Here is a 131483-nt window from a genome sequence, read left to right as displayed (position 1 = left end):
TCCCTCACACCTCGCCTTGGGCAGGACGAACAGCTATTCGCGCAACCACCCCACTAAACAGATGAGCAAACTGAGGCTCAAAGGGTATAGTGACTCTCCCAAGGTCATGCCATGGATGTATAGCAGAGAAGGGAACCCATTTGAGATGTTGGCCTTGAAATACCCTGGGCCCTTGTCACGTCCCCTGGGGGAAGGGGTCTCGAGGGCAAGGTATCTCTGCAAACGAACTCCCAAAGGTCAAGTTCTGGAGGATTCCAGGGCAGAAAGCAGACTCCTTTGGCCTGCCCCCAACCTCACCAGCATGCACCCTGTTTCTCCCAAACTGACCTCCCAGCTTAGAAGGCCCTGAGCAAGGTCACTCGCCACTGACCAGAGGAGCTTCTGTCCAGTTTTGGAGCAAATCCCCACTGCTCCCCCCTTCCCATGTTGCCCTGGTTCTAAGGGGAGGACCCAGGACCCCTGCGGCCAGCGAGGCCCGTGGAAGGCTATGCAGGGTTCTGGTCCCCAGGTTCCAATCAGTCTCACACTCTGAGCCATCCCTGTGTAAACAACAAAGCTCTGATCTCTCCCTTCTGCCTTAGATCTAACCTCATTGCCTTCTCCTCTTTAGAGCAGATTTTAAAAACTGCTAAGTAGCCCCCAGACTGATGGGAAAGGCATGATTCTTGTCTGTGATCAACTCCCAGTCTGATGGCAGAAACAGGTCCCACGCGGAGGACAGCACAGGGCGGTGGGCATCCATGCAGGGGATGGGGGAGGCAGAAGGAAGGCCACGGGGATGGACTGGTCAGCAGCAAAGAAGGGGGGTTGGGTTGGGGGGGAGTGTTTTTGGCTGGAGGAAAGGCCTGAGGGAGAAGGGGAGGCTTGCGTGGGTGGGGGCAGAGGCCGCCTGCCAGGACCAGCAGAGGGAGCCCAGGTTGGGGGTGGGTGGGCAGGACTCCGGCCCTGGGGGCCCCAGATCCTGGACTGGGCTCCCGCTGAGAAACCTAAGCCTGGGGGCCCTCCCCCTTCCCAAGGCTCCGGTGCTAAAAAGCCCACGACATTTACGACTTCAGGAGGGTAAAGAGCCTGAGAAACGAATCGCAGACCATATGGATTTGTTTCCTGGGTTTAAAAAAAATCCCTCTAATTAGGCCGGGAAAAGCCATTGGCCTCTGTCTTGAGGCCCCTGGATTCAATTACCGCCCAGCTTCCCTCACTCGTGCGGGGACCCTCCCTACCTCCTCCACGCGCAGGGTCAGGGCTGGGTGCACTGAACAGGGTGGCCCGAGGGAAATGAGGGGACACAAGGTTTATATTCATTTCTGATGATTCCATATTATATCTCAACCTAGCACCCCCTCAGTCTCCTCACCCCTCCCAACCCCCTAGTCTCCCCCAGCCCCTTTGTCTTCCCACCAGTCCCCTGCTCTCCCCACCCTAGCCCCCTAATCCCCTCCAGCCCCCACCTACCCACCCCCATCTGCTAGGCTCTGGGAGGACCAAGGTCTTGGGACAGGACCTCCTTGGATTCTCTCTCCTTCTGCCAGGAAAAGCTTCTTGAATCTTGAAGGAATCTTTGAGCAAGTTGAGGGCTGTAATTATGGGTGTTTTCCAAAAAAATGTTTTAAGAGTTGGTGTAATACCTTTTCCACAATAAAGTGAAATAAGCCATGAAAAAGTCCCTTACTCCTCCACCTGTGCTCTGGATTCTCTCACAGTCTGTCCCCGTAGTCTATAAACACTCTCCCACTTCCCTCATCCTATAAACACCTTCTCTGAGCCCCACCACCCTCAGGCCTCTGTCCTCTCACCTTCCCCATCAAACTCCAGATTTTCGGAGAAAGACATTCCCTCTGTCCTCCCTCTCGCTCTCAACCAATAGCACCGTGCTCCCCTCCCACCCCAGCTGGTCCCCTTCCTTGTGGGATCCGGTGAGGCCTCTGGAGACCCACCCTCCCAGCATCTGAGGAAGGGCCTCACCTTCCCTGGGCTGTTGTCCTTCCCCAACACAGTTATCTGTCCTCGAGGTCAGAGCTTCGGGGTCCCCTTCTGGGCCTTCCCCTCTCTCGAGGCCGTGCTCTCTTGCTAGCTCATAGAATCTACTGCCATGGTGACCCCCATGTCTATTACCCCAGCCTCCCCTCCACTACACCTGGTTTTCTGGTTACCTACAAATGCCAACATCTCAAACTCTGCGTGCTCAAAATGCAACAAGAATTCCTTCTTGGGGTGCCTGGGTGGCTCAGTGGGTTAAGGCCTCTGCCTTCGGCTCAGGTCATGATCCCAGGGTCCTGGGATCGAGCCCCGCGTCGGGCTCTCTGCTCAGCAGGGAGCCTGCTTCCTCCTCTCTGCCTGCCTCTCTGCCTACTTGTGATCTCTCTCTGTCAAATTAATTAATTAATTAATTAATTAAAAAAAAAAAAGAATTCCTTTTTATCTGCACTGCCCCTCCAAAACCAAACCAACAGTAACAAAAGTTCTGCCCTCAGGTGTGCTGTTCATTTTTGTGTAATTAATAAACTTTTTTTCTTTCTAGAGCAGTTTTAGGTTCACAGCAACGTTGAGTGGAAATACCAAGAGCTCCCACCTGCTCTCTGTCCTCGCAACACAAGTCCGTTCCCATGATCTGCGTCCCACACATGTGCGTTACACTGGGTAAACCTACACAGACCCATCATGTCACCGAAAGTCCATATCTACACTAGAGTTCACTCTCCGTGTTGTACAGTCTATGGGTTTGGGCAAACATATCATGACATGGATCCACCACTGTATGTATGGAGAAACTGCCAAATCATCTTCCAGAGAGGACGAGCCATTTTTGCATTCCTGCCAGCAATGAATGAGAGTCCCTGTTGCTCCGCGTTCTCACCAGCATTTGATGTATCTGGGTTTTGGATTTGGGCCGCTCTATTAGATGTGGAGTGGTGTCTCATTACTGTTTTGATTTGCACTTTCCTAATCACCCATGATGTGGAATGTCTTTTCATGTGCTTGTTTGCCATCTGTATTGCTTCTCTGGTAAGGTGTCTATTCAGGTCTTTTGCCCATTTCGAATCGGGTTGTTCATTTTCTTACTGTGAGTTCTTAAGAGTTCTTGTATATTTGGCGTAATGGTTTATTGGATGTGTTTTTTGCAAGTATTTTCCCCCAGTCTGTGGCTCATCTTCAGCTCATCTTCTTGCTCTCTTGACATTGCCTTTCACAGAGCAGAAGTTTTAAATATATTTTTTAAAGATTTTATTTAGACAGCGAGAGAGGGAATACAAGCAGGGGGAGTGGGAGAGGGAGAAGCAGGCTTCCCACTGAGCAGGGAGCCTGAGGCGGGAATTGATCCGATGACCCCACAATCATGACCTGAACTGAAGGCAGACGCTTAATGACTGAGCCACCCAGGCACCCCCAGAAGTTTTAAATTTTAATCAAATCAAGCTCATCAGTAATTTCTTTCTTGGGTTGTGCTTTTAGTGTTGTATCTAAAAAGTCATCAGTGGCACCTGGTTGGCTCAGTCAGTGGAACACGCGACTTGATCTCAGGGTTGTAGGTTTGAACCCCACATTTGGCATAGAGATTACTTAAAAAGAAAATCTTAAAAAAATTTTTTAAAATAAAAAGTCGTCACCATACTCAAGGTCAACTAAGTTTCCTCCTGTGTTATATTCTAGGAGTTTTACAGCTTCACATTTAACATATAGACCTACCACCCATTTTGACTTAATTTTTGTGAATAATGTGAATTCTGTCTAGATTCATGTTTTGCAAATGGTTGCCTCTGTCATTCCAGCATTATTTGTTGAAAAGACACCATTGTATTGCCTTTGTGCCTTTGTCAAAGATCAGTTAACTGTTTTTATTTGGCTCTGTTTCTGGGCTCTCTATTCTTTTCCTTGATTTATTTCTCTATTCCTTTGCCAATACCACGCTGCTTTGCTTACCATAGCTTTATAATTAAGTCTTGACGTCAAGTATTATTAGTCTTCTTACTTTGTTTTTCTCTTAATACTGAGTTGGCTATTCTAGGTCTTTTGCTTTCCACATTAAATTTCAGAATCATGTTGTTGATATCCAAAAAATAACTTGCTTATATTTTGATTAGGATTACGTTGAATCTGTAGATCAAGTTGGGAAGAACTGAGATCTTGGCAAAACTGAGATTTTAGTCCATGAACATGGAATGTCTCTCCATTTATTTAATTCTTCTTTGATATCTTTCATCAGAGTTTTGTAGCTTTCCTCAAATGGATCTTATACATATGTTGTTAGATTTATATCTAAGTATTTCCTTTGGGGAGATGCTAATGTAAATGGTGATATGTTTTTCATTTCATCCATTGCTGACGTATAAGAAAGTGATTGCTTCTTGTATATTAACCTGTGTTCTGCAATTCCTTATTGGTTCCAGGAGTTTTATTGTCAGTTCTTTCAGATTTTCGTATAGATGATCATGTCATCTATGAACAAAGACAGTTTGATTTCTTCCTTCTCAATACCTTTTATTTCCTTCCCGTCTTGCAGTAGCTAGGACTTCCGGGACCATGTTGAAGCACGATGATGAGAGAAGCATCCTTGCTTTGTGTCTGATCTCAATGGGAAAGCTTCCAGTTTCTCAGTGTTAAGTATGATGTTAGCTATAGATTTTTGCAGATGTCTTTCTCCAGTGGAGGAAGTGCCCCTCTATTCCTAATTTACTGAGAGGGTTGCTTTTTTTTAAAATCATGAATGGGTGTTGAATTTTGTCAAATGCTTTTTCTGTAACTATTGATACGATCATGTAACTTTTCTTGAGCCATTTGCTGTGATGGATCACATTAATTGATTTTCAAGTACTAAACCAGCCTTGCACATCTCAGATAAATCCTACTTGGTCACAGTGTATAATTCTCTTTACACATCGCTGGATTTGATTTGCTAATATTTTCTGAGGATTCTCACATATGTGTTCACAAGAAATATTGGTCTGTATTTTCTTTTCTTGTGATATCTTTGTCTGGCTTACATATTTGGGTAAAGCTGGTCTCATAGAGTTAGTTACTAAGTATTCCCTCATCTTCTGTCTTCAGGAAGAGATTGTAGAGAAATGGTAAAACTTCCTTAAGGGTTAACATTCACCAGTGTGGCCCATCTGGGCAGAGTGGTTTCTGTTTTGAAAGGTTGTTGTTGATTCAATCTCTTTAATAGAGATGGGCCCATTCAAATTGTCTATTAGTTCTCTGCTCTTAATTGATGACTCTTCTACCCACACAGGCTTAGGGTCTTGGTTATCATTGACTCCACCTCATCCCTATTTCTAACTGCAAACTAAGTAGCAACTACCTTGGTTCAGGTCTTCCTTCCATGCTCTAGAGTAACCAAGAGTTTGGAAGCCAGGTTCTAGGAGACTAGAAGGAGACAGTGCTCTGACACTACTACTTACAAGCTGTGTGACCTTCAACAAAACACTGAACCTCTCTGGTCTCAGATTCTTCAGCAACCGACTCTTGGTTTCAGCTCAGGTCATGATCTCATGGGTCGTGAGATGGAACCCCACATTGGGCTTTGTGCTCAGCAGGGAGTCTGCTTGAAGATTCTCTCCCTCTTTCCCTTCCCCTACTCACACTCATGTACTCTCTCTCTCTAAAACAAACAAATCTTTTTTTAAAAGAAGATTTTATTTATTTATTTATTTGTCAGAGAGAGAGAGAGAGAGCACAAGCAGGGGGAGCAGTAGGCAGAGGGAGAAGCAGGTTTTCCCCTGAGCAAGGAATCTGACACGGAACTCGATTCCAGGACCCTGGGATTATGACCTGAGCTGAAGGCAGACACTTAACAGAATGAGCCACCCAGGCACCTCTGAATAAATAAATCTAAAAAAATAAAGAAAGAAAAAGAAAAGAAATGGTCAAACTGCTTTCCAAAGTAGTTGTACCATTTTGCATTCCCACTAACTCTTTGTCCATGTTGATACTTAGCATGATCAGTTTCTTTCTTTTTTTTTTTTTTTTAGCTGTTAATAGGTGTGTAGTGGTATTTCACTGTAGTTTTAATTTGTATTTCCCTAATGACTAATAGTGTTGAACACTTTTCATGTACTTATTTGCTATCCATATATCTTCCGTATCAAAATGTAATAGATGCTTTTCTTTTTTTTTAACATTTTATTTATTTATTTGACAGAGAGAGAGAGAGATCGCAAGTAGGCAGAGAGAGAAGGGGAAGCAGGCTCCCCACTACAGCAGAGAGCCCGATGCGGGGCTCGATCCCAGGCCTCCGAGATCATGACCCGAGCCGAAGGCAGAGGCTTTAACCCACTGAGCCACCCAGGCGCCCCTGTAATAAATGCTTTTGATACATTCTGCATTCTTTCTTGAGATCTCCCAGCCTCCTAAATGATTTTTAGAATTTGCATATGTGGCTCTTCACTCTTTGTAAAGCTCTGTGGGTTTGACAAATGCACAGTGGCACATGTCTACCATGACTGTTGTCATAGTTTCTTCTCTCTAAAACAAAACTCTCTGTGCTTCCACCATTCAAGCCTTCCTTCTGTCCCCCACAAACTCCCTGTAAACATTGGTCTTTTCACCATCACCATAATCTTGCCTTTTCCAGAATCATATAATTGGAATCATATGTAGCCTTTTTAGACTGGTCTCTTCGACTTCGAAATATACATTTGAAATTCATCCATATCTTTTCTTTTTTCACTGAATAATATTCCTCTCGATATATATATATAACCAGTTTGTTTATCCATTTACCCTTTGAAAACATCTTGATCGTTTCCAGTTTTGGGCAATTCTAAGGCTGCTAAAACATGTGTGTGGACATAAAGTTTTCAAGTCAGTTGGGTAAATGCTTCCGAGTGTGATTGCTGGATCGGGTCTTCAGCTTTGTAGGAAACTGCCAAACTGTCTTCCAAAGTGACTGTACCACTTTGCATTCCCACCAGCAGTGAGTGAGACTTCCTCTTGCTCTCCATCCTTGCCAGCAACTGGTGTTGTCTGTTTTTAAAATTGGAGCCATTCTAATAGGTGTCTTGTTTTTGTTTTAATTTGCAATTCCCTAATGACATATGATGTTGAGTATCTTTTCCTATGTTTATTTGCCATCTGTGTATTTTCTTTGGGGGAGGTGTCTGTCCAGATTTTCTGCCCACTTTTTAATTGGTTTGTTTGTTTTCTTGTTGAATTTTAAGACTTCTTTGTATATTTTGGATACAAGTCACTTTTCAGAAATATGTTGTGCAAATATTTTTTTCCCAGTCTGTGGCCTGTCTTTTCATTCTCCTAACAGTGTCTTCAAAAAGAAGATTTTTATTTTGACGAAGTTCAAGTTAACAAGTTGCTTTTTCATGGTTTCCGGTTTTGGGGTCACAGCTAAGAAATCTTTGTCTAACCCCTGGTTATAAAATAAACAATATTTCATTAATATTAATCATTAATATTTTATTTAAAAAATTAAAAATACCTTCTCTTATGTTTTCTCCCAGAAGTATTTTGTTTTCGTATATGATGTGATATGTGGGTAAGTTTTTTTGTTTTTTGCTTTTGTTTTTTTGCACTTAATAGATATCTACTTGTTCTAGCACCATTTGTTGGAAAGACTGTCCTTTCTCCACTGAATTGCCTTGGTACCTTTGTCAAGAATCTGTGGCCCATACACATATGGGTTATTTCTGATCTCCATTCTGTTCCACTGGTCTGTTTGTCTATCGCCACACCAATACCATATTGCTCTGATTATTTTAGCTCTATTTAATAAGACTTGAAATCAGCTAGTGTTAGCTCTCCAACTTTGTTCTTCTTTGTTCTTTTTCTAAAGTTTTCATTTATTTATTTAAGTAGTCGCTCTACCCAACGTGGGACTTGAACTCACGACCCTAAGATCCCAAGTCACATGCTCCACTGACTGAGCCAGCCAGGTGTCTCCGTTCTTCTTTAACAGAAGCAGGTCCAGAGCCAAGCACTTGATCCAGGGCTAATTATGCCCCGGTCCCGAGTAGTCTCCGCAACGCTGCATGGGTTGTGAGCTTTTCCAGTCCAGCTGGTGGGAACAGACACTATTGCCAAACAGGCACTGTTGTCTCCTCCTTTCAGAGGAGAGATCATCTTTCTCAGCCTTGGGTCATTTCCTCACCCATGTGCACTGAGGGGTACTCAGCCTAATGCTCAAGGGGTCCCCTCTGCAGGTCCCCTCTGTGCAGATCTCTCCTCCCGGGTACTCTTTCCTGCCAACTCTAGACACCGTGTGCCTTGTTCCCCCCCACCCAGGCTCTCACTTCTACCCCTCCTCCCTGGGAGCCCCCCTACCCCCCCCCCCGCCTGGGTCCTGCTTTGGTCTCTCCTCTGGGCCACAGCCTGGAAACCCTCTCCAGGCAGGAAGCTGGGGGATCGGAGGGCCCAGCTTGTTGTTTCCTTGTTTCCTTTCCCTCCGGGATTACTGTCCTTCATCACCTGACCTTGTTTCACACATTCTGTTGGCCTGGTTGTTTTGGTTGTATCGGGAGGGCAAACACAGTCGCTGTTACTCCGCCCTGAGCAGAAGCTAAGGGATCGTAAGGTCTCTTCCAGCTTGAAAGCTTGCAGTTAATTAAGACTCCTGGCTGATCTCCCTGTGCCACAGAAGTCTCCTTGCTAAGTCTAAGGAGACCCTGCCAGGGCGTGGGAGTGGGGATGGGCTGGGCAGGGCGAACTTGGTGCCGGGCATGGAGGCGGGGGTGGGGGGGCGCTAGGGGCAGGGCGTCTGGGGAGACAGGCAAGTAGGAAGCAGGAGAGCAGCCCCTTGGAGGAGCAGAAAGGGAGGGCAGAACCAGGCTTTCCTGGGCCCAGAGGTGCTGCTTCCCTCCAGGAGGCTGAGGGGAGCCCCCGATGTGTGAGAAGCTTGGGCCTGGAGATCCCACAGGAGTCGAGCTCCCACCCAGAGCCCCAGGTGGTGTGGAGGACTGGGGGGCAGGGGGACAGCTCATGGTAAATACTTTATTGTGCCCCTGAAGTTCTGAGGGTGGGGGATGGTGTGGCCCTATCATGTCAGCCTGGGAACTTGCTGAAGTGCCCCCGCTGGGAGATTCGGGGGGGGGGGTTCATTGGGGGCTGGGCCTCGGAGCCACAGGTGATTCTGTTGTAGCAGGGGGTCTAGGACTCCGGTTTGAGAAGCCCTGTTCCAAGCAACGGGCCTCTGTCCCCCCACAAGTTGCTGGGAACGGAGCCGGCCAGCTAGTCTGCATGCTCTGGGAATCTCCCAGTCAGGAGCCCAGTGGGAAATCAAGGTCTGGGGTGAGCACTGGCTGATGGGGAGGGAAGGAGCTCAGGCAGGCAGAGGTTAGCCTGCAGGGGAGGCTGTCGGCACCCTTTCAAGTCCCTGGTGTCCTGGGCTCCCTCCCATCCCAGATCTTATCTCTGGGTGCCTGTCCCTGGACAGAGAAAGTTCCGGGGCACCTCTGGATCCCTGGGGCAGGAAAAGGGGGCAGATCAAAGGGCAGACGCCCTAACAAGGGAATCTGAGATGCCTTCTTTGTCTGCATCCCGGAGAGGCCCTGCCTGAGACAGGATGGATGGGAGCCCTGGGCCACGGGCTGGGGAGGAGGGTGTGAGCGGAGAAACCCAATCCTGGGGTATTCACTGTGGACAAAAGGAAACTTTTGAAGAGGGGGTCAGGCTTCTCTTACCAGCTGCTCTGGCTGGAGGCTTCCGGCAGGGTCTTAGGACATCTGGGTCAGGTTCTCTTCAGGGGCAGAGAAGACCCAAAGGGGGTGACGTTTGCACCCCTGTTGGTTGGGGACCCAGGTCCCTCACCCCCAGGAGGAAGCCTAGCAGCAGAGCCAGGAAGGGGGTGATGCAGCAGGAAATAGACCCCTCCCAGATTCTCCGATCTCAGACACCCCTGACATCCTTGTCCTTCCTGGGAGACCAGACCAGCCACTTGGGTGAAACACTATCCCTAGGCTCTGGGCTCCCCCACATCTGGAGCCCCAGCTGCCGACCCACCATGAAGGCTGTGAACTCTTCCCCCGAAGCCTGCCTGGTCCCAACAACAGGAGAAGAGCCAAGGGGAGCAGCAGCTGTCTGAGCGGGGCTGTCTGGGCCACAGGCGGGCGCCGGGGCTCTTGGGAGTGGGGGAGGCCGGAAGGGGGGAGGATCCATGTTTCACCTGCCTCTGTGGTAATTTGGGGGCTTACAGCTGGTGTTAGGGTTGGAGGTGGGTTTGGGATACAATAAACCTTATCCCAGCTTTTCGTCTGAATTCAAGGAAACCCAGAGATGAGGACCCCCAAACCATGTACCCCACAAGTCCCCCACTGAGACCTATTGGACTCCACAGAGACTCACCGGACCAACACCCCAATACTTCCAGGCCGGGTCTGGAAGTGGAGATAGGTGGGGTCTGGGGCAGGGCATGGGGTTCCCTCATAGCTCTGGCATCGCTGAGGTCAGTTGTTCTCAAGCCCCCCAGATTAGTTGCCGAGTAACGAAGTGCCACAAATTTAGCAGCTTACAAAACAACGCACATTTGTTATATCATGGTTTCCGTGGGTCATAGTCTGGGTCCAGCTTCACGTCAGGGTCTCACAAGGCTGTGGTTGGGGTGCTGGCCGGGCTGCACTCCTTCCTGAGTTCGGGTTCTCTTCTGAGCCCCCTCTTTTCTTGCAAGAATTCGGTCCTTAGACTATAGGATCAGCTGCCTCCTGGAGGCTGCCCTCAGCTCCTTGCCACGGGGTCCTCTCCCTACAGAGCAGGTTACTCAAGGCCTCAAGGCCAACAAGAGGCTCTCTCTAAACCCACTCTTAAGAGCTTTCATCTGATTGAGCCAGACCCACCCAGAACCAGCTCCCTTTTGATACCTTGAAATCAACTGATTTAGAACCTTAATTATATCTGTGAAAACCCTTCACCTTTGTCATACTTTATTGGCTAGAAGCGAGCCTCAGGTCTGTCCACACTCAGGGGAAGGGATTATCTGAAGGTGTGATTCACCGGGCATCCCCCTAACCTTGCCTCTGCCGCACCACCGCTGAGGGTCTTTGTAACGTAACTACGTCTCCTTCCACAGACCTCTGCCATCTCTGGGCTGTGTGATAGTGAGCATGCCCCAAGCCCAGGGAAGGGGGCCAGGTATGGACCCTTTCTTTTTTTGACGTCTACTCAACAAAGGGCAGTTGAATGTGCACAAGGCATGCAGATTGGTGAGGCCGTGACCATGGTCCCTGAGACCCTCATCCTCAAGGGAGAGGCCAACCCCACATAAAGAAGTCATTTTATACCTTTAGGTATGTCCGGGAAGGCTTCAGAAAGGAGGGATACTCTGAGCTGGTTCCGGTGGGATTTTGAAGGTGGCCAAGGTTGGGAGTGGGCAGGGGAAGGGCTATTCTGGCAAAGGGACAGCTTGATAGCAGTGAATTTGGGAAGCAACATGGCTGCTGAGCACGGGGCTTCAGATGAAAAGATCAGACCGGAAAGCCGAGAGGGAGGGCTGAGAACAGACCAGCTGGGGAGGCAGCAGGTAGCCTCGAACGTGAACTTCAATGGGCAGGGGAACAACATGACGGTATCTTGCCACGGACACCTCCTGAGAGTCCCACCCTCCTCTCTGTATTGGGCCCCCACTATGAAACAGACACTGGGTGCGACACTGTGAGCCCAATGCTAAATCAGCAGAGAGGGGACCTCAGGGATCTCAGACGAGTCAGGGACACAGGCATTAATCAAATCATCAGTTACACCTGGAATATGCGCTAGGAGGTGTGAACTGGCTATCGTTAAGAGCAAAGACCTGGACCCTGACCTAGACTGCTGAGTCCACTGAGGCTGGGAGTGGGTGAGGGTAGCCTGTGTGTCACACCCCAGCAGCGCCAAGATCGCGGGAGAGTGCCTAGCCTGCTCTCCCACATGCCTCTTCAGTCTGAAAGCAGACTGTCCCTAGTGCTCATCGTCTCTCCAAGCAAAGACCACCAACACCGCTGTGTGCCCAGCTCTGGGCCAGCACGCTCGCTCCCTCTGCCTACACACACAGCGCTGTGTCCCCAGGCCTGGGGAGCCCCGCCGTGCCACCGTGACAGCCCCCCCGGGGCCGTGCTCCACTGCCTCACAGCTCTGCACACCCCAACCCAGATGTTCTCATGCCTCGTCCTCCCAGACACAGCCCCAGACAGCTGCACAGCTGGCTGGCTGGCCTGTGGGACAGAGGGCCTACCAATAGTCCTGGGAAGGAGGGCAAAGAGGGGACACCTCAGGCAAACAGAGCCAACTCCCCGAGCCAAAGCACACACCGGCAAGCAGGCTTTGTGTGTTTGTGTGTGTGTTGGGGGTGGGAGGAGATGTTTAACCCCTTCTGTCCCAGCACGGCCCCAAGGAGTCCCCCACGAATTTATCTCTGCCATTCTCCTGCCTCCTTAACTGTCCTGGCAGACTCTTGGGGCTGGACAAGGAGAGTCTTTCCTTGCTCTCCAGCAAGCAAGCTCACTCATTCACTCCTGTTTACAAAAACAAAGCACAGTTCTGGTCCCCCAAGGAGCCAGGGTCTGGAAGTTCTTTCTGTTGTCTGACCTTGCTCCCACTCCACCAGGGTCACAGCTGTCCATCCGCTATGGCAGCTGCTGGCCGCCCCCCTCTCATCTCTAATTCCCCTCAGCCTCCAACCAGAGAGCTGGGAGATGGGTCCAGGGACAGGAAGACCAGAATCAGCGGGGGCCGGGTCTGGAGGAGGCCCCAGGTGCAGCACACCCCAAGGGCGTTGCCTTGATTTGGGGGCAGCACAGCACAGTGGGGGAAACCTGGGCTCCCACTGCAGCCCCCCAGACCGCTGGCGGCGTGTCCCTGGACAGGTGGCCGAGGTTTCCACTACCACGTCACTGTAACTGCTCTACCAGCTTCCTCTGAAATCCTTCCCACAACAGCAGTGCCTGGCTTTTGCCAGGCAGAGAGATAGCCCAAACCATCGCAAATTCACACTTGTGGGGCCGAGACGGACCCTGATCGTGTAAGCAACCAGCAAACAAGATCATCCTAGACCGTGACAGGTGATAGGAAGGAACACAGACGGTGGCGAGCAGAGCTCTGGGTGGATGGGTGGGAGGCAGCGCGGGGTGGGCTGGGTATTTAGAGGGAGGCTGTTGGCCCCTCTCTCCTAGTCTGCGTCCTGGTGTGAGGACAGAGATTTGCAGGTGAGCAGGCCCCAGGCCCTGTGTCTGAGACTTTCAGGTCCTGAGGGATACTCAGAGAGACACAGGTTACAGGAGCCCAGGGTGGGCAGGGGGACGAGTGAGGCTTGGGAACTACTGTGGAGAACTTTGGGGTTGGGATGATGGAGGTCCTGCGAGGTCGGGTGTGAAAGGCTCTGAGTGCCAGGCAAGGAGTCGGGATGCTCCTGGGGTCAGTGGGGAGCCATGGAAGGTTTGAGGTCCAGAAGGGACTCTTCCAGGTGTGGGTTTTAGAAGGACCGCTCTGGCTGCAGTGAGAAGAGACTGGAAGGGCTGCTCTCCCCGACCCCCGGGGGTAGGGGGCACCAGGGAGCCCAGGCAGGGGCCACATCTGTGCGCTTAGGAGGAATCAGTAGCTCCTGGAGACTTCCTGGACCGGCAAGGGGAGCCATGGGTTCCCCCCAGAAGCCAGACTGGGACTCAGCTCACACTGTTCCCTTCATCACCTCTCAGTAAGAGTCTGTGGGTGGGGGGCTGTGCTGGTGCAGACACAGACTGAACAAGTCGGGGATGAGGATCCTGCGGAGATCCCGGCCGGTGTGGGAGACACACATCACACAAACCACACAAGGAAGGATGACTTAACGCATTTTTAAAAAAATATATTTTATTTATTTATTTGACAGAGAGAGATCACAAGTAGGCAGAGAGGCAGGCAGAGAGAAGGGGAAGCAGACTCCTTGCTGAGCAGAGAGCCTGATGTGGGGCTCAATCCCAGGACCCTGAGATCATGACCCAAGCTGAAGGCAGAGGCTCAACCCACTGAGCCACCCAGGCGCCCCGACTTAACGCATTATTAGAGGAAAGCGGGACGGACTGTCTGCTTTAGACCTGGGCTCCTTGAGGGCAGGGGCTGTGTCTCCCCTTCACCCTAGACATCTCTGAGGTCAGGGCAGTGAGCCTGGAGGCTCCCTACAAGGGGGTCTGCCTCCTGCCAGGGCTGGGGTTGGTCCAGCCACTGGGCACCCACCTGCTCCTCGCTCCTCCCAAGAAGCCAAGGGACGGAAAAGAGGGGGGAGCGGGTTGTGTCCTGCCATTTCCTGGATGGAGACTGCGGCTGGCTGGGGGGGCAGGGCCCAAACCCCCACCTACCTCAGGCACACCTCTGGGGTATGACCAGGCCTGGGGACAGTCAGCTGCCCCCAGAGTCTCCCCCAGGATTCAGCCCTACTGCCCCCTGCCCTCCCCACTGCTATAAGCTCACTCAGCTGCTGATTTCAGGCGGGGACCACGCCATGGGGCACTGGGCTGGGACCACAGGTCCACACTCACCGTCCGGAGCGGTCTGAGGGCAGGAGCAGGGTTGGAAGAAGACGGAGGAGAGGTTGCTAGAACAAGGAGGGTCTAGGAACAAGTTCTGGGAGACACGGCCTCTAGCCTCTCCCCTCAATTCCTATGGGCCCCTGGCAGGCCCTTTCTGTCCTACTGGCCTGCTTTCCCATGCCACGATGGGCTTAGGAGGGTCCTTGCAGTCCCTTTTGGCCCTCAGTCTCCCCCCCCCATCTTTTTTTTTTTTTTTTTTTAACAAAAGTGACAATACATCTTGGAAAACTGCAAGGTCAGGAAACCTCATGTGAGAGCCCCATGAAGCCAAAGGAAGCCAGAGGAAGGGCTCCAGCATAAGAGATCTGAGGCTGATACTAAAAAGGACTTCAGGGAAGGAAGGGATAGTACGGCCCTGTGTCACTGCTTCCCAGGGCCCCACCTGGCTGAATAGCAGGAGGGACCTGTGGCCAAGGCAACATGGGGGGAGGGGAGGATGCCTCCAGGTAGGACTGGAACCTGGTCAGCCTGGATTCCCTTCCTGGCACTCTGATGTTTGTCCTTCGACCTTTGGCTTAATCATGCCCCTCCCCCACCGCAAGGGTCAGGATTGGGGGGCCCTCCCACTCTCATCCGGTGGACCATACATGGCTTCCATCTTCAGGGCCCCCAGTGGAAGGGAAGAGAACTGCCCCGGGGAGATAGGACCCAGGAGTCAGACAACCACAAACCCCGGACTCTGGAGGCAGCTGGACCCCCAACTGTGTGTGAACCTGAAACTGGATCTGGGAGGCTGAGATGGCAGCGGGCCCAGCAGTGACTGTAGTACAGGGGCCAGGACCCCATGCCCCTCGCCGCCCACCCCGCTTGTCTCTAGGCATGTGCAGGGGTGTAAGGGAAGGTGGATGGGTGAAGGCCTGCTCCAGGCTGTGCACACCTGTGGGCCGATGTCCAGGTACCCGTGCTCAGGCCTGGGGGACGGGGGTGCCCCGGTGAATTGTTCTAGGTGCTAGAGCAGGCTCCCCACGGAGGCTCTGCTGGGCGTCTGGGTGCAGGTGTGTGCACTGTGCATGTTAGGATGTGGGCCGCTGGTGAGGTGGGGAGCCTGGGCCCGCTGAACCCCATGAGGTTGGGCTGACTGTTCTGCATGCCCTCCCCGGGCCTGGGGTCCCCTGCACAGAAGCGGGGGAGGGGCAGAGGGTTGTGTGACGCCTCTTCAGCTCCATCTTTCTGTGCTCTAAGCTTCAGAGCAAGCCCCGGGGTCCTGGTCGCCCACCTCCAGGCCTTCTGTCTGCCCTTGATCCCTGTCCTGGCGCCCAACAACTGTGTCTGACCATCGGATGCCGCCTGGGCCAGCTGTCACTGTGACATCCATTCTCCTCGGAGGGCTGGGAGCGCCCACCCAGCTCCCAAGCCCCCTCCCTCCCACTATTCCCCCTTCCCCCTTCCCACAGCACTCCCACAGCTGGGCATCAGGCTGGGGGCACCTGGGAGCCTCCCCTGGCCGTGGAGTCTCTGGGGTTCTGAGCCTTAATCCCTGAGCTGGGAGAGACCAAGTGACAAACAGCTCTGCTCCCAGCACCCCCAGAGCCCCACTTCCCACTGCCCCTGCCCTGAGGAAAGCCCCCCTCCGGGCCTCAGCACAGGCAGGAAACAAATCTGATCATTTGCATATCACTTACGTCTGATTTACATGTGCCTCCTGGTTAGTCATTTCTAAGCAACCCGGGCTTCTGATCTCTGGGGAGGCTGAGCCTTCTCTAGGGGTTTCCTTCTCTCCACCCTCTCCCCCCATGTGGAAGCGGCCTAAGGGAGAGTCACACACACACCCATAACCCCAGTACACCTGGCACACGGGAATAAGTGCACGACACACACAACTGAGCTTCACCGAGGGGCCTGTGCTGTGGGCTGGCCACCAGACCCCCAAATGGGCAAGACTGCCAGGGGTCCTCAGGGGAGGCAGCACTCATCAAGCAGCTATTTTTAGGGGCGCCTGTGTGGCTCAGTGGGTTAAGCCTCTGCCTTGGCTCAGTTCATGCATACGGGCTCTCTGCTCAGCGGGGAGCCTGCTTCCCCCTCTCTCTCTGCCTGCCTCTCTGCCTACTTGTGATCTCTCTCTCTCTCTGTCAAATAAATAAAATCTTAAAAAAAAAAAAAAAGCGGCTTTCTTTAGTCACTTTCCCACCCGTGGGTCCCCAGGCCATTGCCATCAGGGCCCCAGTCCTGCAGCTGGAACCTTGTCCCCCACCCCCACCCCGAGCTATAGCTCTGCCCGAACTTTCTGGCTTAATGGGGGCCGCCCCTCCCACCCTACCCAGACTTTTGCCCTAGTAACTCTCACTGCGGCCTCCTTGGGTGGTTCCGCCTTGGGACCAGAGTCACCCTGCTCCCCACCAAGAACACCTCCCTGCCCTCCTCCACCATAAACACGCCTCTGTGCCTCTGCTCCTGCTGTTCCTTCTCCCCAGATGCGTTTCCCTCCCAACAGCACACGTCCATGCATATTTTAAGTCCCCCCTCAAATGTCACCTCTTGGGTGAATCAGGCAGAAGTCACCACTCCTCACCCCACAGCTCCAGAGGCTGAGCAGAGAGGGCTGGAAAGACAGGGTTGGCCTGGGCTTATCTGTATGGGGGCAGTAGAGGGCTTCGGGGCCTGCGATCTTCCATTTGTAAGAAGGGGCTCGAAGACTGCGTGGAGAGCACTTGGGTCTGATTTAAATTTTGCTTATTTTAGGGGGAAGAGCTTGTGCACCAGAGTCAGACAACGCTGCTTCCACTCCCTCTGCTGTGAGCCTTGGGCAAGTGTCCCGGACTCCGGCCTTGGTTTGCTAATCTGTAACATGGGCTCACCGCGGGGGATTTTGAGGATCAAACAAGAGCTTGAACATTTAGGATCTGAATTCTCATTTCATCAAATAGTATAGACTAATTTAGCTCCAAAGTTGTTTTTTTTTTTTTAAGATTTTATGTATTTATTTGAGGGAGAGAGAGAGAGAGAGCCAGAGAGCGAGCATGAGCGTGGGGAGGGGCAGAGGAGGACAAATGGACTTCCTGCTGACAGCAGGGCTCTATCCCAGGACCCCCGAGATCATGACAGGAGCCAAGGTCGGACACTTAACTGACTGAGTCACCCGGGCGCCCCTGGCTCTAAGGATCTCTGCTTACTTCTCTGTCTCCCCACTGGACTGGAAGTTCCTTCCGAGCAAAGGCTCTGTCTCTTTTTCAGAAATGAGGATAATATCAGGACCAGCTTCATGCCCTTACAGTGAGGGTCCGATGAGTTTACCCGGGTACTACTCACTCTCTGCTCTGATGGTTATCACTACATACTCTACCTTGTGTGACTGAAGATACAGTCACCCCTACTTTACAGGTGGGGAAAGTGAGGCCAAGTGCGTAAGGCTGTCCTTGCCCAGATTTGAGGCTGGATTGGACAGAGTCTTCACCACGGTGCCCTGCTGCCGCCCCATCTCCGTGACAGTTCCGGGCAAACTGATGGAGCGCCCAGCCCAGGACTGGCCAATACAGCTTCTCCACTCACGCCATATCCTTCACTGTGTCTCTAAGGCACACGGGCAGGAGGAGCTCCATCTGGTCTCAGGGACCAAGGACAGTGTTGGACAGGAGCTGCCCCTTGGTCTGATTTCCAGAGCCAGCTGAGGTTCAGCCATATCCTGAGAACTCTATGTGGAGAGAGGGACACAGGAGAGGGCCTGGGGGTGTAGGGTCTTTGTCCACACTGGCCCAGGGTGCTGATGGGTCAGCTCCTCCCCACATGTTCATTTGGCCTCCCAGTCCTGAGCGCCTGGAGGGAGAGACACTCTCCACTCCACGTGTCATCTGGCTGGGGCTCCTCCCGGGAAGTTTGCCCTGGAATGTGTTTTCCTGAAGCCCCACCAGCCAGGCTTCACTCACACCACCGGACCATGACAGACCCTGGACCCACAGCTTAATGGGGGCCCCTGTCCTGCCGGGGAGTGATCCTGGGGACCACAGAGGGCCAGGGAGGCAGGGTCACGTGGGTTTCCCTTTTGGCAGCTGGCAACAGCCAAGCCAGAGAGTGATTTCTCTACATCACACATCGAGTCTGGGCCTGCTCAGACCCCGGAATCAGTGGGAGCCCCCTTTCCTTAGCCCACAGATAGTGGGAGTCCTCCATGTTCTGCTGGGGACCTGGTCTACCTATGTGCCAGCTCAGCTCCAGGGAGAGTAGCAAGGATGGCCAGAATCCCAGGAGGGACAAATGAGGCATCTGAAAGGCCGCACCACTTCCTCTGATCCTGCGACAACGCACGTCCAAGAAGCCCGCTGGGTCTGGGGTTGGCAGATGCAATGAGGCATGAAATAGGGAAGGAGGAACTTTCCTGGGACGAGATGAAGCGAGATACGGCAGTGAGAGGCCTGCAGCTCAGGGCCGATCCTGCCCACAGATGTCGGGGCTGGGGCCCAGCCAGCTCTGGATTGGAGAGTGTGTGTGGGGGAGACCTCCAGGAAGGGAGAGGAGAAGCAAGGATTAGATGCAGGGGCATGGAAGGAATGACTTCTTGAGCCCTTCAGCCTCCAGATCCAGCCTGCCCTCTGCGGCCCAGGCCCAGAGGACCGGAACCCGAGTCCTGTGGACACTGGCGTGATCAGGGGAGCAGAGACAAGGATCCATGGATGGGGAGGCTGTAGACACCGGGGAACACCCAGGACCTCAGCCCTTAGCGAGCGGCTCTGGGTCGCGCGGAGCCGGCTAGGTGCGGCGGCGCCGCAGCGCCCTCTGTTGGCCGGAGGCGGAAGCTGCCCGTTCCGAGCTCTGTCTTGGGTGGGGGGATCAGGGCTGCAGCGGGCTGGGCCCCACGACGCCAGTTCTCTGAGTCCCAGGAGTCAGCGCCATTGATGCGGCCATCCAAGCTGGGAGAACCCTGGTGACTCCTGTGTCAATCCCTATGTTATTGTTGAAAAAACTGAAGCCAAGATAGGGGAGATGACTAGCCCCCACAGGGGCTTGGGCCAGGGACTGGACTCTGGGACCAGCTGTGTCCCAGGGGGTGGTGCTAAGGGATGGCCCCAGATTCCCAAGTCACCCCCAAGAGCCATGCTCCGCAGCAACCACCCCAAATCAACTCACCTCCAGCTGACTTTAGTCATGCCTCCCAGTTCCTCCTCTGCCTCCCACCCCTTCCACCCAGACCCTCCCTATAACAATTCTAGAAATTTCCATGTCTCCCCCAACCTCTCTTCTGCCACCGTACCCTCCATCCTCTACAGCTCACCCCAATTCCCAACCTCAGAAGACTCTCTGTGCCCCCACCTCCGACACACCAAACAATTTCCCACGTGAAGCCTTCAACTTTTTTCTTATGTTTCTCCAGGAAATGAAAGCTTTAATTTATTTCCTTTCTTTTTTTCTATTAACTTTATTGGATTTTCTTTTTAATTAGAAGCCACAGTACTACATGTTCTTTGTAACAGCTTAAATAAACCAGAGGGATCTAGAGAAAACTTTGATAATCTCCTCTCTCCCTTTTCAGCCCCACACCTCTGAGGTCACCAACATGGTTGAAAGAGTGTTGTCTTTGTTTCTCTAAGGCCATTCGCTCAACAAGTAGGAAGCAGTGAGACCCACCACAGTCCGCTGCCTGCCCTGTGCCAAAGCCTGGCTTCCTGGCGCAAATCAGACAGTGATCAGAATGCCCACTGCCCTCTCGGGGCTTTACATTCCAGTGGGGGAGGGGAGGCAATAGAGAGGGAGTGAGGATCTTCCAAATGGTGATGAAATTTCTGGGGGCAATGGCAGCGTGATGCCTGGGGGTGATGGCTTGGGGACAGGCACCAAGCTGCTGCTGGAGGTGGGGCTCTGGGGGCGGAAGGGCTCCCTGAGGAGTACATTACCAGTGGATCCCCACTGGAGGGCGCTGGAGGCCACCGTGAGGGGTTTGAATGTTACTTTAAGGTTACCAGAAAGCCAAGGTCAGCAGGCCTGGGTTGCACAGGGATCAGAGAAAGCTGTCCTTGTCTTCTGGGGAGGGAAGGAGAAATAGCAAAGTGCAACAGCGCCGGGGGTGGGGTGGGGGACAGGTGTCTTGTGGGGGAACAGTGGTGGGAGACATGGCAGCTCCATTTCAGGAAAGCTTCAAGAAGGAAATGCTGCCTGAGCTGGGGAAGCCGCCACAGGGAGCAGGTGTTTGCCAGGCATCGGAGAACCGGAGGTCAGGCGGAGCGAGCGGTGTGCATAAAGGCACCAGGCCAGACAAAGCCTAGCGTGTCTGGGGAGCTGCAGGTGGTTCCAAAGCCCCAGCAAGAGGGCGAGGGTAGGGAAGGAAAAGGAGAGAGCAACTGGCCAGGTAAGCAAGCGTACTCAATAGACAGCCCTTCTCTGCGCAGTGCATTGGATTACGCCCGACACCTTTTCCATGTCCACGTTCCACCTGTGCTAGCATATACTTCGTGCTTGTCTTTAAGTTAGCTACTTCTTTTCCCTAAAATTAAATTAAATTAAAATTAAATTAAAATTAAATTCATTTTCTAGGGGTATTTTGTATGACTCCCATAAATGGGAAAACAGTATCCCTTGCTATCAGTAAGGGAAAATAGAAGAAAAGCTGTAAAAAGAAACACTTCTGGGGCGCCTGGGTGGTTCAGTCATTAAGCGTCTGCCTTCGGCTAGGATCATGATCCCAGGGTCCTGGCATCAAGGCCAGTGTCAGGCTCCCTGCTCTGCGGGAAACCTGCTTCTCCCTCTCCCACTCCCCCTGCTTGTGTTCCCTCTCTCACTGTCTCTCCCTCTGTCAAACAAATAAAATCTTAAAAAAAAAAAAAAGAAACACTTCTATCAAAATTAGAAGTGTTCATCTGTGCTATTTTTTAATAGCAATAGGCATCTCCTAACCAACACAACAGACACCTCACTTCAGGACGCTCTGGAAGCCAGACCGCCTCCGTTCAAATCCCAGCTCTCAAGAGTCTTCACCGTGGATCCTTGGGAAAGTCACTTTGTCTCTCAAAGCCTGTTTTCTCTTCTGCAAAATGTGGCAGTAAGAGAAACTACCTCTTTGGGTTGTGCGGTTCAATGCGAGAATTTGGATCCTGTTTAGGGAGGGTTCTTGGTCTGGCTTGGCTAGTTTGGGGCTGCAGCCAAACTTCCAAGGATTTGAAACAGGACAGGCACACCAGCTCGTTAGCATCTGGGAAATCAGTCTCCCTCTGGGTAGGGAAGGGTCGGTGGGGATAGACCATTCCAGGGCTGCCCTGGAATGAGCCCTGGTGAGCCACGGGAGAGCCATGAAGTCTGCAGCGCAGTGGAGAAAATTCTGTTGGATCCTGGGGAGAGAGGCTCAAGGTAAGGCTGGCACATCTGATGAGTTGGAGGCTGGGGCCCTTCGTGGAGTGGGGAACACTGGAGGCCCCACGTCGGCCAGTCAGCACATGGGGGTGTGATTTTGCACTCCCCGAGTTGGCATAGTCTGTGAAATCCTGGAGGTGGCTGACTTCAGGCCTGGCATTCAAGACTGAGGAGGTTATTATGCCTTGGGGCTGAGGTCAGGCCCTCCTGGCCTGCAAGAGCCAGGAGCAGGCTGGTGCTGAGTTGGCAGGAAGTGGGTGTGGGCAACTACACTCCCCTGGTTGTCCCGGACAGAACAGGGGTCAGAAAAACATCTCTAGGGGACATCCTTCCTGCTGCCTCTCCAAGTCTGCTGCTGGTCCTTAGGCCTCCATGGCTGCAGACCGAGGCCCTTTCAGGCTGTGGCCGTTCCTAGGCTCTGTCCCCACCCCAGCCCCATGCACTGTCCCCACACCACTCCCACTGAAATCTGGGGGCACCAGAGGGGAACCGTGATGACTCCAAATGATGTGGAGGGAGAAAACTAGGGAAGCCTTCCTCTGAACTCTCTGGTGTCAGGTCAGGCTCCTACCCCAATCCCCCTCACTCCCCCTGCCCCATCTCTGATTTCGTTTACATGGAAGACCCCAGATTCCATCTCTCTAACAGAAACCCAGGCCTATGCTGCCCCCAGGAAGCTCTTCTACATTCTGGATCCCTGTGACAGTGCCTGCACCCCCAGCCCCAGTCCACCAGCTCCCACCCAAGAGCTTCTCAGCCGGGACTCCTTGCAGGGCGGAGGCCTCGGTTGTCCCTCCCTCTGCCGCCAGGCGTCACCACAGGCCTGGAAATGGAAGGAGCAGCCCGGCGTGTCCCGACGCCCTGACGACAACTGGCCGGTGAGGGGCAGAAGAGCCCCAGCAGCCGTTTCGGGTGGAGCGTCGGGGGGCTGGAAGCTCCCCGACCTCCGGAAGTGACTGCCACTTGGCGCTCTGGCCCCATTGTCTGTGGGGGTGTCCAGAGGGGCGCGCACCCCTGTATTCCAGCCCGTGTGGCCGGGACTCAGGAGGCAAATCCCGACTAGGGCTGCGGGAGAACGTGCGGGTCCTGGGGTGCCCTGCCTCTTCGCCCACCCCGCGCCCCTTCCGTGAAAAGGAAGCGGGAACTTCTCACTGCAGGTGTTATATTGACCCGTTTCATAAATCAAAACCCAAGGCACATTTCCGGGCACCAAGTCATACGAAGCCCCTCTCCCCCTGGCAGCTGAGGCGACCTCCCCCCACGGAACTGCCCCCCCCCCGCCACGCCCCGCGCCACAGCTCCCGGCGTCTGAAAATCCGTGGTTGAACGAGTAACTGAGCGCGCAGGTACCAGCCAGCATTTATTGAGCACTTACTATGCGCCAGACGTCCTCAACAACCTCTTACGTGGATAGTGTTACTGTCCCCACGAGGGAACTGAAGCACAGACTGGTGAAGTCATTTGCCCAAGCCCGAGCGGTCCCAGGGCTGGGACCCCCGCCATCTGGCCGCAGACCGCGGCGCGTAACAACGCCTCTGAGTAGCACTCGCCATGGGTTGTTTTAAAGGGTCTTTAGCCGGGCCCCGGCGGGCGTGGAGGTGTGCGCACCAGCAGGAGCGGGGTGGGAGGGGTCGGGCCGGGGGCGCTGCGGGCGGAGGTCCTTGCCTTCCCCGGGAGCTCCAAGTGCCCACCAGGTGGCGCGCTGACCCCACGCGTCTCCTCCGCGCCACGCCACGCCCGCGCAATCTCTCCACCGCCCCCTGCGGGAGCTGATGTTGACCACAGCGACCCGGGTCCGGCCGACAGGTGGCGGACAGGTGACCTGGTGCCAGGTGTCGGCTCCCTGCCAGGTGTCCTGCAGTTTAGTGGCCCAGCTCGGGCCTTGTTTTCTCCCCCCTGCTCCTCACCTTTGAAGATACTGAGATGTAACAGCAAGGAACATAGCCAGATGCCTCTTTTTTTTTTTTTTTTTAGTGCTTCTCTGTTTACAAAGCCCTCTCTACTAGCTCAGTTCTGACCAAAGACCAGGGGGGCGGTAACTATGAGCCCAGTAGAGAGCCAGATGCTCTTACACTCAGCAGTCTCCACCCCACGAGATGGGCACTAGGATCCCCCTTAACAGGGAGGCTGAGGCTCAAAGAAGTGGAGAGATTCACCCAAGATCACCCCAACAGCCAATCTCGGAGATGCGCCCTGATCCAGGCCTGCTGGATTCCATGTGTTCACCCTCGCATGTGGGAGCCTTGACAGCAAAGAGAAGGTCCCTCTTGGCTGGTGACATCCTGCGAGAGGCAGGGGTGTAGACAAAATGACGGCTCAAAGCTTGAAGCGTGCAGGCTTGGCATGTGAATGGGCACCTTCCCTCAGAGCTCTCAGGCCAGGGGTCTCCTACCTGCTTCTCTGGCTCCTTTGCCCCTCCCCTGTCCCCGTGCCCCCCACATCCCCTCACTCCCTCCTCCGTGACCGTCCGGCCCCTGGCAGCCACATTTTGGACCCTTGCTGGGCTCTGTTCTGTGCAAGCTCCTCCCAGTCTCACCTCTGATGATGCTCCGGGCTCCCACACCTCCCAGTCTGGTCCCTCTAGGGGGTCCTGCCCTCTTCCCCCAGCTAGTCCCTGCCCCCGAGCACCCCATAGCACGGGATACTCCCCCTGTCGAGGATGGGACTGCCTCTCCTCCAGCGAACCTGATCTTAGTCCCGTTCTTCAGACCGGAAATCTGGGGGTCATCTTTGCCTGCTCACCCCCATGTCTTGAAGTCAAACTCTTCTCCATCGCACCCCTTAAACATCTTTCAAGACCATCCTGCCCATCCCATACCCCTGCCCTAAATTAGCCCACCCTCACCTCCCAGCCTCCAGTTTACCTCCTCCCAAATCGACCCTCTGCGCTGCTGTCAGAGCGATCTTTCTAGTGACTGTTCTGAGTGCAGATCTGACCCCTGTTTAAAACTCGTTATCAACCCAAACCACCTGGAATCACAGGATGAAACCCAAGACATTTCTTTAACTGGACCCCTAAAGCCCTGGGCCCTCCAGCCCCACCGGCCCGGCTGGCTCTCTTCTTCCCTCTCCCCTTCTGGGCTACGCTTTGAGGCGCTGGACTCTTCCTCCGCCCGGGGGTCCCAGCACACCCTGTTCCCTCTGCCTGGAAACCCCCTCTCCCGCTGTCTGGCAGCCCAGGCCTCCTGGCCGTTGGGTCCCAGCCGGCAGCTCTTGCAGCCCCCCGGCCCTTCTTGAACTTCCCACTCGCTCAGAACCTGCTGTCCTGCCCTCACACCACTTGCCACCGCTTAGAGCTCGTGCTTCCGTGTGCTCGGCTGGTTCGTCTCTGCCTCTGTCAGAGCCCAAATTCTGCGTGCCCATAAGGACCGCCGATCACAGCTGTACCCCCACACCCAGCCCAGGGCCCGACATAAAAGTTGAGGCCTAATGCCTATTTGTGGAACAAATCATCCTTTCATCTCGGCCTCTCAGAACCCCACTCCCATTGCTCTCATGTCTGGCTTTTGCAGTTGCTTCCTCTTCCGGAAAGGTTCCTTCCTTCCCCTCCCACCTGGGCCGATCCTCATATCACAGGAGCAATTTCTCGGCCAGGAGTCCTTGGCCCCCTCATTTGAATTAGGATTTCCCTCTGGGCTCCCTGAGTCCCCTGTACATAGCACCCCATGACAACACTGTCACCTTGCAAATGGCCAGGTAAATATGAGCGATTGTTGCTGGTCATGATCTGCGGCTATCTCCCCACCCTGCCCCCAGACCTCTTGGCTCCAGCTGGCTCAAGGGCATCCACTCTCTGCCTTTCAAAGCATCAGGAACCCCATTTCCCATCCATTCGATACGCACTGAGCAGGGACAGCCTGTGCTGTTTGCTTTCCGGCAGCAACGGGGGGTGGGCAGGAGGAGGAAAGGGAGGCAGACATGATCCTGCCCTGGGAGAGGCAGAAGCAGGTGCAAACGGAGGAGCTAAGCCAATGCCAACGGCACCCGGTGTGCCCGCGGAGGCACTAAGGAGGCTGGGGGCCGAGGGCGGGGAGGGCTCATGCACTGAGTTCTGCCCCTTCACTGAGCAGCTGCCCTCTGCCCCCAAGCATGGTAGGGGAGAAGCCATGGGGACATGGAGAGGTTAGCCATGCTGGCCACCCTCCCCTGGGAGCAGCTAGAGGGACCAAGGTGGGGTACAGCTAGCTACCAGAGGGATCTCAGCCCAACCCGGTGGTCACTTTTCTGTCTCTCTGTTGCCGGGCTGCTTGTCCTCCCCTCTTTCCTGACACTCCCCACACACCAGGGTTTATCAGAGTGAAGTTCAGAGGCAACCTCCATTGATGTCACCTGGGATGGGCGGGGGTGGGGGTGCAGGGGCTTGTGGTATTGGGCTCCGGTCTCCTGAAAAGCTCCCTGGGGTGGGATCCTGGAATCTGCATGTGTTGTAAGAACCCCACTCTGCTTGGCACACTCAGTTGTGAGAACCCCACCGCAGCCCTGGCTTCCAGGACCAGCCTGCCTGCCCTCCTTGCCCCTGGCGTCCAGTTCCTCGCGGGGGTCCTTTGGGGGCTGCTCTTCCTCTGCCCATCCCTTTAATGCCAGGGTGTCCAGGGCTCCCCCATCCAAGCCCCTTGTTCCCTTTGTATATCCACCCCTCCTGCACCCCAGGCTAGACTTTATTCCGCCCTTGGATGGCCAGCAGTATCCAGATTTGACCTGACCAAAGCTGACCCCATCATCCTTTCCCCAGAACCCACCTTCCTCCCCCCACCCCGCCCTTGGTGCTCACCTCAGCAAGCGTCCTGCCTTGTTGCCCACACCAGAAACTCCTTTCCTCCTTTCCTCTCTCATCCCAGCAAAAACCACCTCCTGATTATTTCACCTCCTAAAGATGTTCTTGGCGTCCCCCCTCTTTCCCCAGACCCTTGCCTCCATCCCCTAACTGGTTCCTGCCCCTTCCCTCCCTCTAGTCTCTCCTCTTTCCAGTGTGTTCTCCAAAGGCTTTCCAAAATGCAATCCGACTAGAATCACCAGCTCCCTGAAAACCCTTCAAAGGTCCCAGCCCATGACCCAACACATGAGAGCCTCCCGCTCCAGCCTCTTCTCCCCACCTCACTCCCCTCTGTGCTCCAAGGAGAGCACATGGCTTCTGCTTCCAGCCTCCTACCTCTGACCAGTCAGTGCCCTCTGCCAGGAAGCGGCCTTGCTGGGCTGACTCTTCCTCACATCCTCGGCATCACCTCCTCCAGGAGGCCATCCTTGATTCTCCCGGACCCTGCCCGCACTGTACCTGGTGCATCCATAATGCCTGTTACAGGGATCCTGCTGTTCCACTCGCCACACTGAATTATAATCATTGATTTCCATGTCTCAGATGCACACCAGCCAGTGAGATCCTTGAGGGCAGGGAGGGTGGGTGTCCCATCTGTCTGTGTATCCCAGACCCTGGCCTCGAACCAGGCACTGAGGACAGGCTCAGCTAGTGCTCGAGAGATGAATGCAGAGGGGGGAACTCGAAGGAAGTGAGAGCCGGAAATGGCCAAGAGGGCAGGGAGGGCAAGCCTGGCAGGAGGCACAGCCAGAGCAAATGTGTGGGAAGTAGAAAAGCGAGAACTTCCCTTTATTGCACTCCCACGACTGCCCGCCAGCCATTGTGCCTGAGCTTTGTTTGCACATTTTGTCTCTTTTTAGTTCTTGCAACAACAGATCAGGAAACTGGCATCAGAGAACCAAAGCAACCTGCCCAAGGTCACACAGCCGAGCCTGGAGAGGAATCCAGGAATTGTCTGGCCTGAAAACCTGTGCTCGTTCCCTTGAGCCACACTGCTCTCCTGGGGCTAGGACCTTCTGGGGATGGACAGGGAGTGGGCCCCACTACGCCTCTGCCTGGCTGAACGCTGGAACCAGCTGCCCACGCTCAGGCCGACAGCTTCTCCCTCCAGCCGGACCGGAGGCTCAGAGGCCAGACCAAGATTTATCTGCTCCTTCTTCCCCTGACTTTGGGGGTCATTGATGGACATGCACACATACACAAACACACAGACCCCACCAGGGAAGGGCTGCTGCATCCTGGTACTGCCCAGGGTGCCTGGGGGAACGCAGGGGGCTCTGTGATGCTGTCTGGGTTCTGCAGAATCTGTCTCCCTCATCGCACTTGGCCCAGGCTGATATTAAGATTCATCTGCATTCCCCGCGCACCCGCCTGGCAGATGGTGGGGGAGGAGGCTGGGTGCATGCTGGGGGCTGCAGCCAGAGACCAAGCTGGGCCTGGAGGGCCACAGAGCACAGTGCCCACCCGGCGCGCTCCCTGGGCCCCGGCCCAAGCTGGGGCCCACTCCAGCTGCTGGGGTACCTCCTCACCCTCCCAGCCTCTAAGGGGTGCTAGGACTTGACCTTTGGTTTTCCTAAGGACTTTAAAGGGGTCCTGGAATTCCAGCAAGGAAATATGGGTTATGAGTGGGAGGATGGAGGGTGGGACGCACCTTTGGGGATTTCAGATCAGGATCCTACTCTTCCTCCTTGCCCTGGAGGTTGGCAGAGAGGTCAGAGAGGATGAAGGACCCCGTTGGGATAGGAGCACCATGTCCCAGCCTGGTCACCCCCTGAGTTACAGGGAGGGGAAGTAGTGAAGATTGCCAGCACAGCTCCCAGGGAGACCTTGCCCGCCTGTCCTCAGCTTCTTGGGAGGCTTACCTCTAACCCCAGCCCCAGAATTCCGCCTGGCCCCTAGTGACCTTTTCAGCCCAGGACTCTGGACGAAAGTTTCCTGTCACAATGACTGGACAGGGTGTGCGGGGGTGGGGGGTGGTTATCCGAGCCCCTTTGAGTAAAGCAGAAGAGGAAACAACTGACATTGTAACAAGGGAGTAGAAGCTAGACATCTAGAAGAACTTCCTCAGCACAGAAACAAGTCCTGCAGAAACAAAGTGACTTTCAGCTGTGGGGATAGGCTCCTCGTTATTGACGTTCTTTATTGGCTGTAGGAATGGGTTTGGAAAAAATAACCTTTCCCAAGTCCAGGTCTCCTGGGGCTCGGGGAGAACAGCAGATTCCCACTGCCCGCTGCAGAGGAACGGGCGCCTTGCCAGAGGGATGGAAAGGGTAGGGTCCCCATCCTAGGGCCACCACCCTCTCCTCTCTCGGCCGAGAGTTCCTCCGCCCCCGCGTCCTGCCCCCTTCGTCCTAGGTCCCCGGGCTGCGGGCCGGCAGGGGAGGAGTTAACTCCGGAGGTACCGGTTGGGCTCACCGTACCTGCCGCCGCCGCCGCCGCCGCCGCCGCCGCCGCGGGTGGGAGGGACGAGGACGCGGGAGCCGCCTGGGCGCCAGGAGCGCTCCAGTCTGGCAGGGTGCTGCGCGGGGAGCTGGCGGCGGGGCTCCGCGCGGCTAGGGGCTTCCGCCAGGGGGCGCGCCGCGACGGGGCGGGAGGGGCCGTCTGGTCTGGGGAATTAGCGCCAGGGACGGGCGCGCGCGCGGGTCCCCAGCACATCTGGGCGAGAGCGGCGCCGCTGGACCGAGGGGGGCGCCTAGCGCAGATCTGGAGCGGCAGAGGCACCGCGCGACTGGGGCCCTTCGAGGCGTTCGGGGCGCACATCTGGGACCTCGAGAAGGGGCCGCGCCGCGCACAGCTGGGCCGGGGGAGGGGGGCGGCGGCCGCACAGCTGGACCGGAGGGGGCGGGGTCGGTCCCGGGCGCCCGGCAGAGGGGAGGGCCGCGAGCCGCCGGGGACTGGAGCATGGGACGGCGCGCCTGAAGGAGCAGGGGCGAGGCAGGGGCCTGGGAGCCCGGCAGCAAAAGAGGAGAGCGAGGGGCCCGAGAGCAAAGGAGGAAAATGCAACTGACTCGCTGCTGCTTCGTGTTCCTAGTGCAGGGAAGCCTCTATCTGGTGAGTGGCCCGCGGGGAGCTGCGCGGTGGGGCGGGGGCCCGGAGGACGGGGGAGAGCCCGGAAACTTTCTCCCTTCCCCACGACATCCCCGGGATGGAGGGGGAAGCCCGGAGGCCGGGGGAGAGGGCGGGTCCGAGGACCGAGACTGGCCCGCAAGGGTTAATAGGGGCGGGGAGAGGGTGCGCGGCTGGCCCACCCACTCGGCCGGCGGCGGCGGGAGGTGCGACCAGCACGAGGGAAAAGGCCAGCAGCAGGGCGCCAAGGGTTCCTCGACCCCGTCCCGGCGCCCCGGGACGCGCGGAAGGGGAATGGAGGTGGGCGGCGGAGCTGACCACCTGCCGGGTCTGGGGCCCTGGGCTCTTCTCTGACCTCGGGGACCCCGAGGGCCCGGGACCTGGGTCCCCCGGCGCGCAGAGCCTGTCCAGGCAGGGGGCCGCCCCCCGCGGCTCCCGCTCTCGCCTTCCCTCCCGCTCCCTCCCTCCCCGCCTGTTGTTTTCCTCTCCTTTCCCGGCTGCGCGCAGCCCGAGCCCCACAGGACCTGGGCAGGCGGCTCCCGCCCCGGGCGCCCGCGGCGGCAGAGCGGAGCGCCCCAGAGCCCGCTCCCCGAGCGCTCGCTCGCCGCGTCCCTGCCGCCCGGGACGCCCGGGAGTCCCACCCCGGCCCCCCGCCCCCAGTCCTGCCGTAGGGAAGCCTCGGCCCCACATCTGGACCTGCCCGTTTCCTCAAAACAATAACACCCTCTCCCGTGCCACCCCCCCCTTTGCCACAGTGTGGAAGCACCCTTTCCTTCTGTCCGCACCTGCGGCCCTTGTCCCCATCCTCCAGCCACTGACCGGCGACCCCCGGGGCCAAGTAACACGGGACTGCAGCCTGGGGCCCTCCTGGCTGTCCCTCTGCCCTACCCCTGGGGCCTAGCGGGTAGGGTCATTTGGCACACCTCTGCGGGCATAGCGGAGGCCAGAATGGGGGAAGGGTGGAGGGTGGGGGAGCATGGAGACCCCGGGGTCCCTTTGGAGCCCTCCAGAGACCAGCCCTCGGGCCTCCCTCATCCTCACCCCAGGGGCCACCCGGAAACCCAAACACTGCCCAGCTGTGAGCTGGAGCCCCTAGCGCTGGAAAGACAGACACGCAGGGCGAGTACTCTAGAAGCTGAGTAAGCACACTCCCGCCGCTGCCCTTAGGAGACCTCGTCTACTCCCTGATGCCCTCCTGAGCCACTGGGTGTCCGAGCTGGGTCACACTGTCCGGCTGGCCCGCCCCACAGCCCCTCCAGGAGGCCTTCCCAGGTGCTGCCTGTTGCCGGAGCCGATCTGGCATTGGCAGGCCAAGGCTTAGCAGTTTGGCACAAGAGTCCCAGTGGGCCTGGGCTTGGGTAGAACCTCCATGAACGACCCTATCTGGTCCCTGAGGCCAGGGGGGAGCCGTGGAATGAAAGGGCTGACTGCGTGATTCAGCCTTTTAGGGATGTCACCTTTGAATCCTGTTGTCCTCATCTGTAGAATGGGCATAAGAACTCCTGCCTCGGGGAGCAATAAGGTCCTGGGACGTCCTCATGGGTGATCCCCTGAGTTTTTGACCTTCCATATCTTGGCCTTCCTGGCTGTGGAGTTCACTCGAGGGCTCCTCCTAGTCCTCCTGTCCAAACTGAAACTGCATTTGTGCATGACCGGAAATGTCACTGCTTTCTTATATTGTTGTCTGTTGGGTCTCTTAGCCTCAGAGGACAAAATATCCTAGGGTTTAAGGGTGGCGATGTCTCATCAGACAGAAAAGGACATGCCAAAAAGCAGGGGCTGCACCTCTCCTGCCAACCCGGGGTCTCTCCCAGCGTAGGGGTGGAGCTTTCCTATTCAGCTCGGGGCTCCTTCAGGGCAGTGGCTTCTCAGAGGCAGGGAATTTCCTCTGTGAAATTGTGACCTTATAACCAACCTCTCCTGTAAGACCAGGGGCTCCGGCAGCACAAGACTATGCCTCTGACAGGTGAGGACTCTCCCAGGATCAGGAGCTGGGCCTCCCCCATCAGACTGGAAACTCCCTAGGGGCAGAGACTGTGTATTCTGGTCCGCTGGAGGGAATTCTTGATCATCCTTCCAGACTTAGAGTAGCGGCCAAAGGCAGGATGGTGGGAGGGACGGGGCGGGGGTGACCTGAATGTCAACAGGGGAGCTGGGGCCGTGACACAAGGCAGAGTGTACACTCAACCCCTAGCGAAAGTGGGTGATGTGCAGGGGTCCCTCAACCTCAGGTCGGTGGAAGGGACAGGCTGTTGGTGGGGGGCAGAGACCAGAACTCCTGGGTCCTCTGGGGACGGGGGGTCTTACTCTCCTCCCAACTCCCTCCGCAGGTCATCTGTGGCCTGGATGATGGCCCTCCTGGCTCAGAGGACCCTGAGCGCGATGACCATGAGAGCCAGCCCCGGCCTCGGATGCCTCGGAAGCGGGGCCACATCTCACCTAAGTCCCGTCCCATGGCCAACTCCACTCTGCTAGGGCTGCTGGCTCCGCCTGGGGAGGCATGGGGGGTCCTTGGGCAGCCCCCCAACCGCCCAAACCACAGCCCCCCACCTTCGGCCAAGGTGAAGAAAATCTTCGGCTGGGGTGACTTCTACTCCAACATCAAGACCGTGGCCCTGAACCTGCTCGTCACGGGGAAGATCGTGGACCACGGCAACGGGACCTTCAGCGTCCACTTCCGACACAATGCCACCGGCCAAGGCAACATCTCCATCAGCCTCGTGCCCCCCAGTAAAGCTGTAGAATTTCACCAGGAGCAACAGATCTTCATCGAAGCCAAGGCCTCCAAAATCTTCAACTGCCGAATGGAGTGGGAGAAGGTAGAACGGGGCCGCCGGACCTCGCTCTGCACCCACGACCCGGCCAAGACCTGCTCCCGAGACCACGCTCAGAGCTCCGCCACCTGGAGCTGCTCCCAGCCCTTCAAAGTCGTCTGTGTCTATATCGCCTTCTACAGCACAGACTACAGGCTGGTCCAAAAGGTGTGCCCGGATTACAACTACCACAGCGATACTCCCTATTACCCCTCGGGGTGACCCTGGGCAGGCCACAGAGGCCAGGCCGGGTCTGGAAGGACAGGCCTGCCCGTGGAGGAGGCCATCTGGCTGGATACTGGGCAGGGAAGGGAAGGGACCTCAGGCAGGGGCGGGGGGGTGGAGAGGAGGAGATACCGAATGGGGCCAGGGCCAAGTCTCCAGTGGTGGCGGGGAAGGGGTCCCAAGCACTGGCCCAGCTTGAGGTTGTGGAGTGACTGGGACATGGGAGTGCTGGAGGAGGAGCGGGTTCTCTGGGCAGCCCCGCGGGGCTTGCCCACTGCACAGCAAGAAGATGCTGGGTCCGGGAGGCTTCTGGGGAAGGCAGACCAGTGTGGCCCCAGTATAGGGCTGGAGAGGAGCCCAAAGCCTGGGCTCCTTCCTCGCTGTCCTGAGGAAGAGCAGCAACAAGGAGAGGGGCATTTCATCAGCGTGGACACAAGTAGGCCACAAAGGACGGCGGAGGTGGGGCAGCCTGCGAGCCAGCTCTGGGAGGGGAGAGGGGCAGGGGGGCAGGAGGAACTCTCGTGCCCCACGGAGGGGACCCCCCAGCCCCGTAAACCCATGTCCTGGACTGTGGACTGAACTTGGCTTGAGGCTCAAGTGGTGACCCTTGAAGTCTTTTTGATGTCTTGACAAGTAGACCCTCTGTTCCCAGCCAGGCCATCCCTTTCTGAAATTCCCTCTCCTGCCACGGCTGTGTCCTCTCTCACTCCCACCCCACCTTGTGCTGATGGGACACCCATCCTTAAGCTGAGACAGAGGGTGATCGTGGTTCTCCCAATACCAAGGCCACAGATGGAAGCCCGCCCTTGCGCTATGTCCCTCTGCCACCCCACCCCCTGCCGGCTCCTCTGGGAGTGTCCTTGTCCAGCCCGCCGGCCTGGGGCTCCCCTGGATAGGGTCGGCACCTCCCCTTTCGGCCCGTGGGGCTGGGGGGCGCCAGACTGTCAAGGGCATGCTGGACCTGTTCCATGGTGTCTGTCTGTGGGTTGGGGAGGGGCGGGCGGGGTGTGGAATCACCTGATTGTCAATTTCCGTGTGCCGAGTCTTGTTCTGGAGCCGGGAATAAAGCTTTCCCAAGGCATTGGATTCTGAATTGTCCAGGGAGGGAAAGGGCCCCGGGTGTCCCACCAACCAGCCAGCCTCGCTCAGAGGGTGGTGGGATGAGTCCTGGAGACCAGAGCTGGGGGGCTCTGCTGGAGCTGTTGCTCCCTGAGGGCTCAGAGCTTCCCTCTCCAGCCCCCTTTCTGGAGCTGTCGGGAAGGCTGGGCCAATACCCCCTGGTGCTCCTGGGGGTTGGGGGTGGCAGCCGCAAAGCCACTTGGGGAGGAAAAGCTAGTAGGCGACGTGGCCCCTTGTGTTACTTGTCGCCTCCCTAGGTGGCCATCTGGGTGGGCTCGGGGTGGGGGGCCCCTGCTCTCGCTCTGTCAGTATTTTGCGCCGTGGCCTTGGATAACTCCATGCTCCTTTCTGGGTCTCTTTTTCCTTCTCTGTGAAATGAGATGCTTGCCCAACCCAGAGCTTCTCCCATGGGAGGGGGCATCTGGATCACTGAGAGTGGTGGGTAACACACGCATTTCTGGGCTCCAGAGTTTCTAATCCACTAGGTCTGGCCTGGGGTGTAAGGATGTGCCCTTCTGGTGATGACCCAGGGAGACACCGATGCTCCTGGCCCAGGGACCACACTCTGAGGACCACTCATATAGCCTCTCCTGTCCTCTCTGGCTCTGGATCCCTAACATGAACAGACCCCTCTCAGGCTCTCTCCCAGCTGTGACTTCCAGCTCCTTCTCCTGGGGAAATCTCCTGGAAGGGCCCTTCCGGGGACTCGGGTTGTCAGGGGTTCAGTCTGATAACATGCTGGTGCAGGAACAGGGCAGGTTGGGGGGAAATGGGGACAGAAGGAGACTTGCAGTCATTGCCCTGCCCCCGCCGAGAGGAGGGCCTCGGGATGGATGTCTGCCAGTGGCGTCTTGCCTGGGAGTCAGCTGGGCCCTTTGGGGCTCAGTGAGCAGAAGGCTGAGCCCCAAATACCAAGATCGCAGTACCCCCTATGAGGCCATCCTAGGTCTGCTGGCTTGGGAAGGCAGCACTCTTGTCCCCTGGGTCCCTCCCAGCCATGCAGCCAGAGCAAGGAGCATCCTAGCATGTGGGGAAGGTGGTCCCGCCACCCCCAGCCTGCCTCCCCTGCCCACCGGCACTCAGCACGGCCCAGGGCTCCTCTCACTGCAGAGCAGAGCTGGGCAAGGCCTTAGCAGCTATCTTGCTGTAAGAAGTGACCCAGAAAGGGCACATGACTCAAGCTCACACTCCGGTTCCAGTGTTCGCCTCCACCATGACTCCTGGGGTCACCTCTCCCAAGCCGAGGTTTGAGACACTCCCTCTGCCCCCCACCCTCACTGGGCCATGGGGACAGGTGCTCAGAATTCAGACAGGCCCAGGGGCTCAGTCTCTCTCCTGGGGCTGGGGTGGGGGGTCTGCTGGGATCTGGTGGACTCTATCACCTGCGGATGCCCTCCAGACTCACCTCCTCCCATAGCAGTGTGGGCGCTGGAGGAAGAGAAGCAGGCCAGCGGTCCCAAGCCCTCCTCACCTGGTCCGGTGGAACTAGCAGCAGGTAGCAGGGGACCCTCTGCCCCACCCCCTCCGGCTCCTCTTTTGTGGAGAGCCAGATGCTGCGGACAGCTGGAGGGCTGGCCCGCCTGACACGCGGTCTGCTTGGGCAGGGGGTGGGTTCATTTCAATAACTTCATTTCAGCCTCACGCACAGTCCGCGGCCTCCTCCCTCCTTCCCCGCCTTCCCCGCTAACCTGGCTGCTCCTCTCTGCTAGGATCTTGGTAATAGGTTTTTCTCCTGAGCTGTAATTCTTTTGGAATAGACCTCTGGGCCCTAATACTCTGGCCACCACCAGGTACTTCCTATGCCCCCATGGTCCTCACAAAGGTAAGGGGTCTGTCTACCCAACTGTCTCTCCTTACGAAGGCACAACCTCTGCTCCCCTTGGTGAGCGACGTCCATGACATCTTCCCAGGGGAGATGGACCCCCAGTCACTACCAGGCGCTCTCTGATCGTCTGATCTTGCCACTCAAACACAGGGGAGCAGACTCCTCTGGAATGAACCTGTCTCCTCTTGCAGGAAGCAGCTCTAGGTCCTACTCCCGCCCAAGCCTTTTGGCCTCCCCCACCACTGCCCTTCTGTAACAAGGCTTTTGGTCCGGTGGTCCAGCTCCCCCATCGGCTCAACCCCACTAGGGAGTCGCCCCGGGGCAGAGTCGTCTTCTCCTTCATCCGAGGGGAGCAAGGGTCACGGCCCACATCGCCCTAAGAGACTGAGGAACCAGGGTCTGTAACCCCCTGAGGCCAGTCTGTGCCTCCCTCGTCAGACTGATGTCTCTCTAGGCAAGAACGGTAATATGGGCCTGGGTGGGAGAGCTTGCTCTCAGAACGCCTGGACGCTGCCTCTGCCCTTCGGCCTTGGGCACAGGTACTGTCTAGGCCTCCGTGTCCCCACCTGTGACGGGGTGATTCTTTCCAGCATCCTGCGAAGCTAACAAGAGGGAATCCATGGCGGGTCAACGGGCGACAAAGCCGAGTCTTCCTCTGAATGAAGCTTGAGGCAAAAGCAAGAGGTGTCTAGGTCCCTCCTCTCTGCTCCTTCCCCCTCATTTTTCCTCCCTGGGATGAGCAAGCGGGAACTGAGTCACCCCCTTCGCCATCCTTGGCAGGGATGCCGGTGACCTTGCATGTGGCAGTCTCCTGAGGCGAGGCCCGTTGCTCAGAGCTTGCATGAGGTGGTGGGTGGGAGGGGAAGGGGGGGGAAGGGGGAGTGCATGGAGGTGGAGGCAGCTGAAGGTCAGAGGGTGACCGGGGACCTGGGTTATCAAGTTGGGTAGGTTTGGGGGGGTGTGGGAGACACAGTGAACCAGTCACTCTGGGCTGGGAAGTGACTCAATACCATGGCTGGGAGTGGGAGAGAGAAGTGTTACTTCCGGAGACTGAGTCCCAGGGTGCCACAAGGAGAATCGGGGGCTGGGGCGACAGGCAAAGAGAGGCCCCAACCGCCCTACCAGGAGGAGGCAAGCTTGAATGCAGGGGGGCCCCTGCCAATTACGCTGAATTCCTGGAGTGGCAGCTGTCGCCATCCTGAAGGCACGAATGCTGGAGGAGACCCGGCCCTCAGGAGTTGGGGGCTGGGCTCTGGTGCCATGGGACCCCTCTTTGCCATCGGCCTGCCAAGCTCAAAAGCTGACCAGATAACCCAAGCGACAGATGCCTGCTTCAAAGCTCTCCAGTCCATCATCTCGGGCCCATCTCCCGAACCACGGAGGCTGCCCCCGAATGGACAACACGTGTGCTTGCGGGAATTGGTGTCTGCATCCCGACGGGCTGGGTGGGTGGCTTTGGGCAAAGGACATCATCTGCCGGACCTCCTCAGGTGGAAACCTAGGGATCTACTTACATTGGAGCACTGCGGGGGAATGAAATGACCTCCTCGACAAATGTTACCTCTTCCTCGTCTGTTTTTGGACGTGGGTTATGTCTGCTTCAGCCTTGCTCCTGGTGTAGCTGGGGGCTGGAGGGAGGAGGGAGGAGGCCCGGCTTCCCTGCCTGGTTCTACCCCGTAACGCAGGAGGCAGGGAATTGTTCCATGTTATCCATTTCCCTTTTTTTTTCGCAGGAATGGGATCCTCAGGGTTAAGCTGGACTTCTGGCTGCCTGAGATAGATACTACATCTCTCTGCCTCACTTGCGCCTAGATGTGGTCATGTGACTGAGAGCTGGCCAGTGACACGTAAGCCAAAGGGCTATTTGGCAACTTCTAGAAAGACAGTTGATATGACAGTTTGAAAGACAGTTCTCGCTGCCATCTTAGACCATGGGCATGAGAGTCACATCCTGGGAGTGTCAGAGCAACGAGCTGGGGGAAGTCTTAGTTCCCGAATTCCTCGTGAAATAGAAAATGGTGTGGACAGAAACACCATGACAGCCCTAACCTGCCTCCCTCCTCAGACTTTACTGTGAGAGACAAATCAATTGTCTGTCTTATGTAAGCGGCCGTGCTTTGGGTGTCCATTTCCTACAGTTACATCTATCGCCACCTGACCCCTTCCCTACCCACCCACCACCTCACCATCAAACCAGGGGATGGGTTTGAGCGCTGCCCTACTGCGGACCTGTTTCCTCATCTGGAGAGATGAGCGGATACTCCCGTATGTTGCCACACCATCAGAGAGGTTTTCCTAGGCCGGTGGGCAAGAACGAACTTGGGAAAGCTCTGGTCCTCTCCCCGGCTCCCTGGCACCGGGGCACACAGCCTCCATTTTCGGAAGGGGGATGAGTTGCTGCAGCATGGCCGGGAGCCCCTGAGGGTTCCGAAGGATTCTCCACCCCGTCTGAAAGGCCTCCAGTCCCCAAATTCAACCCCCACACGTCTGAGTCCCCATCCACATTCTGATGTTGGTGACACGCAATCCTCGTTAAGGGCCTGGCTGATCCCAGCCAGATGGGATCCTAATTTAATTAAAACCCTTTAATTACCTGCAACAACACAGCTTTGGAAGTCCGGGGCAGGAGGGGCCCTGTGTTGGGAGGGGAGAGGGCGGGGCAGAGGAATGCCTGCCCTTCCATCATTCCATAAACACAGGCTTTCGGGATGGTTCTTCACCCGGTGGACACAAACTGCAGGGAACAGACGGTGCAGCCCCTGCCTCTGGCTTGGTCTGCAGCCAAGCTGGGGAGCCGGGCCAAGCAGGCCCCAGGGAGCAGAGTGGCAGGCTCTAGAAACTGATGCTGTGAGGGTTGGTTTGGGGCTGGCGCCGGGATGGCCACAGGGTGCAGAAGCTCAGGTCTGAGCTGCCTGAGACCCCGGCCCTGCCCAGGGCACTCTGGGTAAGAGCAGGCATGCTTCTGATGCCTCCTGGACTGGCCCGGCTTCAGAAACAGGGGTACCTCCACATCTGCCAAAGGAACTTGGGCACCAATAAGGTCCCCCACGGTGCTGGGCCTCAGCTGGCTCCTCCCTAGGAAGGCAGAAGGAAGGGGCCCCGGCCAGGCCAGAGCCCACCAAGCCTTGGCAGGGGCAGATGCTGAAACCCGGGCTCTGTGAGCCAGACTAGTCTTAAGCCTTGTGGACATCATACACTAATACCCATCTGTTCTCTCCCTGAGTGCTCATTCATTCAACAAATACTGTTTAATAAAGCCTCTGAAAGTTCCAGCAGGTCTCCACGGTGCCAGGAGATCCAGAAGAGGTTTCTGTCCACACTTGAGCCACGGCCTTCAAGGAAACGTTTTATCGAGGTCAGCATGATGTCAGTGGTTGGAATTGGAGCAAGAAACCCAAGGTGAGGAGAAATGCAAGGGGAAAGATTCGGAGTCACCAGGCCCTGCCACTCCACACCCCAAAGGTTCTCCTTCCAAAGCTGAGCTGGGGACACTCTGTACTTCGCTCTGTTGGACACACTCCCCGGGACCTAGGCCTTTCTGCTTCCACCTGTCCCACCCCTCTCACCTCTTCCTGTGCTCAGCCTTGCCCCGTGCTCCGTCCCGTGTCCTCTGCTGTCCCCTGACCCCCACAGCTCTCTCTGAAGATCCTGCTCCTATCTCTGACTCAGGCTGTGCCTGCAGGGCTGTGTCCCTGACAACTTGGGGACTGTAACCATAGGACATGTGGATTTCCCCTCTAGACTAATGACCGACTGGGCATGGGAGCTGTTGCTCCCTTGGAATGGAGACTCTGCGAGGGCGGGGGTTCTGTGCCACTGGCCCGTTGGCCTGGAGCTCCCCAGAGCCAGAGGCCCCTCCTCCGAGGCCCAAGCTAATGAACTCCCTGCACCCTGATGTCCTGCATACCGAACGAACCTTCCCCACCCAGGGATGACCACAGCTGGGGAGGGGAAGTGACGACAGGAGGGCAAGTCACTGTCCCCACCTGCCATGCCCGACTGCCTGGCTAGGAGAGAGCCCCATCCCTCCCCCCACTTGTCCCCGGGATTGTATGTTGTCTTCCCTAGAAGGGTCTTCAGGGCCCCAGGTTAGCTCCGAGGGCACAGTGAGAGGCAGGGTCTCAACCTGAGTCACTGAGAGTCATGGGAAAAGCCAGGGCCCTCTGTATCCTGACCCAGTACTCACTCTTCCCATTAAAACAGGCCTCCTCACCCCAGATGCCCTTCACGGCTTAGGGTGGAGCCCAGAGAGCCAGGGCTTCCCTACCTTGAGGTCAAAGCAAGGCCACGCCCCAGCAACGATGTGTTTGAAGAGAGGTGGGTTGACCTCTTAGTTGCACGTGATCGTGACCCGGTCTCACCAGCCTTCCCTGGTCCACAGTTCTTTCCCCACCTGCTCACGCGGCTACTGTAACGGACAAACCGACTGTGTGAATGGCGGCACCATGTCAGGGGAGGCCCACGGGCATGTAGCACTGCCTGGCCCTCTGCCTCCCTTGCCGGGGCCCAGGGGTGTCCCAGAGCCTCACAGGAAGGGGCAGAAAGCTGGTTTCTCTTTCTTTTTGAGGTAGGCTGTGTAGGGCAGTTGTTGTGAGCACAGATCCTGAAGCCAGGCTGCCACTTCCTAACTGTAGACCTTGCAAGTTACTGAACATCTTTGTGTCTCGATGTCCCCATCTGTAAAATGGGGATAATCTTAACCTGTCAGAGGGCCATTGTGAACTGGAATGTGTGTAGCCATTGGAACTGTGTTTGGTGCTGAGGCAGCCATCAGGTGAGTTGCTCTGAGGAGACCCACTCTACGGCCACGCCGCCCCCCCCCCCCGCCATTTTGGCCAAGCCTGGGAGGGAGGGAGCGAGGGAGAAGAACGGCCATGGACACATGCAGTCTTCTTTGCAGGAAGAATGTGCAGGAGAAAACCCCACAGGGGAGGTCAGAAGTCTGTCATGTCTACAAAAGAAGATGCAAACAAAGGAAGCTACTTTTGTTTTCCTCGATTCTGGCTGAGAAACAGAGCCCTTGGTGGCATTACTACTGTTCCTTGGGCCCAGAAGTCCGCGTCTGCGCTCCAGAAGCCTGGCGGAGCACTGAGGTTCCTCTGTGTCCCCCCTGCCTGGGACCTCTACTTATAAACGTAACAACAGGCTCAGAGAACGCAGGTGGCCACAGGGTCTTTATTTAGAAGCACAGAATCATAGAGCAGCTAGCCAAGCGTACCGAGGCAGCCTGCCCAGGGCCCCTCCTGCCTTACCTCGCCCTCCCCCCTACCTTGCCTGTCTTCGTCACCTCCACCCGTCCCCTCCATCTGTCACCTCCACCCTACGGATCGGTTTTCTCATCAGCCTGGAGGGCCCGTGGTCCCCTCGTCCATACCCCTGAGAACTGGGCGTAGGAAGCACGCCCATCTAGGACGCTACTCCTGAGGTTGAGTTCCCCGGGGGACTGGGCCTTGTGTGACCCATTTCTTCCACACTTTGAGGAGGGCCAAGGGCGTGGGGTACACACACAACCTAGCCGGTGGATCTTGACTCACAGACGACCCCCGAACTTTACTGCTACCGTGGGAGTCTCTCATAGGGGTAGGGACGAGAAGGGGAGAGATACGGGTCAATGGGCAGCATTTACACAAGACAAGAACTGGGCTGGTTGGGGAAACAGGGCCTGGGTGTGGGATCCAGGAGCAGGGAAGGGTATACAAATGCCCCATTTACCAGTCTTGGCAGCACCAGGCCTGGGCCAGGAGGGGTTGCTTACTCAGGCTCGGCCATCTGCCTCAGCTCAGCAGAGATCAGCACTGGAGGGCTCGGTGTAGGCAGGCTTTTTTATTTTTTTAATGCGGCAGGATCAGGCTCAAGATGTCACTCCAGTGAGCCGGACTGGAGAAGGGGGAGAGAAATGTCTAGGAAAACAGGGGAGAAAGACATGGAAGCTTCCATGCTCCAGGAGGAGGGAAGGACAGGGAGTAGAGAAGGAAGGTAAAAGGAAGAGGAGCCCAAGACGAAAAATGGCGTGGAGAAGACGGTCTTGACATCATGCCTCTTTCCCCGGGAACTCAGAAGCCAGCAATAGCCGGAGAAACGGGGCTCCTGGGTCCCAAAGTTACCGCCGCCCCCTCCCCAGTCCCTAGGCTCTCTTCTCACATCCGCAAGCCCAGGGGCTTCTGCCCCGCCTCCTACCTTCCTCTCTGGAATGCCTAATGTCAAGTGCTGCTCGCTCCTGGAGACTGTGACAGTGGTGACAGGGGTGATCCTACACACACTATCCCAGGTGACTGAAAGATCCGGCGCAGGCGGACGGCTTCCTGAGGCTTCTGTGGACCCCCCCTCCTCCACACACACCAGCCCCCTAAGAACCCAGAGCTCGCTCACAGGACACCAGGCTAGCCTTCGGACACAGGTCCTCTCCCACAGATTAGTCTGCTCCGGAAGATTGCCCCATGCTCCCAAAGGTGCCCATTTCGGCGTCTCATCGAAGACTTATATTCCATTCCAAGAAATCCTAAAAGCAAACGGACTCCGAAGGCTATTATATGGCGTAGGCTGGAACCAACGCAAATTACGTGGTGCTAACATTAGCAGTTTACCTTTCTTGTTCAATGGCAGTCACTGGATTAAGGACTTGACATGTGTTTTCTCATTAATTTCCCAAGAGAACTCTATGCAGAATGCCCATTTTACAGATGAGAAAATTAAGGCCTACGCAGGCAAGTACTTTGGCTGGGACCACGAGTGGTGGCGGGAGTGCAGAGCTCCCAGCAATTCTCAGCCCATTGGCCTCATTCCCTACTTAACTCCGGAACCCATCCCAGTCCCCAGGTGCAAACTTGCTCAACTTCCCATCTTCACACAGACGCGCCTGTGTCTGCAGGACTCTCCTCACACCCAGAGAGGGTGTCCCTGCTCTTCTTCCTTAAGCTCCCCAGCCCCCTGCGTGCTCAGAACCTCAGGGCATGGACCATCCCCTCTCTACTGGAGCCTTCCCATCAGCTTGAACCAAATAGGTTTTGTCCTCTGGGAAAGCCCACCTCCCTCTCATTTCCCTCCTGCAGGCACTGCTCGAGTTTCTCGCCTTCACAGCCACACCTGAAGCCCGTGCCTATCCCTCACCTCCTTCCCACTCCTCACCGCTCCCCTCCCCGGGCCCTTCCCTGAATGACCCTGGCTAAGGTCACCAATGACTTCCATGTTGCTAGCGCCAATGGGCTTTTTAAATCCTTGCTCTTACTTGACGGCATTGGACACTTTTAACTCCTTCGTATTGGTCCTCTTGAATATGATTTTCCTCCTATTTCTGGCCACTTCTTCGTGACTTATCTTCTTCCAACAGCCTTCAAAGCTAAGGGTTCCTTACAGTTTAGACCCGGGCCCCCTTCTCTCCTCACTCTGTACGCTTCCTTGGACCCAACACACCCAGAGCTTCAGTTCTACCTATAGGCCAGTATCTCCAGAACCTTCTCTCCAGTTCCCACCTCCCCTCTGAGTCCTAGGCTCATGAATTCAAGAGCCCCCGTGATGCCTCCCTTGGATTTCTCACGGCATCTCATGATCAGCAAGTCAGATGAAATCAGTGATCGAATTTCCCTCAAGCCTGTTTATCTTCCCATCCGTCTCTTTTTGGGGGTCTCCTTCCTGGTGGCCTCTCTGTCCCTGCTCTATCCAACCCATCATCAACTTCTGCCAAATCTTCCCCCTAAATCTCTCTCAAATGGATCTTCTTTTCAGCTCTGCTACAAGTTCTCAAGCAAGTTTGTGATCTCTGGCCTTCCATTGTCCCCACTGTCAACAATAAGTTTTCTAAACTCTAGCCAGAGATCTTATTAAAATGAAATCTTGTCACCCTCTTCTGCCTACATCTCTCCAGTGATTTCCCACTGTTCTCAATTAAGTGCCTAAATCCTGCATGTGACCTAGGGAGGCGCTCCCAGCTGCGGCGTCTACGTCACTGGTCTGCAGGCCAGCCTGCCAGCCTTCCGGGTTCCTCGAGCTCTCCGAGCCCGGGAGTTCACGCATGCCATTTCTTCTGGGCAGAACGTGCCTCCCCCACCTCCCCAGGCTCACAGCCCTTCACCCTTCAGCTCTCACCTCAAGAGCTGCTTTCTTAGGGAAGCCTTCTGGATCCCCCGGATTAATTCCTTACTCACAGGCCCTCTCAGCGCCCCATACTTTTCTTCCAGAGCACTCAGCGTGGTCTGATATCCCGTATTTGCGAGATCATCAGGGACATTCTCTCATCATACTCGAAGCTCCATGGAGGCAGGGAGCAGTTAGCGGAACTCCCTGTTACCGCTAAAACCTAGTGCAGTCCTTGGCGCATTGTATATTGAATGTGTAAATGAATAATTAGCAGAGAAAACCGAAGAGAATTCATTCTTGCAAGGCCATACCGAGGCCAGGTTCTTAGACTTAGGTCGGAGTGGAAGGCCCTGGGGATCACCCAGTGGTATGCTGGCCAAACACTTGCGCTCCTTCGCTTTTCTCCAGATTCAGAGGTCGCGGGGGTAGGGAGGACCCTCGGTGATCACATCCCTGGAATGGCTGGAGATGCCACTGGATCCTGTGGTTAGGGGATATGCCTGTTTTTCCTTCTAGCCCTGATAAGAGATAGAGAGAAAATGTTTCTTTACCCAGAGAGATTAAAATGTGTAATAAGACTATTGGCTCACGTATCAGTGTCAGTCTAACTATAGATTTCTTAACGACACGGATTTGAACTGCATGGGTCCACTCACATGTGCATCTTTTTTGATATGGTGTGGTACTATAAATGCATTTTCTCTTCCTTATGATTTTCCTAATCATAGTCTTTTCTCGAGCTTACTTTATTGTACGAATACATTACAGCATGTAATACACACACCTAATATGTCCATCAACTGCTTATGTTCTTGGTAAGGCTTCTAGTCAACGGTAGGCTACTCATCATTAACCTTTGGGCGAGTCAAAAGTTATATGCAAATTCTTGACTCCACAGTGGGGGTTGGGGGTACCCCTAACTTGTTGTTCAAGGGTCAGCTGTAACTTCCTTTTACCATTAAACTAAGGAGTTTAAGGCATTTGCAAGTGCTATGGGATAACAGGAAATAAGGAGGTACATAGATGTTGGGAGGACAGATTTGAAACCACACCAGTGGTTCACGCTGGCTCTCTAAAGTCAAACTGTTACATTTTTAGAAATTTTGAGAGCTGGTTGTTGAACAGCCAATTAAAAATTGAATTATATTAACGTACAATGAACAGCAAAGGTAATAAATGCTCCAAATTCATCTCTCCCGAATTCTTTCTCATTCTACCATTGCCTATGTCTGCCGGGTCAGCTGGCGGAAATACTAGGCAGCGGGGAGCTGAGTGCTTTCCGACTCTGCGCCCCTGTGACGTCACCTTTGAAGTCTGAACTGGGCCCGGTGGGAGTATTTACACCATGGAAACTGGCAAAGCTACCAATCACGGCGTACATTTTGGGGTACTGAATGTTATTTTTTGGTAGCTCAATGCGGAGCCAAACCACTGGCTCCTTAAAACATTTTAAAGGTCTCTAGTAAATGTGAGGCAAACTTTTACTTGGAAGATGGATAGGTTGAAGAAGTACAGAAACATATGTCTGTCTAAATTTAGGAAATCATTCTCAAAATTGTGTTAAGGCCTGAAGGTGATTGTTTTCTTCTTCAGCTTAAAGCTGTAATTATTCTACATACATTTTATTACAAATATCAGTTACTAAAGTGTAATTTTATGGAACAACCTGTACACCATGACTGCTAGACAAAAATAAACGTGTTGACTAAATTGAGGCATAAGTCCTTAAGAGTGGGCGGGAGAGATTCCTTTTCTCTCTCCCTGCCAAACTTCTGGAAAGCGTAGCTTCTACTCATTCTATATTTGCTTACCTTCTCGTCAGTCTTGGCTTCTGCCTCCACCATTTGACAGAAACTGCTCTCAGGTAACCACTGACCTCAGGTAACCACTGACCTCCTTACTGCAAAATTTCTGTTCTTCTCTTCTGTTCTCAATGTCATGACCTCTCTGCTTTGTTTCCGAGGGCCACGCCCCTGCCTCCTCCATTAGACTGAATTCGTAAGGCAGAAATCCCACCCTCCACCCCAACCCTACCCCACCATGATGTTTGGTACCTTCTGGATGCTCTGCCATTGTTTGCTGAATCACCAGCCCAAGTTCAATCCCTGTGACCTTGAACATGTCCTCTCCCTCGGCTGGATGTCTGTTTGCTCAGGTATCAAAAGAAGGTGAACTGTGTGGGGTGCCCTTCTTTCCCCTTGGCTTGTCAAGAGCTCATCTTAAAGGGTCTTGAGAAAGCTACAACTCTCCCCATTTCATCAGAGCCTTACGAGCAGGTGTATGTCCACTCCACTGCCAGGCAAACTCTTGGATTTTCATTTTCTCTTTGGGCCTTGGGCCTAAGCCCCAAAGCTACTCCTTTGCCTTCTGTTGCTTCTGAGCTCAGAGCCAGGTTGAGTGACCTTGAGGAAGTTACGTTATCACCTTCCCAAGCTGTACGATTGGGATGAATGGGAACCGTGCAAGACAAGCTGGCAAGTGTTCAGAACTCCTGTGAGATCTGTAAACCGCGGGTCCTGATGCTACATTCCTTACTTGAGTTACGCGTATTTTATCTTCATAATATTTCCCCCCTGGAGTTGATCCCCTTCAACTCCTTAATCATTTCTGTTGCTTGTGCTGAATTCCCTCAAGTCTAAAATTCTTTTTTTTCCTAGAGCTGCAGGAATCAGAACCAAACAGTATTCCAGATGCCACTTTCCACTCCAGCATTACGGGATTTACAGAGGGGGGAGCGATCATCTTGCTAATGGCTTAGCGGCATAAAGATCCCATCAGTCAACAACATTCAAGTTTCTGCTCTCATCTGGAGGTCAAAGCTTCTGGTTCTCCCAGCTCATTATCCCAGATACTGATCGTCCTACATTTGCTTTCTTGCTCGCTGCCTCCGTGAGGCGTCCACCTATTGGGTCAAAGGCCCCAACGTGGTACGGTCACCTCTGAAATTAAAAGGGGGAAAACACAGCCACCCTGTGCATGCACGTACGTAAAGAGCAGCCCGACGCTCCTCACCTGAATGTTAGATTAGTCAGCAAGCCATTAGAAATGAATCTAAATGATGTAGGGCAGAGTTCAGTGAAAAGTCATGAGATAAAGGAAACACACGGGGCCCAGGCTGATTAAAAAGATAATTGGTTGTGGAAAATAAGGTTGGGCTCCAGCCAAGAGTTTGTCTTTGACGAAGATAAACGGAAGGATCCAATGCAGTCAGGTTGGGGGATTCAGCTGCTGTTCTTTTCTAGGAGTTGAGGAGCCAGAACAAAGCAACAGTCAGTTTCAAAGTGCAGCGCCACGCCCCCTCTGTTTGTTGTTCGCTCATAAACATACAAGCTGTTTCCTTTCATCTGCACAGGCTCACACAATACAGAGAACCCACAATAGGTATAAACAAGATTTATAAATGGATGTGCAGAATGGGGAAGCCAGAGATCTTCTGGCCTAAGAAAGGATCTTGACGTTCCTGGCTAGAATTAAGAAAAAAAAAAAAAAAAAAGATTCTCTTCTAAAGATCGCAAGCCCAGCAGAGTAGCCGGTGAAAGGCCGCTCTTACCTGAACTGTTAAATCCCACAAAGGGGTAGGAGATGCCTAATGGCAACACAGAAAGGGCTCATCTCCACACGGGCAATGGGAAAATTTTCCACGGATGACCAGATACAGGGGCCAACAACAGGGTGGGGGGTGCAGTAGGGACCGAAGCCAGATACTCTATTTGGACCTCAAACCATAACTCCAAAGGTTCTGTGAAACTACTCGCCTGAAATATTGTTTTGATAAATAAGCTATATCCTTGTAGAATTGAAATCTCCAACTGTTCCACTGGCGCGGACATCTCTGCAGTGACAGCACATGCCCCAGATTGTGGAGTTAACTTGAATTAAATTTCAGATGTGGGGGGAGCTGAGGGAGGGGGTGGTGGCAGTGGGAGGTTTATGAACAGTATGCTGGGGCTCTGATGTTGTCATAACCAGATGGCTTCAACTGTATCATTTAAATAAAAACAAACACGTCCAGAAATAATGTAATAATGACAGGAGAAGCATCGAGCAGTTTCACCTGTACCTGATATCCTAACAGCTTTGTACCCACATTGGAGATTCCAAAAATATTGGAAAATCCCCAAAGAGACCTTCCTCCTGATGAAGCTTGGTACCAGGACTGATACCCTCCCGAGGGCACAGGCCCTGAAACCACCAGCCCCCAACCCACAGCTTTCTATGAATGAGGAGGAAAGCAAACTTGAAGGCGGATCTCTCTAGAGCTTTGCTCTTGCTTCTCCCATAGGAAGGAAACTTTACCTCCGATTTTGGACCAAAACTTTTCAGAAATGGAACCTCCTCCCGCTACTTACGTAATCTTCTCAGGGTACTGTATACCAGGAGAACTGTCACTCCACAGTTGTGGGATCTGACGCATGTCACTTGACTGCTCTGGGTTTCCACTTCTCTTTACTATAGAATGGGAAGGTGCTGTCTGTCACTCGGTTGTTGGGAAGTTTAAATGAAATACTGTTTGTGAAGGTTCGGTGAAAACCGAGAAGAGCTGAGCAAATGAGGCAATGCAGTGGGCCGGGAGGCCACATGGGCGGAGGAGACTTGTGTGCATGCTGGAGCCCTGGACCAGTGTGCTGACCTGGAGAGCCAGGACGAGGTGGCACAGGACGGCAGCCACAATGTGGAACACCGGACACTTCCTCCTGGACATGAGCCGTGGGAGGAAACTGACAAGTGCAATGGGATGGTTTCTAATAAGCGCATCCTGTGTATGCCCATGTCCATGCTCGACCACAGCTGGTCATTCTAGGACCTTGGGCAAGATGAATGAAAACTGAAAAATCTGCCAAGGCCAAAGTCACTGGAGAGAAATGGGAGATGGAATACGTTGAGTCTCCATCTAAGGTCAAATGTACACACCTTGGCCACACGGCCACTGCATTTTCCAGTGTGTCCACTGTCCTGTCCTGTCCAACACTGCCGTGAGAAAGGCAGAGGAGCCCCGGAGTGTCCTTGTGAGCCCACCGGGTATTCAGACATTAACTTTTCTGGAAACACATCAAGTCAGTGACAGAACCAGTCAGAGATAATGATTTCCCTTTATTTAATCTCCACATTCATGTCCCCTTCATCTTTTTATAGTTAGCTAGGAGAAGGGAGGTTGGGAGTTAGGTGTTAGAACATGTAGGGGGTAGAAAAGCCCACCCCCATTACTTGCCTTGGCAGAGGCAGGAGCCTGATCCCTCATTAGAATGTGGCCTGTGAGATACTCGAGGACAAGACACTGGTAGACACTGGGAGCTCCAAGAGGCAGCCTGGGGTGAGGGAGGCGCAGTAAATCCCCATGGATTTCTCAGAGAATCTCTCCAAGCTGAAGGCTGAAGGGATTCCAGGTCTCTGAAATCCCTTAAGGAACTCAGACCCAAAAAGCCAGCCAGGTGAGTGAAACAAAAGACCAGAGATACCACACAGTACAAAATAGTAATTATTTATATTTTCAAAAAGAAAACAATTAACATTTGGAAGTTCTCCCCTGTAGGAAAGGGGTGAGTTGGAAGGAATAGGACTGGCTCCTACGCAGGCGGCAAGTCAGGTACGAACAGCTGAGCAATCTGGGCTGGGATTTTTGTCACACAGCATTAATAATAAAATTTCCTTTTCTTTTCTCTTCTTTTTGTTCTGTTTTTGTTTTGCATTTTATTTTCTTAGAAAAGGGGGGGAGGGAGGAGAAATAAAATCAGAGAAAAATGCCAAAAAACATTTTCCACAATATCTAAAAACAGAGAACCAGAGTTCTTATCAAGACAGTATGAATTCTGGATGAATTATTTTTTCCAGTTTTCAACACCGATAAAGATTTTTTGCAAAAGCCACCACATCAGAACACGCATCTTCCAGCTCAAATAACCTCCTTCCCCTCTCGCCTTCACTTGTCAATTTTCATAAAAGGATAAAAGGATGTATTCTGTTCTTGCAAACAATAAGTGCTAACAACAAGAGAGCTCTTCTGATACTTGTATGGTGGTGAGGAGTTGTCACAAATATCCAAGTTTTAGCACAGCTGGATGGACTAAAATTTCTCTCAACATAAATACTACTGGAATCCACAAATTGATTTTTGAGAAATTCTGCGAAAATCCTTTCTTCTTTCCTTTCTTTTTCCCTTCTCTTATAACTAGATGTCCTTTTTTTTTTTTTTTTTTTTTTTTTCCTTTTTGCTCCAGGCACCTGACGATCTGTTCTGCTCAGTCAGATGCAGACAGGTTTCTCCGAAGTACCACCGCTGGGACGTCCTCCGGGCCGGCGCCTGAACTGAATCCCCACAGTACCAAAGTCGGCCAGGCCAAAGGGAACACAGTGACGCAGCAACAGGGTTTTCATTAGGTTGAGCAGCCCCAGGTCCCGGGCCCTTCCCACCCCCCGCTTCCCCCAAGTTTATTTAGTGCTGTTTTGAAAGTCTGGGGGCCACGATGCAGTCTTCTGCCCCCACGACAGAGTAAAAGCTCCACAGATTGCGCTGTCTACCTGGTGGTCAGTGGCAGCAATGGTGGCTGCTGCTTCAGGAAAACACACGGAGTCTTACAACAGACAGGATCTTAGGACTGCTTCAGGCGCTTGCGTGGGGGTCCCAGAAAAGGGCACTGTGCTGAAGCCAGAGAGCGGTAGGCCTCAGCCACCAAGTGGGGATGCGACACCACCATTGACTTCCACCCGGAGGTCTCCAAGACATCCGAAGCATGACTAGGAGAAATGTGGAGAGATGGATTACCAAAGGCGCGAGAGACGGCTGGGGTCCACCGCCCCCGGGGCAGTCTAACCTCCCAGAGTTCGCTGTAAAGGGTACCAAACACTCGGGCAGAACACTTCGCAGACAGAGTCCCTCACACAACGTGCAGACAGCTGCCCAGGCTGGGGCTGCTGCAGCTCGGAAAGCCTGGATTTGGAGCCCCCACCCTCTCAAATACAAAAGGCGAAATGTTCCTCTGGCCCTTCTCTCCATCACCGATGCTCTTCACATTCACTGGTGATGCTACGACAGAGAGAGAGCAAGGGCTCTCTTGTCCGGCAGCTCTGAGCTTCCATCTGGCTCTGCCATCATTCTGGTCCCCGACCACAGACCAGATCATGGCTGCGGCTCTATTCGATCAGCCAGAGGGGACCATACCACACCCTACTGAATGTTAACATCTAAAGAGCACCGCGCGAGTGTCAGCACTGAGCAAGCCATCACTAGAAGGAACATCTGGGGGTCTCTTCCCACCTGCCTTTGCCGCAATTGGTAAACTCCTTCGAAACAACCTTACATCGAGGAAGTTGATTCCTCTTTGGGGGCATTTTCTATGTTGAATAATGTTCACTCATCTACTTGGCAAACTTTTAAACCAGCCTCAGCCCAGAACTGCTGCTGTGAGGGCTTTTTAAGGCCTGCTTCTCCCCTTTGGGTTTTTCCCAACTTCTGTTCTCCAACAGGCAAGGGAGCAGAACATGCCCCACTGAGAATTACTGCAGAGAGCAGTACGGCCAGGTCATCTGTCATTTAGGATGACAGGACAGATCTGCTGGTATGAACACTTCCTTTCCAAGCAGTATTTAACAGCCTCAACAACTGGTTATCCCTTCTCTTTTCCCCATTCCACAATCAGCTGTCAGACACGTTTTACTAACTCATACAAAACCCACCTCTGTTCTCCCGGAGACCTACATGTCCTCTACTAAGCCCAGGAGTGGGAAGTGAAGGTGCTTCCATTCGGGGCACCCTGCCTTTCCAGGCCAGCTGCTCATCATTTCATTGCTTCCCATCACCACCAGGAAGGAAAGCACCTTGCTCACCAATCGGACAGAGCAAAACCGTCTCCCGAAACCATCTCCCGTCCAGTCAAGCTGAAGGGAAAGATGAAAACCCTCTACTTACTACAAGAGGCTAACGAAGCCACGTGCCTGTTTTACTCCCTAATTCAAAGTCCCTCTCCTTTCTCTTGCTAGCCCGGCTCTCCCGAAAGGACAGCTTTGAAGGTGCCGACTCACTAGTTGATGAAATCCACTGCCTGAGTTTTCAACTGATCGGCGCTGTGGAGGTCAGCCAGGATGAGAATCTCTGCGGCGTTCTCCACGGAGAGGTTACTGCAGAGGGCGTCCTCGCACATGACCTTCAAGCGCTCCAGGGCGTACTGGAAGACACAAGCACTGCTGTGGTCAGGGCGGGGGTGCCTCTGGGCTGCGGCCACTGCAGCTGTGTTCCTCAGCGGGACCGCCGCGGAACGGGACTCCCCAGCAGAACTGCACGGCGCGTGACAAGGCTACTGAGCTACCGCAGTGATAAGGCACAAGCATGCCCCAAGGCTGAAAAGAAGACTGCTAAAATAACGTGCATGGCTGCCACTCAAGTTCTAAAATCCACTTGCTGGGAAAATGGCCATTAGGGAGTACACCCACATTCTCAAGGTCACCCTGCCCCAAGAGGGACTCGAGTGTTTCCTGGACCACCACCACCTACCCTCCCTTACGATGAGGCATAACCCTGCTTCAAGCCAACAGGACATGACCTTTTACATTCCTGCCATCCTTTGAGTCAGAGCCAAACGAGGGTGAAGCACAGTCCTTTCTACTTAAGCAATGTCACCAGCCCGGCAGGTATGCCAACTGGCCCATCGGGCTGTGAAAAGGAGCGCCGGGGTGACTTTCACCAGCCTCTCTGCCACTAGCTGGTCCTGAATGAGGGTCAACCAAAGGTCTCCTTTTCAAGAGAAAGGGATAAATGGAGTCCTCTTTCCTGGGGTTGAGGTTAAGATTCTCAGGGAAGGAACAAAGCAGCAGAGACCCTGGATCCAGTTTTGATCTAAAAACTTCCTATTTTCTAAGTAAAGGGTATAAATGTTCTAGAAATGAAGGTCTGGGTTAACACTGGGCACATCTGATCTAGCGGATTTGTTTTGATGCCACTGTAGTACGTGCTCTCAAACATGAGATTATGAACTTACTAAGGAACTTCAGGAGTGAGGAGGAGGAGGAAGGTATAAAAGGAGTCACAAAATAAAACATCATTAATCAGTTCATAGGAGACCCCTCTGCTTTAAGGGTATACACAGTCTCCGTATTGGTCCCACCTTCAGGACCTCAGAACTCAATGACACAATAACTACTTCAGGCTGAATCATGGCAATCAAACCAAGACAATTTTATTTTTATGAATTCTGGGTGAGGAGGCATGTCTGTGGGCACTGTGATCTCCTGCAGCAAAAAGAGAGTTTTATTGGTTTTGGTGCAGCTTTAATTTTTTACATTTGAGTAACTAGAAAACAGTTTCCATGGAAAACAGGAATGACACTAGACAAGCAAGAAATTAGGTTGCCGTTTTTGTTTTAAAAGGCTGGAAAAGGTTGAATAAATGTTCGGTCTTTATACAGTGCTGCACAGAACATTCCTCTTATCCTTTCTCGATACATTCTTTAAAAAGGACTTTTTACTGTGAATAGTTCTGATCCCTACTGCATAATTAGACAAAAGTAGCCATTCTTGTCCCTTGGGAGACAAAGTTTTTTTTCTTAATTATGCTTCTGAAAAACCTGCCTAATGGCTGTACTTACTCAGGAGATTGAAATTGTGTCTCCCAGGCCTGGCCGACGTGTTTTGTTTTGTTTTTGGTCTAATTACACGTGTCCCCAGGAGACTGGAAAAGCCCAGAAGAAGCTGTTTCAGCCTCTTGGGTAAATTTTAGATGTTTAGATCCTTCCATGAAAGATTTCTTATTCTGTTTTCCTGAAGCTCACAATGAGGTATAAAGGTAAAAACGTTTTCAAGTAAGCTTGGAGCAAAGACTGTCTGATAGGAAATTCTGAATGGAATTTGAAAATGCACCCTTCACTCACTTCTCATTCATAACTTTAAAGCACTGCTGAGATTCGACTACTTTATCTTTAAAACTGTAAGTTAGCACACTATACTGAAGACACCAGCCACAGAATGCCAATTCAGGCCGATCCCCATGCTCTGTGTACTGACAGGGGCTCCCCAGTACGTTCTCTGGCTGAGGAGCAGGAATGAAAACCCAGGAATGACACAGACGTCAAACCCTGGCTCTGAGAATATATACCGCTGAGCCTCAGTATTTCTGTCTGAAAAGTGGGCTGACACTATTCCTCATTACAGGAGCTAGGCGATGAGGGGGCTAAGTACCTGGCATGTATAAACTGCACTGAAAATCAGAAGGCAGATGAGGCAGGATCATTATAAACGTGTGTTTACAAAAAGCTGTGTCTTCTAGCTCTCCAGAGCTCACAGCAGATAGTTCCTTACTGCCCCCACTGAAAGCAAGACTCCTGTGGTCAGCACGGAGCCAGACTGGGAGCACAGGGAATGTTCGCACTGCCTAACTGGATTCATAAAATCTTGAAAGGATACAGCTACTACTCAATCCTTTCAAACCCAATCAATGAGGATTTATGTGCCTCGTCCTCTACAAACACTCCAAAAAGCTGATCAATAAATACAAAACTCCACTGTCAAAGCACGTACTTCCTCTGTCCTCGAGGTGCAGAGAAAGATGGAAGGAGACTCTTCTCACGGGGAAATCCTGGGAAGGCTCTAGTGGCCTCAGGTCTGAGCCAGCTCTGCCCCCAGATGGGTGCCGGAGCACCATACGTTAGGAAGAGGAGCAACACTTCCAGCAGGGAATGGTCCTTTTCATGGGGTCTGCTGCTGGCCAGGTATAAACCCTTCTAAGAAGCTTCCAGAGGAAAAAGAGCTTGTGCTTCCTCAGACCACAGGGCCTTGGAGGACAGGTTACTGAGCTCTTTCTGACCTATCTGCATAAAGAAAGTCAGTTTCCCCAGGTGTGTTTTTGGGGACACTAATTCCCAGAGGTGATTCTTGAAGAAAAGGATTTCAGGGTTGATTAAGCTAGAGAAATGCGGTCTATCGTATTTTTTTTTTTAGAAAACTCACAGTGTACATTAACATACTAAAAAGATTCTGAGAAATCTTGCAGTTAAGACAGCCAACACATAAGAACCCCAATTTGACTTGTTTAAACTCAGTGTTTCATTAACATTTCCCTCCAAACTTCTTTTGGGAATCATTGGCCTACTGTTTTTGGTCCTTCCCCTGTTTCCTTGATCCTAAGGTCCATACTTTAATTTTCACACTTCAACGTTTCTCAAATCGAAATGAAATGATCAACACACGCATTTACTGCAGTGATATTTCTTCGTTTCAAGAGCTACCGGTCATCTTGTAATTCTGACTGTGGTATATTTCAATAGCTCCTTAGGTAAAAGTTGAAAATGCTAACCACAATACTGGGTAAAAGACTATTCTCTTATTGACAAAGTTTAAAATAAAAATTTATGCACTCAAGGGGAGGCGGATGGGGGGAAAGGTGAAACAGGTGATGGAGATCAAGGAGTGCACTTGTCCCATCAGGAGCCACAGGATGTATGGGATTGTTTAGTCACCATATTATATATATATGAAACTACTATAATACTGTAGGTTAATTAACTAGAATTAGAAGAAAAGGTTTAAAAAAATAAAATCCCTCACTATTTAGAAAGAAAAAGTTAATAAACTCAAGAGCACTTTGTAAATTATAAAGTCAAATGTTAGTATTATCTGAATCTTTAATATCCCTGTGCTTTCCTGTGAGATGGGGAAGAGAAGGGAGGTAAACATCAAACTTACCCTTCTTTTCTGTAATTAGGGTGACCATATAAGTTACTTTGACAGCAGGAGACTTTGGAAAATAAAAACGGTGCTATCAGTTATTGCAACCCAGGACTGCCCTGGGCACACTGAGATACACGCTCATCTTACCTACTGTGTAACACAGAGGCCCAGTCATGAAACTCACAAGGTCACAAACACTCCTCCTCTTGTGATTCCTTTTCTAGTCTTATCTCACCTTGTCAGCAGCTGCCAACAAATCATCAGCCATTTTGTCGAGGTTCGGAGCCTTCCCCGTGTAAATGAAGCACATCATTTCCTTAAAAACTTCAGGCTCCACATCATTGATTTCAACCCGATTCTATGCCAGAAAAACTGAAAATGAGAAACATTCCAACAGAACAAAATCCCTAAACAATTTTCATGATTTTAAGCTCTGGTGAGAGAAAGGCTTGTTATCGTCTAAAACCTAACATGGATGAGAATTCTCTCTTTGCCCTATTTCATTAGAACAGCCTTTGCTCCCATCATATGCACCACCTTTATCTTCTCAAATACAAGAGCAAGACAACTGTTTCTTTGATTTTTTGGTGTTTCTTTGCCTGAGTAGAAACACATCTAAGAACCTCACACAAAACTCGATGATCTATCTGGGATGGAGTGAGTCTGTTTTACCTAGAATGCTTCCGGACCACCTCTCCCTGCTCTCAGAAAGTGTTCAGAGAACGGTACTCCATTTTAATAACATGACTGGAAAAATACATCTGGTGTGAAAATGGGAAATCATCTGTATCTAGTCACCTAGCTAAAAAGTCGTATCTTCATTCTGTCACATACCTTTTTGCTCTCCTCCATTTCATGTTCAAACATGGCACTAAAAACTGGAGAACGAGCTACAAAGTGAAAGGGAAACAGAGATAGATAAGGTTATCACACTGAAACCTCTTGGTTCTTCTGTTATGAAGAGATCACCTTTTTTCTTGTCCTTCTGCTACAAGAAAGGGTCTTAGCCTCAAATTACATTGGAATAATAAAATCCCTCTCTTCTTACATTACACCAAGAAGTGAATAATATGACAGAGGGGAAAAAAAAATCAGTACTTTCAAAATAATTTCTCAGGAGCTCCATTCCAACCATTCATATTGGAACAAAATTACTCAGATTGGAGGACAATGACCTCCTATGGGCAGATTTGGGGGTTCAAATGAAAGATCCTTCATAGTCTAAGCAAGGCATCCTAATACCCCAATTTTTGCCTAGAACAATGATACCAAATTCTCCAGTTCTAGGAACCACACGGCAAGGAGACCAAGAACAGGGCTCAGTGTACCATTAACTAGAGGAAGTGTGTGCTTGTTTACAGCAGGTGCTCTGTTCCTTCAGGCCACGCATTCGCAATAGAGATGCTAACACCCCAAAGAGGCAAAAAAAAAAAAAAAAAAAAAAAAATCTAAGGTATGACAACCATCTGTGGTCCTTCAAAGCTCAACCCTTCCTGACAAAAACTTAATCCTTAGTATTTAATGTCTCCCATTAGGAATAATTTGATTTTTTTATTTTTTTCCTCAGGGGAGTGGGGATAATGAAAAAAGGTTGAGAAATGGTGTTCTAAGCCCACTGTGGTCTAATGAACACACAAAAATAAGTCAATTTAATTTCAACCATGAAAGTAATAAAAGGCCTAAAACTCTCAAACTTTATCATGTTGTTGAATAAATCAGAAGTTTTGATGAAGGCAGAGACTACCAAATTTCTACCTGAGAGAGGAGCACCAGATGGAATATGCAGCAGGACTCTGAGCTGCCAGGTCACCTGAACTTGGGCCTATAGTTTATGTCAGAAAGGATTAATTCTGGATCTGTCATTTTCTAACCACATTATCTTGGGCAAATCACTTACCCCTATGAGACTCAATATTTTAAAATATTCCAAAGGGACATTAATTCTCACTGCTTTTAGTTCAGAAGGCTTATCAGCTATAAGGTACTAAAATAAGTATATCACAAAAGCCGAAGAGTAAAAGGGCTGGTGGTTTTTTTAAAAAGGGAAGGGTCCAAAGCAGTGGTACGCTTAGAGGATCTTCAGTGGCTAGACACAAAATGCTGCTATGAGAATAAATAAAACCACCCAGGGGAAATAAGCAGAGGAAAAGAGAACTGAGGCAGGCCCTTAGGGACACCAGTGTTGACAGGGACGTGTGAAGAAGAGGGAGGCCACACATCAGAAGTAGCCAGAGCATCAGGAGAGAACCAGAAGAAAGAAGTCAAATAATATACGAACTAAGGAATCCCTCAAATTTAGGAATTAGCAGGTCAGAGAACTTTGGAAAACTGCTTTCGTGGCATGGAGGTGAACTGAGGATAAGTGGGAGGAAAGAAGCAGAGACAGTAAATGTGCTAACTCAAGAAACTTAGCTCTATTTAAAGAGAAATGGAGAGAGAGGGAGAGAGACAGAGACAGAGAAAATGAATATGAATGAATAACTAGAGGGAGACGGCTGAGCCAGTTTCCAGGCTAAGGGTAAACAGACAATCGGAGAAAGAGAGATGGTGGAGATACCAGACAACAAGGGTATAACCGGCAGAGTAAGGACTCTGGGAAGGCACCATGCGATATGAAACAGAAAGCTGAAGAGACAGCCCACTCTGGACACGAGGAAGAACACCTCCTCCACAGAGAATGCAGAGAAAATGCACGTAAGGCGACAGGAAAGAGCTGAGAGAGAAGGGCCTCAATTTTCTCTCAGAAGTAGTAGCAAGCAACTCTTTCAGGAGTCCAGACATTAAAGGAGACTGGTAAACAGTCTGAAGTATCTATTGTTAAGGAAAAAGAAAGAGAGCTAACTATGTATCTGTAGAAGAGTTCTTGGCAGTGCCAAGAGCCTAGCTGCTCGTGGAGACACTAACCTAAGAGTAGATGACTTCCTTTGGCAATAGACAGTAACACCTAGTTGAGAGCAGGAACAGGAAGACAGTTAGATTGAGCCAGACTGAGGTTTTGCCAGGTGTGTATTTTAGAATGATAGAGCTGAGAGTCTTGGTAAAAAAAATTGTTGCCTGAAAGTTCATGCAATTTCCTCTTATGTCTTACGGTCTGAACAGAAGTCTGTGGCTGACTGCTATGCCTTCCTGGGAAGTAAAGTCAGTCCTGCCTTATCAGCTCCCACTCTTTGTCAGTCTTTCTGGTCTTAAGGACAATGGCCTTGAGCAAGACCTAATCCTCCACGTCACTAGCAAATTCTCATTCTTCTGGTATGTCTGTACTGAAGGCTGATGCTCCAGGGCTGGGGGAATTAGCTAGATGGTGGTTTAGTCCCAAGTCCAGAATCTTCTCTATTACATCTTAAACCCCTGTCTAGGGGCTAACACCTCCTCTTAACCAGTGTTTTGACATCTACCCTCTAGGTGCAAAGGCATTCAATATACATCATCTACTGCTTGACAATGGTGGCCTAAGTCCCCTAGAGAGAGGAAAAACAGAAACTCCACTTCTATGAAGAGTAGGCTTTTTGGTTATGACAGCTAATGTCCTCACCATAAAAATATATATATTTAGCTTTACTTTTTTGTGCACCAGTTCAAAGAGTTGATGTTATTCAAAAGGTGATTATGCAGCCACCATTTTTCCTTGTTTCACCAAAACTAAAGCTTCTCATGAATAAAGACCAACCTGCCAAGATAGCTTTGTGAGCCTGGAACTCCTGGCCAGCAACGCACAGACAGCAGTCGGTGAACCGGGAGTTCTCCCATAATCCTCCCAGCTCATCGGCCAGCCGGCACTCAGGGACCTTCACCATATTCATGGTGTTCTGGCCGGAAATGTTGACGGAATCTTGTACCACGCTCACCTGTGAAAGACAAGGAAACACAGCCCAAAGGTTTTGTTACCAAGAGTTTTCTTCCCAGCAGAAGAGATGACTTTTACCTCAGTGCTGTAGTACATTCAGATACAAACGTTAGTCATGTTCTCTTGAAACCACCTCCACAAATCAAGGCTTTATCCTGTGGATCAAGTAATTTCTAATCTGCCACAATCATACTTATTCTACACCATCCTAGGATGAGAGGCAAAAGCCCCACAAATCTCATTCTCCTCCAAATGCTAATAAACTCTGCCTCCCCTGCCTTGAAAACCTGGGCAAAACAGGGGTGATGGTGGGGGGGAGATAGGCACACTGACCTAAGCACACATTAAACCTCAAGTGTTTACCTTATTTTGCCTTAAGCAAAAGGTTAAATACAAAGAATTCCTATGGAGGGGTACCTGGGTGGCTCAGTCAGTTAAGCGGCTGCATTTGGCTCAGGTCATGATCCCAGGGTTCTGGGATCGAGTCCCGCATCGGGATCCCTGCTCAGTGGGGAGTCTGCTTCTCCCTCTACCTTTCCCCCCTGCTTGTGATCTCTCTGTCACTCTCTCTCAAATAAATAAAGTCTTTAAAACAAACAAAGAATTCCTATGGAAACTACCATTTAAAATTCTCTAAAAGAAAAAATTTCTGATAAGCCTAAAAGCACTTCACTTAATTTAGTTAGGTCTAGAACATGAAAATAAAATGCAGCTTCTCTTGGGCCTGGTAAATAATTAGCATTTCCTCACAGATGTTAGTCTAATGAACAGAACTGGGCTTGGAAGATCTTCCCCAGCAGTGATAACTTGGTGGGTATCCCACACCACTGACACCCTTCCTCGGTCCCTTGTGACAGTGACCTACAAGAGGCCTGTCTCCAGCCCCATGTGCACTTCTAGCCCTGGAAAAGAGTGACAACCACAGATTTACAGAGGGAACCAACTTGCCCCCATGACTTCAACAGCAACACATTTTAACTAGTTCAATTAACTGTTCAGCCTAGATAAAAACTAAGATGGGTCAGTGAAACTCAGATAAACTTGTTAGGATGCCAAGTACAAGGATTTATAAATAACGTAGCATTCTAAAATAAATGGAAACTACCAAACTGAAGGTAAGGCCCAGCAGATCAGTCTGCTGCCTAACAACCACTGCTATGCTTTACCTTGTCCATCATATGAGGTTAAAATTGGTAATACCAAAGCAGAATTCACAAACCTTGAGAACCAGCTCCTCACTCTTGCTCTACTGCTACAAGTTAGATGAGAAAGACAGCTCAGGAATATCCTAAATGACCCAAACTTCTCTCAACCTTCAAGATGTAAGTCATCCTTTAAATGCAGTCATAAACCCAGAGGCAAAACGAATGCCCTGGCATCCAAATGACCCATAGTCTCTTTTCTGAAGGAGTGAGATATTTACTATCAGGTCAAGAAATGTATTCATTTGTTTCAAACTAACCATTATGATCCCGTGCAGTGAAGCAGCCAAGTTAATCAATTATGAATGTATTTAACATCAGTAGCACATTTATCAGAGCCAGATTATAACATTATTTTAATAGCTCAGGACCCAACACAAACTACCCCACAGAGATTTTCTCTTGTCCTATGTTAAGATCTCTAATTTGGTCCAGCCACTTTCTCATACTAACACCAGAAGTAGAAGTTTCCAGTCTCCAGTTATAGCCTCAAAATACTGATTTTTAAAAAAAGGAAGGGGGGGAAGACCAATTAAATCCACTTCCTCACAGGAAAAGGCAGGAATCTCTTGGGATGGCCAGTGGAGGGAATGGAGGATGCTTCTGGCACTGGGTTCCTAAGCTTAAATTAAACCAGGTTGATAGGAGCCCAGAGTCATTAACACTTGATGGCAATTTACTGGATGGGGTAAAATGAACTGGCAAGAACTAAGCCGAATGTCAAGCTATGGTTACCAGTGGACCCTCTGCTGGTTAGATGCACTCTTAGTAATGAGTGGAGCCCAAAGACTGTGATTCGTCTCACTGGGGCAATTCCTCTCTCCAGACACAGACAGGAACACAGCAGGAAGGAGAATGTACCTTTACTGTCTGAGCCAGACTTGTTCTGTAGATATATGGATGCCTGGAGTCTCCAGAGCGCTGAATGTCTGGCACCTCTTACCAACATTAAATACGCTTAATTAAAAATAAATTTTAAATGGCATTCACAAATGAGTCTTCAGAGCCCAAACTTTTAACTTAGGAAGGGATTGTTTTCCTCTGCAAATGATGATGCTAAAATGAGACCATTTTGAGAAAAACTAAAGATTTTTTTTAATGCCTATAAAGTTGACTATGGAGACTCATTCAGAATTGCAGCTGTGAAGATGACGTGACTGTGACATTTATGTCGTCTTATAAATGACTACATGGAAATGTCTCAGGAAGGCTGTATAACCCTCTACATTTCAAGTCGTAAACGGGCCTCACTTTTAAAGTCAATTCCTTGTCTTAAAAAAGAAAATTTCATAAAAGACTAAAGAGTGTGCCAATTCTTATACATTTTATCTAAACATAAAAAGTCAAAGTAAGACCAATGGAAATACATTTTTTAACTTCTAAATAATTTAAACAATCAAGGAAAAAATAGACTCTGCATAGAGATGGCTTATAGCAGCAGCATTACTTTTAATCAAAAGACTGGCCACAATCTAAATGTCTACCAACAGAAGAATGAATGAACAAACTGTTGTACATTCACACAACACACTATCACATAGCACTAAAAATGAAAGCACTAGAGTTACACCCATCATTATAAATATATTCTGAAACCATTTTTATAAAGTGCAAAAAAACAAGCAAATCTAAACTAGTACATTGTTCAGGCACACACACAGTAAACAAGAGAATGATTGCATACAATTTCGGACAGCTACTTATCATCATTCCCTGAGTGGGGGGACAACAGGTCTAAGGGAGAGTGAAGAAACATATACAGGTTAGTTCCAAGTTATTGGTGATGCTACTGGGTTGGGTGCTGGGTTTATTACAGTATGTTTATAACCTAAATAACGTTACGTATTAAAATCACCATTTTCATAGGTCAAGACTAATCAAATATTAGCCTTGTCATTACTTCAATTAATATATCCAAATAACCCCCCAAAAAAGAAGAGACTCACATATTTCAAATTTGGTAAACATACATAGTCCCAGGCTATGAAAGGACATTCCATGTTTGAGAAGAAAAGGGATATTTTAAGAGTCAACTAGTGTCTGCATGGTCCATATTTGGTATTTCATACTTCATATGATATTTCATGTTTCAACTTTAACTGCAACATCACAAACAGACACTGGAATCTTCCACCTGTCAAAGGTACGTACAGTGAAGGTGGAATATCTGTCCCTTTCTTGTTAGTAGCTATTTGTTTTCAGTATAAACAAACAGGGAAGGGCCAACAGAAGCTGAAACATTTCATGCAGATTTTCTGTGAGGCGGATTATTAAAGAGAAAATTTCAAGTGTAAAGCCTTCCTGATTCTTTCATTACCAAAGTAAATACTCTCTGTTAGGAAAACTTGCTAGAGCCCACGTTTCCTTGGGGGAATGGCATGCAGCTCCACTTAGCGTTGCGCGGCAGTCCAGAGGTGGAAAATGCAGAGCTGACATGGCCTGACACTAATTTGCGGTACAATGTTAGGAAAAATTACCTGACCTCCCTAGGCGCTGCTTCTCTCCCAGTAACATGAAATGAAGATAACAGAACTAATCCAGCTCAAAGGATTGTGGTAAGAGACAATTCAGGGAATGCTTTGAAAATGCTTCCAAATATGTTAACTAAGCCATATCAACTTGGAAGAATGGGCACATTTCCTAATGGACAAAAACATCACTGAGAACTGAAGATGAACCGAGTGTGGCACATTATAAACAAGACCACCCATTCAGCATTTGGACAGTATGCGATCTAATTTCATTTAAATGTTCATTAACAGTAATACCACTGAAATAAAGCCCAAACACAGACATGTGATTTTTAGTCTTTCACCTTAGGATTCCTTCCTGTGGTCTCTAGGAACAGCCAAAAGAATCCACAGAACTGTTCTTTCTCTCTTTTTTTTTAATCGTGATGCAATAAATTTATTTATAAATAATCTGTCAGCAGATAGGATGGAAGTGCCCAGGCCAAAGGCTGAGTGAGGAACGGAGCAGTGGAGGGTTCATAACCTAAATCTGTATGTGGACGTCGACTTCATAAAAGCTTCTGAATAATAATAAAAAAAAAATACTAGCTCAACCAGTAATATATAAAATAAAATATGAACTAAAATACTTGTTTATAAATAATCCACTGGCAGAAGGCAGCAACAGGTCAAAAGGACAGAATGTGCAGAAAAGAATGATCTAGCTTTGGAAAGCACTAAGAACTTAGATGAGCTGCAGACATTTTTAAAACCCACACATCCAACACACCCCCCCACGCAACCGTCTTGCAATGCTGAATGCTACTAAGTCCACAGAGAGCCTTGGAACAGAAACGAGTCTCACTAGGCACAAGCCCAAGTATGAGAAGCAACACTCAGCACCTGTGGCCAACAGAGAAGTGTGAGAGGAACAGATGGCACACCTGGTTCGATGGTAAGAAACTGATGGCATCAGCAGAACTCAGCAGACGCTTCCCTGTTCAACATCTCCTCATTTCCAAAGTGTCATCTCACTTCCCTTCTAAGTCAGTAAGACAAATCTAAACTTAACCACAGGATTTCTCCTCAGAGAATTTCATATGGGGAAGCGAAGGGAGAGAATTTCGTATGGGGAAGCGGAGCCTTGGACTTAACCACAGGATGAGAGACTGCCAAGTGAGGGCAGGCCAATCGGTTTCCAAATCAAGAATGTCAGTGCAGGGGTTGGAGCAGCTGGAATGGATCTGCGGGGACGGGGTGGAAGGGGGACCATGGGAGAAAAGGCTGGACCTACTGTGGACTGGAAAATGCAGCAATACAGGGGAACACTTTGCCTAAAACACCAGAGGCAATATTTAAAGGAGAGTTCTCTTTCCTGAGAACAGTTCAAAGACTGGCTTCCATTTCCAGCAGAAATCAGAATTTTCCACTATTTCTAAATCTTTCTGAAATACCAGTCTCTCAAGTAGGTGAAGATTAAATTGATGGTCTGAAGTTTCCATCGAACCTTACACGAAACCACCTAATTGTTCTAATTTCTTCACTTGGGCAGCTGGGTTTGATCTAGTAGGACTTATATGGAATTCCAAACTCAAGTTCACAGACAAAAACAACTGCAACACTTTAATGTATTTATAGAGATGCCATCAGTCTAGTATTTCCTTCTTTTACTTCACAACAGAAAAGAAGACATAGCTATTATGCAACTGTTTTATATATTCAGTGTAGTACTTTAATAAACTCTGCATCCAGACTTGTCTAACGCCCAGCAACCATTCTGCAGAAATACTCAATAAGCTGTGACTGGGGAGAGAAGCCGACTACTGCTGGCCAGGCCTTTTCCGAGAAAGGGCAAGATCCCTAAGGGACACCGTTCTCTGCTGCACAGGTGGCATAAGCCTTTGGAAGTGTCATTAACTCACAGCTTGAGCCCATTATTTGGCAGAACACACCGGTAGTTAGGGAACTTGCTCGCACCCTTCCCATGAATACACAGTGGTCACTTGCAAGTGGTGCGGCTCAGGAAGTGGTTCTCAACCACACAAAGTACAGGGAACACAAAGATCCCATCGGACTGGAGGTTTTATTCATTTATTATGCTGTAAGCTTATGAGTATTTGTAAATATACTGATAACAGCATGAAGTGACTGATTAGTACATATACGCCCATTAAAGAAACTACTTTCCAACTCACTCTGACTTTGGGAATACTTCAAGCCTTCTTCTGTAAACCCAGACAGACCCTGAGGTCACTGGAGAGAGAGACACTCTCCTGGCTGACGACAGATAACCCTGCTAGCTAACCACAAGTTAGAGAGCTTTATCTACCCTTCACTCCAGAAAAAACGGTTCTTGCCATCATTTCACAACTACTCCAGCAAGACAAACCAGATATACCCAACTCCTGAGACAAGTCATCTAGTGGAGCACAACAGGAAAGTGATCTGAGGTCAGACCCAAATGGACCTCACACTTCAGAAGTCAGAAAGTTTAAGGGACAAACCCACACACCGAGCTGCCAGCATTCTCAGCTTTCAGCGCCAGTCTGTCCACAGGCTACCTGAAAACACCCCCAATGAGAAAGCCAGAATCCTGACCCACGCAAGTTCAGAATCGCTCATACCAAGATAGTGCACAATCTTTGTTTTTAAGCACAGTAACAACAAGCAGAAAGGTGACGTGCCCAACAAGCCTGAAATCGTGACGCAGTTTCAGTCAGAGAAACCACATGTGTGGAGCACCACTCCACTCGGGGAATTTTCTCCCTCTCCATCCCTGACACAACGTAATGAAGTCTACGGATACTGATCAGGTCTGGGAACTGTGACTCTCAGCGTGGGGTAAAGGACTCACCTCACAGAAGAGGGTAAGCTTGTCATCAGGGAGAAGCCCGTTAGCCTCATCCAAGAGAAAATCTCTACGGATGAATTTTTTGAATCCCCAGTCTTTGCCTTGCACAAACCTATATGCCCGTTGACTCTCTGGAGTGGGGAAAAAAAATAAAAGTCATATTTAGATTTACTCAAAACAAAAAACCAAAAACCAAAAAACCACACCAGATCAAATCCATCACTTGTCTGCGCATGAAGTTGTTTGATGTGCAAATAAAGAGTCGAATGAAGACGTGAACATTTACCCATAGCTTTGGTTTCCTCTCCCTTGGCATTCAGGATGGAGAATTTGAATTTTGCCCGAACTTCACTCTTTGGACAGCTGACCAGTAACAGGTAAAGTGACAGATAATCTTTGCTTTCTTCATCTAGCCCTTTTGGGTTTACTCGCAAACACCTGCCCGAAAGAGGGAAAATTAAAAAAAGATGTTGGAAGCATCCACGTTTATAGGCTTTCTGAAGTGACAGGAAAAACAGAACATCTATTTCTCAAGAAAGGAAGATGTTAAGAAAACCAGTCCGGGCCCCACAGCAGGAGATTCAGATTCAGCAGAATGACTACTCAGGAACCACTTTTTGAGAGCAACTGAGTCACCTTTTAAAGAGTAAACAACAAAAGTAAAGGGGCATTCTAGAATCTGACAACACATCCCTTACATCTCTGCCTCTTTCCTCATAATCTCGTAAATCACCTTTTTCTCTCCCTAAAATATTTTAAAATTGAGCCTACTTCCACAGTGTTCTAATCCTCAATCTCAGGAAAGGCAGCCCCCCTTCTTTTGTCAGGACTATAATGAAACTATGCAAAACAAAATGTTGAGGGCACATGGGTGGCTCAGTTGTTTAAGTGCCTGACTCTTGATTTCAGCTCAGGTCAGCATCTCAGGGTTGTGAGATCGAGCCTTGCATCAGGCACTGGGCGTGGAGCTTGCTTAAGATTCTCCCTCTCACTCTGCCTCCCCTCCCCCCGCCCTAAAAAGAGTGTCATTGAGCTCTCTATTATCACCTTGAGAGAGAAAAAAAATTCCAGAGAAATACGTGAATAGTAAATCATCTTTTAGAGGTATTTTATCAATCTGGCAATAATATCCTAAGATTGAAATAAAGAAGGCAGTATGGAGGAAGCACAGACAAAAGTAAACTCCCATTACACAGGGTAGAGTTCCAAGCTAGGCTTCCAAATGGAGTCAGAGATGACAATCTGTTGCCAATGAATCAAGACAAATTTCAGACAGATTTAATAGGTTTAATTGAGTTAAGTTGCAAATGTCATTAGTTGAACTGCATGTGGTTCACACTACTTCTACCACATATAATACACAGGCCATATGTATCCTTACGCCTTGCCAGTGTTACAGCAACTCTCTCAAACAGGTGGCCCAACCCAGTGCCCCTCCAGGCAGTGCATATGCTGTATACACTGTGCTCAAGATGTGAATTTAAATACAATGCCCAAGTAGGGTGCCTGGGTGGCTCAGTCAGTTTAAGAGTCTGACTCTTGATTTCAGCTCAGGTCATGATCTCAGGGTCATGAGACAGAGCCCCACACTGGACTCTGTGCTGGGCACGGAGCCTGCTTATGATTCTCTCTCTCCCACTCCTTCTGCCCCTACCCCATGCTTGCTCATGCTCTCCTCTCTCTTAAATACATACATACATACAGTGCCTAAAAATAGAGCATTCTCTCGGCACCTAGTAATATACTGCTTAATGCACACAGCCAACAAATACTAAAGAGAGTGGTTTAACTCTTCAGTAGGTTAACAGAGATCAAAACAGGGTGGCTGACACACATGTGTTCTGGTCCTGGCAGCAAACCTATGGTTGTATCCTTAACTGCCAGTGCCTCTTCAAGGGGATGCATGGTTTGGATGGGACCGACCCTGACTCTCAGATCATATTCCCCTTGCTCTAGAGATTCATGGAGGGAACCCAAACCTAAGCCAGTCAGTACATGTAGGACATATTCTTGGCTACAGAGTTAATTCAGAGAAAGTTCAAAGAGTTCTGTTGGATGGTAGTGGGTTATACCCATTGCTATTGCCAGTCATCCTTTAACCACAAGGGAAACTGACTTGAGATGTCCAACAGGGTGGAGAACAGAGAGATGGGGTCCTTAATCTCACCACTGGGCTGCTGGATCAAACTACCTTCAAAACCACCCTATACCCTGGGCATTCCGGTTACATAAGCAAATAAATCTCCTTCATTGTTTTAAAAGCAGGCAATTTAAGTTGAGATTTTCATGCTAAAACCTAAATTTCTTGCTTTTCTTAAAAAGTCAGCAAATATGACAATGGTCAGCCTTTATCCACACCCAGCCACAGAGAGCTGGAGCTGAGCAGCCACCACCCCTTTTAGAAGGTCACTCAACACTCACACCATGTATGAACATCATTTACAACACTGGCCCTCTTTACTCATTTATATTACCCTACACCCATCTGAGTTTGCTGATTCCTGACATTACTCACTGAATTAATTCAACAAATATACAGTGAGGGCGCCTGGGTGGCTCAGTCAGTTAAGTGGTCGACTCTTGATTTTGGCTCAGGTCATGATCTCAGGGTCCAGGGATCGAGACCCGGGTCAGGCTCTGTGCTCAGTGAGGCATCTGCCTGAGGATTCTCCCTCTCCCTCCGCTCATGTTCTCATTTAAATAAATAAGTCTTTAAAAATACATTTTTACAATGAACACCTATCATGTTCCAGGCACTGTTCTAGGCACTAGAGAATACGTGAAGAACATAACAATGTCTCTGCCTTCGAGGATCTTACGTTCTAATCAAAACAGGTAACTTTTAGAAAAACTTTAACATCTATAGATAGTCTTCCTCACCATTTCAGTTTATCATTGGCTCCTGATGAAAAGGTTGAACTTTTAATGACTTCACCCATTTCCTCCCGGCAAAAGCTAAAGTTATTGATGGTCCACATGTAGGAGAATTTCACTACCTTGATCTGTTGACAGAAAACCAAGAAATTAAATAGGAAGTGAGCAACCTGGAAAACAGGCTGAAGATCAGATAATCATTTCCCTTCCTCCCTCCATCTGCATGAGTCCCATAGGAAGATAGCTCTATCTGGCCGGCACGGTGGCTCAGCTTTTTCTGTCCCTCACCCACATTTTAAGAAATCTCACAGTGACCAACTGCTTTCATAACATTTCTCCACTTCTGAGAAACACTGGGTGGAAAGTGAGAAAAGCATGGACAGGGGTGGGCAAGCAGATAATAAAGCTGTACCTAAAACAAGCCTCTGCTCAGAGCAGTGTTTGACAATTGCTGATGACACTGCTTGGGGCTGCAAACCTCAAACCTGGTTTCCTGTGAGTTGCCCAAAGAGGAACATATTTCCATCAAGGTGGCTGTGAGTGGATCTAGTTTCAAAGACTCCCCCTGCTTTCAACCTCCAGTGAAAAACCACTGGCCTAGTACATTCAGATGCCATGTAGAAAACCAAGAAATGGAAAGCTGACAAGTACTTTATCTATCTGCTCTTTGACAGTTATGTCCTAGAGAAAGCAGGAAACCTAATGAAGAAAAGAAATCTTACTCCCTTCATTCACCAAAATCCTCCCAAGATACATGATTTACAGGGTGATAACATGAACTTACCTGTGTGTAGCACCAGCTCTCAGCTACAGGGCCACTCGACATTTCTGCCGGAGGTGGAGGACTTGGAACCCTTGACATCGCCAGTTTGAAGGTTAAACAAGATCTCCAAAGTCAGGGGACAAAGATTTCTGTTTTCTCTTCACCCTGGTTGACCCAAGAAGCATGAGGATTTTATTAGATTAATGGTATACTATCGTATTTCCGTTTGACCTTGCAGATTGGAAACTGTGTCTCCTGCCTGGAATGCTCTACCTTATCACTCAAATGGCTCTAGCGTTCAGTGTTAACCTTGAGAAGACCACCTAATCGGAAGCAGCCTCCTGCTCACAATTCTATCACCCTGTTTCCATCCTCTGCTCAATTCCTTTTTTTTTTTTTTTTTTTTTAAGATTTTACTTATTTATTTGACAGAGAGAGACAGACAGTAAGAGAGGGAACACAAGCAGGGGGAGTGAGATAGGGAGAAGCAACCTTTCTTCTAAGCAGGAAGCCTGATGCGGGGCTCGATCCCAGGACCCTGGGGATCACGACCCAAGCCGAAGGCAGATGCTTAACGACTAAGCCACCCAGGCGCCCCCCAATTCCTAATATTATCTTACCAAATCAATTTCCTCAAAGGGCAGATAAAGCACATCCATGAAAAGGCTGCCAAAGAGGAGATAGCACAGTGAACCCACATACAACTCTGCCACTGGCTCCTTTCTCTGGGGGTACAAACAGTACACTCCTAAAAGGAAATGACCTTGTTACCTCTCTAACTACTGTCTCATCTCCTGCACTGCAGTGCAAACTTCTTAAGAGCAGTCTTCTATTCTTCAACTCAGTGCTGGCTGCTCTCCTGAAGGGCAGCATTCCCCCCTTTCTTAGATGTGTTCCTTTCTCTGCAGCATTAGAGATCTCCTCGCTTACATACTCTATCACTACCCAATTTTCCAGATTCCTCTCCTTGCTCTGTTTTCTGATCATTCTTCCGTCTCTCTTATTGGAGTCTCTTTCTCCAGTGTTGCTTCCATGGTTTAATTTTCCATCATTTTCTCGATCTACATTCTCTCATTTTATCCACCCCCAGTGTCAGAGTTTTGCTTTTATACAAATGACTCCCAAATCTCTCTGTGACCTGTCTCATAAGCCTCAGGCCACCTTTAAATAACTGCTGTACATCTCAAGAGAGTGTCCCAGCAGTATATCAAATCCAAGTCCAACTTCTCTCCTCCAAGGCCTTTCTAAACACAAAGCCATTCAAATCATTGGTAAATCTGGTTACAATTTTTAAGTACCATAAACAAAGCCAAAAAATAATCTGGGGGAAAAAAAAGAGCTTGCAATGCATGACGAAGGGGTAATTTATTAATTGATATGTAAGTTTTCTACAAAATTCATAAGAAAAAGGCCAACTACCCTGTAAAAATAATGTTCACACAAAAGGAAATAAAATAGCTCTTAAGTCTTACACCTCTCAGACCAGCAAGAAAAAAAATCAACCACATCATGTGTGGGGACACGGGGACTCTCCTACACTGCTGGCGAGACTGTAAACTAGGATGTGTATTTTGGGCAGGAACTTCCTGTATGCAGTGTGTCCACACACACCCCAAGACTTGGTAATTCTGCTTTTACTGTACATGCACTAGTGTAGGGGTTTCTCAAACATCAGTGTGCATCTGAATCACCTGCTGGCCACTATCCCCCAAATTTCTGATTCAGAGATTTGCGCTAGGCCCACAAATCTGTACTTCTAACAAGTTCCCAAGCGATCTTGATGTTCAGGCCCTGGCACCACATTTTAAGAACCACTGCCCTAGAGAAACCCTGCACGTGGGCAAAAGAAGACACTGAGAAGGCTGCTCAGTGTGGCACCGCTTGTAACAGTGAAAACCTAGAAACAAACCAAAAATCCATTAGGAGGGAAACAGAAAACTAAATTGGGTTATTTCCATTATAATGGAAAACTATATTTCAGGATTTAAAATTAATGAACTAGATCGGCAGCACCATGGAGATGAGATCAAACACAATGTTAGTGAAAAAAAGCAAATTTTGTAATGTCATGTGCAGTACATTACTTATGTAAATTTAAGATTTATATATTATTTACAGATATAATATATGCATTCAATAGAAGTAACAAAACACACTGACAAGCTATGCATCAGATCCACAATGGGAGAGCAGGGGAGGAGAATGAGGCCAGGATAAGAATATAAGACATCTCAAGCTGCTCTCTCCTGTTTCTTTTTCAAAGAAAATGAGGATGATCTGAAGCAAATACGGAAATACCTGTATGTCTGTTAGTTTAGGATGATAGCCTCTTGAGTATATACCATCTTTCCTATTGTTCTGCTTTATTTAAAAAAAAATATATTGTATTGTAAGAATAGTGCAAGGACGTATTCCATTATATCAAACACTGGTGTATAATATCCAAGGGAGAAATTTCTTTCCTGAACACCTGGTTTGTTTTCAGCTGTGCATAGACAATATGGATAAAATGGATCATGTGGTCCTTTGCCTGGCTACTAGGAAGCCATGAGACATATATGTAAGCCATCTCTTGAAACTCTAGGATCACATGCTCATTCTACAATAGCTTTATTATTTTCTTTTTTCTACTTTTATTTATTCATTTATTTTAGAGAGAGCAAGCAGGGGGAGGACCAGGAGAGGGATAAGCAGACTCCCTGCTAAGGGCGGAGCCAGATGCAGGGCTTGATCCCACAACCCTGAGATCATGACCTGAGTCAAAATCAAGAGTTGGATGCTTGGGGCGCCTGGGTGACTCAGTGGGTTAAGCCTCCGCCTTCGGCTCAGGTCATGAGCTCAGGGTCCTGGGATCAAGCCCCACATTGGGCTCTCTGCTGAGAGGGGAGCCTGTTTCCCCCTCTGCCTCTCTGCCTGCCTCTCTGCCTACTTGTGATCTCTGTCTGTCAAATAAATAAATAAAATCTTTAAAAAAAAAAAAAAGTTGGATGCTTAACCGACTGAGCCATCCAGGTGCTCAGTTATTCACTTTGCTATATATAATTATATATTATATATTCACTTTGAGATATATATATATATATATATATATATAAACACAAAGTTTTATTCAATCAACTGTTTACTCTTTTATATGTTACATACTTCTGGAAACTGCCTCAAATCCTTTATAGAAAGAGGTATAAATGAACAACAACAAAATCATTCAACTTACACACACTCGCTGGCCACTTAAGTAATAGGCATGAAAGGGGATTAACAGGATACAGGGGTATCCCCCCAGACTAATACCATTGGTATTACCGGAGTCCCCACTGGTTTTAAACACTATCCTACAGACATTTACAACTAAAGCATCCCATGTAATCACAGATGGGAGTTAACAGTTTTATACACATGACATGCTATTTCACTTAAGCTAGCAAACTAAACAACAGAGTGGCACTTGGGGCTCCCTGGTTTGTGCAATTCATGATTCCATGATATACTCAAGAAACGAAATGCTACACTTCATCACCTGTGATGAAGGTATGCTTCATTTGATGGAAAACACATTCTCAAGAACTGTTTGTCTAGTAATGAGTAAATGCACCTTAGGCAGTTTTACAAATCCCACTTATCATTACTGCCAATAGGAGCCAGAATGAAATTTCAAAATTCCCACTTAAAACTATCTTTTGGGCAGATTGACAATGAAGATGTGAATTTTACACATTAGTTAAGAGCATAAAATTTGGCTCTGGAGGTGTGTGGTACAGTTCTACACTGAGGGATCATAAAATGCTAACTTAAGTTTATTTTGAAGTTTTAAAAAAATACTTCAAATTTATCTAACAATTAATTTAAGGATTTTCTAAGCCTAAAAAAAGACAAGTTTTTAAAAGTCTATTTTAATGGCTTAATTGTTGTTACTGAACCATGGTCCATTATTAAAACCAGAAAAAAAAAAAATACTACTTTGGTCTTCGTCAATTTTTTCTATCTTTTTTGCTTCTCATTTATTTTGTAGCCAAGCCTTTTTGATTTTTCTTTTCTTTTTTAATAATATCACTTTATTCCAATTTTTTTTAAATTTTTTTTTACTTTATTCCAATTTTAAAGAATGTCTAACCCAGCAGCTAGTAGCCCTGGAAGATGCGCCTTAGACCCTGAGGAGCTCTAACCACACAACCTGCTGAGAGGGAAATTGACTAGGATAGCACAAGTCTAATTAATTTCACTCATAGCTGGCACCATGGGCAAAGTGTTCATCAGCAAAGTAGCCTAGTGTTACATGAACTCTCTAGCTCTTCATGCCAACTGCTCAGGTGCCCAGCAGAAAAACAATTTCAGAAAAGGGGAGGTCTATTTGAGGGTCATGGTTTGAGAGCCTTTCTAGGAGACAACTAGGACCAAAATATAGTATCTCTGGCTTTTAAACAAGTTAGGACAAGACCAAGTTGTCCAGTGAGAAATTCCTTTTCCAAAGCTTAGCAAACTTCCCAGTATGCTGACAACTCTGAGGCTGAACATGTCTGTTATATATCATCATTTATTTTCCTGTTCACTAAATCCTGACCCATGCAGCGACACCTCTTTTGAGCCACAACAAAAAAATACACTTTAAAATATGTGTCAACTGTAAAACTGGTCAAATTCCAATGAAGGTAGTATCAAGTTAGCAACCAATAGCAATCACTATCAGAATGTGTCTTAGCAGGGACTAGGAGTTCATAAAGTTGCTAATTATTTTTGCCAAGACACTCCAGTCAAACAATATAGTATGATTTCTAACTAGAACATTAAACTCTGGGGAGTAGACAAAAAGAAAATATTTTAATGCTGTCATGATGCATATGCATGATACTTTCAATCAAACCTATACAGTGTACTTCTTTTCTGCCTTATTTTATACCTATCAACACTTCTGTTGCCTTCAGTAGACTTGAAACTCTTTAAAAGGAACTTGCAACTCTTCTTTGTGTCCCCTTATCACCTAGCACAGCCTGCCTGAACAAGGCATTCAGCAAAAATACTTTGATGACTGAAACACTTACCCAGTTGCATTCTATTCATTAACTTTTCTGCTTGTTTCTCTCACATATCTCTAAAAGAGCCCTTTGAACAGTGCTGAGTATATTAGATTTGCAATGTAATGAGAATCATTAATTTGTTCTTTTGGATGAGTTACACAGAAAACCAAAAACTCCTAGCCTGGCATTCTCAAGTACCAGCCTTGGTAAAACTAAGGTTCTCATCCAGTACCAACTATATCTTCGTTCTACAAGGGGAAAGAGACCGGATAAAATTTCTTTCATTTTGAAAACATGAATCAGTAATTTGAACTAAACTCTTACGTAATCAGGATTCTTTGAGGACAGAAGATGAATTCCCTTCACAATGGAGAGAAACGTCCCAATAGTTTAACCTGCAATATATGCACAGCTAGGCTAGAACACTCTCTGAAAAGTGTTACAAAGACAGCTTCTACAGTTCTTTTTTATCTTTCTTTTATTCCCCATAGGCATTCCTCTATCTTCAATCTAATCCAGTCAACCAGAGAGGGGGAAAAAAAAAGAATATCAGCAGCAAACACAGGCATATCACATACATGGTATCTGTAAGTTAGCCATACAGGTCTATCGGTCTTAAAAGTAAAGGAATAAAAGATAATAATAATAATTACAGGAAGGAGATAATATGAGACTGAACCATGAAATTGTTTTGTCACCCAAAACTAGCCAAACTTTGGCAAGTTCATGTAGTTCAACATAATACACAAAACATGCACAAGCTAGATGCCTGGGAACAGAGCTTCTTAAAAGAATGGTTTATTAGGGACTTTTTAAAAAGCCTATTATTATTTTTTCTTTTGGTTTAAAGCCTTGTACAGTTTCCAAGTAAGGAAAAATCCCAATGTCATACTATTTTAAACCTGAGAGATGTTGCATTTTCCCAAACAGAAGATGTCAAAACGATTGTTGACCAAAAATAAATAAATAAATAAATAAATAAATAAATAAAATAAACCACAAAACTATGGGAAGAGTTGTATATACTCAATTTTGAGAAACTAATGTGACCTCAAAGTAATGTTTGTATTTCTCCTCTTAGTGTCCTCAATAATATACAGCCTGTGAGGTAATAACTTCTCATTACCCTAAGGATAGATTATTACAGTTCATACTGACTTCCTCTGTTGCAAGGTTTGAATGACTTTTGAAAATCTGTCATAGGTAAACTTACTGCAATTCAATCTAGTCTAACAAAATACTAAATGTACCTTTTTTTTTCTTTTTAATTCACAGACACTTCTTTTAAAATGAAACTAAGGGCAATCAAGAGAGACCTTAATAAACAAAGCAAAGACGGGTTTCTCTTATATCCCTTATCAGGTTCATGCTTTGTAGAATTTACAACTTAAAGATGACTGCTTTTGTCTTTATTGAGATATAACTGACATACAACACTATATTTGTTTGTTTTTTTAATTCTTTAACAAAAGGATTTCATATTAAGGGAATCTAAAGATCAAGAAGAAAAAGTCAACAGCCTAATGGAAAAATGGGCAAAGAACAGCCCATGATTTGCAGAAATGTAAATACCAGTGGCTCTGAAATATATGAAAACATGTTCAACTCTCATTCATAATAAGATAAATGCAAATTAAACCACACACTGATTCACCCAGTGAATTGGCAAAGATCAAAATGTTTGATAACACTTGCTCAGGGTAAAGAGAACATTTCTGATTAGAGTATAAATTGTTACATTCTGCATGAAGGGAAATGTATATCAGAATGAATAAGAAATGCACATACCCTTTGATCTAGCAATTTCACTTCTAGAAATTTACCTTACTGATATATCTAATATGACGAATATAAAAGGTTTTTTCACTGTGGTATTATTTGTGATCACAAAAGAATGGAAAAAACCTGAAAGTCCAACAAGGGTTTGATTAAATGAATTATGATACAAATAGACAATATAATAAGAATCTGTTAAAAATGGGGAGATTCTATCTAAAGAGGAAAAAATATTATTTATTTTAACATATACATAATAATCTCTGTAAAGTTATATAAGACCCCAGGGACACTGGTTACTTCCAAGGAAGGAAACCAGGGTACTTGGGTGGGAAGGAACTTCCCACTGTATTTCCCTTTTGTACTATGTGTATATATAAATCTTTTCAAATAAAATTTAAAAAAAATTTTAAAGCCATTAGCAGGCTTTACAATTAATTTTTCTAACTGATGTGATGGCTTATAAATCAGAGCCTTATGGAAGACAAGTTAGGAATTCTCCATTGGTTTCCATTGCTATCTGAGTAAAATCTACTTCTGTCATGACTGCCAAAACCTCAGTCTATGTCCCTGACCTCATCTAACACTTACCCTTCACAGTCCCTATGCTTTAGTCACCCAGGCCTTTAATTCTACTTAGAGAGCACACCAGGCTCTTTCCTGAGCCTGGAAAGCTCTTTCTGCCTTCAGATCTTTTCATAGCTGGCTCCTTGTCATTTAAGTGTTCTATCAAGTATAGTATCTTCAGAGAGGCCTTCCCTGACTCCCCACTTCCAGCCTGCCCCTCTCATTACATTATCCTATTTTATTTTCTTCATTATCACTACCTGAAATGATCTTGTTTCAAGTTTCTTACTTGTCTAATGTCTTCCCCCCCAAACAGAAGTTAAGCTCAAATCAGAGAACAGCATCCCCCATACCTAACATGGTACTATAACAGGTACTCAGTAAATATTTGTTCAATGAAATTATTGTTGAATAACTAGACTACTGTCTTTGGGGTTCATATTTTTCCTTAATGAGCTCCAGTTAAAAGGTTAAAGTTTGGGAGTTGCTGAGTGAATAATAGCTACAGGAATCCAGGCACACTTTTAAAACAATAGAACGTTTTCAAAAAGAAAAGTTATCAGTTCATCTCACTCCAATTTTAAATAACTCATTCAGTATGCTCCAAAACTATACTCTCCTTTGATTAAAAAAAATTCCAAGAAAACTTGGGAGATAAGATAAGCCTATACAGCTAAATGGGGAGTTCTAAATCCATAAGACAACAGCAAAGAAAGCACATTTTCCAGAATAGGGCAATCCTGGTCATAGAAAGTACCACTACAATAGTTGTCAGGAATTCAGGCTAGACCTTCCGAGTTCTTTCAAGTTGAAGCTTATATAATAAAATTCCAATATATTGATATAACTGAGGCAGATCCTTTGCATCTTTACTTAGATTTGACCTTAAATTTTCGTATCTGACATGGTTTGATTCCCTTAAAATTGACATGTAGAGAAAACATATTTAACATTAAATATATAAACATGTAAACATGTCCATGTATAAATACAGAGAGACAGACATATCCCTGAAACATGCCTAGACACATAACTAAGTTTTTTCTATACCAGGCTAATATGTAGAATATATTTTCTGCCATAGCCAAATATTTATCTAGTTAAGAGTTGAATTATTCGGGCGCCTGGGTGGCTCAGTTGGTTGAGTGACTGCTTTCAGCTCAGGTCATGATCCTGGAGTCCCAGGATCAAGTCCCGCGTCGGATTCCCAGCTCCACGGGGAGTCTGCTTCTCTCTCTGACCTTCTCCTCACTCATACTCTCTCTCACTGTCTCTCTCTCAAATAAATAAATAAAATATTTAAAAAAAAAAAGAGTTGAATTATTCTTGCAACTATTGCTATTTAAGGAAAACTCAGAAACAGGTATACTAATATGTATGCAGGTCAGTACTTTTAAGATTCCCCAGTTGACAACTATCTTAGGCAAGCATAGACACTGAAATGATAGTCAGGATTAGATATACTTTCATTACATAAAAAGGCTACTTGACCTTCTTCTCCTCAATCTAAGTGTTAAAAGATGGAGATTTACAGAAACAGCCTGGCTAGTAAGGCTCATTCAAAGCCAAGATGAAGACGAACAAGAAGGTACAGGAAAGAATCTCAAGTCATGGAAAGCAGTAGGATAACCAAAACAACAGTGGCTCCCAAACCTTAGTGTGTGCTGGCTGTTTCAGCCTTACTGCCCTTCTCCATGGGTTATAAATAACTGCAAAGTGTCCTTGTCCCCAAGGAGACCTTTGCAGCCAGCTCAAAGGTTAAAATATGGAATAATTCTCACTTTGGATGAAACTCTTCCAGTTACCAGAAAAATGAAAGAGAAAAAAAAAAAATTATTGCCAATTTAAGTTAAAGGCTGGGGAATCATTTCCCTCTCCCTAAAAATTATCAATTCTATAAAAGTTGTTACACAGACATATTAGCATAGTTCACTACCCCAAAAATATATCCAGGGAGAATGCAATGCATGCTCTGTTCCAAAAGCAAAGGTCTGTCCTGGAAATGGGCAGATGCCAGTCAACAGTCCTGTAGGATAGCATCTTTTCAGACCTTAAAGAAAGACTTTTTAAATTGTTTTGCTTTTTAATTTAGGTAAAAATGACTGAGTTAAATCCATCTATGTAACCACATCTTGTCTCCACCTGGATGAGGGATCCAGCACAACCAATCATGGCTACAACAAGCATAGGTTTCACAAACTCTGGGCTAATACAATCAGGTGATGTGTTGCTGTTGTTAATTACTGAACCCCTGCTAGAAAACAAAACAAAACAAAACAAAACAAAAGCTCCTCCATCTGCTTAAAAAAAAAAAAAAAAAGCAGGGCTCATTAGATTAAGCTTCTCCACACATCACTTTCAAAATCCATCATCTGGGAGATGTCTGTAATGGAAAGACAGGAATCCAAATCAGTAAACAAATCTGATTATAAAGGGGCTATTTCACTTCAAAGTGGATCTCGTTCCAAAGGAAAACACCTTTAGAAATGAAGTTAAATAGGCAGAACCAAATAATCAGCAACTTCTCTCTTTTCACAAATTATAATAATGTGTTGATTCCACTGATGACTTGGACAAAAATCTCTAGGGCCACAAAGAGCAAACTTAGGAAAGATGAAGATTTTAACACATCCCACGTGTTATCAAAGATTTCTCCTCTAGGTTGAGAAAATTCATTCTAAAACAAGAGCTAGAACAGAATTTAAAAAAAGAAGGAGGAGGAGGAGGAAGAGGGGAAAAAACCTTATGGCTAAGAAGATATGTTTATTATATAATTATATTCTCAAAGCTGTTTCGAGATTTGGGAGGTTACAGTTTTTCACCCTCTTCCCTCAACTACAAACTACGAAGAACCTTATAAAACTCGAATAGTAAACACATGAAAGGCTTGGCCCTAATACAATTTAAGTGTGTCCAATCTGCAAGGAATTCAAAAACAGAAGACTCATTTCGTGAAACAAACAGGCAGAGGTTGCATAACCCCACAAGGTCCTCTGGCCTTTCTAGAAGCCAAATTCAACAATGCCGTTCTCTTCGGCCATCTATACTTTAGTCGAGCCATTTAAAAATATTTATTAACACAATTTGGCTACAGAAAGAGCTCAAGGAATACACAGCAAAGAAGATCATCTAAACTGGTCTTAGGGTAAACTATGTGGACTAAGTTCATTAACTTCAAAGCTGAAAAGACCCATTTACTCCAGAAAATTTGGTATACTACAAAGGCAACCAATTCTCTTCAGTATTAACTACTACTATCTAGCATTACAGAATTTGGTATTCTCTGGAGATACTGTTCTTTTTATAAGAGACACTTAGGCCTCCTTCAACTATGAGAGAGAGATCGAAGTGTATTTTTGCTTTAATCTCCTTTAACTGTAGTCTTACCAGAAAAAATCTGATGACTGTTCACATGAGCCATGTCCATGCTCCTTACTTTGAAACCATCTGCAGAAAATAAATTCCCTCTTCTCCTAAAGTTATTAAAAATAAGCCAATTTTGATGTTAATGTTAAGGTTCTAACTAAGTTAAATGGAACAAAGGGCAGGCAGGAAGTTCTGTTTTTAAATGTTCATTCCAAAATTCATGACACAAGGAAAAAGAACCACACAGGCAGACAAAACAGGGGAAAGTTAGACAGAATGTCTGTCTTAACAGAAATTCCTGGCTCCCAACAATTTGTGTCAGATTTAAAAAAAAAAAAAACTAAAATGCAGTAATACCTATTTTACCCAATAAAACTCTGTAAAAACATACATAAACATTTGAGGCATGAATCTCATAGGATAAAGTAACATTTTTAAGATGCTGGCCTGAATGGCAGAAACATTTTTTTTAAAGTTACCCATAAAGAGATGAGCTCTACATTCATACACAAACGCAATCTGCTCAGAATCAAATGCCTTGAACAGAGTAAAATGAAGCCCATGACTTGCTTTATTTCCTCTTATAAACTGTAATTCCTCATTTCCCTGACGATCTTTTTTCTAGAGAGAAAAATCACCTTACTCTAAGGTCTCTATATCATGCATTAGCAACCACTGATTGCAAATGTAAATCCCAACTTTTCTCCCTTCCACCATTAGTGTAAAGCCTTATATTATATGCTGCAGTCACCACAGATCTGAACAAACAGCTATGGTTAACTCCAGGAAAGAATATTTAGAATAAAACTTCTTTTGAAGTCACATATGAAAAACGTTTAACATCATTTGTAATGCCCATTATTAAAAAAACCCCAAACCTTACATGTTTACCTTCCATGACTTCCAACTTTACATACCATTTGCACTGAAATGAAACTCAAGATGTGCATTTTTTAAAGTCATGGTAAATATTTCTGTGCATTTCATTCTGCTTTTTTCCTCATGATCTTAAACTATGTTTAAAATAAAACTATGTAAAAACTCACCAAGTCAAGTCAGTAGGAAGACTCTAATTTGTCTGGTCTAACAGGAAACCTCTGTTGGAAATAGAGATGATGAATCAGACTTACCCAGATTCTGAATCTCATACAAGTCTTTACTCATTTTGGCTATTCTGAAAGGGAAAATCTTACAAAAGCAGGTAATACGTTTGCTAGGATTTCCTAGTCAAAATTACCATTCTTGTATTTTATCACTAGTTCTGGATATTCTATTTCTTTAGTCATCTCTCAAAAAGATTATACTTAGATATGATAAAGTCCAAAGAATCCAAGCTAATTCCTTTAATCAACCGGCCTATGAATGCAGCAAAAACGAAACAAATGGATTGCTTCGTATCAACACGTACAAGACGGGGTCATCATCACATTTGCCAGTTATCTCACAGACTGTTGAAATAATTATTTTGTTTTTATATAAAATGTTCTTTATAAAAAGTGTTCTGTGGGTCAGTTACACTAAAGCAAGATACACTTAAGCAGAGCAATGTATTCTATGATTTTAACGAACAGCTACCACAGAGAGGTTCCTGGTGAAGACTGAGATGTCTTGGCTAAACACCACCACCACCCTAATTATCTACCATAGCCTACAAAGTTACTCAAAACAGAAACAGGGATAAGAGTGGTTGCCAGGCTTCCGGAAGCCTAATATAAGCAGAAAATTCTAGCACTCTCTTCCCTTTTGTGGGAAAACGAAGTACTGTATACACACTGGGTGATTCCATAAAAACAGAATCTCTTCTTGAAAATCTAAACACTAACTTTTACTGGTACACCTACAAATAAGCTTCTCTTATTTTCATAAACCAGTCAAGTAACTATCAATAATGGAAGGAGCCCTCACCAAAAACTGTCCTCAACTACTGATGCTAAAACAGGCCAGTCTTGATCAGAAGATTTAAGAGTAGCAAGCATCAGGGTGAATTCATTTAACAAATATTTACTCAACACCAACTGTGCAAGACACAGTGTTGAAGAAGAAGAATGAAACGACGAAGAAGACAGACAGTTCCTGACCCTCTGAGGGTAGACAGACAGATATCTCTTAAGACTTGGTAAGAATTCCTAGGTGGAAGATGCCAATCAACCGTAAGAAATACAAATGCTGAATGTTGGTGAATCTTAAAACAGAAACCAATACCTTTAGTCCCTTTCTCTCTCTCTCTCTCTCTCTCTTTTTCCAAGTGTTAAGGCTTTGGTTTCTCAATTTGCTACAGTGAACATTTTCAGGCCCAATGGATTGGTAAAAATGTAAGGAGTCTGACAATACAGATGAGGATTGAGTGGAACAGAGACACCTCTCACACTGTAGGGAGGAGGGCAAATTAATATGACTACTTTTGAAAAACAGTTTATTATCTAATAAAACTAAAGATCCAACAGTTCCACTCCCAAAAACAGCCCAGAGAAATTCCTACACATCCATCAGCACACATAAATAAGAATGTTCATAGCAGCATTGTTCTTAACAGCCAAAAACATCAACAGTAGAATGGATACATAAATTATGGCACATTCATATAGGAAGCTAGATGGCAGTGAAATTAAACCACAGTTCTCATAACAACATGGATGAAAGTTACAAACATATTGTTAGGTTCTAAAAGAAAACACAGAAGAACACATATTGTATTATTCTATTTATATAAAATTCCCCAAAACAGACAAAACTAAATTATAACGGTTTGTAAGGAATTCTAGGTGGTAAAATCATACAGAAAATGATTATCATAAATGTCAGATTCTCTACAAGAGTATGGGTTATGATCCAGAAGAAATACGCAATGTAACAAGCTTCTGGGTGCTGTCAATGATATATTTCTAGGTCTAATTGGTAGGTATATAGTACTTGCTTTTTATAATTCATCTTTAAACTATACAGTTATGTTTTATGTATTTTTCTGTTTATATTTTATAATAAAAATATTCAAGACATACATTAAAATAGAGTAGCTACATAAGTATATATACACATATACATATATATGCATCTATCCTCCTACATCTAAGCATATACCCTTGTTTATTTTTTTTCCCCAGGCAATTCATAAGGAGAAATCAGTAATAAAGCAGGGCCACCTAGGAATGGACACCTACAGACAGACTTTCCTATCATACCTTCTTTCTTTAAATTTAAATGAAATACCTAAGATCCGTATTTCAGGGAAATTTACAGTACTAACACAAATGTTTAAATCTACGTATGGCTACTCACCAGAAGCCATTAGTTAAAACCCAAATTATTATAAAAAATAATCCAAAGCTTCTGAAAGCAAAGCCAAGATACAGTATTTTTTGGTATTGCCTTTTTTAGTTTAATCGCAGCCTCTGATAGAACCTCCAGTGACTTCCCATCTCACTTGGAGTAAAAGCCAAAATCCTTGTAATGGCTGAAAAAAGCCTGCACAATAGGACCTCATTACCTCTCCGGCCTCACCTCCAATTATGTTTTCCTGAGCTCGCTATGTTCCAGTCAAACTGCCTGTCTTTGCTGTTGTTCCTGATACAGAACAGACCCATTCCTGCCTCAGGGCTTTGTACTTGTCTTTTTCTCTACCTGGGTAACTCTTCCCCTAGATACTCTCCCGGCACACTCCCTCACCATTGCTGGGTCTTTCTGTAATAGTCACCATCTCTGTAAGGCCTTCCCTGACACCCTTAAAAATGTCACCCTCCCTCCCCCAAGGCCACAATCCTATTCCTCTTTCATTACTTCATTTTTTTCTCTAGCACATAAAATCATCTACCCTACTGTGTCTTCAACGCCTGAAAGGCAGATGCCTGTCTGCTTGTCCCCAGACTGTGTTGGGCACAAGGGAAGCCAGAAATAAACATTTATTCAATAAATGGCTGAGTTAATCTCTTTTTCTTTTGGATTTCCATTCTTGAAAGATTAGACAGTTATTCCATACATTAAAAAAAAAAAAAAAAGTGGGGCGCCTGGGTGGCTCAGTGGGTTAAAGCCTCTGCCTTCAGCCCAGGTCATGATCCCAGGGTCCTGGGATCGAGCCCCGCATCAAGCCCTCCTTTCTCTGCCTGCCTCTCTGCCTACTTGTGATCTCTGTCTCTCAAATAAATAAAATCTTAAAAAAAAAAAAAAAGTTTCCCCTCTATGTCAAAGTTATTAACAAAGTTTGTTCTACTAACAAGTTTCAGGTTTATTAGCATTAGTAAGTCACGGATAAGGTAAGGCTATAAAAAGCTGATACAAACTAAGCTGCATCTTCCCACTACCAAGTGTGCAGTCCCTATGCTAGTGATAACAATCCTGGGAAACTCCTGGGAGGCCAGAACTCTCCTCCAGCGTGCTGGTGCAGCTGTGTACTGGTCTACCCATTATGGGAGCTTTCTGACAAGATGGAGCATGAACACTGACTGCTTCTTTTACTTAGGCTTTTTAAGTTTTCCTTTTTTTTTTTTTTTAAAGGAGAATTTCAGACCAATACCCCTGATGAATATGGATGCCAAGATTCTCAACAAGATCCTAGCTAACAGGATCCAACAGTATATTAAAAAGATTATCCACCATGACCAGGTGGGGTTTATCCATGGGATGCAAGAGTGGTTCAACATTTACAAATCAATCAATGTGACAGAACAAATCAGTAAGAGAAGAGAGAAGAACCACATGGTCCTCTCAACTGATGCAGAAAAAGCATTTGACAAGATACAGTATCCATTCCTGATTAAAATGATTCAAAGTACAGGGATAGAGGGAACATTCCTCAACTTCATAAAATCTATCTATGAAAAACCCACAGCGAATATCCTCCTCAATGGGGAAAAGCTGACAGCCTTCCCTCTGAGATCAGGAACACAACAGGGATGTCCACTCTCACCACTGTTGTTCAACATAGTACTAGAAGTCCTAGCAACAGCAATCAGACAACAAAAAGAAGTAAAAGGTATTCAAGCTGGCAAAGAAGTCAAACTCTCTCTCTCTTTGCAGATGACATGACACTTTCCATGGAAAACCCAAATGATTCCACTCCCAAACTACCAGAACTCATACAGCAATTCAGAAATGTGGCAGGATACAAAATCAGTTTACAGAAATCAGTTGCTTGTTTATACGCTAATAATGAAAATATAGAAAGGGAAATTAGAGAATGGATTCCATTTGCTGCAGCACCAAGAACCATAAGATACCTGGGAATAAACCTAACCAAAGAGGTAAAGAATCTGTATGCAAGGAACTACAGAACACTCATGAAAGAAATTGAAGAAGACACAAAAAGATGGAAGAGCATTCCATGCTCATGGATGCCATCTGATCAAAATTCCACCAGCATTTTTCAAAGAGCTGGAACAAACAATCCTAAAATTTGTATGGAACCAGAAGAGACCCCGAATTGCTAAGGAAATGTTGAAAAAGAAAAACAAAACTGGGGGCATCATGTTGCCTGATTTCAAGCTTTACTACAAAGATGTGATCACCAAGACAGCATGGTACTGGCACAGAAACAGACACATAGACCAGTGGAACAGAGTAGAGAGTCCAGATATGGACCCTCAACTCTTATGGTCAAATAATCTTCGACAAAGCACGAAAAAATATACAGTGGAAAAAAGACAGTCTCTTCAGTAAATGGTGCTGGGAAAATTGGACAGCTATGTATAGAGGAATGAAACTTGACCATTCTCTTACACCATACACAAAGATAAACTGGAAATGGATAAAAGACCTCAATGTGAGGGAGGAATCTATCAAAATCCTAGAGGAGAACACAGGCAGTAACCTCTTCGATATCGGCCACAGCAACTTCTTTCACAACATGTCTCCAAATGCAAAGGAAACAAAAGCGAAAATGAACTTTTGGGACTTCATCAAGACCATTTTTTTTAAAGATTTTATTCAGCAGAGAGGCAGGCAGAGAGAGAGGGGGAAGCAGGCTCCCTGCCAAGCAGAGAGCCCCATGTGGGCCTTGATCCCAGGATCCTGAGATCATGACCTGAGCGGAAGGCAGAGGCTTAACCCACTAGGCCACCCAGGTGCCCCAGGACCATTGTTTTTTAAAATGAGGTTTTATTTTAATAGAAGGAAAAAAAGGTGTCTTTAAAAAGACTTATGTAAACAAAAGATAATTTCAAGAAGAAAGTTCTTTATATTTTTACTCCCACAGAAGCAGAAGGCTTCTCTTACGTATCCCGATGAAATAGCTAGCCCAAGAAGGTGACTACAGAGAAAAAAAATGATTTCTGAATTAGGTACCAAAAATTGTTATAGTAGTTTCCAGAGTGAAAGGGAAAACAAAACTCCTTACTTAGTCTAAAGAAAGATTTAAAGTAGGAACATCTCTCTCCAACATAAGTTGTGGGACTGATGTGATAAAGAGCAGGTAAAGAGCTCCATTCAAACTTAGTGAGGACAGTGGCATACGGGCAATAATTCGCTAAACAAAGCTGCCTATCAAGTGACATGACGGTCCGAGCATACAGACAGAGCTTATACTTCTGATGGAACACTCTGCTCAAGTTAAAACCGGAGTAAACTTAGATCCAAAGGTTACTTTCCAGCCACAGTACTTGTGACCTGAACTATATCCTAAGACGTGAATAAATCTGCAAGAAAATACACAGGAATCTGATATTCCATAGTTATACTTATTACTAAGGCATCAACAATAAGGTCTTATCAACTGTTAAAAAAAACACTTCACATATAAATTCTTATCAAATTCTTAAAGTCAGTTCACATACCCATGAGGTGAAAATATCATGAATATATATTCGTACAGGACGTGGCGGCCCAAATTAGTTGTTAAGAAAGGAAGTCCTCCTCGAACACTTGCAGCAGGCAGAGTGTATTATTAGAGAAGAGTAACAGTTTTCATGTGTAACACTTCAGCATTCCAAGCGCTCAAAGCTCTGAATAGCATTCGCGTTTAAAGAGGAAAAGACATGGAGCATAAAAATTAAAGATATACTGAACCTTGCAATAATGAAGAAAGTACAGTGGATTAAAGAGTCCAGACAAAAAAATTATAAAAGAAAAACTACTGACCACTGAAACATATGGTCCCTGAACAAAATTTATCAGTAATAATTCTAAAATAAGGTGAAGGTTTATATTTTTAATGCTTTAATTGGGTTAAGAATGCGCCAAGAAACTCATAACTATCAGCTATGTCTGGGTCACGCTGAATTTAGAAGGTAACACAAGAATTCCCTGAACTGGACTGAGGTCAGGGAATAGTCCTACACTCAGTGGGTGGGAAGCATCCTAAGAGTTAAAAAGTAGTAAGAAAGGAAGGGAGAAAAGGAAGAGGTGAGGAGTCACTGACATTTATGAAAAACAGCTACTGGATATGAGACAATAAAAATACAGAATGCTGAAATGCAAAAGTTGCCAAATTTACCAGACTCCAAAAAGAATCCACAGGAAAAGAAAATTTTAGAACCTCTGACCCTAATAAAAGAAATTGGCATTCCGAGTTATGAAAGGGTTTCCTCATCCCTCCCTCATCCCCCAAATGAAGATGTAAATACCAAAGTGATGGGCCAAGTGGCAGAATTTAGGTAAGATACTTAGGGGAAAAAAAAATCGAACCAGGGAAGCAGCAAGAACAACTGTCACAATAATGAGGAGGAAGAGGACGACAGGGAAAGCGTTAGGGATCCACATGAGGAGGTGTTCACTGCAGTTCTGTCTTGTAACAACAAATAAATGGAAACAATTTAAAGATCCATCAAAGGGTTTGGAAAAACTGAAATATTCACAGTGATATAAAAATTAAACAGCTAAAAAGAGGGACCTAGATTTATATGCATACAGATGGAAAGACCTTGAAAAACAATAAGCAAAAATACCCTCAAATGACTGTTACAGAATTTACATATTCACACACATTCTCTCTCACAAAAATGCGCTCACACACTGCACTGCAAGGATGCACACTAAATTCAGGGTAAAGGCTGTCTCTGGGGAGTGAGGGTGGGAAAAAGAACCGAGAAAGTAAATAAAGAGGGACTTCAGCTAGAGAGGTTTATCACAATCTCTCCACTTTTTGTTTGCCTTTTAAAAAAATGTTTCAAAAACAATGAATTCAGAAGGAAAAGTAAATTAGAAATGATTTTTTAAAATCAACATCAGAGATATATTTTAAACAGACAATAATATAGTCTGAATCAAACCAAATAAAGCCAATGAATTCAGACCATATCTTCTTAATAATGAAAAAACGAGTTCTTGTTGGTAAAATGCTCTTCCCCGCTGACTGGAATCACATAGCACTGGGCTTACTTAAGCAGAGGGAGGAAGAGGTTGATTTCATATACCTCAGCAAGAAAACAGATTTTATTTTATTATTTTTATTTATTTATTTAATTTTGAGAGGCAGAGAAGCATTTTTAAAAAAGGGGGAGGGAAGGAGCAGAGGGACAGGGAGAAAGGAGAGAGAAAGTGCTAGGCGTGGAGCCCCACATGGGGCTCAGTCTCATGACCCTGAGATCACGACCTGAGCCAAAAATCAACAGTCAGACACCTAACAGACTGAGCCACCCAGGCACCCCCAAGAAAGCACATTTTACATACAAATAATACTCACAGTAATCTGGCCTATCTTCAGAGACTGTAAATCCTTATAAAGGAACCAGGTTTCCATAGAGGACCTTCTCTTTCCTCTCCACAATCCTATCTTCTAACCTCTGAAGACCTGCCCTCCATCCTACCGTAATTTTATTCATTGCCCTCATAGGACTAATCCCACCTTCTTTAATCACCTCAATTTTTAGTGCCTGAACTCAAAGACAAGTTTTTTTAAGAGAAAACTTGAGACTTTGAAATGATTTGCTTTTTCTCCTCTTTCAATTATGTTTTTTCTTCTCTCTTCCTTTGTTTTTTGTCATCCCCAACTTTTTTTTTTCCTCTTCCACTCTCTTGCTGACCAATGGTTACTTTCAACTGCTAGCAAGCCTCTGGCATATTTATACTTTTCGCTTCTCAACCAAACAAAATCCCATGCCATAGCCCAGAGGTCAACTCAAGGGGAGAAAACTTAAAGTCAAAAATACGAACCATATTTTGCTGCCTTTCATTTTGGCATAAAGACCAAGAATACAGTTCCAACTACCAAATAAGACAGCAAAATCAAACTTCCTTTTTTACATTTTATCATCTTTATAGGATTGAAATGTATCTGGGGCTGTCTGTTTCACAAGACACTCTGGTTAAGAACTGTAAGACCACTAAGAATAGGTCCCCACAGTTAGGTACGACAACCTTGTGAAACCACAGCCTCAAGATTGACAACAGAGGTACAACCCACGCACTACTCCCCCATCCTCCTGGTCTTTGTTAAAAGGACTTCTAAGGTCATCCTGTGTTAAATGTTTTAAGCTATACAACCATTTCCTCACAAACATCAGTCACTGCCTCAGTCTCCAAAGTACTCTGACATTCATGATCTTATTTGGGATTTATAACAGCTCTGTGAGGCATGTGGAGCAAGTATTTTACAAATAAGGAAAGAGAAGCTCGGGGGTCATGGTCACATGGCTATGAAAGGATCTAAATTCAGAACTCAATTCTTTGAGTTCTCCTAATCCAAAACTTTATCATTCCTATGACTGATTCTTGGATCAGGTATGGTCTTTTATTCAATATGCAGGAAATGGGAAATTATCTGATAGAAGATATATTTATATACTCCAGCTTTCAATTCCCACTTCATTTTCAAGTGGCTACTCTGGTGAAAAGTATGATCTTTTTTCTAACCAATTCTGAGCACCCTTATTAAGGGAGACCTGAGTTAATCATTGACAGGCTCATGCCTACTTTCAAGGCTGGACCCTGGGAACAAATCATATGTTCTAATACTGCAAGAAAGACTTTCCATAGTTTAGCACCTAATCATCAATTTTTTAAAATAAAATGTCTAGTGTTCTAACATGCCAGAGCAATTTTCTAGCCTGAGTTTCCAAGAAACCAGCATCTTTCCCTCAAGATCTCTCTCTCTATTGCCATAAGCTCACAGAATTAAAAAGCACAATTTCTATCATTCCTTAATATTGATTTGAGATATATATACCATGACTAAAATACTAAATAGCACCATGCCCCACCCAATTGCTCGAGCCAAAAACCCTCTTTTCCTAGCGTTCCCATCTATCACCAAGTCCTGTCAGCACTCTTGCTTCCTAACACATTCCACATTTATCCATTTCTATACAGTTTCTTCTCACCTTAACAGGTTTCTAATTGATCTCTATTATTACAAAGGATACTGGAAACAAACCAGGAAACACACCTACCACTGGCATCCTCCAATCTAGCTTTCCAGTGTTACCTAACGTGACTGTTCAAATTCAGTCAACTGTCAGACTATCCAATTCCATTGCTCAGTCCACAGTCACAACAGAGCTAACGTGGCTATACAGACTGGATTCCTCCCTAAGGATGTGGGGTTACAAAGATAAATGTGCCACTCTTTGTTCTTGGCCCTCTAAGAACCCTTTTTCCTTTTCAATTCAACCAAACCTTTACTGATTACAACTGCACAGACATGATTTGACTCTGATCCTCAAGATGTTTTTATTTTTTTTAAGATTTTATTTATCCGGCCCCACATCGGGCTCTCTGCTCAGCGGGGAGCCTGCTTCCCTTCCTCTCTCTCTGCCTGCCTCTCTGCCTATTTGTGATCTCTGTCTGTCAAATAAATAAATAAAATCTTTAGAAAAAAAGATTTTATGTATTTGAGAGAGAGAGAGAGTGCTCATGAGAGAGAGAGAGAGAGAGAGAATGAATGGGGGAGCAGGAGAGGGAGAAGCTGACACCCCGCTTAGCAGGGGGCCTGATGCAGGGCTTGATCCCAAGACCCAGGAGTATGACCTGAGCTGATGGCAGATCCTTAACTGACTGAGCCACCCAGGTACCCCCCAACAACTAATCATAACATTAATAAGTATGTTTTTATACTGCTGGAGCCAAAGAGTCAATCAACTATAAAAAATATTCATTGAGTATCTCTAGTCCCTTGGTAGCCCTAACACTACCAATTTCTTAGCTTGTTTTTGCTTTTTTTAAAAAGACTTATTTATTTTAGAAAGTGCAAGTGCAAGCGGGGGCTGGAGGGGCAGAGGGAGAGGGAAAGAGAGAATCTCCAAAAGACTCCCCATTGAGCGCAGAACCCTACACGGGGCTCATTCCCATGACCCTGAGATCACAACCTAAGCTGCAAGCTGACATCAAGAGTGGGACGTTTAACTGACTGAGCCATCCAGGCGCCCCTACTTGGTTGGTTTGACTAAAGAAAAAATGTGTCTGGCCTGAATAGCCAGGAAAAGACTCAACTTATAGTTAAAAGAAGAACTGCTCATATTTTCAGGAACTGAGAGTTTCTCCTCAATATGTAAGTTTTCTTCCTTTAAAAAACTTTCCTACCATCTTTTATAGTACACTTTGCCTTTAAAGAGCAAGCCCTTTTGAAGTCACAAAAATTATTTCTCCAACTATTCAACCCCTGGATACCAAATGGAAAGAAAACCCAGTAAAATCAATTTCAGAAATCTAGAAGAGTCAGCGAGGTATTCAAATCAAACAGGGAAGCTTTGGACTCTGAACACAAATGCATTCAAATATTAAAACTTACAGAACTCATAAATAAATTCACTTTTAAGGGACAGGGCCTCCAAAGTTACAAACCATGGGCAAAAGTTACCACTATCCCTTTATCTTTACTGCCAGAGGTAGTTCCTTTAAGAACTACCTTACAAAGGACAACTTTTATTGGGTCTTCCAAAATCAATTCTTCACAATGAGAAATGGGCATCAGTTAGATAAATAGAATAAGAATAGAACAAGTCAATATATTCATAAGCTTCTGCTGTCCTTGGGACCCGAATTCTAGTGCAGGCTTTGCAGATGCTTTCCTAAATCAGACTTCTCTCAGCCTTCAATTGAGGATGATTGTCCAAGGTCTCTTTCAGAGCACAAGTCTATGCCCCTCTGGAAATAATGTTAAAATTATATCTGCCTTGGGGTGCCTGGGTGGTTCAGGCAGTTGAGTGTCCGACTCTTGGACTCTTGGTTTCGGCTCAGGTCGTGATCTCATGGGTCAAGGGATCAAGCCCACGTCAGGCTCCGCCCTCAGTGGGGAGTCTGTTTAAGGATCCTCTCCCTCTGCACCCCCTCCACTCGCACACACTCACTCTCCCTCTTTCAAATAAATAAATCTTAAAAAAAATATGTATCTGCCACTCTTCATATACGCTTTCTAAAAACTAAAAGCAATATATATACAGTACAAATAATTCAAAAGTGATAGGAAGCTATAAATGAAAAGTAAAAGCTTTCTTCCAGACACCCAGATCCCTCTTCTAAAGCCTAAAGACAACCACTGTTTTGCAGCTTCAGAAACAAATCCCAAACATGCACACCAAAAAAGGGCATGTACCGGCAAATGGCAAACTTGTGTGTGTATGTGTGTGTGTGTGTGTGTGTGTGTATTCATTCCCTGGAGGCACACATAGACCTATCCTTTCTAAAGGTTGTAAAGAATTACATGTACCCTGATGTGTGGTTTCCAGGCGTCTGCTATAGCAAAGAGCCCAGCAAACAGGTGTATCTGAACATACATGCAAAAAAGTCCAAGAGAGCCTGTACATTGTTTATTTTGATAGATAATGCCAAATTGCCCTACAAATGTTGTATTTATATATATTCCCTGAATGACTGTCAGATTCCTTGCACCTTTGAGCATATACCCACTTGACAGATAGTCATCCAGGATGGCCAGAGACAGAAAAACAGAAACAAAATGAACCAGGGAGACTTAGACCAAAAAAAAAAAAAAAAAAAAAAAGTCAGAATTATCTTTTATGAATTAAGTGGACAAACTTCAACCAAAAATATAGCAAACATGATATGTGGTACTTGTTTGTTTATAAGATATAAGCGCTGCTGCTCCCCTGAGATGTTTGTGTAAAAAGACATTGACAGGAAAATAAATTTCAGGTGGGAAGCAAAAGGAGCATAGGTAAGCAACTTATACTGCAGAGTCTACATGAATCCCAGGAACACATGGTTTTTAGATCGGAATGTGGATTTAATAACATGTACCGCTAAATTACTTCACATATAACCTGGCTATTTTCACCCAGAGAGGTTTATCAACACAGAAGTCAATTTAGTTCCTTATCTTTGTCACTGGCAAAGGATCCCAAAGAGTTCAGCAATTTATCCCCAAATTAAATGGGGTAGTATATGATTCCAGAGGTGATAAAACTGTTAATGAAGCACATAGGAAGCAACTCTTGATGTATTTTTAAAGTGTTATCCACTTTGACAATTATCTTAGTTTAACAGGACATATTCACAAAGGACCATGTAAACATCAGGTGACTCTCAGAGTGTGTGTGTGTGTGTGTGTGTGTGTATACGTGTGTGTACGGGGGTAGCACATGAGTTTCTAAGAACAAAATAAATATATTCAAAAGATCTTATTTTACCTTCCTGTAATTTAATATCAGTATTACATCTTCACTGGCAGTATGCTATCACATTTTGGAGGAAAAACAAAAAATATGCTAGGGTTACACTGATATGTAAAACAAAACAAAACAAAACAAAAAAACCTTTTTTTACTTTAGTATCAGGGAAACGCAGTATATCTAATGCAGTATGTTTTGTTTTCAGCAGGAGCTCCCTCTAATTTTGTAAGAACACTGGGAAAATACAATTTAGGAACACCTACTTTGAGATTATTCCCAAAACATTTTTCCTCTCCTCACCCAAGTAAACAAACCACACCCAACACTAAATCTCTCCAGAAAACTGCCCCCAGGTTCTTATATTGTCAGGGGATCACTAAAAAAGACACACACAAAGCCTCACAATCTTAAGCATCAATCGGAAGCCCTAAGAATCAAGGCCAACCTTACATACACCTACACACAAAACTAACCAAGCCCAGCACATCCTACACTGAGAGACAAGCATTTCTTTCAAAATGAGAGGCGGGGGTGGGGGGAAGAGGGTGGTGTTCTCAGTCCTTGCTCTGACTACACCACAAATGATCAATGGGGCCCAACTCCAGACACTGAACTCAGAGCAGATAGTTCTGGGTATCCAATGAGGCATCAACTGGGAAAGGAAGGGGGAGTTGAACTAAATGGGAGGCAAAGTCAAACAGAAAGAGTACTTGGCAAGGGTCCTATGATATTAACAAAAAATCACTTGAGAGGTCCACAAATTCTGCCACTAATGAAGAAGCCCTTACCTGTAAGGCTTATGATTTGGGTAGGCCCTTTAAGACTGCAGCTGTAGAAAAATTAAAATCTTCTAAGAGCTGGCAAATTCTACCTAATGGAGTTCAATGTCCCAGCTACGAGACTGAAGTCCACAGCTTAATAGGTAAAAATTCTCGATTAAGAGTTTTCAAATAAAAATTATAAACCAAACAAAAACAAATATTCTACTCACATAATTAAAGAAGCAGACCTCAGAATGGGACAAAATAATTACGTCCTTCACTGCAATCTACTGTTTCCAAGATACATAAGAATCTGTTTCTTGGATTGGTATTAAGTGGCAATGAATCAAGGACAGAAAAACAAATGACTACTTGAAACTAATCCAAAAATCAAATCCAAAGACATTCAATTTAATACTGAGCTTGCACATACTGTCAAGAACGAACTAAAGCAGTATTTGGGTTGAGTTGCTATGCTGAATGGCAGACTACTATGACCTAAAAGAAAGCAATGGCTTATGATTGGCTACAGACAGTCTGGGAAACCAAGTACGTATTTATTGGTTACTGCCCATCCTTGCCATAAAAGTTTATCCAATCAGATCACGAAATACAAATAACTTCCAAAAGTAAGTAGTTTGAATTTTTTTCCATTGTATCAGTTTTGAATGAATACGTCCTCTATACAAGGCACAGCAGCCAAGGCACAGTCCTGTGGGGAAAGGGAGGTATCGTAGTTTTCTACTGTTGTGTAATAAATTGCAAAAATCTGACGTCCAATGTCCTTGAGACTTCCACATAATTTACAATTAACTCAATCACTTCTGTAAGTATCTCATGTCTATAAACTGACTTTTCACAAGTGATGTTAATTTAGCTAATTCAAAACATCTTCCTAGTTGGCAATAAACATGATACTGTTATCCTGATTCTTTATTCTAGAATGAAATTATGATCTCTACTTCAATCTCTATAATACTTGGAGATGAAAAATTATTCAAAAAGAAAAAATCGTTTAATTATTTTAAAAAGTACTATAGATATTTACAGTGAAATCATTCACAATTTGTAGGGAGGGAGGGTAGGGGGAGACTGGTGTCAGCACAGTGCTCACTATGCAGTTTGTAGACTCTTCAGATCTTTTCTTGCCTCTCTGCCTTCAAGTAGTGATAAGTAAGAGAAGAGATAAATTTAAATCCACCCATTTTAGTACTTGTAAGCCTGGTTAAGGAACTGGAGACTAAGTTTAGAAAAATTTGTTAAAATGAGGTTTTGGCATTATAAAAAGCTTTAACCAGATCCTATTAAAAGGATCTAAACCGGGACACCTGGGTCGCTCAATTGGTTAAGCATCTGCCTTCAGCTCAGGTCATGATCCCAAGGTCCCGGGATCAAGTTCTGCATCAGGCTCCTTGCTCAGCGAGGAGCTGCTCCTCGTTTTTGCGCGCGCTCTCTCTCTCTCTGACAAATAAATAAACAAAATCTTAAAAGGGGGGGCCAAACTCTGGATGTATTTTTTTTTACAGTTTTTATATGCAATAAAATTAACCTTTCTGTGTACACTCTGGTGAATTTTAACAAAATTCAAGTATAAGACCACTGCAATCAAAATACAAAAGTTTTTATGTAAATTTTAAGACAACCATAAATAAAAGAATTACTTAAAGCACTTACTTCAAAAGACAAGATTTCTACAAAGTCAAAAGCAGACAAAACAGGACCTAAAAATTTAAACAAGGATTTACTTGTTTTTTGCAGAGGAATACTGGCCCCTGTCCACTTTTGCTCTTGCCTTCTAGCCAATCCCAAATCACTACAATTGTCCCCATTTCGTTAATTCCCACAGCTTCAGTCACCATGTACGTGCCTATCTCTTCTCTACTGCAAACTAGCTTCCTGCTACTAGGCATCAAGCGCCTATCTCACAGGCACCTGAAACTCAGCAGGTCCAAAATGGAAGCCTATCCTCCCCCCAAAACCTGATTGTCTTGTGTGATCCTACCAATCACCCAAGTGCTCAAACCAGATATACTGGAGTTAGCCATAACTCCCCACTCTCTCTCACTACCTGCACCTCCACTTCCTGTCCCCAAATTTAGTCTTGTCAATTTTACCTCAGAAATATATTTCAAACCCATCTGTTTCTCTTGATCCCCACAACCAACAGCTTAATTCGTTCAGGACATTATTAGACTGCAGTATTACCTTAATTAGTACAACACTTTCTTGCTTCATTCCTGCAGAGTAAGCTAGCGCTTGGCACAACATCTTTGCACAAAGTATTTCCTCTATCCAGAATGCCTTTCTTTCCCCTTTGTAAATGACTAATCTCTCCAAGTCGAATTTAAATGCTTCTTCCTCCCCATTTTCAATGTGTAAATCTCTTGCTGCTGTAATTACCTGCCTTTCTCACTAGACTCTGAGTCCCAAGAGGGCAGCACTCAACTGTGATATTCACCTTGGCAAGCCTGGTGTCTAGGCAGTGCCCAGCAAATAGTAGGTGCTTAATAAGTGAAAAAGGAATGAATGAACTGTATCATGATCCAGATAAAATGGCCTCAATGATTTTTACTTCCCTTTGCTAAGATTCTACGCTTAACAAGTGACCTTCTGCTTAATACAACACAGTAGTTACAAGCTGCACGATCTCAGGCAAGTTATTAAAAAAAAAAAAAACAAAACTCTGTGCCTCAGACTCCTCACCTGTAAAATACAGGTAAGAATACTTCCTTCATAAGGTTATTATGACGATCAAATGACTTATATACATGTAAAATGCTTAGAGCAGGGCCTGGAACACAGTAAGTCCTCGGTAAACATTAGCTATTATTAGCTTTTGCTAATAATACCCTGACACTAGAAGGGGAATGGACTGAGCAGACATACATTTTCTATGTACGTTAGACCACCCTTTGGTGAAAATTAGTAAAATGGCATTCCTGGGGAACTCAGTCAGTTCAGCATTGGGACTCTTGATTTCGGTTCTGGTCATGATCTCAGGGTCCTGAGATCCAGCCCCATGTTGGGCTCTGCACTGGGAATAGAGCCTACTTAAGATTCTCTTTCTCCCTCTGCACGTCACCCCCCCCCCCATAAATAAATGAATAAATAAATAAATAAATAAACAGATATAGATAGATAGATAGATAGATAAAATAGCATGCTGGTTTATCTGTCCGCCCCTTGGGAGTTTGTGTAGCACTTTTCCCTGAGGCCAATCAACTCTGGTGACACTGAAGAAACAGTTCACTTGCAAAACTTTAGAATGTATCCTGAATCCTGAAGGCCCCATCCCATCCAAAGCATCCTGAGAGGGCTTGTCAGAAGAGCTAGTTGGTCACCTTATGACATCTTACCTTGGTTCTCTCTAAAACACAACATTTTGGTCAAAGGCAGTACAGTTCAGTGAAAAGAATATGATGCTAGATGAGAGACACTTTAAAGTATGCAACTGATTAGCTGTGAACCTGACTGTGCACTTTATGAAGTTTTTATTTTAATTCCACTGAATTTAGCCCACAGCGTTATATTAGTTTCAAATGTACAACGTAGTGATTCAACACTTCCACACAACACCCTGTGATAATTGTGTACTTTAAATAGAGTCTGAGTTACAAAAAGTACTAGTCAGTTCTCAATTATCCATACAAAAGGAGGTAAAAAGTAGCATAAGTAATTCAAAACAGAGAGTAAAAAACAAATCTTTAACTTTTTACTTTGGAATGTATTATGTAATTTTCCTATAGATTGATATCCAAAATTGTATCTGGGCTAACCTAATAATAAAATGTAGGTACACAGCATGGCCATACATTAATGTCATCATGGGAATGAATTCAAAATAAAAGGAGGAGGCCAGCATGAAATAAATTCCTATGGATAATAACAGGAAGATCATTTAAAACTGACTATTATTATATAATAATTCCTCTCAACCTCACAGCATCCTCTTAAGGCTCAATCTTAGCCATGAAATTCTTTCAAATGAAAATCTCTAAATGTCATTCAGAAATAAAAGGTGAGAACAACTGAGTTCCCACAGGTGAATCATTCTAGAACTGGGGAGCCAGGAGACAATCATCTAACTGAAGATTTTTGCTCTCACAGATGTGGGGGTGCATTACTGTGCCTGAGGAGCTAGAAGCGGGTATCAGCCTAACTGCAGGCCAATCTGTTGTAAAACCCAGGTTTTCTTGAAAGGTTCCCTATCAACCTCAGCACCAGAAAGTATTTCAGCGACCACCCTATCTAAACTCTTTGATTCTATAGAAGAAACTGAGATCCACATCTGTGAAACCACATAATAAATATTTAAGTACTGGGAAGTTCACCGCTTTATATATTTATGATATAATTGACATATAACATTGTATTAGCTTTAGGTGCATAATGATTTAATATATGTGTAATAAAACAAAATGATCACCACAATGTTAGTTAATGTGAATGATGACACGTTACAAAGATTTTTTTTCCTTGGGATGAGAACTTTAAAGATCTATAGAAAGTTCATTACTTAAATAATACACTTACATAAATAAATAACATTCTCCTACACTTCTTGTAAGAAAGAGACTTTAATGCATTCAGTTTAAATTGGGCCACATCTATGTATCTGCTCTATCTTCCAGTTCTATACCGAACAACTTCAGATGTGCTAAGAATAAAATCAGTCCTCTGGAATATAACTGAACTCCCATACAAGCCTCTCCACTACACCACCACACGAAGCCTTCTTGCCAATTAGTCTGTCGGTTAGGCTGTAAGCCTGTGTGTCAGCTCATACACACAGTCACGTGCCTTCCTCAAATCTGGTCATACGATTCTGAAAGCCAGGAATATACTCCTACCTCTTATTTGAATATTACCCTTCTGGATCCAGATCAAGTTCTACTTTGCCTTCAAGCCTTTCCTGATCACCCCAGCTCCCTCTGAATTCCTATCATACTTACTGTTACCTTCTCGGCAGTTAACAAAGGTTACTTAGAATCCCGTACCTGATAATTAATGTAGGATGCCCAGCACTGTAATTCTGTGTATGTCTCTCCCTATCCCCAAATTCTCTTTAGGTAGGTCTAGTGAGACCTAAGGATAGGTACTTAAGAAACAAAACAACTTATCAGATGGAAAGGGGGAAATGGCTGACAGAATAATAGATTCTTTCCTTCATTAAAATGTTCTTTAATGCTGCTTAAGTATCTTTGCAACTGTAAAAATATCTGAAGAATAATTAGGAAAAAATGGAACACTGCAGACCCTTTAACACAGAAATCCCATTTCCATTTCCAGAATCCACCCTAACGAATCAATCTGATCAGTGTATAAATATTTATGTATCAGGATGCTCATCAGAGCATAATTTACAAGCAAAAACTGGAGAAAAAGGAAGTTCATTTGTAGGGAACTGACCAAATAATGATGCATTCGTACAACAAAACTCTGTAGAGGAATTCTTTTTTTTTATTTTTTATTTTTGTTTTATTTTTGTTTATTTTTTTAAAGATTTTATTTATTTATTTGACAGACAGATTACAAGTAGGCAAGAGAGCCAGGCAGGGAGAGAGAGGAGGAAGCAGGCTCTCCATGAAGCAGAGAACCCAATGTGGGGCTCGATCCCAGGATCCTGGGATCATGACCTGAGCCGAAAGCAGAGGCTTTAACCCACTGAGCCAGCCAGGCGCCCCTGTAGAGGAATTCTATGTAGTTATTTTAAAAGATTATTTTTAGTGGCATGTGATGTTTTAAGTTTTTCTTTTTTTTCTGTTTTTCTATTATTTTAAAATCAGAAAAAGGAAATCTTTTCATTCTGAATAAAAATACAGCATAGATTTTGCAATCACACACATCTCGTTTTAAGGACTACATAGTGCATTACTCACATTTACTGCTGTCACCACCACTTAAGGAGTGATGCACCAGCTTGTGAAGAGAAGTAGTCCCTAACAAGCCACCAGGGTCAACATGCAGTTCATTTCCCTGCTGTTTCCATGTTGTTTCTTCAAGCCAAAAGTTTCTGAAATAATTTACCAGCAGCTTTCAAAAAGGAAGCTTCTCATCCCTAAGCGGTGACAGGAGGGCTATGAGTCAGGTTATCACCAAGTTGAGCTATATTCCAAAGGTCGACCATCACCTCCACCACCACTCCATCATCAGACCACCAACTTGGAGGGGGGCTATCCCTAACTGAGCCTTTCCGGTCAACAGATTTGAGTCCTGGGGAGCATTAAGACCAACATGGTCCTCGGTGTCTTTGTGTGGACAGAACTGCAACAGTCTGTGGCTCCCGTCGCCATTCTACTTCAGATTCTCATCCACACTCTCTACCAAAGCAAGGATCTCTTGGAATATTCTCTACTCCCCAGATACCAACTTCTGAAGTTGTTTCTCTGAACTCCTATTGCCTCTTCCAAGGAGAAAAGAAGAGTCAAGATGAAAAAGTGCAAAAGCTCTGAAGGAAGACTTAGCTGGATATATTGGAAAAATAAAAAGAAAGCCAGGGCAGCTTGATCATGGTAAACAAAGGAAAATACCGTACACGAAGCAGGCAGGAAGCACATCACAGAGGCCCTAACAGGTTATGATAGAGACTTAGGATGTTTATTTTCATAAAGTTTGCCGCTCCCATGGTGAATCAATTTTATATAAATGAGACCTAGATCTATCTTTCAAACCTCATCTGCTCTTTGAAAACCCAGTGCAATAGATTCAACTGCCTGCCTGCCAGGCAGCCTCTCCTAAATGTCAATACATGCAAAGCCAAACACTATCTTTTTTTCCAAAGCAGCTCCTCCTGACTATTTCATATCTGCTAACAGACCGATCATTCACCCAGGCTTGCTATCCCAAAGCTGTCTTGCGTTCCTGGCCTACTGTCCGCCCCCACTCCTTACAGGCTCCCCGGGGCCTCAAGTCTCCAACTTACTCTCTTTTCTCTTCTCTAGTCCCACCGCCACGATCCCAGTTCACACTAGCACCAATCCCTGTGCAGTTTGCTGGAACAGGCGAACCAGTTTCCACACCTCCAGCTCTTTCCATCAAATCTATCCTACGTGATGTCATTTAGATGCTTTGAAGACCATCATAAGCACATGATATACAAATTTATTACCTCAAGTTCTGACTTCACTTCAAGCCGCACTCATAGCTCTGCCTACTTAACGTATTTATACTTAGCCATGTTCGCATCTCAAATTTAACATGTCTAAAATTGAACTCCTGATTTCTGATCTTCCCTCCAAATCCCACACCTCCCCCTCCCATTCTTATCTCCCACTCCCATCTCCGTAAGCGGCACCTCTCCACATCCAACTGCTTGAGCCAGAAAGCCGGGAGTCAGTCTTGACACTCTTCTTCCTCAACCCCCACATCCAATCTATAATTAAATGGATTCTTTCTTTAACATACTTCTCAAATCCATCTCCTTTTCTCCACTGCCTCTGCCACTGAGTCCCACCTGCAAAGATTCTTAATTCCAGTGGCATGAGGGGCAGCCCAGGCACGGGGATTTGTAAAAGCTCCTCGGGTAATGCCAACACGCAGCTCTGGGCAAGAACCACTGCTGTGCAGGTTCTGGACCATTAGCCTCTCTGAACCCACTTCAGCTACTTTCTCCCTTGCTCCCTCAACTCCAGCCATGCTGGCCTCCCTCCTTGTCCTTGAACACGCCACACACATCACTCATGGCATTTGCCTTTGCTCTGGTTCACTCCTTCAGGTTCTACAGATATCTACTCAAATACCACCTTTGTAGTGCTTTAGGGAGACTTTCCATGGCTATTCCACTTAAAACTGTGGAATCCACATCCACCCCAACATAGCCTATCTGTTTCTTGGGCTTTATTTTCCTCCTTGGGACATACTGACTTCAAACATATCAGATAATTTATTTATCTTATATACTGCCTGAATATGCACTTCATGAGAGCTAGGATTTTTGTCTCTTTTGTTCCTTATATATCCCCAGTACCTAAAACAGCATCTGGCCCAAGGGAGGCACTCAGTTAGTATCTAACTTCCCCAGCAAGGCCTTCCCAGATTCCTCCAACTAAACTGAAGTATCCCATTATTCCCCAATAGGAATTTATTCCTTTCCTTCATTAATAATTTGTCATTACATTTGTGTTTATTTGTTGACACTCCTTTCCTAGACTGGAAATTCCATAAAAATAGGGATTTTCTATTTGGTTCACTATTATAGACACTGTTTTTCATGCTTAAGTGGCACAGAGTAACTATTTTAAAAAAACAGTCAACAAATGAATTAATGAATGAGGTTGAATACATTTTCTGAAAGCACACGTTGATCGTGTTACTTTTCCAATCAAAATCTCTCAGAGTCTCTCCATCACTTACCACATTAAAGCCTAGCTGTCTGGTCTTGATAGAAGACCTTCCATGATCAGGGCGGATTTCTCTCCTATCTTATCTCCTATTCTCTCAGGCATCTTTTGCTTCAGCTACACTGCACTGTTCATTATTTCCAGTACACACCCTATACTAACAAACACCACATTTCCCCACCTCCACATTTTTGCTCATGACATTCCTTCTGCCTGAATTCCCTTCCCATCTCTGCCAATCAAAATTCCAGCCTTCAAAATACCTACCCTTCAAACCCCAGCTCAAAGGTAACCTTCACAAAGACAGTCCTGACTCCCACCCCAACTTCCCCAACTAAATGATCCTCTTCCTCTTATAAACACCAAAATATGTAATAGCGGTTTAATTCTCCACTCATTTCACCACATACCCCTTCCTCACCTTTCACAAAACCTCTCGTTTGTAGTTACTCAGTAGATATTTCTTGAAATGAAGTCAGTTAATACCACTTCTATCTCTGTCATAAAGCATATTTAAATGGGGATGGGAGGTGGGGGGACAGCGGTTCTCTTTAGCAAGACCTTTAATAACCAAAAGATATTAAGGAACAGCAGATTTCCAGCCTTAACCTCCCCTTCTCTGGCTTTTCTGCAAAGACAAGATCTTCCCAAATTTTTGGATCTCAAATTTTTTAATGTATTCAACTGCTTCAAAAAAATGTTAAGCTGCACATGCTACTACCAGGACAGAAATCCCATAAAATATATTAAACTGGGTTATTTTAAGATTATTACATACTTGAAAGAGTATCTGACTGAAAACTCTGGATACCTTAAACTCTGCTGTTTGAAAATGATCATGACTAGGAAAACATTTCTGTTCAACAAGAAATCTGAAACTTTTAAAGTATTCCATTCATTTCCACATCATGTTAAAAGATGGTGAAGAACAGTAGTAGCAATGCAGTAAAATCCTACCATGAAACACTTGTATTTCAAGTAACAGGCCTTTGTTTCCCTACCCACACCCTCTCATAAGGCTGTGGTTCCCAAAATGTAGTCCACGGATCCCTGGAGGTCCATCTCAAGGAGTCCATAAAGTTGAAACTATTTTCATAATACTAAGAAATCTTCTGCCTTTTTCACTACATTGACATTTGCACTAGTGGTACAAAATCAACAATGGGTAAAACTACTGGTGCTTTAGCATAAATCAAGGTAATGGTATCAAACTGTACTAGAGTCCAGTGTCCTTCACTATCATATCCTGGTGATTTTTTTAAGTCAGTTTCACTTAAGAATGTTTTTGATGAAGCAATATATTTTCTTGATAAAATTAAAGCTTTTAATCAAAAATTAGAATTCTGAAAATCTTGTAGCTGCCTGACAGATTCCCAATACTTACAGACTTTCCTGATGAGATAAGTGATGATATTAACTAATGTGGTTTTTTGAGGGTTTTGTTTTGTTTTGTTTTGTTTTGTTTTTTAAAGCAGTCTCCATGTCCAGCAAGGAGTCCAATTCAGGACTTAAATCATGACCCTGAGATCAACACTTGAGCTGAGATCAAGAGTCAGTCTTAACTGACTGAGCCACGTGGGAGCCCCTAACATTTTTTTTTATATTGCATTATGAAATGTGCCATTTGCAAAATTTGCTTAACTCAATGAACCAGTATTTCCCAAACACCAAATGCATGTTATCAAATCACGAATGGGTAAAAAACCCATTCAAAGTGCAAGACAGACGAATGGATTTTAAAGTAACAGTAACATCAATGATTTCAGTTCCCACACTGCAACTTAACTTTTGTCAAGTTTTGGTGTAGTATCAGAGAAGTATATGCACAACTGTCCGAAAATACTCCTCCCTTTTCCAACTACATATCCCTTGTGGTTATATTTTCTTCAAATACTTCAATCAAAACTATCAATCACATCAGACTGAACCCACAAGTAGATATGAAAATCCATCTTCTCTTAAGCCAGATATTTAGGAGATTTGCAAAAGTGTAAAAAAAAAAAGCCATATTCCTCTAAGTTTTTGAAAAGTTATTTTTCATAAAGATATTTATGTTAACACGAGAAAGGTTTTTTAGGTAATTATTTATTTATTTTGGAGAGACAGAGAGATTGAAAGAGTGCATGCTCGCAAGTGGGCGGAAGCCGAGGGAGAGCATCTCAAGCAGACTCCCCGCTGAGTGCAGACCTCGAAGGGAAGCTCCATCCCATGACCTGAGATCATGACCTGAGCTGAAACCAAGAGTTGCATGCTTAACCAACTTAGCCACCAAGGCACCCCTAGGTAATTAACTTTTTTAAACTGTGTTTTTTTTTAAGATTTTTTTTATTTATTTGACAGACAGAGATCACAAGTAGGCAGAGAGGCAGGCAGAGAGGGGGAAGCAGGCTCCCCGCTGAGCAGAGAGCCCGATGCGGGGCTCAATTCCAGGACCCTGGGATCATGACCTGAGCCAAAGGCAGGGGCCCTAACCCACTGAACCACTGAACCCACCACCCAGGCGCCCCTTAAACTGTTTTTTACTTTAATTTCTAGTTTGGTAAATATCAATAGATATAAACCACATAAACAAAAGTTCTTATGGTACTCAATAATTTTTAAAAGTATAGAGCCATGAGACAAGAAAGTCTGAGAACCACTGCTCTAAGAGAATCTGTCTCTGATTCCAGCCACCGCCAAGATTGTTGTTTGTAGCAAATCTTCCTTTCCCCATCCTCAACCAGAGTTGAACCTAGGGCAGACATCTGGTCCAGGGAAAATCATGCCTTAGACTGGCCAAATCAGATATCATTCGGGAATCTGAATTAAGCCCCATGGATACTGAGGGCTATTTATGGCAGAACACTAGAGTCCACGAAGTCTTACTGCTGACGTTCTTGGAACTGTTTTGATTCCAGCCCTTTCTAAGGTCTTGTTGTTCAGCTTCTCCTTGGATTCTACTACAACTATTTCTTTTGGAAAAATCTTTTATATGTTACTTTAAATAGGTTTCTTTTCCTTATGATCAAGAAAGCCTTAACACCACAGAACTTCAATACTGTTACCATGAGTGTTTTATTCCGTGTCCTTATCTGAGACACCGTATTATAACAAAAGTTCTCCTTCATTTGAAGATCATATCCCCACATAAAATGAAAATCACTCCAACAAAACTAAAATCTGAAGGGAAATTAGAGCCTTATTCAGAACAAGAGACAAACTTAATGGTCAGCTGTTAGATTAAAGGAGGCTTGCTTTGTTGTTTTTTGTTTTGTTTTGTTCTGAAGAAGGCCATTATATATCATGTCAATACATTTTAGACAGCAAATGGCTTCATTAAAATATACTAGCCTGACAGTTTTTCAGGGAGGCTGATGAACAGAAAAAGAACAAAGTAGAGACTTGCCCTACTACATATGAACAATTATAAAGCTAAGATAATTAAGGCAGTGTCATACCAGTAGGAGATAGGCAAACAGACCAACATTACAGAACATGGAGCACAGAAACATGTAAATAACATTATAAAGTTGTAAGGGGCAGACATGACCGTTCGGTACACAATGCTGGGGAATATAAGACATAACTGTTCCCTCAAGATAGGGGAGGATTTCTTCATTAAGACACAAAAACACACAGGATAATGGAAAAATGTAATAAATCTGACTCTGTTAAAAGTTTAAAACTTAGTGTCAATAAAAGATAAAGTTAGGGGCGCCTGGGTGGCCCATTGCGTTAAGCCTCTGTCTTCGGCTCAGGTCATGATCTCAGGGTCCTGGGATCGAGCCCTGCACGGCGGGAAGCCTGCTTCTCCCTCTCTCTCTGCCTGCCTCTCTGCCTACTTGTAATCTCTCTCTCTCTCTGTGTCAAATAAATAAAATCTTAAAAAAAAAAAAAAGATAGAGTTAAAAAAAAATTTAAATACACCCTTAGGCTGACTACTATCAAAAAAACCTCCAGAAAATAAGAGTTGGTGAGGACGTAGAGCAGCTGGAGCCCCCGTGCACTGCTGGTACAAATGTAAAATGATGCAGCCATTACATCCAATGGTACGGCAGTTCCTCAAAGAAATTAAAAATAGAAATACCATATGATTCAGCAATTCCACTTCTGGGTATAGATCCAGAAGAACTGAAAGTGGGATCTCAAAAAGCTAGCCAAGCACCCATGCTCAGAGCGGCAGGATCCACAGTGGCCAAAAGGCAGAAGCGACGCAAGTGAACACCGATGGACAGATGAACAAACAAAATGGGGTGTATGTGCACAGCGGAATATTATTCAGTCTTAAAAAGGAAGGAAATTCTGACACGTGCTAGAACACAGATGAACCTCAAACACAGGACGCTACGGGATGTAAGCCAGATACAAAGGACAAATACCACATGACTCCACTCATATTAAGTAACTAAAGTAATCAAAACGAGAGAAACAGAAAACAGTACCTGTTTCTACATACCAACAACTGTGTAAACCTTAAATTAAGGAGCTGAATGATTACATACATTTTTCTTACAGACAGACAGACAGATATACTAGAGAAGAGAATTAGAGGCTTTTCAGAGAACTACTGCAAGCCCTTCTCTAATGAAGCTAGTGCCTCAGTAGGAAGATTTGTGCCAAGAGCTTCTTAGAAACAAATGGTCAAGAAGAAAGGTCTTCACAGTCAAGTAAGGGTTACTGTCTGAACGTTTAACTCCCACTCTGAGGTCTGCTCCCAGCTCTCCCCAAGCGGCATGACCAGCTTTGCCACACAGAGCAGCTAGGCAACTCCTGCCAATTCTATTAAAACGTGACTACAGTTGTAAGAATGAAGGCCCAGGCATTTCCTGGAGAGATTAAACTTCAGAATCTTTTTTCCTATAATGGGAGCTTGTCAAAAACAAAAGAAGCTATTGGATCTTAGTGGCAAATGTGTCAGCATAGCCTTTCAGAGTGATTCACCAGGCCTGCAAACAAACACACAAAAAAAACAGGTATGCTTCCCTGAATACACAACCAGAATTTAATATGGAGCCAGTATTGTCCTGAAACCAGGTTGAGAATAACCTCATCAAGCCTGGAAGTAAACACGACAAGACAGTAAAAAAATAAAAATAAACAGAATTTCAGATACGTATTACAATACTGTTATTATCAGGCCTTGAGTAACTTGAAATCAGTAAGATTACTCCAAACACCACTACATGGTAAGAGTCTAATAAAACATTTTCTACTAAGGCAGGAATTAGTCCAAGCCCTAAAACCAGCTTTAGAATGCAGTTCTACTGCACCTTTTGTTTGTATTAACTTTCATTAGTGTGATGGATTTTAAGAAAACACGGTAGATGTGCCAACATTTCTCCTGAGTCTACAGTACATGACAGAAATCCACAGGATTCAGCACTATGCCAGACCCTGAGTTAAGACAGCTAGATATCAGAGTTCATGGCCTATCTGAAAAATTTCTCTAATTAAGAACAATTTGTCTCATTCCTTTTTTTTTACGATGAAAATCTAGTGATAATGAAAAAAATATGCTATCACAGCATAATTTTACGTAACGCTCTAATTGTGTGGAGAACTGTGTAGAAACGAGGAAAAGGGAGGAAAGAAACACACACTTGTGCACGAACACACTAAGATGCTTTTACAGAACACTCAAACCCTACATCTCCAAGAAAGCTCATAAACACAATTTTCATCTCTAAATTCCATTTTGTGTACCTTTCGTCTTGGAAAAAAAGCCAGGCTGCTCATGAGAGAAGAAATTCCCGGTCTCTTCTACAGCTAACCTTACACTGGGGAGGTGGGGGGAAGCAATGCTGTCTTAGAGGTACTACCTGTCTTTCACAAAGAGTATTCAAAACAAGGAATCTGTGAGGTCTAAGATCCAGAATCCAACAATGTCAGTGGCACAAAGGTGAGTCAAACACTAGGTGCATTGTGTTAGAATAAAGGCACCTTCAGTTTTTAGATGTTGGCTCCAGAAGTTCCATGATGAACAACATAATAAAAGGGAAGATGTGATATACATATAAATCCTACATATGGGTGTATATACACAGACGTGTATGTATCTCTCTCTCTCTCTCACACACATACACACACACACACAAACATACAGATGGTTGCACAACTAGAACAGGAAAAACACAAAGTGAGGCAGGAACTGCTTGTACCAGAGGGCAAGGAAGCACTCATACATCAAGCTTAAAAGGTCTGCACATGCCAAATATGGAATATTTGGGGCTTCAAAAAATGTCTATAATTATTGGTAACATGTAGAATAAATTCAGGTCCTGAATCTACAATGATACTAAAACAAAGAAAGTGAGAAAAAGAAACAATTCATTTGCCACCATTAGAAGTGATTATTATACCATCCATTTACACAGGAAATTGTTGAAAGGAAAATTAAGAATTTATCTAACTTTTGATAGAAATTATAATTATTCCTAACTGATAAGGGAAATCTTTACAGAAGACTAAAGGCTAATCAATGTAAAAGGGACAGCAGAATTGGAAAATTAGCACTTTGCAACAACCAAAGAAACAACTGGTTCAGACAAGGATCCCTATCATTAGGTGACAGACTGCTGGAGAAGTGGAATAGCATAGTTCCAAAGTGTCACCACTCTACAGATTACTTACTAACTACAAAGGGAAAAAATGTCTACACTGGGGATTTGGTATTTATCATTTTAAAGAAATGATCAAACAAACAAACATCATTAATAATGAGATATTATGACATTATTTCTCTTATTGTGACCCAATGGGAGGTACAGAGCAACACCTATGAAGAATTCTTACCAAAAGTATTTAATCTGAATCTAATCAGGCCATAGACTTAAATGTCAGTTTATAGGAAATACAAGCATAAAGGAACCAATTAAATGAAACTGTGAAGAAATAATCAGAAAATTCTAGAAGTGATATATTCAGTAAGACAAATGGCTTGGTCTCTTCATAAAGGCAATTTCTTATGGCTTCTAAATAAACTGCTCTAAATTTAAAAAGACTAAAGATACATGTCTGGAGAAAAATCTGAACATTAAATGGATATTAGATAGTTTTAGGATATTACTGTTAATTGCCTTAACTAAGACAATGTATTCTAAGAACAATTAAGCAAAACAATCTCTTTAAAAAGATGCATCTAAAGTGTTTAAGTATGAAAGTATTAAGATGTCACGATGTCTACAATATAAAAATTTACACGTTATATATAGAAACACAAGTGCACATATATACATAAAGTATATACAGCAAAATGTAAACTATGGAATCTAAGGGATAACTGGTATAAAGGTGATAACTGTACTATTCTTTTAATTTTTCTGTATGTTTAAAATTTTTTACATAAACAGTTATAAAACGGGGGGTGGCGAAGGGCTCAAAATGCACTTCCTCCAGGAAGGCCTCCGAAAGGAACTCTCCTCTAAACCTTATCACTCTCTTACAAAGTCCTCTCAACATGGAACACAGTGTATTGCGTTCCCATTCTAAGTATTCACTTACTATTTCACATATGCAGTAGATTTGGTTTTCTAACAAGACAGTGAGCTCCTTCAGGCCCAGGCATTTTTAAGTTATTTTCCATTTCCTCACAACTCACAGCGAAACAGTCTACAATCTAGGAGACTTTTAAAAAGTACTAGTACCAATATCTTACGAAAGCACTCAGTAAAGCACCTCTAACTAACTGGGTTAGCTTTTTCAGCTCCTCAACAGAATGGCAGTTTGCTTGTACAAACAACTTTGAGTCAAAGCTATCAAAAGGAGATCCTAAAACTTCGCTTATGGGCTTACAGAATTTTGCAGAGAAAATAGCATCTAGGAGTTAAAGGAAGCATAAGTTTTACATGTCTTCTGAGGAGTGTCATGGGTTTGCTGTGTTATTCAGACCTGTGACTTTATTCTCACGACATTATTCTTTAGTGGAACACTATTTTCCACCACCACTCCCATCTGCAAACAGACAGTATTTATCCACAACTCTTGGGTATAACAAAGCTTAATGAGCTACATAATGAACTTAAAATCTTAGATAAAAGACTGTACAAAGAAAAAAAAAAAACATTTTGGTAATACAGTGCTGGTGAGGAGAAAGGCAGACTCACACAACTCCTGGCAGGAATATAAATTTGTACAACCTCTATGGCAAGCAATTCAGCAGTATCTAACAACATTAAAAATGCATACATCCTCTAATCCCTCACTTCTGCTAGGAATTTACCCAAAAGATACCCATGTACCTAAAAAGCTCATACAAGGAATTAGTTGTAGCGCTGGAAACAACCTAAGTATCCAATGATAAGAGCTGGCTGAATGATGGTACATCTGTATAAGGCAGTATATGTCATCTTTCAAAAAGGAAGAGGTTTTCTGACTCTATGGAATGATGGCCAAGATTTACTAAGTGACAAAAGCAAAGTGCAGAATAATGGCTATAGTATCTTACCATTTGTGTAAAACAGTAAATAAAAACAAAAACTTAAAAGTTGTATATGCTTATAAAAGCACTATCTCTGGAAGGGTAAACAAGATAAGGGTCACAACAGTTTACTTTGTGGAGGGCTTAGGAGGGTTTAACTAGATGGACGAAAAGAGGACAGAGATTTTTCTCTTCCCGTGTACCTTTTGAATTTTGTTTCATATGTGTTACCCATCTTATTTTTTAAAATATTTATTTATTTTAGAGAGCGAGAGAGAGTGAGCACAAGGTGGGGAGAAAGGGAGAGAGTCTTCAGCAGACTCTTGAGCTGAGCGCGGGGGCCCCACGTGGGACTTGATCTCAGAACCCTGAGACCACCGACCTGAGACAAAACCAAGAGTGGGATGCTTAACCAACTGCACCGCCCAGGCGCCCCATGTGTTACCCATTTTAAAGAGCCTTTTTAAACATGGCTCTGCACCAATACAAATCAGTGATACTCCTCTTAATCTTAAAAGCAATCATGCCTTCACACCATAACAATTTTTGAATAAGGCTTCCATAAATTCAGCCAGATGAAATGCTTCCAGATAAAAACAAAGCATCACAGATGACAGAAACCTCCTGAGAAATGGCTACTTATTTCTTACAAGATTTTTACCAGAACCTGATGCGAGTCTGGACACAGGCAACACTGATCATCTTCCAGTTCACTAACCACTATGAAGAACTCTACCAGAAGTCACCAAAGCGCCAACGGACACCTACCATCCCCACCCTAAGTGTGGAGCTGTCCCAATAACTTAATAGTCCTCAGTTTTCACACATGGAAAACAAGATAAGTCTCCAGCTCTTTCCTGGAAATGGGATGATATATGCCCTCCCCAAATTCCTGTGCTGCTTCTGTGTCATCTCTTGGGTCCCACTGTAACCATGGCAACAGAAAACAGCACAAAAGACATCTGAAACATCCAAAGGCCAGGGTTAAAAGGGGAAATGAAAAAAAAAAAAATATATATATATATACTTTAAGGCCCCAAAACATAAGGTCCTACAGTTAAGAATGGCAGCCAAAAAAGCCTTGTTAGAATACCAAAGAAAGAGCACAAAGGGAAGAAAATAGAAAATAAAATATCACCCATCCCCAGTTATTCAGATAGGAAACCGGTTTGTCAAAGATAACTGAAAAACAAACAAAAACCTACCCCCGCCCCCAACAATTCAGTTATTCATTTCATTGCTATTCAGTAAACCTTCTGTCTGTAAGAATTTATCATTTCCTCACCCTGTTCTGATGTCAGAGGGAAGAAGCATCCAAGTATCCAAGAGTGGCCATATAGCAGCAAATTAAGGACCATGAAGAATCTGCCAGCTGAAAACCTACGTCCTGGATCACTTAAATAATACTGTACTTTAGAGTTCCTTATTTTATACTGCTCTTCATTATTTGCAAATGAGCAAGAAACATCACTCCCACTGCTTAAAGTTAAAAACTCCACAGGGTAAGTTATGCCCCACTAGTAGTTTCAGATTGCTTTTGTTTTCGTGTGATGTTCACAGAGCATCAATAATGTACAGCTAAAACGAAAGTGCTAAAGTTTTTTTTTTAAAGGAAGATCTTTTACAAAAAAAAGAGGCAAATAGGTCACACAAAGTAGGAGGGCTAGAGAGGAGAGAACCCTGATGTCTTGATTTACAGTTACTGCTCTAAGCCTTACACTGTGTTCTCTATCTCTACCTTATCTAGTTCTACAAAGGTAGTTAAGAATTTTACTAAAAGGTAGTCCTTACTTTCTTTTTTGTGACCCTTAGCCCTCCTTAGAAAAGCCACCAAAATCCCCTGCCAGAATAATTGAATGGGTTGGGGCACCTACTCCTAAGTTTAGGGGATGCTTGTATTAAAAGTACAGCATGACTGTGGGAGGAAAGAAAAGTAATCCTGGAACTAGAAGTTGCAGTGACAGTTTCAAAAGAAGGGTCAGCGTGGGGCACGTTGGCTCTGGAAGGCGTTAGTAGCCTGGGAGTCTCTAGGGCAACATCAGATGCAAATACTGCTTTGTCAGTAGGTCCGTCAAATAATTTAAACGCTCCGTTTAGGATAGGAGCAACAGGCGCACTATCTGGCAGCCCACTGTCTGCGAAGAAGGCGGGCGCGTGGTCAAGGGGCTCTTTATCCCGCAGGTCCCTGCAACACAGCGATGCGCATGCGCCCCGGGGGCAGCGAACAAGCACCCCTAGCTCTTTCACACTCGCGCATGCGCAGTCACCCATCTCGCCGCAGGCGACAGCTCACTATTTGGCAAGGGGGATGGGGCTGGGAAAATGATGGGGGGGCTGAAGGCAGGGGGCGCATTTGTGTCTCCTGAATGCTTGGGATTGGGGAAGGAACGGTTGATTAGGCTCTGGCATTCCCAGGCCACGTAACCCAGGATGTGGGATATGGAACAGAGAAGAGTATGTGAGTGGCGGGGGGGGGGAGTTGGGGGTCAGTCACCTCTTAAGGGAGGCGCCCCCCACACTCCCACAGGACAACCCTCTCCCTTGACTCTCCTCCCCCCACTCACCTGAGAACGGCGGCGACAGCTGCTGGTCCCCGTCCCCCTGCGCTCGCTTCATACTGTCCGCAACATCCGGGACCTGCGGGACCGCCGATACACAAATACACACACACTCGGAGCGCGCACACTCACACACACACACACACCGACACACACCGGCCGGGGCGTCATGGCGTCAGCACGTAGACGCAGCGAGCGCGTACCCGCCGGGCCCCACCCCGCGCGGCCTCCGCCCCTCTTCTCCCCTCCCTGAGTTCTCCTGCCCCTCCTCCCTCTTCCTCAAGACTCTGCCTACCTCCCTTACTGCGCGTGCGTCCCGCCGGCTCCACTGGGCCGGGGGATTTGAGGGGAAGGAGGGGCTTGACTAGAAAGAGGCGGGAACGCGGAGGGGGTTGCACGCCCGGCGCGGCAGGCTAAGCGGAGGTGCGAGGACCGAAAAGAGGCCTACCAAGGGTGGGGTGGGGGAGTTGGGGGAGTGGGGGTGGGGGGTTAGGGGGGTCGGGGTGGGCAGCGTAACAATAAGGGCATTGAACAATAGCAGTTTATATTTGCAAGAAGTGTATGGATTACCGACACCTTTAAGTCGCATTCCCTCACATTTTCTGAAAGCTTTGTGTCAGTAAACTATTTTTTGGATTTTATGATAAGTATAAAGACTTTTAAGTCACCTATATTTTGTCATTTGAAAACAAAACCAAGGACCATCCTCTTGGGGGAAGGCGGGCATGTGGGTGGCTTAACTGAAAGGGATTTTATTCAGTGACAACTTGTTGTCTTGGACACCCAGGTCCCCAGCTGGCCTCACATCCTGGCTCCCAAGGGCCATCAGTGACTCCTGGGTTGAGTAAAAGAAAAAAAGCCTCCAGCATCTTGGCCCTTGGAGGAAAAAAAAAAAAAAAAAGTCATCCCCATGTTAGAGTGATAATGTCAGTGGTGGGATATTTGTGGGTTTTTTTTTTAAGATTTTATTTATTTATTTGACAGACAGAGATCACAAATAGGCAGAGAGGCAGGCAGAGAGGGAGGAGGAAGCAGGATCCCCACTGAGCAGAGAGCTCCATGCAGGGGTCTATCTCAGGACCCTGGGATCATGACCTGAGCCCAAGGCAGAGGCTTTAACCCACTGAGCCACCCAGGGGCCCCAATGGGATATTTGTTATTGCTATGATCCTTTCCTTTAGCTTAAACTTTCAAAAAATCGTTCCTACAGGGTCAAACCAAATAATCCAGAGCAGGTTTTGTCTCTTTTCCACACTGAGACAGTATCATTACACAGATACACACTCAAATGTCAGAGGCATTGGACCCAAAAGAGCAGCCAGGTGAACCTGCAGGTCATAGGGTTATGAAGGGTGGGTCCTGCCTTGGGAACAGCTTCCGGAAGCTTTGCTGTCATGGGACTGTCTCCAGGAGACTGTGCTCACTTGTCTCCTGCCCCATGCGTCCTGGCACCAGGTGGCCAGTGAATCTGTTCATTAGGGAAGGCTGAGAGCCCGTGAGCAAAGCCACAGGGGTTTGGAAAGAAACCCGTGATGGTGCCAGGCTGCCTTCCACTTTCAAGCACATGAGCATGCCCTACAATCCCACAATTTAGAATGTCCTAGGAAAGCCCTCCAAGCTCCTAGAGCTTGCTCCGACTGTATTTCAGACAACATGATCAAGAAATGGGGATCCTCACTTCTGCCATGATGTGAGTGCTGGGCCTACCTTGATTAAAACAAAAAAAGCTTTTGTCACCTAGTAGGCTGATGCTTGAAACTTTCCAGTGAGGTTCCGCTCATCCTCATCCTCAGTAAACATTCATTCCTTTAGCTGAAGCCAGCAAGGTTTTCAGTTCTTGTGAAAATTCAGAGTGTCGCGTGGGTAACCAGGTAACCCAGTTCAAGTAATTGACTCCTGGTGTCACTGGGGCTGTTCAGTTCCTGTTCTCTTCACTTCAGAGTTCACAGGTTGGCAAGGAAGAAAGAAAAAGGGTACCCCTTGGAGGGAGGAGCACAGAGGAGGGGAAGGGGTGCAGAAAAAGGAAACTGGAGGCAGGAACAGCATTAGTTTCGCCACCTCACACTTGGGGCTAATCAATCTGGTGTAGTCAGATTGTGCCTGGCACCCGGGAAGGGACTCCTCAGGGCTAGTGAGTCTGTGCTAGCAGCTTGTCCACGCCGGCCCTGAACCTCCAGAGATCTGGAAGGACATGAGTCCTACCCCATCTGTAGCCTGGTGCAGTGAGGCTCCCGTTCTGCTGTGGGGACCATCCCGCCCACCCGAGATGTGATCCACCAAGCCTCTGTACAAAGGGCTTTGATTTGGTGTGGATCTGATTAAATGCCTGTAGATGTCCTTGGAAACACTGTGTGGAAGAATTTTAAACAGCTTCTCCTTTTTAATATGCACTTCCTCTTCGGTTTTAATTATTTTGTTCCTACATTTTCCCTTTCAATTTACTAAAATCTAGAAATGTAATTAGAGCAGAGGCTGGGCTCAGAGAAAGCTGCCAGGATTTCTACAGCATGATTAAATATACGAGGCATCCCTTTAGTGTGGGACTGAAAAATAGGATTCTCATTATTATCTTTCCCTTATCCAGGAAAGCATCAGCGCCACGTACAGATACGGATTTATTGAAAACGAAGCACTAATTAAAAACTCACCCAGCCTCTTCGCAAGGTTTAGGGGGGAAAGTGTGGTTACTTCATTATTTCCTCCTCCATTTACTGTTTTGTTGTCGTAACTGCCGACAAGCAAGAAGGCCCCCACCCTTCAAAATAAAATTCTTTTTTTCTCTTGAGGGACTTAATGAGGGTTTTATCTATGCAACAACAATCAAGCTTACAATGGCACCAATTCAATTCACTGCTCCTGTGGTGGTAGGAAACGTGCCGAACTGCGTTTTCTTAATTCCAAAACACAAATGACAAAGTATTCATTGGCCAGCGTGAGCCAGGTCTGGGCAAGGGCTCCGTCTCAAAAGACCCCAAGACATCTGGTCTTTATGCTGCCAATGAAGATCTTCGACTCCACTGTACAGTCCAGTAAGCAAAGGTGTGATTTCCCTTGAAGCTGTAGGGGAGGTGCAGGCAGGCAAGGCTGAACAGAAGAGGAGTCCAGGCTCCCATCCAGTTGTAAGCACTGTAGCAAGATACGGTCCTCTCCTCTCTCTCAGTTGGCCAGGCAATGAACCCCAGCTCCAGGCCTGACATGATGGAACCCTGCAGGGACATCAGAGATGTGTATGCAGGAAGGAATATTCTCACTGGGGAGGCCTGGTCCTGTGCTCTGGAGGTTCTCAGTCTAAAAGAACAGAGACAGGTGACATACTCTGGGACACAATTGTAAAACCATACGCAAGGAAGCATGCCAACAAGATCACGTTGACGAGGTGGTGCTGAGGCCACAAAGGGGATGGTGGAAAATTGGCAGTGGAGAACTATCGATCGATTGATTAAATTTCATAGCGAGGTAGCTATGGCTTAATGAATGAATTCCAGCTTCCTTGTCAGGAGACCCAAGTTCAACACGAACGCTTATTATAATATAAACTTGGACAAAACCTCTGTGAGCCTCAGTTTTTCCACCTGAACAATGGAGAAAATAATGTCCACCATATCATTTTGTTGTGTGGGATGACATTTGAACGCAGCAGAGTCCCTGGCACAGAGCAGAACCCGCTTATTTAGGGTGTGTTACTGAATGTGGGTTTAGGGGTAAGTGTTCATAGAGCTGCTAGTCTCCAAGCCCTGCTTTCATCTGTACACCATGCTACCTCCTTTTCTCGAATTTGTTCAAGTTCTTTGGGAAGCAGGAAATCAAAGAAACTGCACAAGCTTCTCAGCCAGAACATGGCCACTTGCTATCTGGGGTCCATGGACAAGACTTGGAGTCTGTTTCCTCATAGATGGGTCAGGCTCTCTGGTCGCAAGAACCACACCAGCTTCCAGCTCTCTCAACCCAAACTGGAATTTACTGAAGAAATACCTCTGGCCTCCAGAACTGACAGGACCTCAAGAATCAGATTCCGAAATCTGGCTGAAAATCAAAGGTTCATGGAGGAAGACCAGCCTTCTTCAGCAGGACACTGTGGCCAGGAGTTCCCACTGCTGGGCACTGCCACAGAGTGCCACCGCCGGACACGTGGCTTCCACTGCTACCGAGGCAAAAGATGTCTAAACTTCTTCCATCTTTGTGCGTCGTGCTGCAAACCCCAAACGCAGGCAGCAGCACCCAGCTGACCTATCTTGGTCAACATCCTGGGCCCTGACCGCCATGCTGCTACAGTACCCATGGTGAAATGTTTAGCACTCCTTCTTCCTGATGTTATCCACAGCAGAGGGCTCGCAGAGCAGATGCCAGAGACCAGTTCTCCCATCTTATCTGTGATGTGGGGGCATCCATCGTAGGGTAATAAGTGGCATCAAATGACGTGATGTTTGTTCACAAGGGCTTGGCATTCGAAAGGCATTAGGATACTTTACTTCCTTCTTTAATAACACGAAAGGATTATAATGGTGTGGTTATCTGAGGATTTGACCCATGTGCTTGCAGATCAATTGAAGTTCTGAGTTTGTTTTTAACCCAGAAAAATGGCTGGCAAACATGATGTCTGAGGAGTGGAGCACCAGGCAAAGAAGCAGCTGTGGGAAAGAGCAGAGAGGAAATGGCAACTTTGAGTCCTAGCGTTCCTCTGATTTTTGCCTTGGACTGGCAACACAGTTGTCTCGTGCATCTTTAACTGGGTCTAAAAATACCTTGAAGTCATCGCTTCCAAATAAGTTTTAGAGGGCTGATAGTCATTTTCAACAAAGAATGTATTAGCAAATGGAGATTATATACTGTTATGAATTATTTTCAGTGGTGTTTTTTTGGTCCTATTCTGAATGGGATTGATCCACCATCTGTTGGCATTTGCCCTAAAATAACATATACCTAAATGTAGATCAAGATCATTAGGTTAGCAAAAACACATTTTTTTCCTCTGCCTCAACTCAAGTAGAAATTACTTTGGATTTTATAATTTTAGATTATTCTTGCCATGGCTCTCCTTTATCAAGGTGAATTGATTTCAACAGGAAGTTTACCCTATGTTAGGATCCTATTTTTAAAAAAAAGAATTTAATCTAAAATTCAATTATAGAAGGTCTGTACCACAATGAACAGTCAACTAGCACTTACTGAATGCTCCCTGGGTACAGAGCTTTAGCAATGTAACTACAGGAGAAGTCGAAAGAAATAGAAATACTTCCCTCATTCAGTTAGGGTTTTCAGTTTAGAATTTAAAGAAATCCAAAACTGGAAGGAACCATAAAGATTCGTCAACCCAGTGGTTTTTGAATGGCCCTTGCTTCTCAAGCTCTGAGCTTCTGAAGATTTGCTACAGGGGGTCCAAGGAAAGGGGTAGAGGGACCAGTGAGGCTGGGAAAGGTCAAGTCAAGCCAGCCTGGTTCTCTTTCCACTCAGTCAAGCCAGGAATCAGGCATCATCCTTCAACTCCTTTTTCCCCCTGACATCTCACATCTGATCCATCAGAAGTTCCCAGAAGCTCTCGTTTCAAAGTATCCCTTGAATCCATCCACTTCTTTTGATCTTCCCAGTTCCATTGAAGTCCTAGCCACCACCCTCTTTTGCCCGAAACACAGTGAAGGGATTCTAAATAGTGTCCTTAGTATTTGGCTTGTCTCTCCATCCATTCACTCAGCAACCTGGACAACCTAATTAAAACTTAAGTCAGATTATGCTGCACCCCTGCTCAAAACATTTGAATGCTTCTCATGGCACCAAGAATAAAATCCAAACTTTGTACCCCTTGCCTACAAGAGTCTTGGGTTCAACCACATCTTGTGTCCCTTCTTCCTTGTCTTCAGCCGTGCCAGCCATGGGTCAATTCTTGGAACGGGTAAAGCCCATCGAGACCGTTCCCTCCATAGATGTTTTCGGTTACTGTTCCCTCTGCATGGAACACTTCCACCCTGGCTTCTCACATGGCTCCTTCTTTCAGGTCTCAGTTGAATTTCACATCCGCAGAAAGCCTCCTCTGACCACCTATGCTATCCCAGACAAGGACCTTCCGTTATCTTCGATCGTGGTACTCTGTTTACTTCCTTCACATTACTAACAACAATTTTAAATTTTTGGAGTATTTACTGGTTTATTATCGGTCTCGCTTAATCAACTGTCAGTTCCATAGCAGTCTGTTCCGCTCTCCAGAACGTCCCAGCGCTGGGCGCCGTGCGGACACGTGGACAGCCGGCACTTCGTACACACTGAACAAACGAAGGAGGGAACGAATGAATGACAGAGAGCCCTGGCTGTGTCTGGAATGTGAGGGAAGACTTGAGCAGAGGTTGGAAGCCTGCCTGGAAGGTTGGTGGGTTAGGGATGTGGGGAAGGAGAACGAGGAAGGAGAACACCCCAGAGACACGGAGATCTTCAAGCCAGGGGGAGCACGGAGACTCTGTGAAACTCAAGGGAAATGAGTAGCCAGAGACAGAGAGCAAGTGGGGGGTGGGGGCGCTGTGGGAGGTGGGGCAGAAGGGTTAGGCAGAGCCAGAAGCCTCTTTCCTCTAGGACCCAAACCCCAGGGCCCAGAACATGGAGGAATGAATTCCTGAAGGGACGTCAGGGCACTCTCGGCAGGAGAAGGATGACCCTTTGTCCTGGTTTTCCTTCTGCTTCTCCAGCTGCTCTTTCTCAGTCTCCTTTGGGGCTCTGCCTTTGGCCATCCTTTTTATATCCATTTTCTTTGGATTCTATTCGGTTCCTCTCCTCCTCACACTGCCCTCACTTGCCTCGAGATCGATCATTCACTTTCATGGCTCCACGACCACCCATCTGCTAAAGAATATTCCAAATCTGGGGCGCTTGGGTGGCTCAGTGGGTTGAAGCCTCTGCCTTCGGCTCAGGTCATGATCCCAGGGTCCTGGGATTGGGCCCCGCGTTGGGCTCTCTGCTCAGCGGGGAGCCTGCTTCCTCCTCTCCCTCTCTCTCTGCCTGCCTCTCTGCCTACTTGTGATCTCTGTCTGTCAAATAAATAAATAAAATCTTTAAAAAAAAAAAAAGAATATTCCAAATCCATCTTGAGCCAGATCTTTCTTGAGCCTCCCACTTGACACACCCAACCAGCAGCCTGATAGCCTCACGTGGACGTCACCCAGGCACCTCAGAGCGGATCTAAAACGCGCTTCTCTTCCAGGTTTCTCTGTCCCACCAAGCAGCTGAGTCTGGGAACTGAGAACGCCCCCCCAATTCCTCCAGGCCACTTTGGACACACCTCCATGTTCTGACAATTCCATCCCTCAATTACGGCCCGGCTCTGCCTCCTTCCTTCCGTCTTCACGGACACTTCCCCAATTCTTCCCTGAACGATGGCCACCTCCTCACTGGCCTCCCAGCTTCTGATCTTCCCCTTCCAGTTCATTCTCTGCTCTGCAGCCAGAGTCAGCCTCTTTAAATGCCAATCCAATGGACTTACTTCTTTGCAGGCAACCCTTCCACGGGTGCCCATGACCCTCAGGATAAAGTCCAAACTCCTTAATAGGGTGAAAGGCTCTTTACCAGGGACTGCGCCTTTGTCTCCAGGGGGCTCTCCTACCCTCCCCACCCTGCTTAGCAATACCGATTACCATCACACACAGAGCTACTTTCAATTCCCGCGAGTAAACCAAGTTCTCCGTTTTGCTCGGGCTGTTACTTCTTACCAGAACAGTCTTCCCCACACCTTTCCCTGCCCCCACCCCCACCTTCGCCTGGCCAATTCTCTGCTGCTTCTCCAGGCTTTGATTTTATCCATCTGTTCCTCCAGGCAGCTGTGCTAGTAAGACCGCCCGCCAACCCTGAGCTGGGTCTCCCTGCTGTTCCCCTCCCTGCACTTTCCCCCTAAGTCATACTCACCCAGGCCCCATCTGTGTCCCTCACTAGGTGGAAAGCTCCATGGGGGTGGGATTTCTTTTTCTTTTCCTCTATCTCATTTCTAGCACCAAGCTGTGTTTCTAGCACATAGTAGGTATTCAGGTAAAAGCTTGTGGGAAGCATGAACAGAAGAACGAGTGATATAAACATTCCTCGAAGGAACTTGGTTCCTGAAGTTTCAGGCACAGAAGCTTCCAGCAGCTTCCTCTTCCTGCCTCCACTGTTTGGCCACGGGGCCGGTCAGCAGGCTGGTCTTAGGCACTCTGAGCACCCACTCAGAGGCTTTTTGACTCACACCCTCTGCTTGGGAGCCCAGCCTTCCCTTAAAAGGCCACCTTATCGGAAAGTGCCTGTGATGGCATTTATGAGCTCTATTTTTAATCTAGGTTGGAAAAGTCTCAAAGTTAATTCCCAAGCCAAAGACATTAAACTCAGGAACGTGGATGAGCAAGGAAGCATCTATGTGACGCCTTTGAGTCACCGCTTCGTTTTCTGTGGCAAAGGCCTCCCGTCTTCCCTGTCGATGGGCCCTTACTTTTAAGGGCTGGCTAACTGACTCTTAACGAATGTGGATCCCACGTTTGTTAAAACTAGATCCTGCAGCCCTTAATGCTCTGGGAAATGGTGTCCTCTTCCTGAAGATTCTCTTCTGGGGCCCTTGGAGTAGAAGGCAGAATGGATTGCCAAACATCTCCCAGTTCATTCCAAGCAGTTTTCCACCCCCATCCCCAAATGGAAATGAATCGTGGGTGACAGCATTGCCAGCAGCAGGGCGGCTGGAGGAGAGGGCTCCCCACGAGCCTGGCCAGAGAGATAATTGGATAGAGGCTACAGAATGAGGAAAGTAACCCAGCAGGGCTGGCAAGCAAGTAGAGGGTCTGTGCCAGGGAAAGGATTTGCCATCAGAACCGCAGGGAAAGAGAGAAAGAGAGACAGAGAGAGAGAAAGAGAGAGAGAAGGTAAGAGTATGGGCAGAGGAAAATGACAGCAAAGGATCCAGAGAGGGAGGGCAGGGAGGAGGGAAGCAGAGGCGGAAGGAATCAGGTAGTTCATGGCAAAGGGGCAAAGGTCAGGAGAGAGGGTGCACGAATCTCCCTTTAACCCAAGTAGGGTAGTCTGGGGAAGAGGATGTTGGAGAGTCAGAAAGATGGTCAGTCACACTGCCTTGACCCCCACAGGAGATTAGAAATGAGAGCCAGGGGAACATATCAAAGGATGTTCTTATTCCCAAATGCAAAGCACTGAATTAGCCACCATCCCTGCCTCCAGAAATATGGAAAAGCTAGATTTCATTAAAGGGTGCTAGAACCCGGAGGAGTCTGGCCACTGTTGAGTCCCCTTCCCCTTCCCCTTAGCAAAAGCCTAAACGATCCAGGGTCCGTGCCCCCCTTCCTCCCTTTCCCGGCTGCTGGAACACAGCCCAGGAGAACAGTCCCCCTCTGCGCCTCTGGCTTCTCTGGGACGGGGACCAGACTTAAAGCTTGGAGTCTGGGCTGAGTCAGCACTGCCTGTGGGAGACATTGCTTCCTGGAAGTCCTGCTTCAAAGCTTCTGGCTGACCAAGTGCTGGTAGGGAACAAGAAGTGCCCTGCCTGGGAGCTAGAGGTGGCTCTGGCTTTCAAGAGACCTCTCACCAGAAAGAGAATCGTGGGGCAGAAATTTCCCTAGTCCAGCTTCCAGAGTGAATCCTATGCACTTCAGCCTGCCCCGACACACTCGCCACTCTCGGATTCAGAAAATGGCATTTTCCAGACCTCACAAGAGCTTTCTGGGCCAAGATGGAGGCTCTGATTCCTGAATGATCTAGTCACTTCTCCTGAAAATTAGACAAAATGTACTTTCTAAGCCTCAGATGTCTGTCTTCCAAAGATACGTTCTTATTCATCGGGGCAGTAAGAATGCATATGAGATGCTCTGTGTGGGCCCAAGGCAGACTCCTCTCTTGATGAGAAAAAAAAAGGGGGGGGGGACAGCATGCCATTCGCAGAAATCAGCAGACTGCTCCAGGGGTCAGTCAAACTCCTGCTCTGTTTCTGAGGGGCTGCAACGGGGAGTCTAAGCGCCCCCCACCCCCTCCATCCTTCTCTTTAACTTGCGTGTTTTGACTCCCCAATGCCCGGCAAAGGGTCATTTTGATTATCTCGCTCTGCTCAAGCGAGCCCTCCGCAACTGCTTGCTATGCAGTGGGCACTCTAGCAGGGAGGTGGTGGGTGGCAGCAGCTGCCAGACACCTTCCCCTGAGGATGTATCAGTTGGTACCAAAAGCCTATATAAGCTCTTTCTGATCTCTGTGCCAGCGACTACAGGTCCTGGAAGGAAGCCAGGAGTCCACCGCGAGCCCTGCCTTCTTCTCCTCCCTCCCATCCGCCAAGAATGGGGAGGGAGGGCTTGGGAGCCCACCAAGAAAGGAGCTGATGGTTCTTAGACACATTTTCCAGCTGTCACACCTGCTAGCATGGGAACACACTCACACACACAGGCACTCTCGGCAATAAACTGTCTCAGGCTTCCTTGGTCCATCTGTCCCATGCCCAGAGCAGAAGTAATAAGAACTTCCATCAACAACCTGTTGTTCGCCCATTTGTGTCCCTCCTCCCTCCCTCCCTTAGGTCCTTCCACGAGCATTGATTGATGTGTGGCACCTACCGTGAGCCAGTCACTGTGTTAGGGGAGAAAGACACAAGGACGTGGTCCCCGGGGGAGAAAAATATCCATAAATATTAATCAGGGGCAAGGCAGTAACATAGTGTTGCCATAGGGTAGGGGGTGAACTAGTGGCCCTGGGCCAAATCTACCCTATCAGTGTGTTTAGTTTAAGGGGGAAAGAATTTTTAAAATTGGGAGAGTTCACGTAAAAATCAGTATTTCCATCCTTTTTTTTTCTTTTTTTGAAATGACAGATTTGGCAACAATCAGGAAGAGGTGGTAAGCCACTGTCCCCTTTGGACAGAACGCAGAGTCTCAGTTAGTCACAGCCACACCCCTCCACCTCTGCACCCCAGCCCTTCCCTATTAACTCCAACTGGCCAGCTTCATTCGTTCAGGCTTCCTGAAACAATTGTGCACAGGTGTTAGAATCCGGGACCCTTAAAATGAAAAGCTGTCGGAGGACCAGAGGAGGCAACCATCAACTCTGCTGGAAGGGGTCAGATTGGTTAACCCCAGAACCAATTTTTTTTTAAAGATTTTATTTATTTATTTTCCACCGAGCCACCCAGGCGCCCCACCCCAGAACCAATTTTAAGTGTCACGTTGATTTGATAACTTGCTCATTGTTCTTCCCCTCCCCACCCCCACCGACGGTGCACAAGAGAGGGGCCGTGGTTGGCCGCCTCGTGCACAGTATCTCCGTGCGACGCTGAGTGCCTGGTACCCGGCTTGTCTCGGAACATGCTGGTGCGACGTGTTGAATGAATGGAGACGCTGGAAGCACCAGGTGGGAAAGGGAATTCCAAGCAGAGGGAACTGTGGGCACAAAGGCATGGCAGTAAATAGTGTACAGGGAAACTGCAAATAGTTCGCGGTGAATGGGGATGCTGGAAGTGTGAGGTGGGTGGGATCACGGAGGGTAGAAGCAGCAGGAGTTGAAGCAGGGAAAAACAGAGTCTAGTGGGATCCCGAAGCCCTTTTTATGCCGCGCTCTGATGGTAACCATGGACCCTTCGAAGAGATTTAAGGAGTGAAGTAACAGGAGCAGATCTTGTTTCAGAGATAAGTCTGGCAAGGTGTGAGGTGGGGAGAAGGGAGCTCGGGAGGGAAGGCAGGAGCAGCAAATAGAATTCCATTCAATGCCCCACTTTGTCTTTCCGAGGCCCCGGAAGCGCCACTGGGGATCTATTTTAAGAAAATGGTGCCCCCTGCCGACGAGGTCTAGGCTTGCACCTCCCCGAGGCCAAAAGGGGAATTGTACGACGTTTGGCCCTGAGCAAAAAAAGTACCTGCACGCTCTCCGCGCAGGATGGCAAGGGGTGATGTATCTGAGAGGAAAAGAAAGGCCGGTGAGAACATGTGTAATAATGACTAATGCCACTGACTTGTCAGATAAATACGCAACACTGGCCAAACTTGAATTTCAGATACACAACACATATAAGTATGTCTCAAATATTGCACACATAATTTGTGATATAAGAATTTAAGTATGTCAGGGGCAACTGAGTGGCTCAGTGGGTTAAAGCCTCTACGTTCAGCTCAGGTCATGATCCCGGGGTCCTGGGATCAAGCCCCGAATCAGGCTCTGGGCTCAGCGGGGAGCCTGCTTCCCTTCCCCTCTCTCTCTCTGCCTCTCTGCCTACTTGTGATCTCCATCGGTCAAATAAATAAATAAATAAATAATCTTTTAAAAATATATATATAAGTATGTCACAAGTATTAGATGAGACATACTTATACCAAAAAAAAAAAAATGTGTTGTTTATCTGCAATTCACACTTTGCTGGGCATCCTGTGTTTTTATTTGCTGAATGGGACAGTCCCAGATAAAGTGTGTGGAGAGGTCAGGAGAAAACCAGAAATGACCTTGAATGGATCACTCTAGCTCTGCAACCTCACCCCCACCCCTCCTCTAAGCACAGCTGGGGATGGTGCTTTCTCACATTTTGTAGTGGTGCCCAGTTACACCACTGTATTTGGGAAATGGCTTTGGATTAAATGAGCCCCAGGATGATGGTGGATACTGTGTATGAACCCCTTTGAGAATCTGGAGAGCTGTGGACTCTTCACAGAAAAATGAACCGACCAGCTTGACATACGTATGAGCACCTGTTCCGTTATGCACACAGAGACATTTTTATTTTTTCATGCACAGACACTTTTTCTTAAAATTGCAGGGAGTTCCAAGCCTTCACATAAGAGTGACACATTCCTTCTAGGGCTGTGGTCTCGATGTGGCAGTTCTAGACCCTGAGTAGGAGGAAATGGTGTCCAGTCAGAACCTAAACGGAAACGTGGTGGTTCTGCTAGCTCTGGCCACCCACATACCATGACAAGACACAGAAGTGGGCAGCAAGAAACATTCAGTCCCTCCCCTTCATAAATGCCGTGAACCTCTTTCCTCTTCCGCTTCTCCCAGAAAGAACAGAGAATCAGGCCTATTTGGACAAAAAACCCACCAGCCCTTGTGGACTCATGCCTCAGCCAAGCGGAAGGCACTGAATGAAATCACTCCCTAGTCCAAGACCCTCTTTGTTCCCCTTCCCGCCCTTCTTGCCATGGCAGGCATAGGCTGCTGGTTCTAAGGACTACGTCTGTCAGAAATTGCCTTTAATCACTAGGTGAAAACCTTCCAGAGTTAATTCTGAGCTCTGAGCTGGGTGATCAAAGCCATGGCCGGAACATTTTGGGAGCAGATCTTGGAGCGGGGTGTTCCAAGCCTCCAAGTTTCCCTCCTACAGCAGTTACTGGAAAGTTCTCTGATCCCCACAGCCTGCTCTCCTCCTAACCCTATAGAGGAAGGCAGAAGTGGCCCAGGTCAGGGGGATGTTGTTTTCAGACTCTCCAGATGTTCTAAATGATGTAAAATCTCGTTGCGGGTTGCTTCCATCTTTGTCAGCATGTCTGTGTGACGTTCCAGGGTCAGTGGACTGCATTGTGCAGTAAGCCCCCAAACTGACCACGTTGTATTGTGTGAAAAATCATAAGGATATATCCTACAATGTATTATCATAGAAGAATATTTTATGTTGAACACTTTCCGTAACTAAAAAATTATTTCATCTACACCATGGTATGATTTCCAACTGTAATTTCTTTGGAAGAAGGGTCCTTATCTTGGAGCGCTTCCTAAAACTTTTAGAGTTAAATGACTTGTTGTAAGCCATATTGGTGATAGATTTTTTTGTTTTAATGTCCTTACTTAAAAAAAAAAAAAAAGTAGAAAACCAACCCCCCATATTATTTGGAAATTCTACTGGACCAGGAAATCCAAATGGCTGGGAACCAGTGGCTTAGCTCTCTGACCTTGGACATGTGGGAAGTGAAGACTCACTTTCGGGCCCTGCCTTCCCACAGCCATGGGACTTCTGGCTGATGCACTCCGGCTGGTTTCAGGCTCCCTATCCCAAATTCGGGGAGACTTGTCCTGGCCTAAGTTCTCTCCAGGAGGGTTGCTAGGACAGATTCTCGGGAACTAAAGAGCTCTGGGAAAGGAGTTCAATAAATATGTGAGATCGTGGCTCCTGAAGACAGCTGGTGTGTTTTCAGTGGGAAGAGTTGAATGATCCCGCAGAGACCCAGGATAATTTCTCTGCCGCGGCATCTGGAGAAAGTGACCAGCACCACCACTCATAAAATGTGCAAACTGTTCCACTGACAAGCGGGATCAGACAGCACAGGCAATAGGCCTCCTGAGGAGCTCTGCCTCTCCCCCTCTGAGGGCACAAGTCCAAGATGCCACTAGGACTCAGGGAACCTTGCGTTCTAGTTCATCTCGTAAGCACATACCCAGGGACCTACCGCAGGTCAGCCAGCCTTCCCTAACCTGTTTTTCCATTTCTCTAAGGAACAGAGGGGCTTGCTTGGTCCTCTTTGCAAGGGTGTCACAGGCCTGTGGAAAAACACATCATCTGTTCTTAAATGCCTCATCTGAAAGATGGTCCACAGGGAATGTTTAATTTCTGTCCCTTTAAAAACAACATACTCTTTCTTTCTTTTAATGTTTAATTCTGGAAGAGCGTCCCCCCCATCCCGTTTTCACCCCAAATCACATTGGTGGGTCACTGCCCTCACACGAAATGGACAGACCACTTTTCCATAAGCTTGAGCACCAAAAACTGAGGAGACTAACCTTAAGGTTTGACCAAAATAGGTGTCAGGTATAGCACACCCCAAACTAAAAATACAGTGTTTGGGGAAAATGGTGCGTGGGCTCCCTACCGCCCCCCCCCCCTTCTACACATAGCTGAGAATTAACTACAGATGAAAAGTCTTTTGATCTTGACAAACCTGAGGCATCAGGCCGCCCAGGGTTAGCGATCAACACCACTTTTGTTGGAACTTGCCTGGTAGTCCACATTTATCAGCCCTTATGCCCTGACAGAGCGCTGACTCTGGTCAAACCTGGCACACTGGGCTCCCGAGATCCCATAGGTAAGCACGTCACCGAGCGCAGCGACAGCTCATGCCACGTCTTCACCTGCTCCCCTTTGGGCTGAATGACAGCCTCAGGGCACAGCCACTGCTCCCACTCGACCTGACTGAAGGCAGGAGCAAGCGGGGAGGCTGGGCAATTGAAAACCCCATTTCCCACTTGGCTCTGCTTCCTCCACCTTTCATCTTCCCACACACTGCCGCTCAAGCCTCGCCTTGCCCAGACACTTGGTTGTTAGCTCTGTGCGTCTGAGATGCAATGGTTTGTTTACCCGTCTCTCTACTAGACTGTGAACCTCCCCAGAGGGTAAGCCCTGGTCCTACTCAGCTTTGAACTCCTAACAAGTTCACGGTGCGCGACACACAGGAGTGATGGGTTAGATGGTTGCTGAGTAGACAGACCAGCAGCGGGCTCTTGGCACATGGTAGGTAGGACGCACTTGCTCTAGTAGCAGGTGTGAGCCTCGCTGGGCTGTGGAAGATTCTGTCTTGCTCTTCGTGCCTAGCATGAAGCGTCTGTGAGACAGCTAGTTGGGAAGGGCAGAGACTGGAGGTGGAAGGGATTGGTCTGATGGTTGGGACAGCAGGCCTGTAGGTCCCTGGCACTGGCCACACGCTCTGACCACCTATCCAAGCCACAGAAGACAGCTTGGAAGAACTATCAATCCAGAAGGGAAGGGGCTAATTGATGCAAGCTTTGGGATGAAAAAAAACAGAGAGGGGAAAGGGGGTGGAGAAGGAAGGAAGTTCAGCCAGATGTACTTAAAACCTCTTCTCTCAAGGAGCTCAAAATGAGAGGGGGGCCTTTGGGGGCAGAGCTGCAGAGACACCAGCGCCCCTAGAGAGCGAGAGGAGCTCAAGTGAGGCTGGCTTGAAAGGCTGGGGAGGGGTGGCGAGGCAGCCGCTCAGGAAGGAGGCTGGGCTCCCAGCTGGAGAGCCAGGGGCTGGGGCTGCGGAACAGATGGAGAGAAAGTTGCAGCTGGTGGAAATGCACTTTCATGTGTAAAGTTTGGTCCGTGGAGGATTGCGATTTCCAGCTCTGAAGGCGGCCGTGGGCAGGTGGCTCCGCTCCATGCTCCGCCTTCTCCCCCCACTGCCACCCAGGAAACTTGATGGGGGCTCTGTGCCAGCACACAGCCACCAAGCCTTCCGCCAGCATCCCTTTCAACAGGCAGAAGTTGGCATGGGGACACGCTGGCAGGGCCACGACAGCAGAGGACTGCAACGCTTTAGCAGCCGAAGGGAACAGGGGAATAGGATTAATCCAGCCTCCCCAGGAGGAGACCAGGTGGACCGAGAACAGATTTGGGAGACAGGAGGGAGGGAATCGACCTTCCCAAACTGTTCATGATATATACATCGGGTCTCCACTCCCGGTGGAGTGCAGACCACACTGGGTTTGCACTCCAGGCTTGTCTGAGCTCTGGCTGAAGAGGAGGCCGTGGGGAAATGTGAAACACAGCAGACTCTGAGGCTCTGGGCTCATTTCCACCCCCGCCCCCAACCTCAAGGGAGGTTTCCTGAGGAAAGACTGTATCGGGAGGTTTTTAAGGAAATATTTGCCCACCAGAGCTTGAAGAGATAAAGTGATTTTGACATTCTCTGGCTCTAACAGCCAGCCACCTGTCCTGGCAGATTCAGACCCTCACCTGTGGGAACAGAGGCCACAAGGCCAACTGCAAATCTATTCAAGGTCCTCCCTGCAACGCTTGGGCTCCAAGGGGAGTGAGCCACCCAGCCAGGTTTCCTGCACCCAAGCGGGAGTTTGAGCAAAGAGCACCAGGCTCTGCCTCTTCCTCCCCCTCCTCCCCTCGAGTTAGGCTGTGCTCCAGGTCGTCCAGAACAGAAACTGCCAACTCTGTCTTATTAAAATCCAAGTGCTTTTTTCAGAATATGTGATTTTGCTTCCTTTTCTTAAAAAACAAAACAAAAGAAAAAACCCCACAAAAACCAAAAGCAGACTGGAACCCAGTCCTTTATCCCTATTGTGTCCATTTGCCCAAGAGATGTCCGTATTTGAGATAATAACTTAAATATTCTCGAAGTGGAGGTAGTCTCTCTCTTCCTAGTGGGATGTCTTCTTGGCTCCTTTTCCAAACTTGGCATCGAGACCGAGACCTATGAGAAGGGAGAAGATGGGCTTAGCTTTATGACGAGAAATGAAACCTACCAATGATTTTGAGAGTAGCATGGTGGGAGGGGAAGGTCAGCTTGGTTCTCCAAAACGGGGGCTTTAAATAAAACTAACTCCAAACACTGGTTTTATAGAACTCCCTCGGAGAAAAAGTAAGGCATCAAATGAAAAAAATCACCAAGATATAGATAATTACATATGTATTTATATATACATATATATATAAAGTTACATATATAATTACATATATATAATAAAATACAGTAAAACTTAAAGAAAAAATGTCAGTACTTCTTAGTTCTCTCATCTCCTCCATAACAACAGATTGGTAGGGAGTAAGTACAACAATTTTATCTGCTCAGTGTCGGAGGAAACCCAAGTCGCTCGAGGAAGATCACTAAAATGAAATGCTCATTAGGAAGGGTGGATTAGGAGCAATACTTGCTTTTTTTTTTTGGCTTCCTCTCCTTTCTTAAAAACATCTTCTCTAAAATAACTAAATCAGGGGCGCCTGGGTGGCTCAGTGGGTTAAAGCCTCTGCCTTCAGCTCAGGTCATGATCCCAGGGTCCTGGGATCGAGCCCCACATCGGGCTCTCTGCTCAGCAGGGAGCCTGCTTCCTCCTCTCTCTCTGCCTGCCTCTCAGCCTACTTGTGATCTCTGTCTGTCAAATAAATAAATAAAATCTTTAAAAATAATAAGTTAAATAAAATGAAATAAATCAATAAAAATAAATCAAAATAATAATAATAATAATATAAATAATATAAATATAACATATAAATA

General features: G+C 46.7%; 3 protein-coding genes across 5 annotated transcripts in view; 1 reads left to right on the top strand and 2 right to left on the bottom strand.

Annotated features, from left to right (window-relative positions):
* Window positions 1-29490: 29490 nt before the first annotated feature.
* NXPH3 (neurexophilin 3) lies at window positions 29491-33743 on the top strand. The gene is made up of 2 exons (XM_080827425.1): window positions 29491-29610; window positions 31956-33743. Exons 1-2 carry the CDS (start codon window positions 29557-29559, stop codon window positions 32658-32660), a joined length of 759 nt encoding a protein of 252 aa, XP_080683551.1. The 5' UTR covers window positions 29491-29556; the 3' UTR covers window positions 32661-33743.
* Window positions 33744-49144: 15401 nt separating this feature from the next.
* On the bottom strand, window positions 49145-113873 carry SPOP (speckle type BTB/POZ protein). 2 transcript variants are annotated; one of them, XM_080827196.1, is made up of 11 exons: window positions 113587-113873; window positions 81084-81134; window positions 69338-69481; window positions 68560-68681; window positions 65966-66117; window positions 65683-65810; window positions 59000-59177; window positions 56167-56222; window positions 55568-55690; window positions 51697-51839; window positions 49145-50412 (listed from the first exon to the last, which is right to left on the bottom strand). In XM_080827196.1, exons 3-11 carry the CDS (start codon window positions 69413-69415, stop codon window positions 50268-50270), a joined length of 1125 nt encoding a protein of 374 aa, XP_080683322.1. In that variant the 5' UTR covers window positions 69416-69481; window positions 81084-81134; window positions 113587-113873; the 3' UTR covers window positions 49145-50267. The 2 variants fall into 2 exon arrangements, with proteins under 2 accessions (XP_080683322.1, XP_080683323.1); XM_080827197.1 differs by lacking the exon at window positions 81084-81134 and having other exon boundaries at window positions 113587-113744.
* A 16554-nt stretch (window positions 113874-130427) lies between these two features.
* Window positions 130428-131483, bottom strand: part of SLC35B1 (solute carrier family 35 member B1) — a 6894-nt gene continuing 5838 nt past the window's right edge. For both annotated transcript variants that reach the window (XM_080826528.1, XM_080826527.1), the window contains exon 9: window positions 130428-130682. In XM_080826528.1, coding sequence (XP_080682654.1) covers window positions 130630-130682 — 53 coding nt within the window. In that variant the 3' untranslated portion in view covers window positions 130428-130629. The remainder of the gene's footprint in view (window positions 130683-131483) is intronic.

This window comes from Martes martes, assembly GCF_963455335.1.
Source record: "Martes martes genome assembly, chromosome: 16".
In the NCBI taxonomy this organism is placed as follows: Eukaryota; Metazoa; Chordata; class Mammalia; order Carnivora; family Mustelidae; genus Martes; species Martes martes.
Note: the sequence above shows the minus strand (reverse complement) of the source record. Positions and strands in the feature narration are given on the sequence as shown.

What these genes read in the sequence shown, in the direction of transcription:
- NXPH3 (XM_080827425.1), top strand. Translation starts at nt 29,557, where the DNA reads ATGCAACTGACTCGCTGCTGCTTCGTGTTCCTAGTGCAGGGAAGCCTC. An exon ending in TGCAGGGAAGCCTCTATCTG is followed by an intron (nt 29,611 to 31,955) that starts GTGAGTGGCCCG and finishes CTCCCTCCGCAG; the next exon opens with GTCATCTGTGGCCTGGATGA.
- SPOP (XM_080827196.1), bottom strand. Translation starts at nt 69,415, where the DNA reads ATGTCAAGGGTTCCAAGTCCTCCACCTCCGGCAGAAATGTCGAGTGGC. An exon ending in GCCAATGATAAACTGAAATG is followed by an intron (nt 66,118 to 68,559) that starts GTGAGGAAGACT and finishes TCTTTCGGGCAG; the next exon opens with GTGTTTGCGAGTAAACCCAA. An exon ending in AGAGGAAACCAAAGCTATGG is followed by an intron (nt 65,811 to 65,965) that starts GTAAATGTTCAC and finishes TCCCCACTCCAG; the next exon opens with AGAGTCAACGGGCATATAGG.